Source organism: Equus quagga, chromosome 1, assembly GCF_021613505.1.
Source record: "Equus quagga isolate Etosha38 chromosome 1, UCLA_HA_Equagga_1.0, whole genome shotgun sequence".
Classification (NCBI taxonomy): Eukaryota; Metazoa; Chordata; class Mammalia; order Perissodactyla; family Equidae; genus Equus; species Equus quagga.
This window is the reverse complement of record NC_060267.1, coordinates 144,083,207-144,226,157: the sequence shown is the minus strand read 5'-3', so window position 1 is coordinate 144,226,157 and position 142,951 is coordinate 144,083,207. Positions and strand designations below refer to the sequence as shown.

General features: G+C 42.9%; 4 protein-coding genes and 1 long non-coding RNA gene across 18 annotated transcripts; 4 read left to right on the top strand and 1 right to left on the bottom strand.

Moving 5' to 3' along the window:
- Positions 1-4,788: 4,788 nt before the first annotated feature.
- On the top strand, positions 4,789-39,889 carry ENTPD3 (ectonucleoside triphosphate diphosphohydrolase 3). Of its 3 annotated transcripts, none has more exons than XM_046678565.1 (11): positions 4,789-4,853; positions 5,643-5,694; positions 9,623-9,750; positions 16,817-16,934; positions 24,441-24,591; positions 26,727-26,886; positions 27,857-28,090; positions 35,180-35,452; positions 35,597-35,707; positions 36,134-36,271; positions 38,538-39,889. In XM_046678565.1, the coding sequence occupies exons 2-11, from the start codon at positions 5,655-5,657 to the stop codon at positions 38,772-38,774; spliced, it is 1,590 nt and encodes a 529-aa protein (XP_046534521.1). In that variant the 5' UTR covers positions 4,789-4,853; positions 5,643-5,654; the 3' UTR covers positions 38,775-39,889. The 3 variants fall into 3 exon arrangements, with proteins under 3 accessions (XP_046534521.1, XP_046534501.1, XP_046534511.1); XM_046678545.1 differs by having other exon boundaries at positions 4,811-4,906; positions 5,602-5,694; XM_046678555.1 differs by having other exon boundaries at positions 4,819-4,906.
- Positions 39,890-68,901: 29,012 nt separating this feature from the next.
- On the bottom strand, positions 68,902-72,572 carry LOC124234837 (uncharacterized). The gene is made up of 2 exons (XR_006887425.1): positions 72,429-72,572; positions 68,902-70,018 (listed from the first exon to the last, which is right to left on the bottom strand). It is a non-coding gene; the product is annotated as an uncharacterized LOC124234837 (long non-coding RNA).
- Positions 72,573-72,623: 51 nt separating this feature from the next.
- On the top strand, positions 72,624-75,619 carry RPL14 (ribosomal protein L14). Its single transcript, XM_046647668.1, has 6 exons — positions 72,624-72,738; positions 73,290-73,391; positions 73,581-73,675; positions 74,758-74,857; positions 74,967-75,020; positions 75,279-75,619. The coding sequence occupies exons 1-6, from the start codon at positions 72,736-72,738 to the stop codon at positions 75,570-75,572; spliced, it is 648 nt and encodes a 215-aa protein (XP_046503624.1). The 5' UTR covers positions 72,624-72,735; the 3' UTR covers positions 75,573-75,619.
- A 3,753-nt stretch (positions 75,620-79,372) lies between these two features.
- ZNF620 (zinc finger protein 620) lies at positions 79,373-108,523 on the top strand. 4 transcript variants are annotated; one of them, XM_046684587.1, is made up of 9 exons: positions 79,373-79,538; positions 80,083-80,167; positions 83,753-83,879; positions 84,720-84,836; positions 87,932-88,051; positions 100,822-100,895; positions 102,751-102,877; positions 103,373-103,486; positions 105,770-108,523. In XM_046684587.1, the coding sequence occupies exons 2-9, from the start codon at positions 80,123-80,125 to the stop codon at positions 106,774-106,776; spliced, it is 1,731 nt and encodes a 576-aa protein (XP_046540543.1). In that variant the 5' UTR covers positions 79,373-79,538; positions 80,083-80,122; the 3' UTR covers positions 106,777-108,523. The 4 variants fall into 4 exon arrangements, with proteins under 4 accessions (XP_046540543.1, XP_046540538.1, XP_046540532.1 ...); XM_046684582.1 differs by having other exon boundaries at positions 83,726-83,879; positions 84,723-84,836; XM_046684576.1 differs by having other exon boundaries at positions 83,726-83,879.
- A 5,430-nt stretch (positions 108,524-113,953) lies between these two features.
- ZNF621 (zinc finger protein 621) lies at positions 113,954-131,250 on the top strand. 9 transcript variants are annotated; one of them, XM_046677161.1, is made up of 6 exons: positions 114,027-114,085; positions 114,774-114,855; positions 116,617-116,685; positions 120,594-120,747; positions 121,330-121,434; positions 122,700-131,250. In XM_046677161.1, exons 3-6 carry the CDS (start codon positions 116,668-116,670, stop codon positions 123,755-123,757), a joined length of 1,335 nt encoding a protein of 444 aa, XP_046533117.1. In that variant the 5' UTR covers positions 114,027-114,085; positions 114,774-114,855; positions 116,617-116,667; the 3' UTR covers positions 123,758-131,250. The 9 variants fall into 9 exon arrangements, with proteins under 9 accessions (XP_046533127.1, XP_046533109.1, XP_046533117.1 ...); XM_046677178.1 differs by lacking the exon at positions 114,027-114,085 and adding an exon at positions 114,094-114,317 and having other exon boundaries at positions 120,621-120,747; XM_046677171.1 differs by lacking the exon at positions 116,617-116,685 and having other exon boundaries at positions 113,954-114,085; positions 120,621-120,747.
- Positions 131,251-142,951: the final 11,701 nt, after the last annotated feature.

Here is a 142,951-nt window from a genome sequence, read left to right as displayed (position 1 = left end):
GGGATGTCTGATCGTCCTCCCGGGTCTGGTTCTCCTAGTGACCCTGGTAAGGTGCTGCCTCAAAATGACGAGGAGTCTCTGCAAGAAAATGGCATCCATACAGGTTGTTCAGAGGCCTGTCAGACCCAGCTCTGCCTCCATAGTCAGGGTGGATGATGGTCCTATCAGATTTCATATGCTTTATCTGCTGTTTCAGCAGCCAAGCAAGGGTCTGGGGGTGGACGGTTAGGAAAGACAATCATGTGCAGCTTCTTGCCCCCTGCGTGGTTGCATAAGAGTGGCCCTGGGCCTAAAACATTTCCTTACAAAGAGATAAAGAGCTCTTATGATCTGTGTTAGGCATATCTCTTGGCTCTGGAATATCTTTCCCTGTTTGGGTTTGACATGTACTTTCTTATTTTGCTTTAGTTCATGGGCCAATGGCCCTCAGCTTTCTATATTCCAGACCCCATAAGAGAGGGGATGGGGTTCTTCTCCTGCAGCTCAGAAGGGGTACATGAAGCCCATCTCCCTGTGTCGGCCATGGGGTAAGAGCTGCTGACCACAGGGCACGACACTGGCTATTGAAGCTCATCTTGCTCTGTTTCTTCTTTGTGTGAGTAAAGTGTTGTTCCATCGAGTGCCCGTGTGAGTCATGTCTTTCCTGGCAACCTTGACACCTGCAAACCATGCAGTGGGTTGACCTCCTGGGACTGCTGCTCCTGGTAGTAGGCAACAGGTGTCACTTGCTCAACAATTACCATAATCAAACACTAGGTGAAGGAAAAGAATGCATGTTGAAGAAGGATGTAACTGAGGGACTCGACCGTGTTGGATGTGTGACCCAGATGGGGGAGTGTAGGGAGGTATCAATGAAGTGACTGAGCTGAGAATGAAAGTATAAACAAGAGCTAACTAGGGAAGGATAGAAGATGGGGGAAACACTACAGGCAAAGGAAATTATGTGCAAAGGCCCTGTGGCAGGAGGAAATACAGCATATTTGAAAAACAGAAAGAAGACTGGTGTGTCCTCAGAGCATAAAATGGATGGAGCTAAAAGAGACTGGAAAGGGAAGCAGGGACCAGACAGTGCAGGGCCTTCTAGCTCATGTTGAGATCGAGTCTGTATCCATTGAGAAATGAGTAGTACAGAAGAGTTTGCTAAGGAGGGTATTGACACACTGAGATTTGCTTTGAAGAGATGAGGTCAGTGGCAGTGGGAAAAATGGATCAGAAAGGGAGAAAGTAGACACTGAGAGATAAATGAGGCCATTGCCAACATCCAGGAGAGAGAGAATGGAAGCTTAGACCAGTCGTTCTCAACCACGGAAATTTTACCCATCAGAAGACACTCGGCCACGTCTGGAGACATTTTTGGTTGTCACACCATGTGGGTGGATGTTACAGACATTTAGTGGGTGAAGGTCAGGGATGCTACTAAATAAACATCCTACAATACACAGGACTGCTCCCATAACAAAGAATTACCTGGCCCAAAATATAAATAGCACCTAGATTGAGAAAACCTATGAGACTATGGTGACGGTGGAGAGAGAGTACATATTGGAGAGATAAATAAGAGGTTAAAATCAGCAGTAATTAGGGGCTAGCCTGGTGGGGCAGTGGTTAAGTTCATGTGTTCCCCTTCAGATGCCTGGGGTTTGCCAGTTCGGATCCTGAGTGTGGACCTGCACACTGCTTGTCAGGCCATGCTGTGGCAGGCATCCCACATATAAAGGGGAGGAAGATGGGCAGAGATGTTAGCTCAGGGCCAGTCTTCCTCAGCAAAAAGAGGAAGATTGGCAGCAGATGTTAGCTCATGACTAATCTTCCTCACCAAAAAAAAAAAAAAATCAACAGTTATTAATGACTGATTGATTATGATGAATGAGGGAAAGATTGCCAAAGATAACTCTCCAGTTTCTGGCTTGCTCACCTGGATGAGTGAGTGGGCCATCCACTGAGACAAGACTTGCTGGAGGAGTTGATGGTTTGGTGGGAGAGGGTGAGGAGCTCATCTTGAAATCTAGCAAACTGAGATGACTTTAAGACATCCAAAAGAAGTCAAACAGGCAATTCTCTAGCTCTACAGCTCAAGAGGGGAAGCCTGAGCAGGACACGTGCATTTGAGAGGCTTCTGAGAATGGAACAGAAGCCATAGGCGTGGATGAAATTACCTAGGAAGAGAGCACAGAGTGAAGAGAAAAGAGGGCCCTGGACTAAGTCTTGAGAATCTCTTGGGAGAGGCGCTCAGGTCAGCAAAAAGCATTCAGAGAGGATCTAGAGAGATGGGAAGAAAACTAGAGCATGGCACATCCCAGAGGCTTCAAGAGGGCCTGTTTCCCCGACACCTGCTCCAACACAGAGCACCACGGATCTTTTTAAGCTTTGCTAAACTGATGGGATAAAAAAAAAAAAATCTTGTTTAAAGACATCAAAGTTTTAATTGGCAACTTTGAAGTAAGTAATGAGATTAAGTATCTTTGTCATGTTTATTGGCCATTTAAATTTCTTTTGTAAATTGCCCAGTGCATGTCATTTGTCCATTTTTCTATATTAGATATTCACATTTTTTATGATTTGTATGACCTCAGTAAATATTATGATTTTTCACTCTTTGCTATCACATTCTTAAGCATTTCCGCGCAATTTATCCTATTTCTTTTTGGATGTCTTCTTCCGTGCTATTGTTTTACGTTTTTATGGAAGCAAGATTGACTTTACTGTCCTGCTTTAATCTCATGCTAGAAGAAGCTGTTCCTTCTCAAGGATCATAAAAATGTTCTCCTCTGTTTTCTTAGGATATTAAATCCTTTTTTACATTTAAACCTTTAATCTACCTAAAATCTCTGTTTGCATATGGTGAGTGACTGGGATTTTTTCCAAATGGTGAGCAAGTAGTTGCAACACCAGTTAGCGAATTCTTTCAGTCTCCTTTTTATGTTATCCTAAATCCCATATCGATTAGTCTGATATTGGATTGTCTCTTTGTTCTTTAGATCTCTTGGTATATTCCTGTGCCCAAACCAGGTTGTTTTATGGTGGTTTTTTGTCTGGTAAGGCAAATCTGTATTATTTTATAATCAGGAAAAACCATAAAGGTTGTGTACATATATATGTATATGTATGTGTGTTTATTCCTCCATGTGGAGGGTTGATGGGGAAGTGTGGGTGTGTGTTCTTACACATGCAAGGTTGAAGGAGACATGCTTTTGAATGACTGGGACTAGTCTGGGAGCTGCAAAGAACTTTGAGACAGTGCCTGGAGCAGAGAGTTTCCAGGGAAGTCTGGAAAAATATAAGGAGAATTGGAGACTACAGGACTCTCAAAGGAGGGTGCTGCTCACACTTACGAGGCCTGTAGATTGAGGAAAGCAGAGAGGGAAGCTGGTGATACGAACTGATCTCTGTTATTTTTAGACACTAGCACCAACTCCATTTCAAGGCCCTGGAGGCCCAAAAACATTTCTCAGCTCCTGGGAAATCACTGGGGATGTTAAGGTCAGCCGTTCATTCCTTAGAGCCAATGTTACTGACTTCAGCTCTAGGTGCCGCACCAGCAGCTCTTTGAGGGTTTAGGCCCCCCTGGGTGCAGAGGGTCCCTCAGCTCTCAGTCGTATGCCTTACCTTTCATTGGCCCACAGCTTTCAAAACAAATAAATCCTGTAATTCAGCAAGCATTCACGGAATATCTGACACCCCCCAATGCAGACTGTGTACAAATCTCCCAGCAAGAGCTCATTTCCATCCAACTCAGGGCGAGTGACTGGTGTTCTTGTGCTTACACACACACACACACACACACACACACACACACACAGCTTGGAGCCCTCCTCTCTGGGCTCAGAGGTCTCAAAGCAGGGGCATTCTCTGCAGGTCCTCTTATCTCAAATCTCTGGTTTGGCCCCACCTGCAAAGGACAGGAAACTAGTGGTACACCGGGCCTAGCTCTCTCTCCAGGAGAGGGCAGGCAGGCCCAGGACACAGGCTTGGACTCAGCTCTTCCTTCCAAATATTCCGAAGCCACAAGGATGGATGGTCCAACAGAGGCCTGCTTAGGTCTCTTGCTGGGATCATTCCAAGAGTCCTTGGGGTCACTCAGAGGGGCCAGGAGGCTGCCTGCTGCTGCATTAAAAACAGACTCTGGGGGCATTTGAAACGCTATATTTTTGTTCTCTTTCCTGTTCGGCGTCTTCCAGACAGTGCTTGTCCTGAGTTTTGGCCTAAAGACACCCATATAAAATGGGGTATGGGAGAACACTGCTTAGTGAGCAGTGAGAATGTCCCTGGGCATGTCCACAGCAGTCTGCTACAATATCTGAGAGGGAATGTCTCTCCTGGCCCAGGTGGCCCAGGGATCAGTTTGCCTACTCACGTCACCCCCAACATTACAGGCATTTACTGGCCTCTTCTCTACAGAAAGATGGGGCACCTGGCCGATCTGTGTCCACCCACGGAGTGCTCCGTTTCCGTCCCGCCCTTCCCCCAACTTCCTCTCCATTTAGGCTTGGGGTGTTGCTGGAGGGAACTAAAAGAGAGAGCAAAATGTTCTTGGCCTTGACATGGGAGGAAGAGGCAGGCAGGCAGTGAACGCCTACCCCTCTTCTCCAGGTAGGCCCGGCCGGATTGTGGGGGAGGGCCGAGGCCTCGCCCCTGCCCCTCGCACTTTGGGTTCAGGCCATGGTGGAGCGAACTAGAAGAGGGAAGGTGAAGAGGTGCTCGGCCTCGAGCCAGCCCAGGGGGCGGTCCCCGGTCGCGCTGCACCGCCCCCGCCCCGCCCCGCTCCGCCTCCTCTGCCCGAAGCCTCCTGCGCGCTGGCCGCCGGCTGCCACTGCGGCCCCGCCGGTCGCCTTCCACGGGTCGTCCGTGCGCAGGTGAGGACAGGGGACCCCGCGCCCGAGCCGCCGAGGAAGGAGCGGGAAGCTTCGTGAGTCTGAGGGCGGGGAGGGAAGGAAACGGAATCGGATTCCGCAGAGAGCGGGAGGGAGGGACTGAAGGACGCGAGCCCCAAATTCTCGGGCTGCGGGGAGGTGGTCCCTGCCAAGCCCTGAGAGGAGGACACTTTTTTACCGGGCGCCTCTGTGGGTCCGGAGATGCGCTAGGCGCATAGATGCCTTGACTGTGTCGGGGCGCAGTCCAGAGTGGGGCTGCCCAGGTCCTGGGGCGCTGGATTCCGGGGGACTCGCCATCCCCTTGGAGTTGGTCAGCCAGCAGGTCAAGGTACCCCTCCTGGGTCTTGAAAGGGCGACTCCAGGCTCGCGGATGGGGAACACGCGCAGAAACCTCCCTTGCTGGTGCGCTTTGAAGAACAGCCCTGCCTCAGCCCTGCGAATGTTAATAATAGTGGAAGATTTGTTCTGCAGGGGGTGGTGTGTTCAGCGGAAAAATCTGCAGGAAAAGATTGACTTATTTTCTGAGGTTTTTTTTTCAGTTTAAAATTTCAACTAACCCGTTCATCTTCCTTTCCTTGCATCTGGGGAGGTGACACTAGAATTTAATCCCAACTTTGGGTCTATCTCCGAAGTTCTAGGTTCATCTGTCCCCTATGAGGTTTTGGGGTGGAAAAAGTAAAGTGGGTTTGTGCTTTAACATTGTGCAAGTTTTTTGAGCTTCTTTTGTCAGGGGCCGTGGACACACTGTGTTCTGTCTTCTCTCACCTGCAGCCAGGAGGAAGGATGTTCACTGTGCTGACTCGCCAACCTTGTGAGCAAGCAGGTTAGTATCTCTCAGCAGTCAGCAAGTGTGATTTTGTCAAACGCCCTGAGAATCCCAGCCTCGGTCCACAGTTGTTCATCCGTGTCCCCTGCAAATGACTGTCTCACCTCTTTGGTTTGAGACTCAGTTGCTCATCAGGCCCTCACCGCCAGCATTCCTCAGATAAAAGTAATGCTTTTCATCAAAGCCACAGAGAACAAGGACTAACATGCAGGTTCATTTGAAAGGTTTTTCCGGTTTGCATAATCCATTAATTTGGCCCTTGTGGTTTCCCTTACCCAACTGTGTGTAAGGTTTGCTTTAGAATATTGTTGATTTTGTGATGAATTGTAAAGTACTCGGATCTTTCCTCTGTTTCCATCCAAGTGTTGGTGCTGGCACAGCACCCCCAGCATTGCCCACCCCCACCATAGGTCAGCGTTTTACCACTGATACTGCAGGCACATGTGTAGAATTCTCACACACACACACACACACACACACACACACACTTTCAGGCTTGCCCCGCCTGCCCGCCTCTGGAGCACTTTGTGCATTTGCCCGTGTGTAGGCCCAGAAGCGTCTGGCCTCTCCACTCTCAGGTAGACACCTCGTAATTACAGTGTTTGTCCAGCCCTAATGACAGTGCAGCTCTAGGCTGCATTCCCTAAATGAAAGAAACCTCGTCTGGTCCATTTTGCTTTGTGATAGGCTTTTCGACTGGGGCAAGTGTTTGCTTAAGGTAATCATAGCTTTGTACCTGAAAACTGCTGCAGCACAGAGGATGCAGGAGGCCAGCCACGGGGCTGTGGTCAGGAGACCGCTTGTATGTCACCCCCTCCCACCCCGTGGACACATGTTTTTTGGTCATGCCCCTAAATTGGGTATTCTTGTCTTCCAAAAGGATATTATTTTAGGATAGTAGGGGCAATTTAAAGAATCTTCTTTTTCGTAAAAGGAAATTGTACCTAAGGGGTTGGTTTACTTTGATTGCCAGGTTTTCCCCAAACACTTTGAAATTTTAACACATATACTGTAACACACACATACAGGCTAACTTGTTACCTTCCTTCCAGAGGACAAGTTTAACTTGGCAGATTAAACTTTTACCGTGTCTCGTTCGGGGGGAACAAATTTCTTGAATCTCTATAACTGAAATCAATATGTGCATTCTTTAAAAGTTGATGCAAAAATTTGCCTCTGTGGATAAACTGATTCCTGGCTGGTTCATGTAATGTTATCCGGAATCACAGGAAAATGATCTAGGATCCCTTCAGAGGCTCTCAAGGTCAACTCCACAGTGTTGGCCTCCCTGCAGTTGCTATCACAAACAATTCTGCAATGAGTAACCTTCTGTATAAGTCATTTTACACATGAGGGGCTAGTTCTGTGGGATAAATTCCCAGAAGTGGGATTGCAAGTCAGATGGTGTGCACATTTGCAATTTTGATAAATATTGACAAATTGCCCTCCCTTGGTGCTGCGCTAATTTACACTCCCAGTCACAAGATGGGAGACTCAAGGTGTTAAGTGACCGACCTTTGATGTCAGGAAGTGTCTGTAGCAGCATCTGTCCTGCAGGGGAATCAGATGGGGCAGAAAGATGTAGCTGTTCTGAGCCATTGAGACCCACTGCATGACTGGACTCCCCAGGTAATAAGTGTTATGATATGACTGGATATTGAGGCTGAATCTAATTCTGTATGTTGGTATACACATCTTTTTTTTCTTCTGGGAAAATGTCTCCTAGAAATAATGAAGGAGTAAAGCATAGGTTATGTTGATCTAAAAATAAATGTCCTGGAATAGGACAGGGTCTAGCCCATTGCTGTTCAATAGAACTTTCTGTGATGATGGAATTGTTCTGTAACTACACTGTCCAAATGGTAGCCGTTAGCCACATGTGGTTATTGAACATTTGAAATGTGGCTAGTGAAATTGAGAAACTGAATTTTTATATTTAATTTTAATTAATTTACATTTAAATGCCCAATTGGTGAGAGAAATATTGGGATTCTCCAAATCCACTGATCTTTCTGTTATGCCAATATTTATCCTATTCAGCCGTTTAGGTGTCACCATTTATATTTATGCCATAATATTTCTACCAAGACTATTATTTAGTCAACATTGTAATTGAATGTCTTTTTATCTTTTAAAAAAATTAGGTATAACTTATATACACTGAAATAGGTAGATCTTCAGTTATGCCCCTAAGTTGGGTATTCTTGCTTTCCAAAAGGATGTATTTAGGATAGGGACAATTTATCAGGATCGTTTTTGTTTTTTTAAGGGAAATTGTGCTTAAGGAGCTAGTTTACCTTGATTTTCAGATTTTTCCCAAAAAGCTTTGAAAGGTTTGGTGAATTTTGACAAAAACTCACACCCATATGCCCCACAATCCTATTAAGATAAAGAGCATTTCCGTTCCCCCAGAAAGCACCCATGTGTTCCTTCCCAGTGAATGACTGTCCCAAACCCCCGGGGCAATCACTGTTCTGATTTCTGTCACCTGCCTGTTTTAGAACTTCACATAAATGGAATCATTTCAGTGTATCGCAGTAGTAGTTTCTTTGTTTAATGTATTCGCTACTTTATTTACGAAATTTTTTTTAAAGATTTTACTTTTTTCCTTTTTCTCCCCAAAGCCCCCCAGTACATTGTTGTACATTCTTCGTTGTGGGTCCTTCTAGTTGTGGCATGTGGGACGCTGCCTCAGCATGGCTTGATGAGCAGTGCCATGTCCGTGCCCAGGATTCGAACCAACGAAACACTGGGCCGCCTGCAGCGGAGCGCGCGAACTTAACCACTCGGCCACCGGGCCAGCCCCTATTTACGAAATTTTTATTAGCCCACACTGGTTTGTTAAGATCCAAGTAGGGACCGGCCCAGTGGTGCAGCAGTTAAGTTCAAACACTCTGCTTTGGAGGCCTGGGGTTCACCAGTTCGGATCCTGGGCGCGGACCTACGCACAGCTTACCAAGCCATGCTGTGGCAGGCGTCCCACATATAAAGTGAAGGAAGATGGGCACGGATGTTAGCTCAGGGCCAAAATTCCACAGCAAAAGAGGAGGATTGGCAGTGGATATTAGCTCATGGCTAATCTTCCTCAAAAAAAAAGAAAAAGACCCAAGTAAATATCTGCTCATAATCATCCAGTTAAGCAATATTAGTTTAAATTTAATGAATAGACTGGTCTATTATAACACTATATATAATTATGCAATACATATATAATAATATAATTATTCAGAGCCTATATAGTTGAAGATTATTTGTATGCTTCATTTTTTTTTTTTTTGCTTTTAAGTGATTGGATATAATTTATGTCTTTTGATTAAAATACAAATACCAGATATTACGTGGCTCCTTTGGGAGAGAACACATGGATAAGGTCTAGTTGCTCTTCATTTGTGAAGATGTAGCTGAGACCCAATGCCTTCACTATAGACAAAGGAAAAATGACTGAGGTTGAGTTCTTATTGGGAACTCAAATATTTTAGAAATTCAGACGTTACCATTTGCTTAACAAAAGTCACCTTTATAATCATTGATTATATCTGAAATACAGTATTAATTTCTTTTTATTTATCTGAGATTATTTTTAAATGAAATAAATTATATCACCTGCTTTAATAGAAAACTTCTATTTTTTTAATCTATGTTAAAACAAATGTTATTGTAAATTATCTCAGGGATGACCAGTAATATGCATAACACACTGGGAAATACCAGAAAACTAAACCAACCATACCCTCCCTGCAAGCACTGTTTTAGTCTACTCCTTGGTGGGAAGGTAAGTGGGTATTGGAGTCCAGTTGCTGCTCCTCCTTAAAAGTGTGGGTCTCACTAAAGTTAGAGGAAGTGACTTATACACACGGTTCTTGGATTCTACGAAGAAGGCCAGTACCTTGTTCTTTATGTGTCTTCTGAGTCTTCCCATTTTTAGGCCTCAAGGCTCTCTCTCGAACCCCAGCCATCGTTGCCTTGGTGTTCTTGCTTTTGAGCGTTGTGGTGCTTGTGACTATCACGGTCATCCAGATTCACCAGAAAGAGGTCCTCCCTCCAGGTCTGAAGGTGAGTGTAAAGAGTTTGGCATTGAAGGGAAGCAATGTTCTGTGACATCAATAATTCTAAAGCCATGCATTAGAAGAGAAGAAAATCCTTTCCCTCACCTCCAGCTGGAGCCAAGGGAAGGTAGTGTAAGACCCAGGGGAAAACATCTGGAAACACGTGGTTTGTGATGTTTGAGGCTACAGATTGATAATGGTGACACCTTCTCCAAGGACTGCGTGGTCTTGCTTTGACTCCTGACTCTTAGAACCAAAGCTGGGCTTTGTAGCCAAGAATTACAGGTGGCTACGAAAGATTCACCAGCTTGTTCATTCCCCCAGACCATATAACCCTGATTGTGAGTGGAGACTAGGAAACCCAGGCCCCTCTTTTGGCCTAGTCTGGTGAACAAAAAATAAAGGACTTGAAAAGTCTCCTTGAGCCATTTTTGTGCCACATCTCTTAGATCTAGAAGTGTGCCACGATCCCTCTGACTCTACCCCCTGAAAAATTACTCGGGACCTCCTGCTCAGTTCCAGAGGCCTCTCTCAGCCCTTGATAAGTCCATCCCCAAATGGCCTGTCAGATGGTCTCTGGTAGGCTGAGACTCATATATCACCCCAGTCTTGGCTGTAAGGATGATAGGAGGTGATCCCATGAGGGACTGTCAGATGAAAGGTGAAGAAAGTCGGTGAGACCGTCAATCATTTTGGTTAGAGGTCAGCAAACTTCTTCTGTAAAGGGCCAAATAGTACATATTTTAGGCTTTGAGGCTATTTATAGTCTCTGTTGCACATCTTTTGTTTTTATCTTCTTATGACTCTTTAAAAATAAACACCTTTCTTAGCTGGGGGGCCACTGAGGCCAAGTAATCCATCTGTTTTATTTGAATCTAATTTGGCGTTTACCCTTGGCCTCACGAGTCCTTTCTCCATCTTCTGGCTGTTAGCAACTGTTAAAAGCTATATCTGAAATAGAAGTTTTTAGAAGACAAAAAAGAAACTAATATTGCGTTGGCTCTGAGGGTGGGTTTGATCTACCATTCTGAGGCCACTTTTCTAAAGCATTAAAGTAAAATCTCCTTTAGATAATGGCATTTGGTTCTTTTATAGGACATTTTACTTAAGAATCTCAGCCTCCCATGAATAAAAAAGAAAAAGAAAAAAAAAACCCTTATGCATCTATCCAGTGGTGAGAGGAAAACAAATTATCTGGTTGTCCAAAGATACTAGCTAAGGCCTAGGGAAGCTGTTTTCCCAAGTTCCAGGCACTGCCTTCTTCTATGAACTATATAAAGTCAGGATTGAAACTAGGAGTAATACCATCTCCTTACACTTTGTAAATTACTACTCAGTTTAGTGAGCTTTTTCCCCTGAATTATCTCATTTAAACCTTGTGTCAGCCATGGAAAGTGGACAGAGCAAGCACTGTCACCACCATTTTGCAAGTGAGGAAGCATATGTTTAGCCAGTGGTTGGCAGGACCAGAACTGAAACTTGGTCCCTCCTGTTCCCAAGGCCAGGGCTCTCTTCACTTAGCGCCCAGCTCTCCTTGATCCTAAGTTCTGAATGGGGAACCCAGGAGGAGGTATTGACCTCTGATAGGAGAGCACTTCCTCCTTTGTAGAGAGGGAAGGTGGGGAGGATGGATGTAAATGCAGGAAGGTTGCTGAATTGGGGGAGAGAAGTACCTCCCAATTGAGGGGAAGGCTAATACCACTCTTAGACCTCAGAAACCACTCTTAGACCCCATATTTCAGAGAAACCAACTCTAGCTGCACTGTAGGTTTATCTCTCTCCATGGGACAAGGAAATGTACCCACTCAGAGCCATGCTTTCCCTTCTAGAACATGCTGTGGTGCCTGGGACCCCAGAATCCAGAGTCTGTTTGAGCCTCCTCCTGAGGGCCAACCTCACCACTGGTCTGAGGGGTGGCAAGGGGGCAGCTGCTTGCAGGGAGTATAGACGGAGCACGGATGTGGGGTCTGAGCTTCCACTTTCTACAGTCAACATGCAAGTGCACAAGGCACTTCATGGATTTGCCAGGATGGGAAGAAGACGGGGCGGCGGGGAGAGCAAAGCAAAAGCCTTTATTTGTATAATTTTTCCTCAGGCCCTATGAAAGTTAGGGATGGACTGATTAAGGGAGTGCCAGCTACTGGCTTCCACTTATTCTGGGAGGTGAGAGGTAAGTCCTCTGTTCACACTGAGGGACATGGAGGACTTAGAAGACAGGAAGAGCAAACTGAGTGGAGAAACGTAGATTCCGGAGCAGTATGAAGGGCACTGTTGGAGGAGGAACCACACATATTTAATGCTGCTGTGTCAGATGGGTTCCCCTAGTGAAAGATGTGAGTGTAAGTAGGCCCCCAGGAATGTCCGCAAGAAGCACGGGTACGGGATAGGGAAGTGAGACAGGAGGGAAGGCAGCCAGTGGAGGGCCTGTTACCCGGCAGCTTATCACTGTGGACAACTGGTTCTCCGTCCTGCTGGGCATCTCTGGGAGCCAGTGTAGAGCTCACCTCAGACTTGTCCTCTACCAAGGGATATATAGGACATCTGCCTCACAGTTATCTCACTCAAGGGCATAAATACACACCAACTTCTGTTACTCACTGAGGGCTATGCTAACTCTCGTATTTTTGGCATACTGTGTGCTCAGGTAGGCTCAGGCCACTAGAGAAAGACTTCAGGCAGGTGGCAAGTGCATGGTTGCACATCACAGTGGCAAGGTCACAGGGATTGTGAGCAGGGAACCCTCAGTGACTGTTCCATGCTGATACGGTTATTATTACCCCATTTTGCATATGAGAAAACAGGAACAGAAAGGGCAAATAGCTTCCCATAGTTAACCAGATCGGAAGTAGCAGAACTGGTATAGAAGGAAGAAAAGAGAACCACAAACCTTGGCTTTGAGCAAGGGTTTGGAAGGAGTAGAAGACTCACCCTCACCAATTAGCAGACAGTTCAAAGAGAGGATTTTTAATCTCTTCAGATTCTTGTTATCAGGCCCCAGTCACAGTTGTAGGGCACGGGAAGTTGTATAACATTGGAATATTGGCTCAGAAAGCCCACTCTGCTTAATTGAGTGGATTCAATGTGAGAACAGACAGATGTTCTGGGCCAGTTGGACCAGGAGCAGAATGACAGCTTGGAAGAGAGCATTCCACGAGCGGCTTTGCTCAGGTGCTGAGGTCGCTCTTTCCCTTTGTTCTGCAGTACGTGCTAGGGACAGAAAGGGCCATTGTGGAGGTGAAGCTGAATGGATCTAAGGGCTTCTTTACTGTTAGGTTTATGTTTTCATACTCTGAACCTTGTTTTGCTTTTATGTGCAGCTGACAGTTGGTTATGAGGGGCCAGCTCCACAGTGGCCTATCTGGAGGGCCCTGGAATGTTCCTCAAGACCCTCATGCAAGGTCATGATATCTGGCTATTAAATCCAACCGTGGCTTCCCTAACCTGGTTTATCTGAGTTTAAGAGCAGAACTATTAAAACTTAGTTAAGGCTCGAAATGTCCCCATTCTCTTTTTCATTGTTACTGGTCTGACCTGCTCTACCAGCTTGAAGATGAAACATGGTAACGTCGCTTTTATTTTTCACTCAGGCCCCCACCCGCTTTATTATTATTAAGTCCAATATCTTCCTCTTGAGGCTTCCCCCTCCTCACCCCTAATCACAGTTGTCCAGAAGCCTGGAGCTTCTCAGACCAATATTGTCAAGACCCCATTACTATTACCTCTTGCAGCTACACAGTGTCACTGTTGAAAAGAGGCCTGCATGGTCTCATGGTTTGAGGGATGCAGCTTTTCTGCCATGACCTGCTCAAGTCACATTAGATCCCCGTCTTGGGTCACACTCCCATGCTCAGCCATTAGTCTGCAAAGCACAGCCACTGTGCCAGCCTCTATTAAAACCGTTCCCTTCTAACCCTCATCCATTCTCAGTTGTCGGCCTGGATCCATGCCTGGTGGCTCACCCTGGTTTACCACTTGGAGAGCAAGAGGTGGACAATTGGTTTCTTCCTTTTCAGAAAGCCCTGGCTCCCTATTCCAATTGGTCCACCTCTTTTCCAGCCAGATTTGCACTCCACTTAACAAAGAGTTTGCCTTCGAGGGACTTTTTGTCTGAACAAAGAAAGTGTGACATACCAGTCACCTTGTTACTAAGCGGTCAGCCCATTAGACTTGGTTTCCTTGGAGCTCAGTGAAAGCATGGGGGCTATGCGTACACGTGTGAAAGTCAGTTAGACCAAGGCTTGATCCCAAGTCTGTGACCTTGGGCAATTATTTACCTTGGTGAGCCTCAGTTTCTTCATCTGTCACGTGGGGTAATGATAATAACTGCCTTAGAAATGCAACACTGAAGCATTCTGTGCAGGGCCTGGCATATTATAAGTACTCAACAAATGTTTATTACTCCTGCTATTGTTATTATAGTAATGGTAATAGTGATAATAATAATAAACAAATCTAAGAACGCTGATCTTCTGACCTTTGCTTTTGCTTTTGTTAAAAGTTCACACAGTCCTTAAGTTTTGGACCACAGGGTTCATATGGAAGGCTGTTTCCTTTTGGTTAACCCAGAGAGTGTCTTCACTTCCACATTCTAGCTGTGTTTTTTCTGACACTGCATTAGGCAGAGGGTTACTTATCCCTTTTCATCCAAGCATCACCCACCTAGCTGAACTGAATGAAGTTCATTCCTTCCTCTCCCCTCCTTCCCAGGAACCACATTGAGTTCCACGGATCTAGGCAAATGAACTCTGAAAACAGGTTAAAGACCAATTTTTTCACTGTTGAAAATGTCGGTGAACGATGACGGGAGTGGGTCAGTGTTAGCCAGAAGTAGTGTTGGGCCTCAAGGTTGGCCCCTGTCAGCACCTCGGCAGTGCCTAAGGTGCAGCCATTTCTCCAGGCTCCCAGAGCGAAGTCTGTAGCTGCCCCCTACCCGGGTGCAAACTGGATCCCAGCTGAGTTACAGAGGAGGAGAGACGTTCTTCCTTTTTTCTGATCTTGGCTCAGCAGCCCCGAGCTTCATACACAGGGAAAACACGTTCTCTGTGAAAGGCTGGAATAAAGATTTGGGGAAAGGCAGGTACCCTCTGGAGTAGTTGTCCTCTTATTCTCTCTCTCGTCAGCACCAGGCATGGAGGGGCACTGAAGGGGTGGTGATCAGGTCAGCAGTAGGAGGGAGGAAAGAAAGCCGACTGATATGCAGGCTCAGACCTCTTGAGGGCCTGGTTTCCTTCAGTTTTGACCTGTGCTTTAATCTCACCGGGAGCCTCTGCCTGGAACAGATAATGAACAATGCCTCCCTTGTTCGCCATGGGGGGTGTCATGTCAGGATCCCAGTAAACACTCATCAGACTGAATGGCTGAGATTAAGAGGCTGTCCAAGTTCAAATACCAATGTATACAGGATGTTCTACTGCAATATAATGAAGAAGCTGTGATTGAGAAGCTGGAGCAACATTTTTTTATTTGGTCCCATTTCAAATGAAACAAGTATTTGTGATAGTAGAAAGTCGGAACCCTCCTAAATGTCTGGAATTGGGGAACTGGTTCAATAAATTATGCATCTCACAATGGATGTGATGAATGTGTTAAAAATGATGACATCAGTATTTTTACTGGCAGAGAGGGTTGTTCATCCTATACTTTTTAAGTAAGAAAAGAGCATTGGAAAAGACTGTGTACAGTACAGTCCTGTGTTGATTTAAAAATGTGTCTAAACACATTTATATATGTAGCTATTTGCACAGATGACCATTGGAAAAGATAGATAACAAGGTGTGAAAAGAATAGTTGGATTGAGGAGTGTTATTTACTTTTATTCTCTTTTTCTTGGTTTGTAATTTTATTTGTTTATTTTACTTTACTGATTTTTCTATATAGCCTGTATTTATTGAGCACCCACTAAACATCAGGCATATGGTCTCCTATGGACATCTGCAAGTAAGTTGTCTCAAGATCAGGAAACCCAGAGATCTTAGACCTCTCACCCAGGGTCATAAAAGGGAGAATCCATCTGAGTGGACTTGCCACCACAACCCAACTCCATCTTCCTCCCTGGGATAAGCTAGGGTAACCCAACAGCGGTGGAATTGGGGAAGAGCTGTCACCCAGAGCTTCTGATGCCCTGGGCTGGCTCCAGGCTCAACCAGATACTGACCTAGGTCAGCATTACTCATTCCAATCCCCATAGGCCACTGTCACATGCTCTTTTCTGATCAGGCTTGGTTCAGGCCTGGGCTGGCCCACACCTTCAGGTGAAGCTCCTTGGTGCCTGCCTCAAGCTGGGTGAGATGGCCCAGGAATCCCAGCCTACTCTCTGGTGCACGGCTAGCCCTGGCACTGCTCTGGCAATACCCTCCTATCCTTTTGTTCGTACACACGTTAGCAAAATGGGACAATGTTTCGACATTAGTTTGTCTTTTGTTTTTTCCTCCTTAATTGTGAATACTTTCATTCTGAAGGCTGATGCAGATACTGATGTGTCTCTCCCTTGTGAGAACTTCTTACCTCTAGTGTCCTTTTGGTTGTTTATTTCCAGACTGCTAGGCCTGGAAGTTTGGAGAATAGAGGGCACCAGGGGACCGACCGTTCATTTCCCTCCTGAGACCCAGGTGGCTTCTGTCCCCCACCTCAGTGGTCTGGATGAGGAGGGATCAGGGGACCTGTCTTTGCACACAAGATCCTCGGAGTACTGATTTTCAACCTTGGCTGCATATCGGAATCACCAAGGGAGCTTTAAAAACTGTTGCTGCCTGGGCCCGCTCCCAGAGGTTCTGATTTAATGGAGTTTAATTAGGAGTTTTAAAAGCTCCCCAAGTGATTCCAAAGTGTGGCCAAGCCTGAGAACCATGCCCTAAAACACCTGGCCCACCTCATCCTGTCATCTTCCCCCACAATCCAAAGAGGTAAAGTTGGTTTGGAGAAAACAGTTTTTTCTTCTTGGTCAGCCCCTACCTAAATGAGGCAGTGTGGATTAAGCTCTTGAGAGTATTTGGGGTTCTTAGTGGCCCACTGGGAAAAGAAGTCTTCAGAAGGGCTCGGCCCATTTCTAACTCTCCCTTTCTCTTTTTGTTCAGTATGGAATCGTGTTCGATGCTGGGTCTTCCAGAACCACACTCTATGTGTATCAGTGGCCAGCAGAGAAGGAGAATAATACTGGAGTGGTCAATCAAACCTTCGAATGTAAGGTGAAAGGTAAGGCCCAGAGCGAGTCTGGGAGGCCCAAAGGGAAGCAAGGGAGAGTCCTAATGTCCTCCAGAGGCTGGAGGGGTCCTGAGAAGCTACCTGGGGGCAGGGAATGAGCACTAACTGGGTGCCAGGAAAATAGGAGATCTTGTGCTTGGGCTGTTACTCATCGGTGCAGTGACCTTGGTCTGGTCACTTCCCTTCTCTGGGCCTCAGTTTTCTCATCTGTAAAACATGGAGGAGAAGGCGTGTCAAGAACTGTGAATGGTATGAGATTTTTACCATGCCACACTTGCATGGATGCTGATGGAAGACAAAAGATTCCTGGGTTGGAAATGAAGGACTGTTTATTACTCATAGTAATAGCGGTAGCCAGACTATCAGCATTTTCTTGCACTAGTTCACTGAGCCCCACTTTGCACAGGATGATGTAAAGAGGGCTAGATAGTACCTGCGCATACAGCGGATTGTGTAACAGAAGAGGAACCCTGAGATTAGGGAATGTGAAACTTGTATTATGGGCACTGAGCATACTTGCCTTTTGCTCGGGGGGGAAACACTATCACTGTCTTCTGAGCCTGTTCATTATGCAGACATCCTTGTTAAAATAATCTAGAACAAAGGCAGTCAGTGCCTCTGCTCATAAGATATGTAGAAACATGAGAGACTTGTGGAAAATTGTATTCCCATAGGGAATTGCATTCCAATTGACTGTGTATGTCATTGGGGGAGGGGATGTGGTGGAGAGAGGGATGAACATGGACAATATGTAAACAAACAGGCATGGTTCTATTCCAGTAAAGCTTTGTTTACAGACCCGGAAATTTTGAATTTCATTTGAGTCTCAAATGTCACAAAATATTATTCATATATGGGTTGGCCTGGTGGCGCAGTGGTTAAGTTCAAACATTCTGCTTCAGCAGCCGGGGGTTCACCGGTTCAGATCCTGGGTACAGACCTACGCACCACTTGTCAAGCCATGCTGTGGCAGGTGTCCCAGATATAAAGTGCAGGAAGATGGGCATGGATGTTAGCTCAGGGCCAGTCTTCCTCAGAAAAAAGAGGAGGATTGGCGGTGGATGTGAGCTCAAGGCTAATCTTCTTCAAAATAAAAATTATTCATATAATTTTTCCCCACCTTTTAAAAAGGTAAAAACTACCTTAGCTCTCAGGCTGTATATAAAATGTGGTGAACTGGATTTGGCCTGTGAGCTGCCAACCCTGAAATAGAACCTTATCAGCTTCTTTAATGATCCTCCAGCAAACTCCCTTTCTCCTCCACAACATAGCCTGAATTTTATGTTGACTGTTTCCTTGTTCTTCTTTATAGTTTTGTCCTTATGCATTTAGTTTTTCCTGTTTTTGAAAATGGAATTAAACATTTATTCTTCTGTGATTTGTTTTGTTCGTTAACACTGGGTTTTTAAGATTCGTCTATGTTGATATGAGCAGCAGTAGCTTGTTCATTTCTCCCTGTTGATGGGCATTTGTATTTCCATGGTTACTAATAAGGTTACTAATATCTTTTCATATGTTTATGACCGTTTCTGTTTTCTGTGAAATGTCAGCTCGTGTCTTTTGCTCATTTTCCTACTGAATTGCTTGACTTTTTCTTATTGATTCATTGGAATTCTTCATATGTATATTCTGAATATGAACAATATTATTGTATTGTTGCTAATATCCTCTCACAGTTTTTGGTTGTCTTTTTAGTCTCTTCATGGTGTCTTTTGATGACTAGAAGTTCTTAATTTTTATGTAGGTACAACTATCAATCTTCTCCTTTGTGGTCGGCTCTTTTTTATGTTTTATTTAAGAAATCCTTCCCTATCTCAAGGTCATAAAGATATTCTTCTATCAAAAGTTTTGTAATTTTTCCCTTTACAGTGAAGTCTTTAGTCCATATAATGAAGCCCAGTTAGTGTGTGTGTGTGTGTGTGTGTGTGTGTGTGTGTGAGCACCCATGTGCATGTGCCTTTTTAAAAGCCACCCTCTTTAGAGTATTATGATCTTTGAGTTGGCCTGAGCTTCCCAACCAGTGTGTCCTGTATGGGTTACAGAATACACCCTCAGCCCACAAGACCAGAGATTAGAGACTCTGGACCAGTCCTTCCAGCCCCAGGCAACCTCCTAAATGTCCCTCCATGTGCCATCCAAATATAATAATTTCCTGGGGGTCATGGCATTGAAAAAGTTGGGAAGCAGAATTAGCCTTTCCCAAAGGAAGACCAAGAGCCTTCTTTGAATAACCAGGGTTGAGTTTTGACCATCTGCCCTTCCATGGAGGGCAGCCAGCAGCTTACCTACCCTGGTGCCTAGATTTCACAGTTAGGTTATCTAGAAGCAGATGCTGAGAATTTGGGATATAAGGTAGAGATCCATGCCTGTGGAAGGAAGGGAGAAGAAGCAGGACTGGACAGAAGGAGAAGTCACACTGCAACATAGGCCTGACAACGCTTCAGCCAATCAGAGTTACCCTACATCGGGTTGCAATGGCCTGAAATTCTTGGGCTGTGATACCCTGCCACCATCAGTCGTCGGATGTTGCCATCCTGGGAAGAGCAAGACATTGAGCAAAGCAGCTCTCTGCAGCTGAGGTAAACCCTGAAGGAGCTGACAGCTGGGACAGTAAGTCTTTATTTGAAGTAGTATCTGCATGGCACTGCTCTGGACTCACCACAACGGGGGACTTGGATGTTGTCTGAGTGCTGCTTGCATTGTTGTCAACAAGACACAGGCAGCATAGCCTTGTTCTGGCCTCGGCCAGAGATCCCATCTCTGTTCTCCTAACTTCTGAGCCATTTCCCCACCTCCAAGCATGAAAGAGGGCAGAAGGATGCTCCTGTAGAAAAAAGAGACCATCCTCTTCAAGAAAAGAGAGTATAGTGTAGAGTAGTGAGTAAGACCACCTCATCCCTCCTGTGTGAGCTCTGGAAAGTTATCAAACCTTTCTGAATCTTGACCCCCTCATCTTTTTTAAGATAAGAATCATCATAATAATACCTACCCCATAGGAATGATTTGAAAATTAAGTGATGTAATATATGTAAAGCAGGTAGCAAATACCTGGCATACAGTAAGTGCTCAATAAGTATTAGCCATTGTTATTCATGGGGCACCACATTCTAGAGTTTCTGGTGGGTATTCTTTTTTTTTCTTGAGGATGATTAGCCCCAATCCTCCTCTTTTTGCTGAGGAAGACTGACTCTGAGCTAACATCCATGCCCATCTTCCTTTACTTTATATGTGGGATGTGTACCACAGCATGGCGTTTGCCAAGTGGTGCCATGTCTGCACCTGGGATCCAACCCTGCGAACCCCGGGCCACCAAAGTGGCGCTTAACTGCTGCGCCACTGGGCCGGGCCCCTGGTGGTTATTCTTGCCAAATGGCTACTCTGTTCCATAGTTACAAGATCTGTCTTTAGACCCAAGAAAGCAATTCAGCCAACTCAGTCCTGATGGCCCTCTGACTATAGGGAGAGGTGGGACTTTGATGGGGAAGATAGGCATTCTCTCAGGGGAAGGGCCCCTTGGCCCACCCCAGCTGTTGTGTAGGGGAGGGGCAGGGTCATGGAACCCACACCACATCCATAAATGGATGTTCCCCTCTTTGATCACAGTAGCCTTGAGGATCCATATAAACTCTGAATGACCAAATGACCACAAACTAAAGCTCAAATTACAGAGTTGAAGTTTGGCAAGTGTCATCCCCTTGGGGCCATGTGGCTTCTCCAAGGATAATTTGGGTTTCTGGTTTCTCAGTTGCAAATTTCCCCAGGACTCTTTTGCCTAGGTCATTCTGAGGAGGTAGTGAATGCTTTCTCACCAAGCAGTGTTTCCTGGATGCCCAGGCTCTCAGAAATTTCTTTGTCGGGGGGTCCCTGGGGAGTATTAGTCCTCCGTTGCTGCTCTTTTCCATGAGTTCACTGGGTGCTGCTGTTGCTGCTGGTCCTGTGCTGGTGTCTGTAGCTCTGGCTGCTGGTTGTAAAGCCATCTCCAGGAGGGACTGGTTCCCTGCATGCCGCTCATCTCTTTTGCACTGTGCAGGGCTCATGCCTGCTGCTGCCTTCCCCTACGAGGTACATTCATGTTTTCTCTTTAAGCCAGTGGGTAAAAAGTTTTCAAACTCCACTGAAGCCTAAACTTAACCATCTCCTCCACTGAAATACCTTAAAGAGTTGCTTCAGGGATCAGACCACTACAATGTTGAAAAGCATCCTTTGCCAATTCTTGGCCCGAGCCCAAGCTGAGGCACATGTCTTTTGCTTCTGTCCCACCTTGAGTGAGTTTTGTGCTATCTGTCCAACCCATTCTCCCCAGATTGGCACTTTTAACTCTTTTTGGGGGGGAGAGGGGAGAGGGTGAATCTCAGTGTCCATGAACCTGTAAGTCCAATCTCCTCTTCCATCTGTGAGGCTTAAGGGACCTTATGCAAACAGACCCTCAGGTGACATGCTCAGATACCCCAAGTTTCAACCTTCTATCTTGCTCCTAACCAGCCCCTACCCAGAGACCAGCTCTAGCAGAATGTATTTTGTTTGCTCCAGATTGGACTGCATGATCCCCTTACTGTAGAATTGCATTCTGGTTTGAAAATCTCATTGATTGATTGATTCATTCATGTATTTAATAAATTCAGATTGGGTGCCTGCTGTTTGCCAGGAACTGTTCTTGACACTGGAAATTCTAAAATAAACAAAATATACGAAGTCTCTGCTATTATAGAACTTAGAGTCTAATGAAGGAGATAGTAAATAAGTGGATATATAATCTGTCAGGGAGACATGTTGTGAAGAGAAATCAAGTGAGGGAGGTGGACAGAGACAGGATCATGCTATTTGGGACAGGATCATCAGGGAAGGGCGAAGAAGGTGAGAGTTGAGCAGAGACAAAATGAGACGAGAGGGTAACCAGGCAAATGTCCTGGGGACAATGTGCTAAGCAGTGGGAATGGCAGGGGAAGAGGCCAAAGGTGGAAGCTGCTCTGCATTTTTGAGGAAAAGCAAAGTGGCCAGTGTGCCTGGAGCTGAATGAGGAAGGGGAGGAAAGGTGAGAAATGAGACAAAGCTGTAGCCCAGCCGGCTGACCGAGGCCTTGGGATGCAGGAAGGGATCTGACTTTCACTTGAATGAATTTTCTTCAGAGTCTTTTGAAAGCCATGAGGAGATTCAGATCAGGGAACTAACATGATGTGACTTATAATTTTAACGGATAACGCGGTTGATGTAGAACGCGTGGTCAGAGGCTAAGATTAGAAGCCCGGGGACCAGGGCTCTGAGAGCAGTCCAGGTAGGAGATGAAGTGGCAGTGGTCTGGCCTACACCACTGCTTCTCAGCATGGGGCGATTTTGCCCCCTCTGGGAACATTTGGCAGTGTGGGGGGACATTTTTGATTGGTGATGCTGCTGGCATCTAGTGGTAGAGGCCAGGCATGCTGCTAAACCTTGTACACTGCACAGGACAAGTCCCCACAGCAAAGAATTCTCCAGCCCAAAATGTCAGTAGTGCTGAGGTTGAAAAACTCTGATCTAGAATGGTTCTGGGAAAGGGGGTGAGAAGTGCTCAGATTTGAGAGCTATTTTGAAAGTAGAGCCAACAAGATTTTATGATAGATTCATTGTGAGCTGATGGTGCCTGAGCGTCAGTGCTGACCTGAGTAACTGTGTGCATGATGGGACCATTTCCTGAGAGTGGGGAACACTGGGAGTGGAGTTGATTGGGGGCATGACAGGGATTAAGTTGGAGATGCCTATAAATCATCTAAGTTAGGGGACAGCAAACTTTTTCTGTAAAGAGCTAGGTGATAAATATTCTTTACTTGTTGGCCATATGGCCCCTGTTGTAACTATTCAACTCTGCCACTGTGGTGTGAAAGTACCCATAGACAATATTCAGGCAGATTAGGATGTGTCTATTTCAGAAAAACTTTATTTATGGACACTGCACATGCCTAATGGGATATAGCCTAAGGACAAAAAGAACTTTGAAAAGATCTTAAACTGTTTTCAATAATCATACAGTTGGTGGGTAGTGCTGGTATTATTATACTGAGACTGTTATGTGTGGATTGTGAAATAAAGCGCAAGTTATTAAGTTGAAGTTGCTTGAAAACAGGATTTTTAGCATAGCAAAAAAGATAAAGATGTAAGATCCAACAAGTTAAGTAAAACCTGTAATTTTGAATTAGAAGTACCAGTAAGAATTAGCGATATGTTTTCTCTTGAAATAAAGTTTTCCCTAGGTCTGTCCTCTGAAAAGACTTGCAGTAGGCACCCTAGCTTTGAAATTTTGGACATGAAATACCATTACTCATGGTTAAATTGGAAGGATATTGCAATTGAAATCTGTATTTTTTAAGCTGATAAATAAAGGGAAAGAGTCACACACTTTTCCTGCCTTCCCTGTACAAATTGTACTGTAGGGGAACCAAATGGTTAATGGTGGGGAAGTTTTCCTCTTACAAAAGCATTTTAGGTAATAAGTGAAGCAAGAATGATGGAAATAAAATATCACCATTTCATAAACCCTAATGGGCTAATGGATCTGAGCAATCATCATTGATGCCTGCTAAGGGTACAAAGAGAAACAGCCGGACACATGTGCCTCCTATTGGACATGCACATTAATCCCAACACATTGTTCTCTCTGAAAAAGTTCCAACCTGAATCTGATTAATTCTCTGCATTCAGTTATGTGTGCGTTCAATATATAGGAAAAATCGGGAACAAATAACATGTTAATGAGCCACAGGGATACAATCACCAAATTCTAGGCTGTGGGAAACTCTGCAGGACAAATAAAATGGCAAGGAAAACAATTTTTTAATTACAAGGAAAAAAAAATAGAAAGGGAGGGCAGAACCTATAGATTGAAAGAGACTTAAGAGACATACCAACCAATTGCAATGGATGGAATTTCTTTCAAGCTAGATAGAAAGAGAGAGGTGGGGGAGAGAAAGGGAGAGAAAAAATATGAATCTGGAGGAAATGTGAACCTTAACTAGATTTTTTTTATTATATTAAGGAATTATTTTTAATTTTTATAGATATAATAATAGGACTGGGTTATGCTCCTTTAAAGAATTCTTGTATTTTAATGACATACTAATGTCCTGATTATGGAATGGAATGGTAACATGTCTGCAGCTAGCTTTGTGGGGAGAGAATGAGAGAGAGTGCGGATGAAGCAGGAGTTGATTGATGTTGAAGCTGTGAGGTGGGTGCACGGGGTTCATTATACTGTTCTTCCTCTTTTATTTATGTTTGTAATTTCCGTAATGAGAAATGTTTTTTAAGCACATGCTGGCTCTTTTTTTTCATCTTTGTAATTTCTTTCTTCCAGATTTTGTGAGTTGACTCATCATTGTGACCACATGGAACATAGCACATCCACCTGTTTCCAACCCTCTACTAAAACCCACTAATTTCCAAAGCTGATTTGTTTTCTATTTAAAAATTGTATTGCTCTTGTCGGTTCCTGGGAATGCTAACAATTGCTGACTGCTTGCTTTGCAGGCCCTGGAATCTCCAGCTATGGGGGAAACCCCCAAGATGCCCCCAAAGGCTTTAATGATTGCATGCAAAAAGTCAAGGGGCAGATTCCAGCCCACCTCCATGGGTCTACCCGCATTTACTTGGGGGCCACAGCTGGGATGCGCTTGCTGAGGTAAGGCCCGAAATGGCACAAAGGAGCCCATTTGACCAAAATAGCCAAGAATGTGTTGAATCTTGCCAAGAATGGAATTCTGTTTCTTGGGACATATCTGAAGGAAAGAAACCCATATTCTGCCATAAATTTAGGCTATTAAAGTTGGGAAACTCTTAGCTTTATTTTAATACCCAGAAAGAAACAGTTCTAAAATTGATTCCCTTTCCCTTGGTGATTTTACTGAGGACTCGGAAAGAAGGAAGGTAACATGAAATCTGCTCGTGGGGTATGCCTCTAATTTTTTGGAAAAGTAGAAACTGTTTTTGACACCTGGTATTTTTACACCTGTACACAACCAGCTTCACTAAGTGCGACCCATAGCTATGGAGCTTCTTCCCATGTACGAAATGTCGCTGAGATCTGCTTTAAAATAATGAAATTTTTGCACCTCATGCCAGTCAAAGCCTTTGGAGTTATTATGAAACAAACATCTCATTTCATTCAATTACCTTCTAAATTTGCAACCATGACTTTTAGCCCAGGCGCGCTGTTTGTGAATGTCCTTTCTCTTCATTTTTTTCTCCACTATAGTATTTCCTTGACTTTGAAATAAAAGAAAAATAGTTCGGAAAAAAAAGAAACACCACAAAAAAACAGCAAACCTAAATCTCTACAGGGTAGAGGCTGCTCCAGACTTTGAAAACAAGGTTTCATCCCCAAAAGATGACACTCATTCTGCTTCTAAGATGCTTTGTGTCTGATTCCAGTGATGTAAAATCATATGTGTGGGCATGCGGAAAATATAAAGGAACGAGCAAACACGATCATCAAAAGAAATCTGGGAGCACTTGCAGTTGGATTGGGCCTTTCCCTTATAGTTTTCCTATCTTTATTTCTATTCCTGTGTCCTGGTTGACCATAGAATGGGGAAGGAAGTCCACTTTCTTTGCTCAGTTTTGGAGTCTGCATTGTGTTTGAAATTTATTCTTTACCTGAAACAGAAATGATGTAGAAATTCCTCCCTCTGAGTTTTCTATCTTATGGAAACAGTTCTTAAGAACCTGACTTTTTCTTGGTTGCTTTTTTCTCCCAGTCCTCTCAGTAAGAAATAATTAAAAGGCTCTGTCGTTTATAGTTTGTGACACAAACCGTGGAATAGAAAGTTCACCACTTGGGGAAAAAAAGTGAATGTCCCATTTGAATAAGTTAAATATTAACTCCTCTTTGTTAAAATGTCTCTGATGGTGATCCATTTCTTCTGAGGAACTAGCGGACATTTTAATTGCTACAAAAGTCAAATATAAAAAAACAGTTAATGAGAATCAGCTGGGATGGGAACTGATCAAACTGGGAAAACTTGGATTTCATTTCCAAGCAGTGGTATTTTGCCACTGAACTGGAATGTACTTCCGCTTGTAGCATTGCTCTTAAGCCATATGCCCCTGGCTTTCTTAACTCACTGATAAAAAGGAAACTAATCTCCCTAATGAGCTTTCTGCTGTAGGCTGAAATGGAAGGAGATGAATGAAATAGTAACGCTATGTCATGGGTGATATAGTAATGCTATGTTGCCACTGTTCCATGGGTCAGCACACTGATGGATTTTAATCCAGTGACAGCCATTATGGCCATGGTATCCTCTCATGATGGAGCTTTCCCAAAGATTGAAGCAGTGATAGCTGAAAACTCAATCTTCTTCCTTCCCTTCTTCCTCCTAAGTGCCCCTTTCTTCTGGGCTGATGAGGGCTTCTTTATTTGGTGCCCCCAAGAGATTGTTTACACCACTCCCATGACTTCAGCAATTTCCTTTCCTCTGCTGATCTGAGACAGAGCAATGGTGATTAAGCAGGAGGCTCTTTTGATTAGCTGGTTGCTAGAGAGTGGAACAGGAACTGATAAGGGGAGAGAACAAGTGGTATTTTTACTGTAGGCTGTTTTCCTGCTTGGCAGTTTGACTGCTAACAAGTGCATCCTGCCTTCACATGGTTGCCTGGGAGGCTTCAACTTGCAAGAGGGGTTGCCATGTCTCGCACACATCTGGAAAATCATCCCTGCCCGCAGGGGTGGGCAAGCCTACGTTTTCACCTGAGCGAGATTATTTGAAGACTGTGTTGTCTGGACACTCAGCCTTTTGTGTTCTGTGCCTTGCACAGGTTGCAAAACGAAACAGCAGCTAATGAAGTCCTTGCAAGCATCCAAAACTACTTCAAGTCCCAGCCCTTTGACTTTAGGGATGCTCAAATCATTTCTGGGCAAGAGGAAGGGATATATGGATGGATTACAGCCAACTATTTAATGGGAAATTTCCTGGAGGTGTGTGAAAACAAATGCATGGGTTTTAATCTTGCTGTTTGTCCCGTCCCCTGTGGGGGGTAGCGTAAGCAGAGGTGCATGCCAACAGGGGCATCTGTCCTGTGTCATTTCCATTGTGTAATGCATTAGGGAAATACGTGTGAGATAACAGCTAAGAAAAGACATGTATAGCTTGGATCATGAGCAGGACCAAATTGGGGAGAGGGAATATCATCACTTTACTAATAAGTGATGATATTTTTCTGGTAAGAAATTGGAGGGATCTAAATCAAACACTGGGCAATGGGTCTTTTGAAGGGCAGCTGGAGAGTGACTCTTCCAAGAAGTTCCATAGCCTTCTGGAATTTACAGAGCCCTCAGACAGTCTGCTTCCCAACTCATTCTGTGTCCCCAGGTCTTCTTACAGTCCATTCCCCACACTTCCTGCTCCTTTGGTGAGGAAAGCTGACTCCAAGAGACAGTCACCATGTTACAGAGGGCATAAACTGAAGGCACTCACACCATATCCAGCCCAAGATCTAATTTGTTCCCCTTCAAATATATTTTAAAAGTTTTAATTAATTGCCAACAGTTAATGTTTTATAAATTTCACATAAAAGTCTAGCTTTCTAGTTTCTCCTGACCCCCTCACTCCCCAAAAGTTGGAAGAGCTGCTCACAGTGGACTCACATTCCTGCATGGCAAAACTGACTGAAACAGAGTGTAGCTCATGCACTCCCCAGTTTGCCACACTCCCCACCATTCCCTGTTGTATACCCCAGTCTAATTCACTCATTTATGTTACCTGTCCAGCCTCTGTAAGCATTTGAGTTCACTATGCCCAAAGTGATGAAGAGATTTGGTCCTGAATGTTCCCCATGTCATACTTCTTGGCAATAAGAAATGGGTCTTGGGTCCAGAGTGGAGAATCCTAGGAAAACAGAGACAGTGCTTTTGGCCTTTTTTCTTGCTTCCTTTTCCCACTGTGCAGAAGAACCTGTGGCATATGTGGGTGCATCCGAATGGAGTGGAAACCACAGGTGCCCTGGATTTAGGTGGTGCCTCCACCCAAATATCCTTTTCCACTGGAGAGAAGGTGGGGCTGAACACCAGCGACATCATGAAGGTGTCCCTGTACGGCTATGTGTACACGGTCTACACACATAGCTTCCAGTGCTACGGCCGGAACGAGGCTGAGAAGAGATTTCTGGCAATACTCCTTCAGGTACCTGAGCTGGGGCAGCAGGTGATCCCTTGGGGGTCTTAGCTGAGGGGAGGGTGCCTTGCCTTCCAGGGTTCCTCCTTTCCTCTACAGTTAGAAGATAGATAGAAACAACAGCATTTTCCAAGGGCCAAGTGCTGTCTCTCTCGCTGTCTGTCTGTTGTATTGACCACTTCCAGTATATTTGAGTCAGAAGTCCAGGGAAATTCCACAGCTCCAGATGTCTTGTAAGTGATTCAAGACCTGGGCTCCATTTATGGACACAAACTGTTTTAAATCAGTAGCTAAATAAGCCTGAGAATTTTGAAATTCCCCTGAGTGCAGACAAAATAATAAAAGTGGTCACAAGAGAAATGCTTGCTAATGGGGAGAGGGCAGATTCCTCCCCAGGCTCTGTCTCTTTTAAGATGGGCCTATATTAGGCAGTTTTGGGGTTTTTTTTTAAAGATTTTATTTTTCCTTTTTCTCCCCCAAAGCCCCCCAGCACATAGTTATGTATTTTTAGCTGTGGGTCCTTCTAGTTGTGACATGTGGGACACCACCTCAGCATGGCTTGATGAGCAGTGCCGTGTCTATGCCCAGGATCCAAACTGGTGAAACCCCGGGCCGCCAAAGCGGAGCGTGCGAACTAAACCACTCAGCCATTGGGCTGGCCACTATTAAGCAGCTTTGATGCCCTTTATATATTGGAATTTTAGAGCAACAGAATTCTCACATCAGTCAGTAATTCATATGGTGACTGTTCCATGGCACAAATGGCTGCTTCAGGCATCAGCTGGAAGGCTGTCACTAATATAAACTTGACATTAGCAAAGTGTGTTTCAGTGAGCACTAGCTCCATGCATGACACCCCGGACCCCAAACTCTAGGGCTCAGGAAGCATCACTCTCAGCTATGGCTGAGAAGGGAAGATGAAGATGAAGGGAAGGGGCCTTGACCACCTAAAGGGGCAGAAAGCCAACCAGAGGCCACAGATCGTGGCTTCTGATGGGGCCCAGGGGCAGGGGACAAGGGCTGGGTCAGCTAGTGAACACAGTGAGCACAGCATCAGTAGGTTAAGCACCACCCCTTCAGCCTACTTTGGTACCTGGAAAAGGAAGTAGTATTCCCCATCCACTAGCCTGCAGAAAAACTGGGCTGGCTCATGAAAGTGTCACCTGCAAAACTCACACCTTCAGACCCCTGTATATACCAAGTAGTCATTGCCGAGCCCGTAGTTCTAGAAAGTGAAATGAAAGCTGCACTGAAAGTACTGGGAAGAAGTAAGTCACCAGAGGTAGATGGGATATTGATAGAATTATTTCAAGCCACGGAGACTGAATCTGTCCAAATCCTAGCAAGATTATGCCAACAAATATGGAAAACAAAACAATGGTTGATAGACTGGAAATGCTCAATATATATCCCAATCCCCAAGAAAGGAGATGCCAAGGAATACAGTAACCATAGGACTGTGGCTCTAATTTTCCATGCAAGTAAAGATGCTCAAGGTGCTGCAACAGAGGCTTTTACCTTATATGGAGCAAGAAATGCCCGGTGTCTACACTGGATTTCGAAAAGGGAGAGGCACACAAATTCTAATTGTGATTATTTATTTGTTGGTTACTGGAGTGCTCCAAAGAATTCCAAAAGAAGGTTAGTCTATGTTTTATAGACTACAATAAAGCCTTTGTCTGCTGGATCATGAAAAGCTCTGGGCATCTCTGAAAGAAATGGGCGTACCTCAGCTCTTGATTGTTCTGATGCATAACCTGTATTGTGGACAAGAAGCCACTGGCAGGACAGAACATGGAGAGACAGAATGGTTTCCTCTAGGCAAAGGGCTTAGACAAGGGTGCAATTTATCTCCCTGTCTGTTTAATCTGTACACAGAACATATCATATGAAAAACTGGGCTAGACTTAGATGAAGGAGGATTGAAATTGGTGGGAAAAATATCAACAATCTAAGATATGAAGATGATGCCATCTTACCGGCAGAAACAGCAATGATCTGAAACAACTTCTGGCGAAAGTAAAAGAAGAAAGTGTCAAAGCAGGATGGCTTGTGAACATCAAGAAGACAAAAATCGTGACTACAGGAGAGCTACACAACTTTAACATAGACAATGAAGGCATTGAAATTGTTAAAGGTTTTGTTTACCTTGGTCCAGTCATCAATTTAAATAGAGACTGCAGCCAAGAAATCAAAGGAGACTGAGACTCGGAAGGGCAGCAGTGAAAGAATTAGGAAGGATCATCAAGTGTAAGGAAGACACTTAGAGAGTAAGGCCAAGATTATCCGCATCCTCATATTCACAATTACTACGTGTGGGTGTGAAAGCTGGACAGTGAAGAAAGCTGGCAGGAACAAAACTGATTGATTTGAAATGCAGTGTTGGAGGAGAGCTCTGGGGATAGCCTGGACAGCCAGAAAGATGAACAAGTGGGTCCTAGAGCAAATTAAGCCCAAACTATTGCTGGAGGCAAAAATGATAAAGCCGAGGCTGTCCTACTTTGGACACATCATGAGAAGGCAGGATTCTTTGGAAAAGACAATAATGCTGCGAAAAGTAGAAGGCAGCAGGAAGACCAAATATAAGATGAATTAACTCCATAAAGGCAGCCATAGGCATGAGTCTACAGGAGCTGAGACGGGTTGTTGAGGACAGCACATTGTGGACATCACTCATTCATAGGTCGCCAGGAGTTGGAGCCAACTTGATGGCACATAACACACGTGCAGGGTGGATTGTGAGAATTCGCCCTCCAGTTCTAGGCTGCTCCTCAAAACTTCTCTTTCAGCCTTACAGAAAAGACTGGAGCTCCAGTGCACATGATGTGACATGTATTGTCAGGAGAGGCTGAGCACTGTCTGGGAAAGACAGAGAGGGGGACCCCTGCGGGCAGCCCTCAGCTACTCTTCCAGGCCTCAAGAGACTCAGTGCCCACCCCAGACTCTCACACACCCCCGACTCAGCCAAATCAAACCCCACTAGGGACTCAATCAACCCTCCCAAGCAAGGTCTCCATAACCACCATTCATCTCCACTCGCTCATTAAAGGATTTCATCCAACATGCCTCTTTCCAGGAGGAAAGCTCTGGAAAATTCTCTTTTCTGCATCTCCTTTTGTTTCTAGCAGTGCTTAATGCCCCTTCCTCCAGCTCTGGCCCTGGCAGAGATGGAGTTGTGGGGGGCTCCTCTGAGCTTCCCACAGGAGAAGGGCACAGGTAAATCATCCTTTTCCCAGGGTGAGTGGAGTTCAGAGAAGCTAACCTCTTAAATTTGGCTGGCCCTGAGGAATAGGTGTGTGTGTGTGTACATGTGTTTATTAAATGTTTATTAAAGAACGATTATCTATGTAGCCAACAGTCTACAGTGGAGAAGTGAATACTCCTCCTGTCTGAGGTCTCCTTTGGGTTTGAGAACACAGGTCTAACGTGTGAGCCGAGGACTGTGGGCAGAGGTGGGAAACCCCAGCCCCTTGCTGTGGACAGTTAGCTCACAGAGACAGGGGTGTCTCTCCACCTTGCCTGGCAACCTCTGGATGCCTGAGAGGGTGGCTCTGCCTTCTAAGCCTTCTGACTCAGGTGAGAGGAAGGATCCGGGTGTGATGAGGATCACCCACAAACGCATGTCTGGACCTGCCTGACCAATACTTTCATGCACCAAAATACATGTTGCCAACCCCGACTTAGAAGGTTCATGCAGATTTTTGCATCCTGGACACTGGCTGAGTAAATTCCAGCAGTCTGGGTCTCATTTCCTTGTCTGTAATATTAAGGGGCTAGTAGTGTGGTGAGAATGATACCTAGATATGTAGTTTGCAAATTAGTTTCTTGTTACCAAGTCTCTAGGCCCCCCAGGGCTCAAGTCTCACTCTGACATGTTAGACATTCGAGACATGCATTCCTTTTCTTTCTTTTCCTCTTTAAGCTAGACTTTCTCTTTTGTTTTTAAAGTAATACATGTTTAGGGAAAAAAATTTAGAAAATTCAGACACACAAAAATATAAGTAATAAACAAGCAAAAAACCCCAGAATTAACCACTATCAACATATTGTTGTATTTTCTTCTAGTTTTTTTTTAATGCATGAATATGTGTATTTACAAATTTGGTGTCATATGGTATATATAGTTTTATAGACAGCTTTTTGTTTCACCTAACAATATATCATGAGGAATTTCCTGAGTTATTAAATGTCCTTTGAAATTGTTAGTTTTATGGGTGCATAATATTCCAAGTACCATTATTTAAAAAGAAAAATTATATTCGTCATTTGATTATAAAAGAAAGTACATTTTTGTTATAAAAATGTCAAACTGTACAAAAAGGTGTTAAAGTAAAAATTTTAAAAACCTCCCTCCAATCCTATTCACTGGACGTCCTCACTGATCACAGCTTGAATGTTGTTGTTCTATGCTTTCCAGGTCAATATATAACTTATTTTCTTTACTATTTAATATTCCAAAATTTATCAACCATTCCTCTCCTGTTAGACACTAGGCTATGTCTTGTTTGACTGCTACAACAATAATATTATAAACCTTCTTGTACGTAGAACGTTTGAACTAGTGATATTACTTCTGTAGGATAGGGTCAAAGGATAGCTATATTTTTTGCTTAAATGGATAAATAGGCAATCTTCCAACAAAATTAAAACCATTCAGATTCCTACCAACAATGTTGTGATGACTTTTTGCAATCTTATAATTTCAGGGATTCCAAGACATTCCAATGATAAGTTTTTGGATGATGAGGATCTATTTCTGGATTTTCTGTTCTATTCTATTCATCCATTTGTCCATTCTTGAGTCAGTATCATGTTGTTCTGGTTGCAGTAGTTTGCTTTTCTACTCTCAGACATTTATTTTGAACTTCAAAATCATTTTAGGTAGTAACAAAAAGAAAAATTTGTATTGAGATTATGATTGGAATTGCATTGATTCATATATTAATTTGGTAAAAATTGCCTTAATGATAAGAATTCCTATCCAGAATTATAAAATGTCCTTCCATTTATTTACTTCTTAGTTTGTATCCTTCAGTAAAACTTAAGAGTTTTTGTCATTGGTCCTATATGTTTCTTTTAAAGGTAGTTTCCTTGTAAGTTTTTTTAAATAGTTTTGATCACTATTGTTTCTATTTATAAGAGGTTTTACTGTAAGATCAGATTGTGTTCTGGTTTTCTAGTGGCCTTTTTTCTCTCACACCCACTGGTTGACACTTTCATGCCAGTGCCTGCAAACACTAAGTTCAGGGAAGCCTTATTGAATGTCGAGGGCCTGAGCAATGTGGCACATTGGCAAATTATATTTACAGAGTGCCATAACAAATAATTCAAACTCCAGAAAGAGAATAGAAATAATCTTTACTGAGCTTCTTCTATGTTCCAAACCAGAAATAATTTATATTGTCTTGCTTCTTCCCCAGGCTAAGACAGAAATTATTTTAATTATTAAAAAAGTATAATTAGAGGCTGGCCCCATGGTGTAGTGGTTAAATCCAGCACACTCCACTTCAGCAGCTTGGGTTCCCAGGTTTGGATCTTGGGTGCAGACCTACACCACTTGTCAAGCCATGCTGTGGCAGTGACCCACATACAAGATAGAGGAAGACTGACACAGATGTTAGCTCAGGGCTGATCTTCCTCAAGTGAAAAAAAAGAGGAAGATTGGCAACAGATGTTAGCTTAGAGTAAATCTTCTTCGCCAAAATATCTATATATATATATATATAGATATATATATATATCTATATATATATATATGAGTAAAATTTGAGGGGGAAACTAAAAACCAGTTGGTTGACTTAATTTTTTTTCTTTCAACCAATATTTCAGCCACAGGGTGACATAGGAGTGATATGTTACAAATTAGACACGACAATTTTTGAAAATAATAGATTTATTTCACACTATTGAGGCAGAAAGGGGCCAATTTGCTGCCTCCACAGAGTTATATTAAGGTCTTTCTGGAGGATGATCATGTGAGTTATATTGCATGAGTGTTGGACTTCTGTGCAGAATCCTATCACTGACCTTTGTTAAATGATTACATTATTTTGAAGTGTACCTCAGTTCCTCATCAGTAAAATGCATGAGTTGGCCTGAATGTTGTCTGGGTCAAGATTTTACTGTAGGGGATACAATTGTGGGTCCCTACCACAATCTTTATACAAATAAATTATGAAAGGATCAAAGGTTTACATGTAACAAGAATATTGCAGAATTGTTTTGTCATGGTAAAATGATTGAAACCACCTAAATTTCCATCTAGAGGGAAGTCCTTAATAAATTATAGTTTATTTGTACAGTGGAGTGCTATGCAGCTTCTAAAGGGAGAGGCCCCTCTACATGTACAATGAATGAAAAGATCTCAAAGATATATAGATAGATAGATATTTTTTTTTAAAGATTGGCACCTGAGCTGACATCTGTTGCCAATCTTTTTTATTTTTTTCTTCTTCTTCTCCCCAAAGCCCCCCAGTACATAGTTGTATATTCTAATTGTGAGTGTGATGTATTTTTAAGTAGGAAAACAGTATGTATAGAGTACTACCATTTATGATTTAAAGAAGAAAGAAAGAGGGGGGAAAAGAAAATGTATTTGCCTATGCATACAAGAAGTATGCACAAAATGTCTGGTAGAATATAGGAAAACTGGCAATAGTGGTTACTTCCGGGGAGGGGAGCTGGTGGTTGGAAGTGGGTGGGAAGGAGACAATTTTCATAATTATTTGAACTTTTTGGATTAATTTTATTAGGTAGAGAGATAATATTCGATTCAAAATTGTCAGTTAATCAAAACAGATCTTGTTTTCTCATCAAAATGGAGTTCCTAAAACCTGCCTCACAGGGCTATCATGAGGGCTGGAGCAGATAATGTGAGCAACAGCCTAGCATTGTGCCTGCTTCAGAGTCACTGTCCCTGCACTTCCACCTCAGTTATCTAGACAACGTGGGCATCGCCTGCAAGTACACACTGACACAGAATGGCATTTTTTCCATCTCTATTGGCGTTGGAGCGTAGCAATAGTGAGAATTTGCAAAAGGGAAGGACTTGGTCTCCATAAAAGAGTGATTTCTAACACCTCACTCTTGTACCTGCAGAATTCTCCCATGAAAACCCATCTCATCAACCCCTGTTACCCTCGGAATTATACCACCACTTTCACTGGGGACCACATATTTGGCAGCTTCTGCACAGCGGACCTGAGGCCTGGAAGTTACAAGCCCAGTGCCATCATCACTTTTGAAGGAACCGGGGACCCATCCCTGTGTAGGGAAAAGGTGGCTTCTCTGTTTGACTTCGATGCTTGCCATGACCAGGAAGTCTGTTCCTTTGATGGAGTTTATCAGCCAAAAGTTAAGGGGCCGTTTGTGGTAAGAACAAAATCCATGGAAAGATTCCTTTTTCCCCCATTGAATACTTGTTTCTCATCTTTCTCTTTCTCTTCTGCTGACTTGTTTCCCACTTTCTTATTCCCATTCTGAGAACTAATTTCCTGCTGTACTACTTCCTTGCAGGCTTTTGCGGGATTCTACTACACAGCCAGAGCTATGAATCTTTCAGGTAGTTTTTCCCTGAACACCTTCAACTCAAGCACCTGGGATTTCTGCTCACAGAGTTGGAGTCAGGTCAGTATTTAAAGAGAAAGAATCAATATCGGTACAAAGCAGTAGAGCAGAGTGTATTCCATCCGTGTGCACGTGTGTGAACGTTCTGAATGTGACCTTTATGCTGTCCTGTTTTCACCACATCTATAAAATGGGGATCATAAGGAAACCCACATCATACCTGCATTGTGGATTAAAGTGCTAACCGCAGGCATGATGGTTGGAACAGTGTTTGGCAAATAATAAGCACTTATAAACTTAGAGATTATTCTTACGTGATATTTTCATTATATTATATAATTGTATTATTTTATAGTAATTTTTATTATGAGACTCTGGGTGATAAGATTCTTTAAAATAGGACTGTTGACCTAAGGTGTTCTGAAAGGTGCCTTTTAAAACATGCCTGCCTGGCCTTCCACTTACCTGCTTTGAACTTCCTTTCAGCTCCCGCAGCTGCTCCCCATGTTTGATGAGGTGTACGCCCGCTCCTACTGCTTCTCAGCCCACTATATCTATCACTTGCTGGTAAATGGATACAAATTCACCAAAGAGACTTGGCCCCAAATACATTTTAAAAAAGAAGTAAGTCAAAGCACAAGTTGTTTTCTCCTCTTCCTCTCAAGATAGCAGTTTGTGTGTACGTGTGTGAAAGAAATGCCTAAGGTAGAAGGGTATTGGTGATTTAAACTTGCTGAACAGAGCCGATGGGGTTATGATCAGTTGGAGCTTCTCAGAAGAGATGATAGCGAATTCACAGGAGGCGTTCACTGGAGACCCTCCCACTTGAGTAAAGGATTGGAGGCCAGGAGCCCATGGACTCAGTTCCGTGAGGCCAGGACTTATTTTATCATCCTCGTATTCCTGGCATTCAGCACAGGGCGAGAACCTAGAAGATGCTTAGTAAATGCTTGTTGAGTGAATAAACACATATGTTAAGGACTTGAGACTTCTCATCCTGAAAAGAAGCTTCAAATATAACAGCTTTTTTTTACAAGGATAGTAACTAATTGCTCACAGATTTTACGCAGATGCCAGAATAAGATAGAGCGTGAAGGATTACAGCATTAAATGAGAATTTTCCCTTGGAATGAGATTGAGGTCACTGTATTTCCTCTCAAGTGTCCAGAATGGTCTGAAGCTGGAATCACACCTGTCACAGGTGACTGGTCTCAGGAACCCTCTGGACCTTGTTTCTGTGCAAGACTCAGCTTTGCTAATAAGTTCATCCAGCAATATGTTCCCCAGGTTCTGGGAGGGTTTTCTCATGTCAGGAATAGCTGACAGAAAGCCTGACGTATGTCTGGAGTAAGTCTGTTCAGTATTAGCTTCGGCAATAATTAGATCAAACCAATCAATATCTGGTATTAGGCCTGTGCTTGTCTACTTTTACATAAATAAAATTGAGTCATCCAGAAAGAGTCAGGATGTCTGAGACATATAAGGCCTGTCGGTAGCATGTGCTCTCTAAGCTTTGCTTCTGGTGAATCTAATTACCAGCAGAGTACATTAGGAAAACAGAGAATGACTTTCCATTGAATACCAATTTGGATGGATACAGAATTCTAGGCTTCGAGTTCCTTTCCTTTATTCATAAAGGGTTTTGTATCTAGTCAAATTAGTATTCAAAATGTGAGGGCATAAAAAGATGTCAGAAGATTTGCCACACAAAGACTTATGCTGAAAATATTTTTGGAGGAAGTAATTAAATAAGAAAAATAAATCCAGGAGATGTTATAAAAATATAGGAAGTAAGAATAAATGATGTGGCTTAAAATTTATATTAAGAAAGGAAACTAACACCAAAGAAAAGTAAAGGTGAAGAATCCACTCATAACAACCCAGAATTCAAGTATGGCTAATATCTACTGTGATTGGGGGTGGGGTGGGGGCGTCATAGGATACAAGAACATAAAAGTGGCCAAAGATGCTCATCTGGTATAGAGGAACATATATATATCATTTTTAAGGCAAGCAAGGAAAAAATAAATATAGGAAAATAGCACTAATTAAAAATTTGAAACTAAGATATTAGAAGGAAGTCCAAATATATCACAATCACAATAATTATAAATGGAGTAAACCTACTGATTAAAAGACAGACATTGTCAGATTGAATTTTTAAAAATCAAGTATATGTTGTTTCTAAGAGAAACACTTAGGCTTTAAGCCTCAGGATATGGAAAGATTGAAAGTTAAAAAAAAATGTTTAGTTATCAAACAAACACTACCCAAAAGAAAACTGGCGTAACTGTTTAATATCTGACAAAATAAGTCTTTCAGATAAAGAGCATCAATTGAGATAGAGAGGATTACAACATAACAATAAAAAGTTCAATTCATTACGAAGATTGCAAGTTCAAAACATTTATATATCTAATAAAACAGCCGAAAAGCATGTAAACAAAAATTGATAGAACTACCAGAAGAAATTGACAAGATCTATTTCCCATTTACACTGACCTTGTGTTCTTAGAAACTGGAACTGGGTTCAGTGAATCACTCGTTACCCTCTTTCTTGAGCCACAGACACTTGTGTACCCAAGAACAGGAAAACTTTCACTGTTGTTAACTGAACCCTCTTCACACTTGGCTGTGGCGAGTTTGTGAGGATTTGTTCTTCTGACTGTTTTCTCTGCAGTGTTGGAGGTAGGGCCTCAAGACTTTGTGGTCACGGGGACCTGGGTTCTCGCCTAGTCTCTGCAGTGTCTGAACGTGGGCAAGTCCTCTGGCCTCCTTAGGCCATAGTTTCCTGTGGGTGTTTCATGAGGGTGACAGTGGGGTGCCCCAGGTATGTAATTCCCACCTTGAGCCCTGCCCTGAGAACTGAGCCATCTCCTCTACTCCACAGGTGGGAAATAGCAGCATAGCCTGGTCTCTCGGCTACATGCTCAGCCTGACCAACCAGATCCCAGCAGAAAGCCCCCTGATCCGCCTGCCCTTGAAGCCATCTGCCTTTAGGTGCACCGTCGCCTTCTTCTCCGTAGTGACCTTGCTGTGTCTGGCGTTCCTTGTGTACCTGTGTGTGTCATCCAGGAATCAGAGGCGTGCCCAGCAGGCCTTCACTCATGCAGTGGATTCTGCGTGAGCCTCAAAAAGCAGCTCCTGGAGCCTAAGAACCAGCGTGGGTAGCACCAGACAATGCAAACAAAGTGTCCCTCTTCAGGAAACACCACTAAAGTGAAATACCTAGGTCATGTGCCTCTCTGATACTGATTTATGCCAAAGCACCTCTTGGGGAGTCCCTCAACTGTTCTGTGCACATTGGTCCCCCAGTGACCCACCTAGGGGAGTAATGTTGACCTACTTGCTGACCTACTTAGGGAACAGAGGACAGACAGACCATCAAGGTTAGGCTCTTTATTTCAAGTGCCCCAGAGGAAGAGTAAGTTGAGAATATGACAGTTTAATGTTGAAGAATTGACCTCAAGACTCAGTTTCTATTTTTCCTCCCTCAGAAATGCCATATTCCTCCAGGCAAGTTTGGAAACTGGCAGGCCCCCATTAAGCATTTGGCCCAGTAAGATATCTCATTTTATGGCTTCCTCCCATTGATCCTTAACTAAGACTTTCCTTTAGCGATCCCATAAACATTGAGCTCCCTCAGACTGGCAGAATATAGTATCTGGAGGGGAAGACTCCTTTCTCCCCGATGACAGTGGCCGTAGCCAGACTTCTGTCATGCAGGCAGGACCTGAAGGACAGACACACAGACAGTCTCCCAGAAAACTGCAGGCCATTCCCAAAGTGAGATTCCCACTCAGTGCTCTGGTCATTAGCTTGCAGCCTGTAAATCATCGGCCTTTCCTCCCGTTCACATTGCTGTGTTCTCCTGTAAAACATGCACTCCTAGAGGGGCTATTGTGTTCCAAATCTTTTTGCATTTGCTAGGCTTTTCCTTAGAGCTGTCTTTTCATCGTTAGCTGGGTTTGTACATTTTGCCCACCATTCCCACAGGTGTACCTGATGCCGAGACATCCTATTCTATGATTTTGTTACCAATTACTTTCCTAGATCATAGCCCTCTCTGTATAGTAGCCATACTTCTTGACTTTGTGGAAAGAAAGGAAGCTGCAGGGACAGTTAATTCCAAAGTGGGATGGGAAAGAACTCGAGCAACTCCAATGGCTGCAAACTAAAAATCAACATTATTTCAGATTGTTGTTTGTTGGCTGAATACAGAATAAAGGACTCTGATTTTGACTTGCAATGGTAGTATTTACCAGAGGAAGTTTTGAAAATTTTTTAAGAAAACTTTCCTAGTGAGTTAAGAAAATCATGCATTAATATCCCCTTTATTCCAGAGAGTTCAAAGTGCTTCACTTTAATAAACCTTTGGCTCCTTGAGATAAGTGAGGCGAACATTTCTTTACCTTATTTGACATTCAAAGCTTCTGTAAGGCCACAACCTGCCATTCAGATCTTGATTCCCACCAAGAATGGCTGCACCCATTCCAAGATGCACCTTTGCTCACACAGTTCTCCCTATCAGACTGTGGGTCGTCCTCCCACCAGTCCAAATAATGCTTGTTTCTCAAGGCCCCATGCTAGCTCTACTTCTTCCACAAAGTTTTCCTTGCACGCACACACACGCGTGCGCGCACACACACACACACACTATGATCTATCTCTTTGACTACATTTAAAAAACTGTGTAATTTCTTATATTATTATTTATTTGTATATGTGCATATGGCTTATTTCTAAAGTAGACAGTAGGCTACTTAAGCGCAATGCCTATCATTCATTACTCACTCATTCATTCATCAGACATCCAAAAAACAACTACTATCGGCCTAACACCTCGCCAGGTGTGATCTTGGATTTGGATAAGTGCTATGAATATAGTGTATACTTGGCATATTTGTTGACTGATGTTATTTCCATAAATGACATAAATGAGGGATGGACAATAAACTGTAGAGATATCAGACAAAAATAGCATCTGAATACCAAGAGTTTGCAAGAAAAAAAGGATATGTCTGTGCAGGAAACAGGGCCAAGGTTCCAGGAAGGCAAGTTGTAGTCAACGTTTCTAGCCCATTTGGGAACTTGGAATAAGCTGATGAAGTATTTTGGGTTTTCTGACATATATCAAAGAATTCTTATGAGATGGCCCATCATGAAATCTGCAGTCCAAGTAACATATGTAGTATTACTATGGTAGGCAGAAGTCTAAAATTGTCCCCAGCACCATCGCCCTCTGGTGTTACTCTCGAGATGATGATGTTGCATGGTAAAAGAGATTTGCAGATGAAATTACTAATCAGGTGACCTTAAAATGGAGAGATTACCCATGTAGGCCTAATCTCTTCACATGAGCTCTTTAAAGGTAGAGTATTTTTTCCAGAGGAAGTCAGTTTCAAAGCATGAGAAGGATTTGACATCTGTTGTTAACCTGAAGATGGAGGAGGCCGGGTGGAAAGGGCCTGAGAGCAGCCTCTAGGAGCTAAGAGCAACCCCTGGCTGACAGCCAGCAAGAAAACAGGGGCTTCAGTCCTGAAACTGCAAGGAACTGGGTTCAGCCAACAACTGAATGAACTTGGAAGTGTATTTCCCCAGAGCCTCCAGATAAGAGCTCAACCCCACTGACACATTGATTTCAGCCTTTTGAGGCTCAGGAGGGAACCCAGTTGAGCCCACCCAGACTTCTGACCTACAGAACCTGAAGTTGGTTTTAGGCCACTAAGTTTGTGTCAATTTGTTACACAGCAATAGAAAATTAATACAACTACAGAACCCAAGCCCCAAGGCTCCAACCAGAGCAAGTGCTTACATTTGAAATATGTGGTGAAGATAAAAGCGATGCGGTGTCGCCAATTGTGCCCATTCCTTCCAAGAGCCATGTGAGAGAGGAATGGGCTCAGTGGTAAAATCATGTGCCAACATCACTCAGCCAGCAGCATTTCAGGAGGTGGAGACTGTGAGTTGAGATTCCAGCCTGGTTGAGTCTAAAGCCCATTATGTCCATCACATTTCCTTTTACAAAGAAAGACAGTATCATGTAGCAGTTAAGAGTTTGGCTTTAGAATTTTATCATCCAACATACCCATTCACAGACAGACTCTTTATTTATGACAAAGATGTCATGTTAGAGCAGCGGGAAAAGATGTGGGACTATTGGGTTTCCATATGGAGAAAAAAGAGAATCTGACCCCTTCCTTATACCATTTTCAAAAATCATTTCCAGGTAGGTAAAGACCTAAGTGTAAAAGATACACCTATAAAGATTTTAGAATAGAATGTAGGAGAAAATTTTTGAGATCTTGAATAAAGGAAAGGTTTCTTAAACTGTACACAAAAAAGCATTAACATAAAAAATACTTGATATATTTGATTACATTAAAATTAAGAACTTCTGTTGATCAAAAAACACCATTAAAAGAGTGAAAAGACAAGCCACAGAGGGGAAGAAGGTATTTGCAACATATATAACTGATAAAGGACTAGTTTCCAAAGTATATGAAGAACTCCTGTAAATCAGTGAGAAAAAGGCAGATGATGGGCTGGCCTGGTGGTGCAGCCGTTAAGTTCACACGCTCTGCGTCTCAGCGGCCCGGGGTTCGCCGGTTCGGATCCTGGGCATGGACATGGCACCGCTTGGCACTCCAGGCTGTGGTAGGGGTCCCACATATAAAGTAGAGGAAGATGGGCACGATGTTAGCTCAGGGCCAGTCTTCCTCAGCAAAAAAGAGGAGGACTGGCATTAGTTAGCTCAGGATAATCTTCCTCAAAAAAAAAAAAAGAAAGAAAAAGGCAGATGATCCAATTTTTCTAAATGAGCAAAAGGCTCAAAAAGACACTTCACAAAAAGAGAAATCTAAATGTCCAATAAATATGAAAAGGTGCTCAATCTCATTCATAGATTGGGTCAATGCAAATTAAAACTACAATGTGATAACAGAATATATCCATTAGTTAGGCAAAAATTTAAATATCTGACAATACCAAGTGTCAATGAGAGTGTAGAACAACGGGAACTCTCATACACTGCTGGTGGGAATGTCAATCAATGCAACCTCCCTGGGAAACTGTGGTATTGTCTAATAAAGTTGAAGATTTACATACAAATGACCCAGAAATTCCAGTCCAAAGTATATACTACCTTAGACATATGTGTTCTAATGTACACCAGGATACATGCCTAAGAATGTCCTTACCAGCAACCAAGATGCGCATCTCATAAAATGGAAGAAGGAATAATGAAATATCTGTACTAGAAAATACCATACAGCATGAAAACAAAAGAACTACAAATATACGTTCAATATGGATGGATCTTAAGAAGGTAAATTTAAGGGTAAAAAGCAAGTCACAAAAAATATATATGTAGTATAATTCCATTTATATACAGTTCAAAAACAGGCAAAACTAAACACAGAAAGTAAACTCTAAACAAAAGCAAGGAAATTATTACTCTTCAATTTGGGGGAGGATGGAGGTTGTATTTGGAAAGGGATAAATGAGTGTCTTAGTCTGCTAGGGCCACCATAACAAAATACCACAGATGGTGGCTTAAACAGTAGAAATTTATTTCTCACAGTTCTAGAGGCTGAGAAGTCCAAGACCCAGGTGCCAGCCAATCCAGTTTCTGGTGAGAGCCCTCCTTCTGGTTTGCAGACAGCCGCCTTCTCGCTGAGGCCTCACACGGCCTTCCCTCTGTGCTTGCTGGTGGGGAGAGGGGGGTGTGAGCTCTCCGGTGTATCTGTTTATAAGGAACTAATCTCATCATGAAGACCCCAACCTTATGACCTCACCTAACTTTCAGTACCTCCCAAAGGCCCCATCTCCAATTACCATTACACTGGGGGTTAGGGCTCCAACATATGAATATTGGGGGGACACAAACATGTGGTCCGTAACAACAGGACTTGTGGGGTGATAGTGATGTTCTATAATAGGATAGTAGTCACAGGTGTTACCATATTTCAACCGTTTATACACTTTCTATATGTCTTATATGACCTTTAAAAAATAAAATTATATATCTGGGTTAACTCAAAGATTTGCTACCTCTGTGATCTTCATAAAGTCTTTTGATCTCTTTCAGCCTTGATTTCCTCATATATAAAGTGGGGATAATACCCACCTCCTGGGATAGTTAAGAGAAAATTTAGCACTTTGCCAGTGCCTGGCACAGAGTATGGCCAATGAATAAAGGTTTTAAATGTATTTCTTTTGCCTATTTACTTATTCCTTCATTTACTCATCATATATATTTACCAAAAGTTCCATGTGCTGAGCATCGGGCTGAGTGATCCAGGCTGTAGGAGAAATGAGACAAAGTTCTTTCCTCTTGAACACGTGAGACCTGAAGGCCCTCTGCTGGAGCCAGGAGAAAATCCTGCCCTGGTTGCACTTTTGGATTTTTTCCTCCCTAATTAAAGACACTGAAAAAAGTCATCAGTTCGAAAATATTTCTTTCATATTGACACTTTTATTTTTATTTATTTATTTTTAATTGAAGTAACATTGGGTTATAACATTATATAGCTTTTGGATGTACATCATAATATATTTCGAATTCTGTGTAGATTACATCATGTTCACCACCCAAAAACTAATTATAGTCCATCCCCTCACATGTGAGCCGAATCACTCCTTTTGCCCTCCCCCTCCATCCCCCATGGTAACCACCAATCCATTCTCGGTTGGTATGTGTTTGTTTGTCGTTTTTATCTTCTACTTATGAGTGAGATCATACGGTATTTGACTTTCTCCCTCTGACTTATTTCACTCAGCATAATGCCCTCAAGTTTCATCCACGTTGTCACAAATGGCCGGATTTCATCATTTCTTATGGCTGAGTAGTATTCCATTGTGTATAAATACCACATCTTCCTTATCCATTCATCTCTTGATGGGCACCTAGGTTGCTTCCAAGTCTTGGCTATTGTGAATAAAGCTGCAATGAACATAGGGATGCAGGTATCTTTATGCCTTTGTCTTTTCAAGTTCTTTGGATAAATACCCAGCAGTGGGATAGCTGGATCATATGGTAGATCTATCCTTAATTTTCTGAGGATACTCCATACTGCTTTCCCTAGTGGCTGCGCCAGTTTGCACTCCCACCAGCAGTGTACAAGCGTTCCCATCTCTCCGCATCCTCTCCAACATTTGTTGTTTCCTGTCTTGTTAATTATAGCCATTCTGACCGGAGTGAGGTGATACCTCATTGTAGTTTTGATTTGCATCTCCCTGATAGCTAATGATGTTGAGCATCTTTTCATATGCCTGTTGGCCATCCGTATATCTTCTTTGGAGTAATCTCTGTTCAGATCTTTTGCCCACTTTTTAATTGGGTTGTTGGTTTTTTTGTTGTTGAGCTGTGTGAGTTCTTTGTATATTTTGGATATTAACCCCTTATCTGATATATGGTTTGCAAATATCTTCTCCCAATTGTTAGGTTGTCTTTTTGCTTTGTTGATGATTTCCTTTGCTGTGCAGAAGCTTTTTAGTTTGATGTAGTCCCATTTGTTCATTTTTTCTTTTGTTTCCCTTGCCCGGTCAGACATGGTACTTGAAAATGTGCTGCTAAGACTGATGTCAAAGAGCGTACTGCCTATGTTTTCTTCTAGGAGTTTCATGGTCTTGGGTCTTACATTCGAGTCTTTAATCCATTTTGAGTTGATTTTTGTGCATGGTGTAAGGGAATGGTCTACTTTCATTCTTTTGCATGTGGCTGTCCAGTTTTCCCAACACCATTTATTGAAGAGACTCTCCTTTCTCCATCGTATGCTCTTGGCTCCCTTGTCAAATATTAGCTGTCCATAAATGTGTGGGTTTATTTCTGGGCTCTCGATTCTGTTCCATTGATCTGGGTGTCTGTTTTTGTGCCAGTACCATGCTATTTTGGTTACTATGGCTTTGTAGTATATTTTGAAATCAGGGAGTGTGATACCTCCAGCTTTGTTCTTTTTTCTCAGGAATCCTCTGGCTATTTGGGGTCTTTTGTTGTTCCATATAAATTTTAGGATTCTTTGCTCTATTTCTGTGAAAAATGTTGTTGGAACTTTGATAGGGATTGCATTGAATCTATAGATTGCTTTAGGAAGTATGGACATTTTAACAATGTTAATTCTTCCAATCCAAGAGCATGGAATAGCTTTCCATTTCTTTGTGTCTTCTTCGATTTCTTTCAACAATGTTTTATAGTTTTCGGTGTACAGATCTTTCACCTCTTTGGTTAAGTTTATTCCTAGATATTTTATTCTTTTTGTTGCAATTGTAAATGGGGTTGTATTCTTAATTTCTCTTTCTGTGACTTCGTTGTTAATGTATGGAAACGCAACCAATTTTTGTACATTGATTTCATATCCCGCGATTTGACTGTATTCCTTTCTTGTTTCTAAAAGTTTTTTTGTGGATTCCTTATGGTTTTCTAGATATAAAATCATGTCATCTGCAAAGAGTGACAGTTTCACTTGTTTTCCAGTGTGGATCCCTTTTGTTTCTTTTTTTTTTTTTTTTTTTTGCCTGATTGCTCTGGCTAGGACTTCCAATACTATGTTAAATAAGAGTGGTGACAGTGGGCATCCTTGTCTGGTTCCTGTTCTTAAAGGGATAGCTTTCAGTTTTTCTCCATTGAGAATGATATTTGCAGTGGGTTTGTTATATATGGCCTTTATTATGTTGAGATATTTTCCTTCTATACCCATTTTATTTAGAGTTTTTTCATAAATGGATGCTGTATCTTGTCAAATGTTTTCTCTGCATCTATTGAGATGATCATGTGATTCTTATTCTTCATTTTGTTAATATGGTGTATCACGTTGATAGATTTGCAGATGTGTTGAACCATCCCTGCATCCCTGGAGTGAAACCCACTTGATCATGATGTATGATCTTTTTAATGTATTGTTGTATTCAATTTGCTAGTATTTTGTTGAGGATTTTTGCATCAATGTTGATGAGTGATATTGGCCTGTAATTTTCTTTTTTTGTGTTGTCCTTGTCTGCTTTTGGTATCAGGATAATGTTGGCTTCGTAGAATGAGTTAGGAAGCCTCCCCTCATCTTCAATTTTTTGGAAGAGTTTGAGAAGGATAGGTATTAAGTCTTCTTTGAATGTTTGGTAGAATTCACCAGGGAAGCCATCTGGTCCTGGACTTTTATTTTTGGGGAGGTTTTTGATTGCTGTTTCGATCTCCTTACTGGTGATCGGTCTATTCAAATTTTCTACTTCTTTTTGGTCCAGTTTTGGATGGTTGTATGTTTCTAAGAATTTATCCATTTCTTCTAGATTATCCAATTTGTTGGCGTATAGCTTTTCATAGTATTCTCTTATTATCTTTTGTATTTCTGAGGTGTCTGTTGTAATCTCTCCTCTTTCATTTCTGATTTTATTTTTTTGAGCCTTCTCTCTCTTTTTCTTGGTGAGTCTAGCTAAGGGTTTGTCAGTTTTGTTTATCTTCCAGAGAACCAGCTCTTCGTTTCACTAATTTTTTCTATTGTCTCTATTTCACTTATTTCTGCTCTGATCTTTATTATTTCCTTCCTTGTGCTGATTTGGGCTTTGTTTGTTGTTCTTTTTCTAGTACCTTTAGATGCGCTTTTAGATTATCTATTTGGGATTTTTCTTCTTTGTTGAGGTACGCCTGAATTGCTATAAACTTCCCTCTTACAACCGCTTTTGCTGTATCCCACAGATTTTGGCATGTCATGTTTTCATTTCCATTTGTCTCCAGTAATTTTTTGATTTCTTCATTGACCCAATTGTTGTTCAGTAGCATTTTCTGTAATCTCCACATTTTTGTGGCTTTTCTGGTTTTCTTCCCATAGTTGATTTCTAGTTTCATACCTTTGTGGTCAGAAAAGAAGTATGGTATTATTTCGATCTTCTTAAATTTATTGAGACTTGTTTTGTGGCCCAATATGTGATCAATCCTGGAGAATGTTCCATGTGCATTTGAAAAGAATGTGTATAGATATTTACAAGTGTTATATTTTCTTGTTGGATTGTTCCCTTTATCATTATGTAGTGCCTGTCTTTGTCTCTTGTTACAGTTTTTGTTTTAAAGTCTATTTTATCTTATATAAGTTTTGCTACCCCCGCTTTCTTTTCTTTGCCATTTGCATGGAATCTTTTTCCATCCTTTCACTTTCAGTTTGTGAATGTCTTTAGGTCTGAAGTGTGTCTCTTGTATGCAGCATATACATGTGTCTTGGTTTTTTATCCAATTGGCCACCCTATGGCATTTGATTGGAGCATTTAGTCCATTGATGTTTAAAGTAGCTATTGATAAATATGTATTTATTGCCATTTTGTTACTGTTTTTTCTGGGTGTTTTAGTAGTTCTTCTCTGTTCCTATCTTTTTCTCTTGCTCTCTTTCCTTGTGGTTTGATGGCTATCTTTAGTAATATGTTGAATTTCTTTTGTCTTACTTTCTTGCTTGCTTATTATAGGTTTCTGATTTGTGATTACCATGAGGATCCTATTTAATATTCCATGTATATAATAGTCTATATCGAGTTGACAGACTCTTTGCCTTGACCTCTTTCTAAAAGCTCTACTTTTTCACTCCCCTCCTCCCACATTTTATGTTTTTCAAATCATATATAGTCTCTTGTTTAGTGTGTGTCTATCCATTACCCTCTTATCATTGAAATAGGTGATTTTAGTACATTTGTCTTTTAACCTTCATATTATCTTCACAGGTAGTTGATCTGCTACCTTTACTATATTTTTACCTTTACAAGTGATTTTGTTGCCTGTTTTGTTGTTGTTTTGTTTTTTTGATAATAATTTTTTTTATCTCTATTTGTGGTCATTGCTTTCCCACTTAAATAAGTCCCTTCAGCATTTCTTGCAGAACTGGTTTCTTGGTGATAAACTCCTTTAATTTTTGCTTGTCTGGGAACCTCTTTATCTCTCCTTCCAATCTGAATGACAACCTTGATGGATAGAGTATTCTTGGCTGTAGGTTTCTTCCTTTTAGCACTTTAAATACATCGTGCCATTCTCTTCTCGCCTGTAGGGTCTTGGCTGAGAAGTCCGCTGATAGCTTGATGGGCTTCCCTTTATATGTCACTTGTGGCACTTCTCTTGCTGCTTTTAGGATTCTCTGTTTATCTTTAATTTTGGACATTTTAATTATAGTATGTCTTCGTGTGGGTCTCTTTGGGTTTATCTTGTTTGGAGCTCTCTGTGCTTCCTGAACTTGGATGTCTGTTTCCTTCCTCAGATAGGAAAATTTTCATCTATTATTTCTTCAAATAAATTTTCTACCCCTTTGTCTCTCTCTTCTCCTTCTGGGGCACCTATAATCTGAATGTTAGCATGCTTGATATTGTCCCAGAGTTCCCTTAGACTGTTCTCATTCTGTCTAATTCTTTTTTCTTTTTTCTGTTCTGCTTGGGTGATTTCCTCTAGTCTTTCATCTAGCTTGCTGATCAGTTCTTCTGCAGCCTCTACTCTGCTATTGAGTCCCTCTGGTGAATTTCTCATTTCCAGTATTGTATTCTTCATTTCTGATTTTTTTAAATATCTTCCAGTTCTTTGCTGATGTGTTCACTGTGTTCATCCAGTCTTCTCTCCATATCTGCGAGCATCCTCATGATATGTTGTTTGAACTCTTTGTCAAGTAGGTCACTTGTTTCTGTTTCATTTAGTCTTTTTTCTGGGGTTTTGTCCTGTTTCCTTGCTTGGAAAGTATTCCTTTGTCTCCTCATTATGCCTCTTTCTGTGTGCTTATTTCTATGTATTAGGTGAGTCGGCTATGTCTCCTGATCTTGGAGAAGTGGCCTTATGTATGAGATGCCTTATGAGGCCCAACAGTGTGCTTCCCTCTCATCACCAGTCCAGAAGATCCAGGAGTGACCCCTTTGTGGGCTACTTGTGTCCTTCTGCTGTGGCAGGGTTGCTCCCACTGCAGGAACCCAGGGAGTCTAGTCTTTCCTTCCCTGGCCACCTGTTTGTAAATCCCATTTGGGGAGCCTCAGCACTGTTGGCTACAAAGTCTATCAGCACACTCCTACTGCAGTTTTCCTCTTAATTGCATTGGTGCCCAGTGTAGCTGGTTGCTAGGCTCAGGGGCTTACATTTGTGATAGGCCTCAGGCCTACAAGGCTGTTGTCAGTTCTCTTAGGAGTGCAGTTGAGTGCAGCTGGCCCTAGGCACGGGAGCACTTAATTGTTTCAGGCTTTGGAAGGTGGGACTGATCCTTTTTATGGCTATTTGTGAAGCACAGGTCTTCTGCCTTGATAAGCCTCATACCCCCCCACCCCCAGGACCACACACACTGTCAACACAGTCCTGGTTGGTGCACACTTCTCAACCCCCTGGAGCGTACCCCAATGCCGCACTGCAGAGGCCCCCACCTCTCCACCAATGCCCCCCACAGTTCACCTGATCCTCACACAGGCCCTGCCCCACAGAGGCAGACACCCTTGCCTGCCTGTAGAGGATCAAGACACCCAGTCAATGCAGGCTGAAAAGTAGCCTGAGGGTTTGCCATTAGGTGGGGCCAGTCCCTAGGGGGGGCCAGTCCCTAGGGGGGGTTGTCTGCCCTGGCTGAACTGGATTAAATCTGTGCTCTAGTGGGCGTGGCAGACCCCTGGGCTAACAGGCCAAGGGATGAACCTCAATGGTGCCCACCAGGGTCTGTGTCAGCACTCCTGGACCAGTTCAGAACAATGGCCCCCACCAATGTCTCAGTCTCCAGAGAGGTCACTCCTCTCACCAAGATTCCCCAGAACCCACCAAGTGAGTCCCATTTCACCAAAGGACTGTCAGCCTTCTCTCTGGTGATTTTAGGTTGCTGCAATGAGTGAGTTTGTGCATGTGCCCTTTAAGACCCAGGTCTTTTCAGCTTTTGGTGGATAGCTTTTCTGGGGATATCCTCACTGCAGTTAATAGCCAGCAAAGCCAGATGGTAAGACCCCCATCTCAGTTGGGCTGAGTCTGAAGGATGCTTATAGCAGTATTGCCCCGACTCCGGACCTCACTCCTCCATGGAGGCCTGCGTACCTTAGCGTGGCTCCCGCCTGGCCAGCTGAGAAGCTCTGCTGCTCCCAAAGGTGGTTTTTTTCCTCTCCAGCAGGAATTCCTGCCTCTTCTGCCTTAGTCAGGACTGTCCCTTGTGGGGGTTCTTTTTATCCAGTTTACAGTTTTCTCTCCAGGGTAATTTTTCCAAAAAATAGTTGCAACCTGGTTGTGTTCATGGGAGGAGAGGAGTTCAGAGTCTGCTTATGCCGCCATCTTGACGAGATCTCCGAAAATATTTTTAATTTTATAAAATAATGAGACAACTGGACATCTGAACATTTGATGATATCAAGGAATTGCTGTTACTTTTTGTTCAGGTGAGATATGACATTGTGTATTTTTTTTTTCAAGAATCTTTACCATTTAGATAGTTCCTAAACTATTTCCAAATGAAATGACATGTCAGGTATAGTGGTCAGGGTTTAAAGTATAAGACATACTTAAGAGATTTGCAAGAAATTGGCTTATGTGATTGTGGGGGCCGACCAGGCAAATCCGAACCCTGAGGCCAGGCCATCAGGAAGGGCAGGCTGGAGGTCTAGGCTTTGAGCTACCGCGGCTCTCCCCAGGGGGAATTTCTGCTTTCTCAGGGAAGACTTGGCTCTGCTCTTAAGGTCTTTCACCTGATTTACTCAGGCTTACCCAGATTACCTAGGCTAATTTCCCTTACTTAAATACAACTGATTATGGGTTTTAATCACATCTACAAAATACCTTCACAGCAACACCTAATTAATGAATAACTGAGGATTGTAGCCTAACCAAGCTGACACATAAAACTGACCATCACATCTGTGAATTGATTCAAAATAACATGGAAAGGAGGATGTGGATGGGACAGGGGTGGCCCATGGTTTGATGGTCCTTGAGGCTGGGGTGACGGGTACAAGGGGGTTCATTATACTATTCTGTCTGCTTTGTGTTCTTCACAATTTTCTACAGTAAAAGGGTTTTAAAGTATAATTTAAAAAACCCTCAGAAACTCACTGCTTTATAGTTCATATTTTTCTTTCTGGACCTTTTTCTCTATACATTTTTACATAGTTAAGATCATGCTGGAGTCAACAGTTTTATATCTTACTTTTTTCATAGCATTATACCATTGGCACTTTCACACCTCGTTAAAAATTCTTCCCAAATATCAAACAAAATGATTAAGAACTCAGGCCCTGACATCACACAAACCTGGTTCAAATCCCAGTTCTGCTGTTCATTGTCAGGTGACCTGGGCCTGAACTTCTTGGGCTCTCTATGCCTCAGTTTCTATAGTCGTTCAATTCATTCATTTATTTATTCAAGTAATACCGATTGAGTGTGTCCTCTGAGCCAGATCCTGTTCTAGGTGCTGTGGCTACACCAGTGAACAAAATAGATAAAGTCTCTGCCATGACCGAGTTGACATTCTAGTGGGAGAAATAGATACTAAGAAACCAAATACCTACTCTACAAGGGGTTGTAACTAATCCAGAGGAAATAAAAGCAGAGTAAGGGGGATGGGGAGTGCCAGGAGCAGGGGATGGGGATTGCTACTTCAGACAAACAGGTCAGGAAAGTCTTTTCTGATAAGGGGACATTTGAACAAAAATTTGAAGAAAATGGAGTCAGCCATCTGAATATCTGGTGGAAAGGCATTTTCAGTAAAGGAAGCAGCATATGCAACGGCCCTGAGGTAGGAGCACATTCAAGATGTAGAGAGGAGGGCAGTGTGATTGGAGCAGAAACAACAACTAGAAGATGTAGGAAATGAGGTTAGAGAGTTAACAGGAAGTAGACTGTGCAAAAGGGAGCCATTGGAGGGTTTTGAACAGAGGAAGGACATTTGGCTTCTGGTTTTAAGGGTTGACTCTCTAGCCGCAGTGAGAAGAATGAAGTGAAGAGGGCAAGGGCAGAATCAGGGAAACCAATTGGTAGGCAATTAGAATCATCCAGATGCGGGGCTGGCCCGGTGGCACAGCGGTTAAGTTCGCACATTCTGCTTCTCGGTGGCCCGGGGTTTGCTGGTTCAGATTCCGGGTGCAGACATGGCACTGCTTGGCAAAAGCTATGCTGTGGTAGGCGTCCCACATATAAAGTAGAGGAAGATGGGCACGATGTTAGCTCAGGGCCAGTCTTCCTCAGCAAAAAGAGGAGGATTGGTGGCAGTTAGCTCAGGGCTAATCTTCCTCAAAAAAAAAAAAATCATCATCTGGATGAGAGATGCTGGTAGCTTGGATCAGGGTGGTAGCAGTGGAGCCTGTGAGCAATGGTCAGATCCTGCATATATTTGAAAATAGAGCCCACAATGCTGATGTATGTATGTGGAGTGAGAGAGAGAAGGAGGAGTCAAGAATTATTCCAAAAATTTTATCTGAGCAACTGAAAATATGGGGTTGCCATTAACTGAGATGTGAATACAGCAGAGGGAGAGGGTTTAGTAGGAAGAAGGTTAGAATCCAGACTGCTTTCAAAAAAGACTATTAGCATGAGCACAGATCCAAAGCATGGGAGAATAGGAGAAAAGAAAACAGCAACAACATTTTGGCGCCTGAAAAGCTGATGGACTAAGGCTAATTGACTTAGCAGACCCAAGAAAGCTTAATCCTAAATCAACGAGGAAATTAAGAATCAACCAATTTAAACAGTAGCATCATCAAAAAGCTCAGGAATTCCTGGCATCAGGTACAGCTGAAAGTTGGGTTGGTGGGCATAAAATAAACATGATTCGTTTAAAGCTGTTTAAGTAGTAGTAGCTCCCTAATCTTTTCTCCCACTCTTCGCTGATGAGCGATTACCTCTCCCCAGCTCAGCCAGAGGAACCAGAAGGCACAAGTCACAGTTGCAGGTAGAGGTATCAGACCCAAAACAGTAGGATTAGGGAACGAGCTCATATTCAGTGTTTTGACTCCAAGCCCTCTAACCCCATTAACACCCAGGTTCTGGGCTAACTTTGTCTTCCAGGCAGGACGTCAGAAGAGTCTTCTTTTATGGGGAATCCAAGCAGTCCAGGAGGAAGGACAAAATGTGCTGGCACTTGGAGTTCCCCAGTCAGATCATCCTATACTGAAGCTTAAGTCAACAGCTCAGAACTTCCATCAGCTTTTTATCCCTCCCCCGCTTAAATATGAGAAGATCAACAAGATTGCCAAGTATCTAAGGAAAGCCTCATTACAGTTTTAGTGGAGTGTCAGGTAGGAATGCAATTGGACATTTGTGTTCTATCAGCCATCTTTACCCAGGTCTTTCTATATGTTGTTATTCTTATCTCTCCTCTGCCTTTTCTAAAAAAAAAAAAAAAAAAAGTAGTGCTCTAAGAGGCCCCTCATTTTGTTCCTTTGCTCTTGTCTGCCTAAAACTCACCTCTGAATCATCTTAGAACTTGACCTCTTAGCAAGGGGAAAGTCTCGTTGCTTTTCTCTGGATTTCAGAACCATGGCCAGGGATAAAAATACACTCTATGGATGCCGTGGGCTCCATCACACACTCCTGATTGGAGTGTAAATTGGTGTCAACTTTCTGGAAAACTATTTGGTAATATCCTGCAAGGTTTTAAATGAGCATATCCCTCAACTCTACAATCTTATTTCTAGGAATTTATTCTAAGGATTTTTTTTTAATGTGGACATTCTTATTAGAGATACATACTGAGATATTTATGGATACATTGATACAATGTCTGAGGCAAAATAAAATTATTTTGCTTCAAAATAATTGTGTTTGGTGGAGTATATTTACATTTTCTCATATGAGAGTCACTAGGCACATGTGGCTATTGAGCTAGTCCATTTGAAATGTCCTGTAACTATATAATACACACTGGATTTCAATGACTTAGTACCAAAAAGAAAAAGTAAAATGTCATTAATAACTTGCATATTGGTTATATATTGAAATAACATTTTGGATATATGAGGTAAAATAAAATATATTAAAATTGTTTCACCTATTTCTTTCATCTTTTTCAAATGTAGCTACTAGAAAATTTTAAGTCACATTTAACTTACATTTTTAGTTATAAATATGGCTTGCATTTGTGGTTTACATTATGTTTCTATTGGACAGGACTGGTATAGAATCTATATATACTCACATAAAACAAAATTTCTCATTACACATGAACATGTTTGGATGATTGGCAATAAATGGGTAACTACTGAAACTAAGTGACGGGCACACGGGAGTTCATTATACTATTTTCCCTACTTTTGTATAGGATTGAAATTTTCCACAATATCAGTTTAAAAATATGTGAATAAAGCTGTTTTCACAAAGACATACATTCCTGTTTATATAACAGTAAAAAGGGGGCGGGGGAAGCCCAGTGCTCAATAACAGTAGAGGAATTGTTAAGTTAATTATGTTCATCTATGGGCTGTATGCAGTCATTAAATAATAAAATAAAAGTAATATCTAACATTTGAATGATATTCCAAGCTCTGTGATAAGTAAATTATATGCATTATATCATTTAATATTTACAACAGCTATATGAGGTAGATAAAATTTTTATCCTCTGACCCTCTCCCCTTAACTCCAGATTTATATACTTAATAACCTATCAATCAACATCTATTAGCTGGAATATATGGATAAAGAACAAAACAAACTAACAAGAAAAAGTGAATTGGAAGAAATAGAAACCATGCATGGAAAAGAAAACTTTAAACAAAAGAGGAAACTATGATTAATACCTCAGAGAGATAAAAGAAGATATTGCATTTATTAAATAGAAACAAATTTTTTTAAAGGGCAGGTGGGATTCAGAAGGAAGAAACAGCTCTTGAAAATTAAAAACATGACAGCAGACATTGAAAACTTACTAGAAGGGGGGCCAGCCTGGTGGCGCAGCAGTTAAGTTCACATGTTCTGCTTCTTGGCGGCCTGGGGTTCACCGGTTCGGATCCCAGGTGCAGACATGGCACTGCTTGGCAAAAGCCATGCTGTGGTAGGTGTCCCATGTATAAAGTAGAGGAAGATGAGCACGGATGTTAGCTCAGGGCCAATCATCCTCAGCAAAAAGAGGAGGATTGGCAGTAGTTAGCTCAGGGCTAATCTTCCTCCAAAAAAGAAAGAAAACTCGCTAGAATGTTTGGAAGTTAACATTGAGGCAAACCCTCAGAAAGTAGAGAAAAAAGACAGAGGAATAGGAAAAAGGAGTGAAAAGACTAGAGAATTTCAAAACCAGTCCTCAAAGGTCCCCATCTGGATAACACAAGTTCCAAAAAGAAAAAATAGAAAAGAGGAAGTTACTCATGAAATAAAAAGAAAATTTTACCCTGAACAGAAGGACATGATTGAAAAGACCCAGGCCAATGGATGAAAACTATAGGCACAAAACTATAAAATTTCAGAATGCTAAGATAAAAAAAATAGATCTAACAAGCTTTCAGAGAGAAAAAAAGCAAAAAACAGCTCATATACAAAGGCTCAAGATGAGAATAGCTTAGATTTCTCTACACTGACTCTGGAAGCAAGAAGACAAAGGAACAATGCCTTCAAAATTCCGAAGGAAAATTATTTTCAAACTGAGTTCTATATTTAGCCAAACCATCAATTAAGTGTGAGAACAGAATAGATATTTTCAGACAGTGTCCTTTCACAGGAAACTAACTGGAGAATGTGTTCCACTGAAACAAGGACGTAAACCAAGAAAAAGGAAGGCATGGGCTCTAGGAAAGAGAAGACATAATATGAGAGAAGAGAGGAAAGAAATCTCCAGGACAATGATGAAGGTATAGAGGGAACCTGCCCAGAATGAAGCAAGTCAGATGACTCTGACAGAAATATCTTCAAGAAGATGAAACAGGGGTCAGCCCTGTGGCCTAGTGGTTAAGTTTGGCACACTCTGCTTTGGTGGCCTGGGTTCAGCTCCCAGGTGCAGACCTACACCACTCATTGGCAGCCATGCTGTGGTGGTAACCCACATACAAAATAGAGGAAGATTGGCAGAGATGTTAGCTCAAGAAGAATCTTCCTCAGCAACAAAAAGATGAAATAGAATTTTACATCTGATGTAAACTAATATCCTGAGAAGAGATTTAGATAATTGAAGAAGAGTTTGAGATTAAATTATTAAGACCACAGATAGAAAGCAAATGAAAACCAAAAAAATTTTTAATGATGGGGAAATGGAAAGTTGTGCAGTGTAACTTTAGATGGTCACTTTAATGTAAATACTTAACATTGCACTAACATATATGAGCACATGTGATAGAAACAGAGTGAGAAAAGAGAGAGAAATATTCACCTTCCACAGTGGGGAATCAATAGATAGGGCTTAAAACTGAAAAATCAAGAAGTAGCTATACAAATCTGTTGTTTAAAAGCATGTAAGAAATATAATCAACTGAAAGAAGTGAAATGATTGCCTCTCTGGAATGGTCTGGGAAGAACGGAGTGGGGAAACTACTGTTTTCTGTAACAAACTGTTGGATTCTTTATGTGAATGTACACCTTTGATTTAAAAAAGAAAATACCATATTGGCCTAGAAATCTGTAAGTTGTGGGATGTAGAATATGCTTTTCTCTGAAAATCCTTTTTTAAAAGAAATAAATAAAAGGTGTTATTTATGATACTGAATGGATTGACTAAAATTAAAGATCTATTTAAAATTGAGACAGATCATTTGTTAATGGATTGGAAGAGCCAGTACTGTTAAGATGTCACTACTATTCTCCCAGTAGTGGGTGCTGTGGTGTTCTGCCCCAGCTCCTGAGAGTGTTGGCTGCTGCTGGCTCCCATCTGAGTCCCTCTCCTTGTCCCCAGGTTGAGGAGAGCTGCCTGGCCCAAAGTTACACCTCCTACCCAAGAGAAGCTTGCAGTTAATGATTGGTCTATGTGGGGGGAGGGGTACAAAAGGACCATTCTGAAGGGCCATCCCAGCTCCAGAGCTCCCTGAGCAGTTGGCTGAGAATGCTGTTGTAACTCCACTGCCTCCAACTTCTTCCTCTACTCAATTCTGCTTCTTCACTTCCTTATAGGTGTAGATCCTGAAAGCACTTCCCAGAGAACCTCCTGCACATAATTCTTTGTCTCAGAGTCTGTTTCACAGAGACTCTAACCTAACACACTCTCCAAATTGATCTATAGATTCCATGCAATCCCTGTCAAAATCCCTATGCAAAATCCTTTTTTCATAGAAGTTAAGTTGATTCTAAACTTTATATAGAAAAGCAAAGGACCTAGACTAGCCAAAAATTTTTGAAAAAGAACAACAAAGTTGGGGCTATATCCATTTGGACAAAGACTTGTACAAGAATGTTCATAGCAGCTATATTTGTTACAGCCCCAAACTGGAAAAGCCCAAATGTCTATCAACAGGAAAATTTGGAGGGGATTGTAAACAAATTGTGATATATTCATGCAGTGGAATACTACTCAGCAATAAAGAGTACTGAACTCCTGATACCTAGAACAACATGGATGAATCTCACAGACATAATATTGAGCTGAAGAAGCCAGACCCAAAAGAATAAATACTGTATGATTCCATTTACAAAAACTTTAAAAATTGGTCAAATAAATCTGTGGTGATGAAGGCAGAAGAGTGTTTGACCACTATTGGGAGGGCAGACCACCCTCCACATGGGATGGAGTGAAGAAGCAAGAGAGAACTTAATGGGGTGACAGAAATGTTCTGTATCTTGGTCTGGATAGTGGTTATAAGGACAGAAACACTTGTTAAAACCCATTAACCATATATTTAAGATCTCTGTATTTTACTGCAGGTAAGTCATAACTTAATTAAAAAGAGAGAAAGAGGAAAGGAATAGGTTTCCTCAATTAAAAAAAAAAAAAAAAGAAGAGTAACATGTGGACTAGACTTTCCAGGCCTAGATTTTGTACACAAAAGGCTGTTTTTTCTGTAAGCAAAGCAGTTTCTTTCAACCTTATATGGTTCCTCTTCTTAATAACCTCTAAGAACGTGTCACTGGTAAAATTATGAAAAAGTTCTGGACCCAAATTTATATTTTCCTCTCATACCGTCTCTTAGGCTAACTCATTCCTCAGTTTTTGTTTTGTTTTTTAAATGCTACATCTAAAAGAACATTTCTTATTTGCCCTAAATGACCTTTCTTCGGTTTTAAACATAAGCCCCAGCTATAGTTCTGTGACGTTTAGGGAGCAAGCCCGCGTTCGCGCTGCACACGTTTCAGTGAGTAAGGCTGTCACTTCCACCCCCTCTCAACTCCGCCATTCCAGATGAAAGTCTTAAGATACCCAATTTCACCTTCCGAGGCTTGCTGCTGCCCACATCACAGGTGTAGGGTATTAGGTATCTGCTTCCTGAAATTTGTTTTTGCCTTTCTCCACAGTACTAATACTAGACTGTCTGGGTTTAGCAGGGCTCACGGCCACCCAGACACAGACTCCATTTCCAGCATCGTTTGCAGGGAGGCGTGAATGCAATGATGAGGCTGAGTTCTGATCAATGGGAAGGAAGCAGAAGTGTCCTGATGTGGCAGGCCAGACTCTTCCCGAGAAGACAGTGGGCAGACCCCTTTGCCTTCTTCCTCTATCCTGCTGCATGGGTGTAAGGCAGAATCTGTAGGCCGGGGGTAGTGAGAAGAAGGCCACCTCAGGACATTAGGGGTGGCGGAGGAGTAAGCTGTGTCCCTGAGCCAAGGCACTAGGCCAGCCCAGGGCTTCCCACAAGAGAAGGAAATAAATGTCTAATGACTTTAAGCCACAGTTATTGACAGTCCCTGTAACTCACAGCTGAACTTGGTGCAAACTAAGTCCCCGCTGCAGTCATTGTTCTCCCCCTGATGCCTTTCCTGGGTCTGACGCCACCTCTCAGGGGCCAGGTGACCAGAATTAAATGTGGTCATCTTCTCGTTCAGATGTGGCCCTATGTCTTTGTTCAGGTTTCCTGGGCTCTCAATGTCCTGACCCTTCTCAAGCTCGTTTGTGGATTTATCTTCAACCCATTATTTCAAAGTGGTCAGTACAGACTTTTCCTTTCAAATGTCTAAGAAGGGTTATGTGCACAGGATGGACTGACAGTTTCTTGCCATTAATATAATGTTACTTTTTTTAAAGTCTAAACTCCTAAATTTTCTTAAACCTTTGATTTCAACTTATAAATCTTGTTTATATTTGACTTTACATCTAGTAATTTTTCTATAAATTAGAAACAATAACTTTAGCTTGCTCTGTGATAAATCTTCAACTAAGTCTCGTCTAAGAGATTAAATTTCCAGCAACATTGGCACCACTTAAAACTGTTACTAATTAAACTTTCTGAAATTCTTAAATTTATTTCATAAATATCATATATTTGAATTTTTCAAGCACTTCATATGCCTGACAGGGCAGACCTACAAACCTAAAAAACCTTCATAAGCACTAAAGAAAGTCATATAAATCCAAAAAAGATCAAGTGTATAATGTAGTAAATCAAGTTCTCTTAAACATCTCAAAGTTGTCTACATAATCAAATTCTCACAAGCCTTTCAACATAAAATGCAAAGTTGAAAATCAATCACACGTTTTCATTTGAATTTACATGAAGAATCTGTTAGTGTCTCTTAATATTAGAGATACTTTAATAACAAATACTCAGAGACTGGCTACATTTAACACAAAGTGTTATAATTATGTGTTTGATTTGCTTAATCATGGCTATATATCTTCCTTGGATTGTAGAATCTTTTGCCCAATTCTAGGATTATAGCTAGAACACAGGTGGGCTGAGATGAATGGGTTAAAGGTCTAGGATAGCAACAATTACCCACAGAGCAGCTATTTGAGACCAGATCACAGGATCCAGCTCCAAATATATCATGGATGATGGTACCTCAGCCACAACTTAAAACACAGAACTTTCTGTTTGCTGTTTAAACAAGGTGCCCCAAACCTTTCAGAGAGGATTCAGTTTCACAATTAATAAGTTATTTATTTATTCAACAAATATTTATTGAGGGCATTCAATTGAAGGAGGTGATGTTTGAGGCACCTAGGTCACATCAAAGAACAAAACAAATTTATTTTGCTTTCTCAGAGATTAAATTTTAGTAGGGACAGAGAGGGGACAGACAATAAAACAATAATGTGATAATGGAGTAAATTATTTTGTGTTAGACTTTAAACAGGATGGCCAGGATAGGCCACACTGAGAAAATGAATCTGAGCAAAGACTTGAAGGAGACGAGGGAGTGAGCCAGGCAAATGTCTGGGGGAAGAATGTTTTGGAGAGGGGACAGCCAGTGCCCAGGTTCCAAAGCAGGAACTTGCTTGCCATACCTGGAAACAGAAGGAGGCCAATGTGGCTGGAGAAAGAATGAGCTAGAGGGAGAGCAATAGGACATGAGGAAAACAAGATGATAGGGGATCAGACCGCCATATTCTCTATATTGCATTATTTAGCATCCTTCTTGTTGTAATGTGATTCATTTTGTGGGGAGGTTTCCATAGTGATGCAAGAGTTTTCACCTACTTAGCAAGCCTCTCGGAAAGCTCTTTGCAGCAAAGTTCTATTTCTGGTGCTGTTAAGACTCCAACACGTGTGGAACTTCCATTCCTACCCTGGAGAGTAGTCTCCCTCAGCATAGGTAGCTAAGCAGTCCAAGTGATTTGTGTGTGATTTTCAGCAGCTGTGTAGGCTAGTTTATCAAAGCAGACCCCTTTTATGGACATGTAGTATACTCCAAGGCTTTGGTTATTCATTAATTCACTTAAAAATATTTGTGGCAGGCCTATTCTCTTCTAGGCACTCTTTTAGGCCCCTGGAATACACCAGTGACTCCCCTCTGGTTTCCTGGTTCTATCATAAATTATTCAGCCTATTGTCGATGTTGTGAAGAGTGTCAAAGATCTCGATTTTGCTTGCTTATCTTGGCTCCTGGACTCACAGCCCATCAAGAAAAATATGTACAGCAAAAACCACAACATTTCCTCTGCTTATTGGGGGGAAAAAAGCGCTCAGGATCATGGTTACATAACAAACCAATAGTTCTAGAGGCTATAATCCTTAGAAAGAATGAACTTTGGATAACTGTCCTTGCACTCAGGAGAGGAAAAGACATGGCAACTCTCACTCAGTTGGGTTCACTTCAGAACACTACACACACCACAGAGAGACACACTGATGTCTCCCACCACAGACACGTCTGTCCCCCTCATGCACGCACTCACTTACAAAGCCACGCCCATTCCCCACACACCCACCACAGTGTCCTGGCTATTACCCACTCATACCACACACACCTGTGCCCCTCTTACACATCATACACAGATACCCTGCCCCTCCACCATACCCTGATACTTCCATACCACCCAGACGCCCTTACTACACACAAACACACAGAGCAGACGTTCCTACTCTCCAACACCACTGCTGCTCATGCATAGACACATTCACTATTTTTCACACATTCACACCAAATCTCAAAAGGTCAGAGCTGTGTACATTTAAAAAAAATTTTAACCGATTTATCAAGCTACAATTCACATATGATATAATTCACTCATTTAATTCAGTGGTTTTTAATATACTCACAGAGTTGTGCCAGCATACTCATTTTAGAGTATTTCACCAACTCAGAAAGAAACTCCATACCCATTAGCTGTCACACCCCATCCCCCCATCCACCTCTCCCCAGCCCCTGGCAATCACTAATCTACTTCCTGTCTCTATAGATTTGCCTATTCTGCACATTTCATATAAATGCAATTACACAATATGTGGTCTTTTGTGACCGACTTCTTTCACTTAGTGTAATGTTTTCAAGGTTCATCCATTCTGTAGCATTTATCAGTACTTTGTTGGTTTTTATTGCCATATAATAGTCCATTTCATGAATGTACCACATTTTATTTACCCATTCATCAGTCAATGGACAGTTGGGTTGTTTCCATTATTTAGCTATATGAATAATGCTGCTATGAACATTTGTGTGCAAGTTTTTGTGTTTTAATTCTAAATATGTGTCATTTTCCATCAGACTGTTTTCCATTGATCCATCATAGCCTGGGGAACATCCCTAGAGCCAGGGCCCTAAAACACAACTCTTCTAACAAATAAAGGGCACAATTAATAAGAGCCAATAATAGAAAACACTTTATAAGGGAATAGAAAACCTTTATAAGGGAACAAAATTGTACCTGTAAGAGAAAGAGCAAGAAGTCAGGCATGATGTACTTGCCAAAATGGAGTGCTAATACATTTCTGAATATAACAATGGGAAAAAGTTATCCAGCATTCTTTGCCCCTGACATAGTGCACAATGAGGAATAAATGGAGTTATTCCTCCTAGGGTGAAAAGTGTAGTTGCTAAAGCTTATCTTTCCAAAGGAATCAATTAGGACCAAGGGAAGATATAATCATTTATGTGTACCTGCCAAACATTCACCCAGAAGCTAAGTGAAAACCTTGCAAAAGGAGTGCACAGTAACTTTTCTCAATCCAAACCAGCAAGCATTCAGTCCCCTCTTTACAATATCCTCCTTCACTCCTTGCCCCCTAATTTCTGCTTAAGACTCACCCCACACCACTGAGTGCTCGGGGGCACCCAATAACATGCAACAACAATTGAGAGCCTGTGTATGTGCTGAACACAGTGTTAGTCCCTGGGGACAGAGAAGTGCTAAAAACAGATAAGCCTCATACCCCCAGGGAACTTACCCCCTTTTGGAAAAGAGGGAGGTTAATCAATCAATATACAAATACACAATAAAAAATATCTCATATATAGAAATATACACACATTCTTTTGGTTTTAAGTAATAAAAATTCACTTCAAACTAGCTTAATTCTCCAAATAACAATCATTGGAAAGATACTGTGGTGTCTCAATCTCACAGAACTAGAAGGAGAGCATGTACCTCTGGCCTTGGGAGAGCTGTGCACCTCTCTACTCTGTTTGAACCCAGCCTGTGGTCACCCAGTCTTAGCAGTAGCAGGGACCCAGCTGGGCAGTCTGGAATGGCCATCATAACAGCAACTCACTTGCAATTAATCTCCCAGCCTCCCACCAACCTCAGCAGTCACCTCCAGCCTGGAAGCCTGGAGGACAAAACCCCAGTGAAGAATGGGGGAAATCTTCACGGCTCTGTGGCCCAAGAGCAATTTGTTCAAGTTCCAAGGGCTTTAGCGTGGCCCATGGATACTTTTTCTCTTCACCCAGATTCTAGACCTTGTTTATCCTTCTTCTCTTTAGCTTAGATAGTCCATGAAACTCTCCCAAACATAAGGTATTATTTTCCATCTTTTCCTTCCAATATATTTGTCCCAGACAAGTAGATATGCATGCCTTAAAGATTTGTCTCAGGAACACGGGAAATTAGGTTACCTGAATAATGGTACCCACAAAAGTCAAGGAAGAATTCAGTTCAAGAAATCAAGGAAGAGTTCCTACCAGTAAGCCAATCTTGCCAGCAAGCTCCCAGCCAGAATCTGGCTTCTCTTTTACCTGAAGACAATGAAGCCCAAAGCACTTAGAACATCCACCCGGCACACACTTAAATATTCAATATCTTAGCACTCATTTTACAGAGACTAATTGAGGACAAATTCTGACAGGTTAAGGACTTTTTCTAGACCGGGGGTTGGCAAACCATGGCCCATGGGTCAATTTTAGCCCAACTGCTTGTTTATAAGTAAAGTTTATTGGAACACAACCACGCCCATTCATTTTTATATTATCTATGGCTGCTTTTGCAATAAAACGGCAGAATTGAACAGTTGTGGTCGAGACTGTGTGGCTATCAAAGTCTAAAATATTTACTACCAGGTCCTTTACAAGAAAAGTTTGTGGATCTCTGAAATAGATCCTTCCATTTAGCCTTGAGGTTGACATTTGTCATCCTTATTTTGCCACAGAGGAAGCTGAGGTTTAGAGACAGCAAGTAAATTGCCCAGGTTCACAGAAAGGATTGAGAACATCATCAAACTGTCTTTTGACAATATCATATGGTCTCCTATCACAGTCATTTCCCCACCTCATGGGACTCTTGTAAAGAATCAATGAAAAGATACAGTAGGTCAAAGAATTCCAAGGAAGTATCAAGCCAGCCAAGATTATCACGTGTACCTTCCTTGGAGTTAAAGGCCATCCTATGTGTTTCTGTCACTTTACTTTTTCGGAAGTTGACCCTGTCCACTGGTGCAGGAGCACCAACCTTGCCCTGGGATCCCAACCAACCTTGCACACCTCCCCACAAACCTCTCAACATCTCTGCCACCCTTTCCCCCAGCAGACAGGCTCAACCTTTCTGAGGTAAACTCATTCTACAAGTGAATAAGGAATATCAGTGGGTTCAACACAGCCATCAAAGAGGGCGACCTTGTCTCACTCTTCCCAAGTCCTGCCAGCTCACCTCCACTAAAAGCCCTCATTCCCAGTTGCAAATCAGCACAGAGGTAAGAACAATCCAGATCCGCTCCCTTGAGGGAAAGGCTGCCCCAGGCTGTGAAGCCCAGTCTTGTCAGGTGAATTCATCTAGGGCTGCAGCACTGAGCTGCCAGAGGGCATGTCTGATGAGAGAAGAGCTGTCCCAGGCTAGAGTTCTTTGAGGGCAGGGGCTGTATTATGGACCATAGGGCCCACTTAGCACAGGGCTTGGCACAAAAAATGTGACCAACAAATGAAAGCTATGATCATTATGTGTACTTAAGAGTTTGCTAAACAGCTGAATCAATGAGTTACGGTCTTACTACAAATCTCTCAGCACCAAGGTAGTTAACCACATACACAATCTTATAATTTACACAGTATTTTCCACATACCCTATCTCAATTTACCCTTCCAACAATGTTTAGGGAAATACAGAGAGCTTTTAAACAGACAAAAGGAGATGAAAAGGTTAAGTAACTCAACCAATATCACACAGCAAGAGAGGGACAGAGGGAAGATGTGAACTCAGGGCTGCCTCAACAGCTTGTATTTCTCCCAGCAAACCATACTGCTTCTCTGCCAGAGAACCAGAGGCAATGGCTGAATTTATGTGCCCACTCCTCACCATGGGCATGTCTTTCTTTTCTCTCTCTCTTCCCTTCTCTCTAAAGCTCCCCTTTTTCCTTCCTTTCCCTACCCCAGTCCCATAAAAGGATTCCTTGACTACTCTAATGATTCTATACTACATATTGTTACTTTTTTAAAAAGCATGCTTGGGTTCTACCCAAGGTTTCTCTGCAAAGTTTTAAGTTCTAATAATAGCAGGTAAAGAGAACTTAAAATACCACTTGCATTTAAGAGCTTCATACACAACTCTTCTTTACTGAACCACAGTGATTAGATTTTAAATGTACTGAGCACCTCTGGCTGCCTCTTATCCTATTGTCCCCTAATATCACTGCATCAAAGGGTCACAAGATCCACTTCCCTCATTAGAAGTACAAGCTCCATTTATACTGGAAAGCCTTTTTTAAACAACCATATAAAATAGATAGCAAAACCTAAAAATATGTTCAGCAGACTCACTTGTCCTGGGGCAAATTCCAAGTACCAGTATATAAGCTCAGCAATTCAGGAAGCATTCCAGCCACTCTGTCAGTGTGTGTATGGGTCAAAGTCATCCGAGACCTGATGTACATCAGATGTCCTGAGGAATACATGTCAGGGCCAGCCCAGACAAGCCCTTGCTCCCTTCGAGAGTGCCTCTGTCAGAGTGACTCTCTCACTTTCCAGGTGGGACATGGACAGGAATAGTGGCCAGGGTAGTGGCCAGAACAGAGAGGGCTGTATTAATGCTGGGGTAGCAGATGAGGTTCAAGTGTTGCAGAGAAGCAAGGATATGATTTGGCTGCTCTTGCCTGGGAACATCCATCCACTCAGCTGGCTACCTCTGCAGCTCTGCTCTATACCTATCCAGGTAGAGAATATCTCCCTTGAATGCCTCATATAGTGCCATCTCAGACTCCTGATTCTTCAGAAAATGCAGATTGCTTGGGAAGAGGTAGTGAGCAACAAATCACAGCAAGCACTTTAACAGCTGCTCCTGCACTTCAAAAATGACATGATTCAGAAGGGGAATAAACAAGGCCTTTCTGTGGCTCTCTTGGAGGTCTGTGGCCATGAAGACATTTTGGAGAACTTGTTGACCACACAACATGGGGAAAGCGGGAGATTCTTCTATTCCCATGCTTTACTTCATTGTACAAGGACACAAAGCCTGGGTCCCATCGACCTTCATTTTCAGGAACCCTCAGATGACAAGCGGATGAGGTCAGTTAGACTGCTACACGTCCTGAGGCAAGGACTTAGTATATGAAAGGATGCACTCAGCCCATACCTTCATTACCAAGAAGTCAAACTTGGTGATGGAATAAAAAAGATCTTTAAGCCTCCCTGTGGGTACCTATTTCCTGAAAAACCTTGAGGAGGATTGTACAGCGGGCCATTAAAAGGCTCAGACACTGAAAGTCTGCTCCACCTGGCATTTTCTCTGATGCTTCTTTCTTCCTCCTCATCTTCCTCCTGCTTTGCACCCTACTCATCAGGAATGCCTGCAGCAACCCCAGCTGAGCTGGGAAGTGCTCTGAGAATGCCTTTGGCAGTACCATGACTTTGCCCACCAGAAGTCTGGTGATGGGCTCCAATGCACAGGACCAAATAATAGTTGGGTTCAGCCCCTCCATCTTAGAGGCCAAGAGCAAGTTCTTGGGAAAGATGTTGCAAATCCTTGCCAGCTGACCATTCATGGAATTATGCTCCGGTAACTGAAACCCCACAGAATTTCCTTGGCTAAACCCCAGACTGATATTCTCTGCAGGAAGAGTTCCATCAGGAGATTCTCAATCATGCCAATGGCCTCGACAAAAGTGATCGGATCTTACAAAGCTCCACCTTACCTTCTTCACTGCAGTGAACACAGCATACAGAGAAGGAGAGATTTTCTTTGGAGGAGATACCAGTGCTCCCCTCAAGGATCACACTAAAGAATCTGGTTGCTTTTAGCTGCTCCTAGAGCTCATTCTCCATTTGGAGGCCTATTAGCTTGATCAGTTCATTCTACATTTGTTCAGCTGTTTCCAGAGTACCATGTGGTACCTAGCTAACATTCTTCTTTACCACTGAGTCCACTTCTGTGATATAATGAGAGAATGCATATACATTCTTGGTGTTAGTGAGCCATTCATGTAATGGAATAATGTGTTTTCTACAGAGAATAAGGAGTATAATGATCTATTTTAAGGCATCACAACTTCTGTTAAAAGTTTCTTACACTCAAAGGCAACAAAAGCCTCCATATTTGCTGTGGCCTTTCCATGTCCCTTAGATCTGCTATGTTTCTCAAGTATTTTCTTGACACTGGACCAATCTTTCAAAGGCATAGAAACCAACGCTACCTCCTTGGTTATTAAACACGAAAGACAGATCACAAAACCCCATTCTAGCATTTAGAGTACTGTCCAATGCTTCTATTACTGAAGGAGCGGGGCATGGCATTGCAGGAGTCCTGACCCATTCCTGAGTCCTTCAGCCTCTTTGGGAACAAGAAGTTGGAGGTGAGCAACCACTGGATTGCTAAAATGACCTTCATTTGCCTCTCACTCAGGCTCCTGTGATTTAATAGGCCAATGTTCTCCTCATTACGGACATCTTTCTCATCCCAGGACATGTTGTCACCTGTAGTTTGTGAGTTTACCTCCTGCTTTGCAACAGAAAAGATCTAAAACTTGCCCATTGACTTAACCCTCAGAATACCTTCCTGCTATACCATCAGCATTCTTGTTAAGTAAAAACTAGCTCTGACTGAGAAAGTAAAATCTACATGGCTACTTATCAGGTAGGAAAAACATAAAAAAAGCTGTAAAGTTAACAGGAAACAATATTTCTGCCAATGTCATGCAACATCTGTAAAGTGTCTTAATAACCCTACTCTTGAGTCACCACTGCTTTACTCATTGAGAAACTTTGTTCTCTAAAATCAAACTCTCAGAAACTTTGGTCTTTGAAATTTTCTCAGTAAAAATGAAACATCTCACTCTTGCCTGGAAGATCTAAGTCACTTTAACATAGAAAAGCAGTTTCAATTTACAACCCAGGTGCAAAGCTTCAGAAAAGGGTTTTTGGACAACATTTTCATGGGTCCATTTTGCTGTCTAGGCCTGATGTTGACCCCTTTACACAGTCCTGCTTTGCTTTGAGCCTTTCTAAACAGTGTTTCATTTAAGCTCCATCTAAACAATGGAATTGTTTAAATTCCATTCCACAATCCTGTAACTGTATCTTTTCCTTCATTTGGTTAAATGCCCCACGGTGTTTCTGGTGTGCAGCGCCCCTTACTGCAATGAATCAATACACCTACTTTTGCTGGGCTACAGGTTTATTTCGGGTGATTTCAGGTTGACCGGGCTTGGACACTGTATTGCTCAGCTTCAGGTCTCCTAAAATGCAAATTTTTAAAACAGATGTAACAACGCATTTTTTTCACTCCTAAATGTACATGCACCTGTCCACCATGCCAGGTAGGCATGCATAGAACTACTATGCCAATTTGTCATAACTGGGATTGGTTCACACATCTGAAAGTTTACAGGAACAAGAAAGGAAGTCAGATTTGGGGGTAGCTTTTGGTTCACTTCTTGAACAGGCTCAATTTTCTTTCTCTTTGGGGCCCCAGACATTTTGTCTGATAAACTAATGCCACCATCCCTCATGAGTGAGAAAAAAACGAGACACATCTACTCAGCTGCAGCTGACAGGAATACTGGGGTCCAGCTGGTACAAGTGGACGGCTCTGGCCACAGTGACACGCGCAGGTACTCTACAAACACTGCAGGGAAGTGGGCGTGCTGCTGCTCTTCCCCACGTCCTCCAGCTGGGACCCGGGACCTGTGCAACCCCTCTGCTCGGCGCCTCGGGGCAGGAACCCGAAGCGGAGAGTACACCTTGCCCCTCACATCTGTCTCTTGCCACAGCAAGAGCAGTGAGGCGCGGTTCAGGGGGACACAACCTCCAAGGCAGCTCGCACGAAGGACCAGCTGAATCCCTTAAACGTGAGCGCCTCTGGCCGCCAGCTTTGTTGCAAGGGCGCACCTAGGCTCGACCTCTGTCTTGGCGATTGGACGAGCAGCTACGGCGTAGGTCCGCTGGGGGAGGCCCGAATACACCCCCGAGCGGCACCAAGACGCCATGTTGAATCCTGGCATCACCCACGAGTTGCCGTTCCTGCCGGTGATTGGACGAGCCAGTTGGTTCTCCCAGAAGGGGCGCAGCCCGCCAACCGGAGCTCTGCATGTGCTGGTCTGGTTATCTGGTTTCTGAGGTCTGTAGTTGCTAATGATTGTCTTGTTCATTCCTGGACTACTGCGACCTCACGAGGTAGACAAGGCTTTCTTAGAGCTTCGAAGAAACCTGAAAACTGCCTGGGGCTGCTCGGGAGGGGATCTTGAGATGCTTCTTCAAGGACACGCTGTCGTTCTCTAGGAAGAAAAAGTTGGGAGCACATTCTAGGAAGAGGGGGCCCAGCTGGAGGAAAAGTCGCCAGAATTGTAGCTATAGCGGGATTAGGGATGAGGGACACAGAATGCACAGAGAGAAAAACCTAGCAAGGTGTTGGGGTAAGCTTGTGGAGGGCCTTGAATGCCAGGCTAGGGAGTTTGGGCTTTATCCTATAGACTAGGGAATAAAAATGAACATTAGGAGGATTTTAGACAGAGATGACATAATCAGATAATTAACTTTAGAAAAATAATTCTGTTCCTGTGTGGAGTATCCAAAAATGTTTCCCAAAGTGTGTTCAGTGAACCAGTAGGGGAGCTTGTTTTTAAATGCAGGTTCTGGACTCTCTCCACGCCTGCATATCATATTCTCTGCTTGTAGACCTAGGAAACTCCATTAAAAAACATTTAAGTTAACATATAATTGGGGAAAAGAAATGCACAAATCATAAGGGTAGAGCTCTGAATTTTCACAAGCTGAACACACTCATGTAACAAATATCCAGATGAAGAAACACCACCAGCAGTTCAGAAGCCCCTCTTCCCCTCCAGCCACTGCTGCCTGCGACAAGGGTAAACACAATCATTACTTCTAACAACCATAGATTAGTTTGCCTGATTTGAACTTTATATAAATGAAGTCACAGCATAAACTCTTTGTGTCTGATTTATTTCAGCTGTGTATAAATTCATCCAAATTGTTCTGTGTAGTTGCTGTTGACTCCACTGCTACAGACTTCCACAGTTTATCCATTCTCTTGTTTATGGGCCTTGGATAGTTTCCAGTTTGGGGCTACTACCACAAAAGTGTTGTTATGAATGTTTTTATTCATGTCTTTTGCTTTGTAAATTATAAAGCAAGATACCAAGGCCTAAAGACTAATTCATTCACACCCACTTATTGAGCCCCTTATCAGGCATTATGCTAAGAAAAGAAGATGGCCAAGGTCCTGCCCTCATGGAACTTATTCCATTTGGCACAAAACTAGAACTTAAGTGAAAAGAAAAGTAAGTCAAACAATTGCAATTGTGGTAATAGCTCTGAGGGACAAAAGGCTGAGCTAGCAGGAAGGGAAATGACCTATTTCTTTTATGTGGTAGTCCGGCTAAGTCTCTCAGAAGAGCTACTAGAAAAAAATACAAGAGATGAGTTGGCACTGCCATGAGATAAGTACAAACAGAGGGAAGAGCATTCCTCAGGGGAGACACCAGGTGCAAAAGTCATAGAGCAGGAGACAGCTTAGCCTGTTCAAGACCAGTGTGGCTGAAGCACAATGAAGGGGAACGGGGCTAGCATAAGGTGTGTTCGGATACAGGAGCATATGATGCAGGGCCTTGTAGCCCTGAGTAAGGAGTTTAGATTTTATTCTAAATACTGTAGAAAGCCACTGAAGTGTTTTAAACAGGAAGTGATGTGATCTGATTTATTTTTTAAAAAGATCCCTCTGACTGATGAGCAGAGAACAGGATTAAAGGGAGCAACAGAGAAAGCAGGTCACTTAGAAGGCTGTTTGAACAGCCCTGGGAAGATATGCTGGGCACAGAGCTTAAAGAAAAGGACTGAATACATCTGGGAATTGTCAGCACAATGATCACTACCATAATCAAGTGATGAAAGGCAACAAAGAGATATCCTGCATGTGTTCTGATGTGGTGGATCAAGGGCACCACACTTCTACCAAAAATGCATAATCTCAATCTAATCATGAGGAAAACTACAATAAATCCATATTGACAGACATTCTACAAAATAACTAGCCTGTATTTAAAAAACGTCAGCACTATGAAAGACAAGGAAAAGCGAAAGAACCACTACGAAGTTTTTAAAAACTAGACATGATAACTAAATGCAACTTGTAATCCTCCATTAGATCATGGGCCAGGAAAAAAAATTTTTTCATTTGCTTTGAAGGACATAAGTGGGACAACTGATAATATTTGAATAAGGACTGCAAATTAAATAATAGTCTATATACCGTTATTAATTTCCTGATTTTGATCTTTGTTCTGAATACGTAAGATAATGTCCTTGTTTTTAGGAAATAACACATTTAAATATGTAGAGATAAAGGAACGTGTCTGCAATTTCCTCTCAAATGGTTCCTAAAATAACCGATAGAACGATAAAGTAAACATAAAATGTTAATGTTTGGGGAATCTAAGGAAGAGTTTATGGGAATTATTTGTAGTAGTTTTGTAACTTTTCTCTAAATCTGAATTACTTTAAAATGAAAGGTTAAAAAAATTACTAGGGTCACTTTGGGAGAGGGAAAAAACAATACTAAGCCACGAGCAACAACATTTAGACAAAAACAAACAGAGAACTGACTAATAGAAGGAAAGATGCAAGAATGTTAAAAAACGAAGTCAAATGGAATGCGGACAGAATTACATTGGACGTCATAGCTTCGGTGCTCTTCTTCACCCTAAAATTCTAAGAGATGACCTTCCTGCACGTCACCCGCAAGATCACCGAAACCAATCCCTCGACTCACGTCCGGGAAAGAACACGCCAACTGTGGCCGGCTCCGCCATGTTTTCCCAGTGCGCATGCGTGTGCGTTCGCACGCACGCACGCACGCTCCAATCCAAACCAATCGGTGCACACGTCGGCGTCTCCCCCGCCACAGGGCGGGGCGGCCTTCTACACATGCGTACGGCTGGGCGGGCCCTGTCTCTTCTCGCCGAACGCCGCCAACATGGTGAGTATTACTGTTCTGGGCTCCAATTCTCGCCGCCGTGCAGCTCTGCCGCTGCCTCTGCAGGGAAGCGGAGGCGCGGAACGGTGCCCAGCGGCTCTTAGGTAGCCCGTGGTGAGGGTCCCGGGGCTGGCGGAGCACGGAGTTTGGGGATTTCCCGGACGTGTGGCAGGCGAGCTCGTGGAGGGCCTGGCCGGCCCGGCGCGCCTTGGGCCACGCGTGCGCAATGCCCCCGGCGGATCCCGGCTGCTGGGGCGGCGGGTGACCTGGTGGGGCAGCTGAGGCCGAGCCGGGCTGGGGCTGGTGGGCTGGTGGGCTGGTGGGCTGGGGAGTGCAGGCCCCATAGACCTGGAGGCCCGAGGGAACTCGGCTTTTGCCGCCGCCGGCTCTGCGGATTTTGTCCGTCCAGGTCGAGCCATGACACTTGGCCGTGTTCCCCCCCGACGTTCTTTTCCGCGGTACTTAGCCACGTTGTCTTTAAGCTGCAGAGCCTTATAAACTAGCGAGTATTTTTAGTCAGCGTCGCTCTTCTCCCCCCCAACCCCCCATTTTAGGTGTTCAGGCGCTTCGTGGAGGTTGGCCGGGTGGCCTACGTCTCCTTTGGACCTCATGCCGGGAAGCTGGTCGCGATTGTAGATGTTATTGATCAGAACAGGGTAAGTGTAAGGAAAAGTGTCACAAGTATAGTTCACGTGGCAGTGAATGGTATGTAGTATACGTGGTAACGGTGCTTATTCCAATGGTCCTCTAAGGTAGGAGTGCTCTAGGTGGTAGCTTTAAGAGTATTTATCCATTTTGCTTACTGTTACGTATTGCACTGAGATCCTTGATCTTATGTATTCTAGGCTTTGGTTGATGGACCTTGCACTCAGGTAAGGAGACAGGCTATGCCTTTCAAATGCATGCAGCTCACTGACTTCATCCTCAAGTTCCCACACAGGTAATTATCCACCAGCCTTCATCCCTCCCCAGATTTGTTTATACCAGTAAAAGTTTGCTTAGTTGAATTAAAAAAATGTTTTTGCTATTTTGTTTTTCCCCTGAAAATATAGTAGACAGTGTTGAGGAGAGAAAGCAATTTAGAAGGGGGATTTACAGTGTAGATGTAGACAGGTATTATTTACTTTTTAAATGTCTCGTGATCTGATAGTTCTCTGGCTTTCCCTTTATCCAGATTTGCCATCCTCTTTCTTGTTCCCCTTTCAGGATTTACACAGCAAAGACCTCCCTACAGAATTCTTTTTTCTTGGAAAATATTAGTTACTTTTGCTTCCAAACAAAGATACTGATTTCTTTTCTAAAACTAGCTATCATTAGTTCAGCTTTTACTGTGTGTCAGTTAGTATTTAACATACATCATCTCAATATGGCAGCTGCTAAGCATGTTCTACCAGCTGCTTGAAAGGAATTGAGACAGTCAGTAGTGAGTTTTTCTTCGCACGTTGTAGATTATGGAAGTTAAAACACCGTGGTGTGTCGTTAGAGAGCTGCAGCGACGGTGCAATGGAACGTGTACTGTTACTTTATTTTTTAAGTATACTGAGTTTTGATACTTGAAATATTTGAAAGAAATTCAGAATGATTATAGTTGGATTTTATGATGATTGACCACAAATCTTTAAACATTTTATACAGAATAAAACAGTAGGCCTAAGGATTAACTTCACCTCATTCTCTATGAAAAGGAAATCATTTTGTACACATCCACTATCCTGGAGTGATAGTATACATAAGAGGTGATTTTTAAATCCAGAAAATGGTCTGGTTTGCCTTTTTTATTAAAGTTGTGTGTTTGACATTATAAGGCATCCTGGCTTAGTGAACTCCATTCAAATAAGTAAATGACAGTGGAGACAACTAGATCTGGAAGAATAAAAAAAGAGAAGGATAATTTTGGCATCGTTTTGCGTACACTTTTTAATTTGAGGTATAAATTGTGCTTTTCAGAGGACACAAACCTGTCCTTGGATTGGCGTGGCTTCAAAGCTAATTCCTTAATCTATGGTGTTGCTTCTTTTATAGTGCCCGTCAGAAGTATGTTCGACAAGCCTGGCAGAAGGCAGATATCAATACAAAATGGGCAGCCACAAGATGGGCCAAGAAGATTGAAGCCAGGGAAAGGGTAATGACTTAAGATCATTTGAATTCTGACCTTTTCTTTTCTGGAGGGTTGGTATGAGAGGGGTAATATCTTTGTGTGTTTTGTGTTTTTTTTTTTTTTTTTTTTACAGAAAGCCAAGATGACAGATTTTGATCGTTATAAAGTCATGAAGGCAAAGAAAATGGTAAGTTTTGAAAAATTATCAGGATTGTTGTATTCTAACCCTAAACTTGATTGGTAATTCTGCTTACCCAAGCTTGGTACACCAAAATTGACTTCATAAAAGTCTTAGATTTAAGGGTTGTCTTTTATACGCATACATGCTATATATGCTGACAACCTATGTAGATGTAGAGATAAGATTGACAAAATATGTGCATTCATATGTCATAATTATACATTTTTTGCATGCATGTATGATAAATATATTGAAATTTTTCAGAGGAACAGAATAATCAAGCTTGAAGTTAGGAAGCTTCAGAAGGCAGCTCTCCTGAAAGCTTCTCCCAAAAAGGCACCTGCTGCTAAGGGTGCAGCTGCAACAGCTGCCGCAAAGGTTCCATCAAAAAAGACGACCACTGCGGGCAAGAAGGCTCCAGCCCAGAAGGCTCCAGCCCAGAAAGCTGCAGGCCAGAAGGCAGCGCCTCCGAAAGCTCAGAAGGGTCAGAAAGCTCCGGGTCAGAAAACTCCAGCCCAGAAAGCACCTGCTCCAAAGGCGTCTGGCAAGAAAGCATAAGGGGCTGTTATAGAAATAATAAAGATTCTTTTTGACGTGCTAGCAAATCTGTTTGATCTATGGATTAAAGTCTTGCTAGGGCTGGGATTGTGACACAGATTGATGGTAGAATTGTTGATGTCATCCTTAGAGAATCAGTTACTTTGTCCCACTCTGCCCAGACTTGGCCAGTATAAAGTCGTCACACACGGTCATATGTAACTGGTTAATGTTCTCATGGGAAATTGTGATAATTAGGACACCAGGTGATTTTTTTTTCCTCGTACAGATATGTTCTTCATAAATATGTAAAATCCCAGCAGCTTTTGATGCTTGAAAATTTAGAAAATTTTATAAAAATACACTGTAGAAAAGCAAGATTAACTAAAATGCGTTATGGTCTGTTAGTTTCTAGTTAACCTATCATTTCTAACCAACAGCTGGCTTCTCAGCTTCACTGGGATAATGGGGCAAAACTCATTTTTGCTTGGTTGTATTAATAGGCTAGAGAAAGTTTAATAGCTTCTGTGATAGAGGGAATAGTGGCAATTTTGGATTCTATGTCCTAGCCTGAAGGGTAGGGAGTTCTCTAGAGAAACTGGAATCTTCAGCTATGACTTGGAAGAAAGAGGGTGTAAGAGGAAAGGTGGGAATGTAGAGCACTGGATAGAGAGCACAGAACAAGGAGGGTGGGGGGCACTGTAGGAAGCCATTGAGTGGATTTTTGTTTGTTTTGAGGAAGGTTAGCCCTGAGCTAACTACTGCCAGTCCTCCTCTTTTTGCTGAGGAAGCCTGGCCCTGAGCTAACATTGTGCCCATCTTCCTCTACTTTATATGTGGGACGCCTACCACAGCGTGGCTTTTGCCAAGCGGTGCCATGTCTGCACCTGGGATCCAAACCAGCAAACCCCGGGCCGCCAAAGCGGAACGTGCGAACTTAACTGCTGCACCACCGGGCTGGCCCAAGTGGTTTTAAATGGAGTGATAACCTCAGATGTAGATCATTATGCTATTAGACTGAATTTTAAGGGGTCAGGACTGGGAAGGTCAGAAATGGTACGAAGCTTGATAGTATTCCTCACCTTGACAGTGGTCCAAACCAAGTAAGTGGTAGTGATGCCACAATTTAGGGCTTGATCATGGATTGGGCTGGAAGGGAAAGTCAGGAAACCAAATGTGGTAAGGGTTTCTGGCTTTTACTACTGGCTCTGGCTGTGGAAGAAAACGAGATGAGTTTTAAGACATGATACAGACTGTCGGGGCAGATAGGCAAGGATGCTGACAACCTATATTCAGATCCTGGCTCTGCCACTTAGAAGCTGTTGTGATTTAGGCATGTCCCTTAATCCTCAAAGTCTGCTTTTCCTCTATGGATTAGGGAAATCATGATTGTACAGCCCAGTGTTTGGCTCGTGGTGATAGCTGTCATGTTTATGACACGGAGAAGTCTCAAGGACAGATTGGGGATTTGTGGTATGTAAATGGTCATTCTAAGATTGCCCAGGATTAGAGTGGACAAGAATCAGCAAGAGATTTTGAAGGAGTGGTCAGAGGTAGGAAAGTAGGAGAGAGAGAAGGAAGCCACAGAAAGAATGTTGGTTGAGATTGTCAAGGTGAGGGGGAGAGGGCAGTAAGTGAAGGAGAAGTGTTAGGTGGAGTTTGGAGGTTGTAATTTTGTAAAGTTGGAGTGACTAGCATGTTTGAATGCTTCTTGGAAAAGCAGCTAATTGGAGGATAGGAGTTTGGTTCTTGAGGAAACAGGACAGAATGGAGCCTAGAGAAGAGGAACTGAATAGCTTTACAGGACAGATGGGCTTTGCATAAAGAGGAAAAGGAAGAAAAAGTTGGTTTAGATGCTAAATATGTAGGTTTACTGTCAGGAAATTGATATTGTCTCACTGTGATCTCTGAATTTCTTGAGTTAGAAAGCAAAGTCACACCGAGAAAGGGGGGAATGAGGAGATGCAGATTTGCAGAGAATGTAGGTTCGAAACTGCTTGTTGAGGAAAGGGGAGAGTGCTTCTGTCAGATTGCTGTTGACTTTGAAGGCCCTTTAGCTCCAGTCCATGACATGGGGCTCTGAAGAAGAGAATTTAAGGCTGAGAGGATGGGAAAGCTTCAGGGTGGAAGCAGCATTCAAGCTGCACCTAGAAAATAGTGCAATATGAACAGTGGAAATTGGGAATTCCAATCTAAGGGACCTGCAAGAAAGTGACTGAGGTGAGGCATAAGGCACCTGAAAGGGAGTAGGAAGGAGAAGAAGTAAGATGGGACCAGACAATAAAGATCTTGAGCTAGGGAGTAATCTTCAAGAAAATCTGTCTGGCAGCATAATCTGGATTGGGTTAGGGATGGAAGAAGAGATCAGGAAGTTATTAAAATATGCAGGCACATAATAGTCCACTCTGGTTATAGAAAACTGCGCACTTGTCCAGTTCTCATTAGAGAGGGGGATCGTGTAGGGGAAGAACACTGACTGCAGAGTCAGCCCCAGGTTTAAAGCCTGTCATTAAGCCTGAGCTCATTCTTGTACCCTAGATAAACCTCATCTTAAAAAACAGGGACCCGGATACCTGTCTTAGGCAAAATTGTGGCAAGGATCAAATGATGTAAACTTAGAACAAGGTCCATATTCCCGACGACTAACAGGTCTTCTCATACATTAGGTACTCAGTAATTTGAGTTGAATTGTGTTGAGCTAAATTGGCCTTAAAGGCAAAATTAGGAAATTGGGCAATTTGGTTTTCAGGAGCCTCTCGAACAGTGTCATGACTAGATTTGTATCTTGGATCATCCCGGCTGCAGTGTAGAAAGAAAGGATTGGAGGGGGCCAGGCTGGAGACCGGGAGAACAGTTAGGAGGCTGCTGCAGTAATCCAGGTGAGCGGAAATTCGGAGGAAGGAGTCAGCGATGACTCCCAGGTGAATGACTGACTCCGTTGGCTGGATGGAGAGTGGCGTGTTTTAACTGATATGGGGGAACTCTGGAAGAGGAACAGGAAGGTGGGGGAAGGATGATGAGACTAGTGTGGAACATTTTGAGTTTTAGGCGCTTGTGGGTTAGCCAAGTAGAAATAAAACAGTGGACAGGTTGATACGCGGGTCTCTAGCTTAAAGCTATCTGCACAATGCCTGGCCAATTGGAAGCGCTATTGCCACGATGGTATCTGGACTGGAGAAAGATGTGGGAGTGTGTTATAGGAGAGTGGTAACGATACACAGGAATAGTAATGTTAGGAACAACAGAGCTAGCACTTATTTTGAATTATTTATGGTACAAAACCAGAAATTGTTTAAAGTGCTTTGCATGAATTGACTCAGTTAATCCACTGACTTTATGTTTGAAACTATTACCATTCTCACTTGGGAAATTGAGGCACAGAGTTTACATAGCTTGCGCAAGACCATAGTACTGTGAATAAATGGTGGAACCAGGATTTGAACCCAGATAATCAGACCCTAGACTTTAAGATCTTAGATCACAGTCCAGAAAATCATCCATTAAGTGCAAGACAGGGGCTATAAATTTGTTAGCCGGTTAAGTTACCGCTAGTAAGCGTTAGGGCCAGAATTCAAAGCATCACAAGAAGTATAATGTGAATCTCCGTCCTTGAGGAACTGATCTTGAAGGGTGTTCAGCGATAGAGGAAATGACTGAGAAGAGCCGGTCCGGGAGCAATCGTTGAGGGTCTAGCTTGTGCGGGAACCATGGAGAAGGGCCAGCCTCCCGGCTTCCTAGAGAGGCGCTAGGAGCGTGGGCTGCTCGCGCTTCCGCCTGGGCTACCTTTGGCAGTGTTGCCCGCGACCCCTGTGAGCAGCCGGGAATTCGGCGATCCAGCTCCCCGAGGGTGTCCTGGCCCGCCCCGTCCCGCAGCTCTGGCGTGTGGGCCTCGCGGGCGCCGCCCCAAGCCAGGGTCCAGGGCCCTGCCGGCAGAGGCACGATCGACCTTCCTGCCTGGAGAGCTGGCCTGACGTCCTCTGGCTCGCGGTACTCAGGGTGGGGGCCTGTGACGTTTGGGGTCTCCTGCTTCCCAGGGTGCAGCGTCCGGATCCCAGTGGGGTCTCCGGTCAGCATCGCCCACTGGGATGTTGAACGCCTTAACCTTTCCCCTCGGGGCCAGATCATTTTGTCCTACAACCTGTGGTTGGTCCAGGGGCCCCTGTTACCCTACTTTCTCTCCTGAAGCTCGTTTTGGGTCTTTGACGTGGTCACTGGAAGCATTCAGTGCAAACTACTTAGTAATGCATTTATAGTGGGCCAGGAATTTTCTTAAAAACCGCGAATCCACAGCGGTTCTTGACTCCCACTTCACAGGTATTCTTTCTAGGAATTTCCAGCTTCACTAGGCAGATTTGTAGAATGTACAAAGGGAGCCGTTGCAGCACCACTTGAGAAGGTGCATTGAGAACATCCAGAGTGTCCTAAGGATATCTCTTTCCAATGAGAGTGGCCAAGAGACTGAGGGAGGAAGAGGTGGCAAGTATGGAAAACAAGACAGGGTCAGTCTCATTGTGGTTCTCTCTCCTCTTAGCTCTGCAGGTTCTTGCTTTTCCAAACAGAGAGGGCAGTGCATGAAGCCAGGGTCATCAGCCATGCACCAGACAGTGTGGTCCCAGGTGAGCTGAGCTTTCTTCCAGCTTTCCATATTCAGAACAGATATGAAAGATCATTACAGGACCAGTAGCCTGACTTGGCCAGTCCCGTGCTTGCTTAGCCTCCATCAATAGAGTATGGCAGAGGAATATGTTAGGGGAGTTGATGAGGGAGAGTAGGTAAACTTGGGAGCATCAGGTTCGTTGGGAAAGAGGGAAGCACTAGGTAAGAAATTCTCCTAGAAAGTGAGAATGAATAGCCGTGCAAACTGAAAGTGTGGTCCACAGATGAGCAGCTTCAGTCTCACCGGGGCGTTTGTTGGAAGGGCATAATCTCAGGCCCCACCCTGGATCTCTTGAATCAGAATTTACATTTATACAATATCTGGGGAATTAATGGTCAAGTTAAAAATTGAGGAGGCCTCAAATATTGTGAATCTGCATCACAATACACAGAAGAAAGCCACCTCCTGAGATTAAACAGGCACACCCACAGGAGGAGTTTGCCCTGCAGACCTGAGGTTAGGGTACAGTGGAGCCAAAACTGGGAACATTCAGAGGGTGTGGATTGATAAGGGAGGTGGATTCGTGGGGGAATGCTGAGTTTGGAGCTGAAGCTAGTGCCTCTAGCCCAGTGCAAAGACTGCAGCTTAACGTCTGTAAGAGTCTGCATCCTTTCTTGGCACAAATTCATGCAGCCTTGCAAGCAGATGTTCCTCCAGAGTTTTCTTGGCAGTAGAGGATGATCTCACTGATTTTTTCTCCAGTGTCCTAGATCATGTAATGAGAAAGCTGGGTGTTATCATGCAATGGATATATTGTGTAATGAGAAAGCTCTATCCCAGAGACTTAAGAGCAATGTGTATGTGACTCCTTTTTGTGGACATTGGACCATCCACTTCTGTTTTAGCACTTAAGCCAGAATTAGTTCTAAGTTAGGAAATGTTTCAACATCTGTGAATGGGCATTCATTCAGTCTCTTTTCTTCAGTGCTTTGCCTGGAGTATAATAGTAACTCAGGATTATGTTCCACTAAGAAAACCCCAAGTGACAGTGGCGGAAACAAGACAGTGGCTTCTCTCCTGCAAAAGAAGTCTGGGAGAGGCAGTCCAGGGCTAGCGTGGCAGCTCTGCTGTTATCACGCACCCCAGGCTCTTTCTGTCTTTCTGTTTCTCCATCCTAGCACTGGCTGTCATGCTCAAGGCCACTTCATGGTCCAAGGTGGCTGCTCGATCTCCAGCTATGATGGGCATTCCAGCTAAAAGAGGAGATGCCAAAAAAGGCAAACCTCTCAGCTGAGTTTGCTCTCTTTTAGAAGCCTTCCCGGAAGTCCTGACAGAAATTAGAATTCCATTACTAAGAAAGAAAGGGAGGGGGTAAAATATATATACCTACACATATATATTTAGGCAACTGTCGGTCTTTGCTGCAATTTCTATGAGAAACATTTGTTATCTGGAACCTTCTAGGAAGTTCTCTTGGTCTTATCTATGGTTGTAATAAGTGCTGAGATTTATACAATACCATGTGCCAGGTGATGTTTTAGTGCTTACTCATTCCATCCTCATAAGAGCCCTGTGAGATAGGTACTATTATCATCCCAGTTTTCCAGATGAAGAAACTGAGGCACAAAACAGTTAAGTGTCTCATCCAAGGTCAGACAGCTAATGGTTCTCAGGGATGGGATTTGAACCAGGGAGTCTGGCTCTAGAGCAGGGTTTGTCAGCCTTGGCACCGTTGATATTTGGGCCAGGTAATTCTTTGTTGTTGGGGATTGTTCTGTGCATTGCAGGGTGTTAAGCAACATCCGTGGCCTCTACCCACTAGGCACCAGTAGCACTACCACCACCCCGTGGTTGTGACAACCAAAAACATCTCCAGACATTGCCACATATCCCCTGGTGGGCAAAATTGCACCCCATTAAGACACACAGCTCTGAAGTCTGTGCTGTTTGCCACTATGCTGTGCTGCCTCTGTAACTTACTTCCCATATAGTGGAATCAACAGCCCTGCTTGATAGTGGAGAAGCAGGAAGTGCCAGCAAAAGACAGAAGCAGAGGGATCAGAGTTGGCACAGGATGTTGAGGAACTGAACGTTGCAGAAAACAAGGAACAAAGAATGCACTGATGATTCGAGAGGTGTCTCAGAGGTGTGGAGGGGTAGAAGCCGTAATGTGAGGAAAGAAGGTCTGGTCCGTATTCCCAGCTGTTGACTCTAAGGAAGTCGAGACAGAATGTTAACATTTGGGGTCAGTGAAGTGTCTATTCTCCACTGCGCAATGAGGTAGCCACTAACTACATGTGCCTATTTAAATTAAAATTAACTGAAATTAGAAATGCAATTCCTCAGTCACACTAGCAACACTTAAACTTCACGGTCAAGATGTTACCTGATTTCTTCACTGTATGGTTACCGCTTTCCCCTTACAACTCATAATAAATCTGTGGGGAATCAAGCAAGTATCCTGCTCCTCATCAAAATTTCCTCCTAGATTTACCATCCATTGATGATTCTTGTTAGGATGAATCTTTAAATGATGGCTGCAGTCCTCTAGTACTTTTATCATTGTTTCTTCCACCTCTAAGAGACTAAGCACAAAGAGAGGGTTGTTGACATATCAGGCTGGGATAGGGTACAGTGTGGGTCAGGGACAGATGTTATAGTGGGAATAATTTATATAAGTGGTCAGTTCATTTTGAAATGTTTGCTTCCTTATACAGCCTTGTCATAGACATTCAGAGAAAGAGGACTCCTGTTTTGTCTTTTTGGAAGTGCTTAATATCACCGATTCCCATCATCTGAAAATGGGAGTAATAATTCTTACATCACAGATGTGTTCTAATGATTGAGCGAGTTGATCTGAAAGTAACTGACACAGGACAAAGCACAAAGGCCTAAAGAACCTGTGATGGTTTTCTTCTCCCTCGAAAAGGCGGAAGTGGCCCCAGCGGGAGGCAGAAAGAGACACACCTGGTGAAGAGGGCAGCATATGCAGGTCGGACAGAGCTTAGGTGATCAGGGGGCAGGTCCATGCTCAAGGACAGTGACTGCCATTCTGTCCCTGGAGTGAGGTGTGTTAGGAAAGGAGGGGGTGACACTGCACATTACCTTCAAGGGACAGCCAGCTTTCTGATAAGGCAAGATGTCAGAAAGAGGGAGGCCTGTCAAGAGTGAAAGGAACTCTGTGCCCATGGATTCCCCCCGCTGTCTGTAGAAAAGATGTGGAGGGGGAAGACCAGAGAGGAGCTGAGTGGAGGGCGCTGATGGGGGCTTCAGGAAGGATGGAGGCAGGTGAAAGATACGTGCTGTGGTCATTTTAGAAAACTTGCCAGAAAGATAGACTCAGCTCGGGGAAGCAGATGTGTTGTGATGTAATCACAGACAGACAACAGGAGGTACTACACTGTGTGCTGCGGATGACGCTGTTGGGGCCCCAGAGGTGTGCCCATTGAAAATGGGAATGCTGTCTTGCTGCTGGCTCTTCTTGCCAGTACAAACCTTGCATGGGGCTCAGAGCCATGGACTCCATTAGATTTATCCCTTTCCTGGAGTTCAGACCCCTCCCTCTGCCCTCTTGCAGGGTTTGAGCAGGAACCTGTTGTTTCAGGAGTCAGTGACCTTTGAGGATGTGGCTGTGTACTTCACCGAGAATCAGTGGGCCAGCCTGGACCCTGTGCAGAGGGCCTTGTACAGGGAGGTGATGCTGGAGAATTATGCAAATGTAACTTCCTTGGGTAAGTCCTCCTTCCTCTCTGAAGCTCAGTTTCAGCCCTTGGGGCCTTCTAGCTTCCTCCTTAGTAGGTCTGGAATCTCTAAGACCACCAGGATTGATGCTCCATGAGCTGAGTTCCCTAATCCTCAGTTGGAGGAGTAGCTCATGGAGAAAGATCTGGGTTCACTTGGGTTTTAAACAAGACTTCTCTCTTCCTTGTTCCCTGGTGGGGACTCTCCTGAGAGGGGCTTTGCTCTGAGCACAGAGAGCTGAGAAGGTTCCTGTTGGTCTGCCTTCATTCCTCCGCTCTTCCAGTTCCCTGGAGAAGACCTTGGCCCCATCTCCTCTGTGTGAGAGTCTCTCAGGACCCCCATGTCCACACCTACAACGATGCTGGGAGTTTTCTGTCCTCCAGATAGACTGGAATAAGTTTCCTCCTCAGCAAAACAATTTGAGCCTTACTCAGATCCCCACATTCTCTCTGCACTGACCTCCCTTAGTCTCCTGGGATATCCAATTCCTTTTTTTTTTTATGAGGAAGGTTAGCCCTGAGCTAACATCTGCCGCCAATCCCCCTCTTTTTACTGAGGAAGACTTGCCCTGAGCTAACATCCGTGCCCATCTTCCTCTATTTTATATGTGGGACGCCTGCCACAGCATGACTTGACAGTTGTTATATACGTCCACACCCGGGATCCCAAGCAGCAAACCCTGGGCCGCCGAAGCAGAACGTGTGAACTTAACCACTGCACCACCGGGCCAGCCCCTCTACTTCTTTTTTTACCTGGCAAAGCAGTGAGTAGATTGAGAGGGGCCAGGAGGGACTCTCCCCAGCTTCTTTTTCCTTTTCTTTCTCCTTCAGTAGCATTTCCATTCCCCAAACCACATCTGATACTCCAGCTGGAGCAAGGGGAAGCACCATGGGGCCTGGATCCCTGGACCCCTGTGGTGGGAGAGGCCCTGAGATGTGTCTGCACAGGTAAGCATGAGAACCTACCATCTTCCTCTCCAACTTTGCCTCTGCCTCTCTTTTAATGATTTAACATGAAAAAGGGTTTCTTCTGTCATGGCTGTTGTGTGGATGAAAATGATCATTCTTGTTCAGAAAAGTATCCCTTGCTAGAGCTTCAGCCCCAAACTGAAAAAGATCAGCCCAAACATTTCCTTTTCTGTCATTTTTCTTTGTAAAGCTAAAGGATTGCAAACACTTTATAGGGGAGATAGGCTTCTGTTGGTCAGTTTACAAATATAAACACAAGGTAGTAAGAACTTGTTTCTATAAGAACATTTTGTGTATATGTGTGTATGTTTATGAAACTGTATATGAGAATGGGATTTTTATGAATTCCTAAACACTAAATTATAAATTAGTTTTTGAAAGAAAGCCTGTTTATTTATTGAGAATGAATGGTTTCCTTTTTCAAAGTTACTGAATTGAGGTAACTGTAAAGAACCATCCAGAAATTGGGCATACAGTCTGTCTCTCTTGTTGGCCCTCTTCTCATACTGTTTTCCCCGATGCTGTTCAGAGCCTCTGTCAACCAGATGCACCTTCCTGATTCTCTCCTACTCTGTCTTAATCGGTGCCTTTAGGTTGATTCCAGCACTCCAGGTCATTTTGATGAGGAACCTTCCCCGGCAGTCTGCCTGCAGTTGTCAGTGTTTCTCTTTGCCACAGCTGCGCTTGTCTATTTAGCCTGCCAAAGGCTTTAAACTAGCATCGTCCAATAGAACTGTCTACAGTGATGGAAATGTTATATATCTGCACTATCCAATATGGCAGCCGTTAGCCACATGAGCACTTGAAATGTGGCTAACGTAAGTGAGGAACTGAATTTTTAATTTTGTTCCATTTTAATTAATTTAAATTTAAATACAGTTATACATCATTTAATGATGAAGACACATTCTGGGACATGGATCATTAGGCAATTACATTGTTGTGCAAACATCATCGAGTGCACTTACACAAAACTAGATGGTATAGCTTACTACACACCTAGGCTATATGGTACTAATCTTATGGGACCACTGTCATTATGTGGTCTGTCATTGACTGACATGTCGTTATACAGCACATAACTGTAGCCACATGTGGCTGGTAGCCACCTTATCAGACAGTGAAGCGCTAAACAAAAGAATAGCTTCCAACTGCTTTTTTCAGTTTCAGTGGGTTTCAAAGTCTAGTGTTCATCAGAATGACTTGCAGGGCTTGTTAAAACACAGATTGCTGGACGCCACCTCCAGAGATTCTCATTCCATATGACTGGGATGAGGCCTGAGAATTTGCATTTCTAACAGGTTCCCAGGTGATGATGGTCTGGGGACCACACTTTGAGGACTGCTGTTCTTGAGAGTTTTGAATTGTGTTTTTTAAACTCTGGATTGCAACTCCTCAATGAGTTGTGCTCAGCATTTAAAAATTAAACTAGACTGTACTAGACTTAAATAAAACTGACCAAAAACAGTCACAAAAATATGCACCACATAACAATAGTGGTCCCATAAGATTGGTACCGTATAGCCTAGGTGTGTAGGAGGCTGTACCATCTAGGTTTGTGTAAGTGCACTCTGCGATGTTCACATAATAATGGAATCACCTAGTGATGCATTTGTCAGAATGCATCCCTGTTGTTAAGCCATGCATGACTGTAGTATAAAATCTATCGTAGGAGCTGGCCTGGTGGCATAGTGGTTAAGTTCGTACATTCTGCTTTGGCAGCCCAGGGTTTGTGGGTTCAGATCCCAGGTGTGAACCTACACACCTTTCATTAAGCCATGCTGTGGCAGCATCACACATACAAAATAGAGGAAGATTGGCACAGATGTCAGCTCAGCAATAATCTTCCTCAAGCAAAAAGAGGAAAATTGGTGACAGATGCTAGCTCAGGGCCAATCTTCCTCACCAAAAAAAAAAAAAAAAAAAACCCTATCATAAATGTATCACACTTATTAAGGATATTGTTTTGTGAAACTTCTTTCAGTTTTGTGTGTATGAGTGTATATGTGTGTGTGTGTAACCATGTGTATACTGCGTCAGGATCTAAAGTGTGAGTCATGGTCCAAAAAGCTCAAGAAACACTAAGCCAGAAGTTTCATTTGTCAGATATTTGGTGCTTGGAAAGGCAAACAAAGGTTTATATGTTGTAGCGCCACCAGTGAGAGTGCAAGCCCCCTTCCCCTCAATTGCCATCTCCAGTCCTGGAAGGGTCTTAACCAGGCATGTCTTTTCTCCTTTCCGAGGTAAGTCTCCCTCCCAGAGTACAGTACATGGGTTTGAAATAGTGGACCCTTCATACCCAGCAGAGTTACAAATTGTTTTCTCCCCAGTCAGGCTTGTGATAGAGAACATCTTTTTTTTTTTATTTTGAGGAAGATTAGCCCTGAGCTAACTGCTGCCAATCCTCCTCTTTTTGCTAAGGAAGACTGGCCCTGAGCTAACATCCATGCCCATCTTCCTCTACTTTATATGTGGGATGCCTACGACAGCATGGTATGCCAAGTGTTGCCATGTCCGCACCCAGGATCCGAACTGGCGAACCCCGGGCCGCTGAAGGGGAACGTGCAGACTTAACCACTGTGCCACCGGGCTGGCCCCAGGGAACATCTTTTTAAAGATGATAGAATATTGTAAAGTATTTGGGCAGGTTTCATGCCTTGACTGGGCCTCGGGATCTACTGTTGCAGACAGCATCTCCCAGCCGTCTGGACACTGGGTGGCACTAGAGCTGCTTACCCAGCTGTCTCTTCTCTAGTTTAGAGCTCTCTTCCTCACCATTGGCTCCCTCTGCTTTTCTTCATCACTTCCCCTTCTGGCGACTTGTCTACCCCATTTGCATTTTTCATTATCAATTTGTCTCAACAGCTTCTGCTGTCAGCACAGTTTTGTTGACCTAATGGCATTGCTTGCCTTCCCCACTTCCAGTATTTTTACTTTCCCTTTAGGGCACCATCCAGTGGCTCTGTTTCTCTCCAAAAAATACATATGTCTGGGGCAAGCTAATACTACTTAATCCTTTTCCCCTTCTAGCATTATAAATAAGTGACTCTTACGTTTTCTTTTGATCACGCTAGATGGTAAAACTAAGACTAAGAATGTGGAGCAAACTCCAGAGCTGAACACTTCTACAGAAGCAGATTCCCACAGGCTGATGGTGGGGGCGCTGCTGATGGATGCTCCCCAGCACCCTCGTGGTAAGGACGGCTTGAAGAAGCTGCAGCCGTGTGGCACAGGGAAGAAAGCAAACTCAAAGAGAGGAGGTTTCACAGACTTAACAGTCCAGGCTCATAAATCCTCCACCATTGAAAGAGCCAGGAAATTGGAGGGCAGCAGTGGTGTCAGCACACATCTCATTACAAAGCACGGCCTCCCTAGAGAACAGGTGTTTTATAAATGTGGCGAGTGTGGCAGATATTTCAACCAACATACAGACCTTTGCCAGCATCAGAGAATTCACACTGATGAGAAGCCCTACAAATGCAAAGAATGTGGGAAAGGCTTCAGGTATAAGTCAAAACTCTCACGGCACCAGAAAATCCACACTGGGGAGAAACCTTACTCGTGTCAGGAATGTGGACAAGCCTTCAGTCAAAATTCCCACCTCCTTCAGCATCAGAAACTCCATGGTGGAGAGAAGCCCTATGAATGTAAAGACTGTGGGAAAACCTTCAGCTACAACTCAAAACTTATTCGGCATCAGCGAATCCACACTGGGGAGAAACCCTTTAAGTGTAAGGAATGTGGGAAGGCCTTCAGGTGTAGCTATGACTGCATCATCCACGAGCGAATTCACACTGGGGAGAAGCCCTACGAATGTAAGGAATGTGGGAAAAGTTTCAGTTCGAATTCAGTCCTGATTCAGCATCAGAGAATCCACACTGGGGAGAAACCTTATGAATGTAGGGAGTGCGGCAAGGCCTTTCGCCGGAGTTCGGTATTTCTTCAGCACCAGAGGTTCCACACTGGGGAAAAACTCTATAAATGTAACGAATGTTGGAAAACTTTCAGTTGTAGCTCACGCTTTATTGTACATCAGAGAATCCACACTGGGGAGAAACCTTACGAATGCCAGGAGTGTCAGAAAGCGTTCAATCAGAAAATCACCCTGGTTCAGCATCAGCGAGTTCATACTGGGGAGAAACCTTATGAATGTAAGGTGTGTGGGAAAGCCTTCAAATGGAGTGCCAGTTTCATTCAGCATCAGAAGTTGCATGCTAGAAAGAAACCTGCCCACATAACAGGGCCATCCACAGTTAAGCCCCAGTGTCCCCCATCAGTCCTCTCCCCTCTGCCTCCCCAACATGCGTGCTGTGCTCCAGCCATGCCAGGATCTCCCCCGTCTTCTCCACATGCAGTGCTGCTTCCACCCGCTGTGCCTCTCTTTGTGCTGCTCCCCTCATGTGAAATGGCCAGTTCTTCACCTGTCCAAATAGTGCATTTCTTTCAGGATCTTGCTTCTCCTGGGAGGACATCCCGTTGTAGCCTGAACCCTTTGTCTCCCTCCCCGTGAACTCCCTCAAGTTCTCAACTCCCAGTGTACCTGGAGTTGTCAGTTTCCACTGGCTCCTGATCATGTCTTTGTCGATACACTTCTGGTCTTGTGTCAGTCAGTTCTCACACTTAAGGACCATGTTTGATTACTCTCCTCTCTCCCCTAGGTAGGAAATGGTTCTGTCTGTCCTTTGTGGTGTCCAGTTTTGGCCTCTACCACCAGTCTGCACCTGCCTTCTCTACTGGAGTTGGACAAGTTTGCAGAACATTTTGGGTATTGGGGTATGGCATTAAAATGAGATGGGCCATCATAATTCAAGAAATAGGGGAATTGCAAAGCCGGTGGGAGGAGATAATCAAAGAAAGTACCCAGTGATTGCTTTCAGGATTTAAGGAGGGCCGTTTGGTGGGCCAGGAGCAGGGCTCACTGTGGGGATATGAACCTTGGATTTTTTATTACCTTGATAATGACCATTATAGGATCCTGTGTAACTAAGCAGTATACCAAGGAGATAATCACTGAAAAGAATCACTGAAAAGTGATGAGTTGGCATTGATAGCAATAATGTAAAATTATGTCTTTAAATTTGATTGGAAGGGGATGTGGTTTTTCTGTTTCGATCCCTTTTCTAGTCCTATGCATATCTTTGTTTAATTTCAGTGCCCACTCAAATATGTAGGTACAATAAGTGACCTAGGCTTGTGCAATTTAGGACAGGTGCCTGGGTGTAGTAATCTCTAGATTATACATGGAGTGGACTTGTTAGTGTCACACCCGTGTGCACTGGAGGGAAGGAGAAGAGAAATTTGACCATGACTTAATGTAGAAGAGAGTCCATTTGTGATCAGTAACCATGTGCACACTCACACATTCTCACACCTGCTCCAGCTCCCCTATGATTAAATCTGAATTTGTGAGTGGTGGTACTTTTAATATTATAATGAACTACTTTGCTAACACCAAGAAGTATTTTAAGGATGCTGGTCTTACCGGATGTTGTGATCTCACTGGTTTGGCCATACTTTCCGTCCAGTGGTTAGAGGCTCTGACCCTTCTCAGAATCACTGCTTCAGGACAGTGTAGCAACATGGAAAGGGACTTTAAATAATCAAGCAGGAATACAGTACTAAGAAAACGCTATGTACACTGTTATTATAACACCATAAAATTATGTCTGCAAGGGAGGGCAGAGAGAGACATTTGGTTTTGGTTTTGGTTTGGGTCGGTTTTACTAAGATACACTTTACAGACAGTAAAATCCATCCTTTAAAAGTATACAGTGTGGTGAATTTTGACAAATGAATACAGTTGTATAACCAAGATATAGAAAATTTCAGTCACCCCAAAAATTTCCCTCAGCACCAGGGAGAAATTTAAATGGTTTGTGGGATGTTGGCGATTGTTTTTTCTTTTTATTCCTTGTTAAGGTTTGTACAATACATAGGATTCAGGAGAAGAAAAGGCAAAAACCAAACTTATTTCCCCAGGTGTAGTCAGAGCTTCCAGAATATGCAAAGATCCCTCACCCAGAATCACTGCTAAGAAAAACTGTCAAAATATAGGAAAAATGACAATGAGTATGGTTTCTTTGTCATATTTCTGAAACGGACACACATATAAAAATTTTGTCCTATTTATTTCCCCCAAACACCCTTAAACAGAAAGCGCCTCTGGGCTTCTGGGAGGATTATAAAGGAAGGATGGGAGTGAGAGACTCCTAAACTAGCAGGACTCCAAAAAAGAGGAACTTCTAAATAGAGTTTGGAGGGTGGCAGATTATATAACAAGAAAAAAGCAAGGACTGTAGGGAAAAATAAGTGGACCTGCTCTGGGCTAAAAAATGGCTTTTGAGTCCTCATGGCCAGGAGATGTATGAGTTTCTGACTTTGGTAACTTTTATGTTCTCATTTATTTCTTCCTTTATTCATTAATTCAACAGGCCTTTAGGGTTTTTCCCCATTGTTACACAAATGGTATTACACAGCCTCCCCAGCACTTACTACATGTGGGAGATGAAGGATGTGCCACTCTTTAATGCAGGGACCAGCGCTGCCAGGTGTCTGGCACTTAGTAGACACTCAGGTGTTTTTTGACGAGGGCCATGTGTAGCTCACAGAAAGGACAGATGTGTAAAAATAAACTCACACATCACATACATTCCAACCTAGTGTTCCCTCAGGAGTTTATTTTCACTGAAAGTGAAATGACTATATCTAAACTTACTGAGTCTCCCTGCCCCCAACACACACTTACTAATTTAGCATGAGGACTGCCCATTTCCTTCAGGAAGGTATATGGGTGTCATATTACCTGAATTGTTCAGGTTTGAGACTCCTTCCTTTACTAGTGACTTGGCTAAGTATGTTGTTAGGTCTCTGTTTAAAAATAGCAGAAACGTACTTGAATTAACTCAAATACACTTAATTTATCAATTAAGTAATTTATTGTATCCTGACACCCAAGGGCAAAAATGCAGCCAGGAGGTCTGGAGCCTGGAAACCCAAGCAGTCAGGAAGCACAGGCAGCGCACTCAGGCTCAGCTGTCTCCTCACTTCTGATCCCTTCTCCCCTCTTTGTTTTCCTGCTTTCTCTATCCCTAAGCACATGGCAGAAGTTGCCATAGGTCCCCCGTTTACCACTCCATTCGAGGGACCAGCCCAAACTGAGAATCTCCCAGACATAATCCCAAATTCCAGGAGAGAGAATCTGATTTGCTCAGTTCAGATGTTCACTTCTGGTCTACTCAGTAGGGGGACAGGGGGACGATGACTCTAGGTTGTAAAGGGTAAATGGGGCTGCTGGGGCCCCATCCCGTGGCTGGGCTCAGCAGACACCCAAAAGGTTATCTGTTGCTGTCTTGTTAGAGCACAACGTTTTCCCTCATTTCTATTGCTCCACATCTCCTGGTGACTAAGACAACTGAGGAGAACCTTCAGGATGTTTTTGTCCCTACTGCCTGGAAGCTTTTAAAAATTTATCTTTGACAGTCATTTACCTTGGTGTTGATCATCCTCCATTAATGCATCTTGGTTCAGAGTGAGCTCTCTCAGTCTGTGCGTTCAGATCTTCTTTTGTTGATGGCTTGTGACTGGCCAGTGTTGGGGTGGAAGAGTTCACGGGGTTATGGGAAGTGGGGATATGGTCCCCTTTGATTTCCTCTGTGTTCTGTTTGGGGTACACAGGCACCTATGGCCACAGGTTGAGTGAGGGTGAATATGGCTCTTGGGCCTTTCTCTTTGAGCCGACTCAGCAGCAGCACGGCTGTCTCTCTGGTTACAGCTTTTCATCTGGTTGGTTTCTGGTTGTCGTTCTCCCTGGTTTTCCCTGTCTTTTCACAGGCACTCCAACATGGAAGCTGGGTTGGTGCTAAGAAAAACAATGTAGCTGCATGATTTCTCCTTTAATCTTGCTACCACTGCTGTGCCTCCAGAATGCCTAGGCCTCCCGCAGGGTACTACTGACTGCATCTGCCTTTACCGTCCCTGCCCACAGCCCTCATCCCCCAAACTGAAATTTCTAAGTAGCACCTGCAGAGAGCGCTCATTCTGTATACTCCATGTACCCTTCTCCATAACAGAGATTAGGCAAACTGTGGGGCCCACCTTGGCCTCCTCCTACAGTTCAGTCTAAATTGCAATGTGCTCGGCTGATAGTCTTCAGTGTTTACAGTGTGAAATCGGGCGAATTCTGTGGTTTCTAGCCTTCTCCTGGGGAAAAGTTAGCACTCAGTATGTGAGATCTTGCCCTGTTAACAGGACCTCAGAGGTTAGAGGAAAGAGTGATTGACCACAGACTCCAGACTGTTAATCTTACCAGTCCAGCCCCTGGACTGAGTTCCAGGAATAGTGAGGGCTTAAAACGAGATGCAAACAGCTGTTTCCCTATATGATGCTGCGCCCTGGAGGCCAAGAAGTTCGGCTTTTCGATCACAGCTGCGCGTGGGGCAGCCAGGAGTACAGGCAGAACCCCCAAACATTTGCGTCGTTGCTGGCCTTCCTGTGGCTCCATCTGTAGCCTGCCACTGAAGGTCTGGGCAGGCGGGATTACAAGAGAATCGCTACCGCCAGCGGGGATCTCCAACTCGAACTGCAGCCAGTAGGCGGGGCTATGTAGGCAGGGCACGTGAGTTTACCGGTCCAACGCACCACGGAGAGGGAAACCTCCCGGCTTCCTAGAGGGTACGGTGGGCTCCCGCTGCGCTTCCGGCTCGGTGTTGGTTGGTGGAGCCCCGGCGCTCCCTCGGGAGAGGAAGTCTGTGTCCTGATGTTCCGGACCCGGGCGAGCAGCAGCCCGCGAGGCGAGGCGCTCGGCTCATCCGTGGTCTGGGCTGGCTCGAGGGCCTTGACCTGGAAGTGGCTGGTTAAGGAGACCCGGTGACCTGGGGCCTTGCAGCTCTCGTCCCTGCCGCCGGGGCGGGTTCGGTCGTCCTCCGCCGAAGGGCTCTCGGCCCCGGCCTCTGCTCGCCTTCCTGGATGCGACTAAAGATGGTGGCGTCGCCGGCTTCCCGTTGTCCCGCTCGGGTCTGCGCCCAGCGTCACCCACCCGGGCACTTGAGCATCTCTTTTCCTGCTTGACCGGTGGCCAAGCCTCCACCTGCGTTTTGTCCTGTAGCCGTTCTCGGCCCCGCCGCCCTCTGCCCTCTGTCTCTCCAGAGGAGGCCTCTCTCGGTCACGGTGTCAAAGATCAACCAAGCCAGACAGGTTTTAATCAGTAGTAACCACGTATTGCAGAAGGGAAAAGAGTCCGGGGAAGCTGAACTCAGCTTCGACTTATATAGAGGTGACGTGACCGGGCGTTTTAAAGGAAGAATGAGGCGGTAGGGAGGGGGGGTGAACAGAGGCTCAGGGGAGTCACAGGAAACCCACCTGGGTTTGCTAACTGGTGCTTCTGGAAGCTAGGCTCCTCCTTCCCACAGAGACTGCGAGACAGGGGCCCTATTTTCAGGTGGTTGGCTGGAACAAACAGTAAATTCTTTTGGCAGTCTTGGATTGTCTCAGGCAGACCCTCTAAGAGGGGCTAGGGTCATCATAGGAATGTGGCCTTGAGTTGTTAGAGACTGTTAATGTTTTGTTTTTATAGGTCAAGGTTGAGGCCTAGTTGAGAAAGGGCTCAGAGGAGCCTGGCTAGTGTTTGGTCAAAGAATCTTTGTTAGTGGTCAGGGTCACTGGACACATTCAGTAAAATTATTTTCTACTCCAACCCAAGCAGTCATTGAGGCCAGGATTCTCCTCTGGCTGAGACTCTGTTCAGGGCGATGTAGTGCAGCGGTATATTTTGAGAAGCCTTGTGCTTTGTTGGCAAGTGGATGGAGAAATAAGTTGGAGGAGCAGTTCTAACTCTCGGTGAGGGTAGGGGCCAGGCTGCCCTGGAATGGTAGGACAGTCATTGTTCTGAAAGTTAACAGAGTCCCGGGATGGTGTTGAGAGATGGGAGGGGGAGTGATAGACGTATGGGCTACAAGAGAGGGGCAGTCTCATTCGGAGCTCTTTTCTCCTTGCTTAGATCTGAGGCTCTTTTCCAAAATCAGAGAGCGGTGCAGGAGCCAGAGGACGGCAGCCATGCTCCAGACAATGTGGTCCCAGGTGATCTGGCTTCCTGACAGCCTGTCTTAGATCAGCTCTCAGAAAACTCAGTACAGGACTCAGGCATGATCTGGCTTCCCCTTGGCCAGGCAGTTATGGCAGGTGTGTTTGTGTGTCTGTGCACATGAGGGTGCGTCTGGGGAAAGTGGGTTGAGGTTATCCAGACCAGGAGATGTCTTTGGTTAGAGAGGGGACATGATTTTCAGATGACCCGTTTAATTGTGTGAGGTGGAAGCACCTGCCAGTAAAATCTTCCGGAAACTAGAAATCCACATCACTCTTTACAGAAGGAGTCTACCAACAGGCAGGCCTGTGCCAGTAGTTCCACGTGTGCTTTGAGGCCATGGAACTTAGAAGACTTTGGATGATAACTTGGGGATACTAGGTTAGTAGAGAGGGAATCCAGGAGGGACAGGAGGACTGCAGCACCCATGGCACTAGGCGGTTCAGACAATTGTTGGAGTAATAAAGGTGGACTGAGTGGTGCAGCAGAGGCTGTGGTGTATGGAGCCGTGCAATTCTCTGTAATGTTTCCATGGTGTTTAAGCTTTCCAACTCACAGGAGAAACTGTACAAGGTATTGGTTAATGGTTTTTTCTTGCTGCATGTCCTCAGATGACTTCTAAACCTCTTTGGCATCAGTTTCCTCAGTTGCAATGAGGACGGTAATAGTACCTACCTCAGCAGTGAAGAGGAAAAGAGATGATGCCTATACAGCCTTAGCACCGTTTCTAGCACACATTAAACACGCATAAATCTTAGCTATTATATGAAGACCATTTAAGTGACTAGCAAAGGGAATCTTAATTAATGAATACCAATTGATAGCAACGAAGTAATATATCTTTAAACATGTTAGCTTTTGCTTTTGGACTGCTGTTGCTATCTAGATGTTTCTGTTTAGTTTCAATAAATATTTATATGTGTAGGTACAAAAGGGAGCTGGGCTGGAGCAATGTGCAGCAGATGTCTGAGTGCAGGAGACTGATTAGAGTGTGTGTGAAAGGCCCCCTATTGTTGGGCATTTGAGACAGCAGAGGGAAAAGTCCCTGATTACCACAGCACCTGTGCCTCAGAATAGAGGCTGTTCATGGTTCATTTAAACCCGAGGCCCTCTCTCATGTAGTTGGGCTACCTGAGGATTCCTTGTAATTAAAACCTTTCTTGGTAGAAGCACTAAATTTCCCACAAATATATTAAAAGTAATTCTACATTGATCGCTTTTCTTTTTCTTTTTTTTTTGAGCAGGATTAGCCCTGAGCTAACATCCACTGCCAATCCTCCTCTTTTTGCTAAGGAAGACTGGCCCTGAGCTAACATCCGTGCCCATCTTCCTCTACTCTATATGTGGGATGCCTACCACAGCATGGCTTGCCAAGCAGTGCCGTGTCTGCACCCGGGATCCAAACTGGCAAACCCCGGGCCACTGAAGCGGAACATGCGCACTTAACCACTGCACCACTGGGCTGGCCCTGATCACTTTTTTAATGATGAAAATGACAAGCCTGCTACTGTCTGATTTTGTACAGTTGTCACTAATTTAGACATGTTTCACATCCTCTTGAATATTTATAGACCCTATCCTTAGTTTGAGTACATTCTGTTAATCACTATTTTGTGAATGTAACAAGAAAAATGTGTACTTTCTGATTAGTGAGAAAAAAAACTATAAAATGACATATTCACTCTCTCAATTCCTTAAAATTCCTGTCTGCGTGTGAAGGAGTCTTGGAACAGAATAAGCAAAATGAAAATGTTTAGTGTTTAGATTGTGGGATTCAGGGAGCTTTTCCTTCTATTTATTCTTTCATAACTGGTATGCAACAGGTAGGGCTCAGGAGAAAAACCAAAATGCAAGCTTAGTGCATCCAGATGCAGTTTGAGCATCTGGATCAGTCTACAAAGGGCATTTATCCCAGAGTCACTCCCAGAACATCTCTAAAAAGAACAGTTAAATTGTAGGGAAAAAACAATGATTTTGATTTCTGGAAATTATATATTTATTGACTATGTTTTCCACTAGTGATCAAGAAGAAAACTTTTGTGCAGCAAGTAGGGGTCTAGGCAAGCTGGAGACACACCAGCTTTGTTCACAGATAGCCTACAGGAGAGAGGAACCTCTGGAAAACCACTGTACACTAGCAGTTTAGAGCAGGAGAGGAGAACGTGGCATCTCTGTGGTCCTGTTTCATGGCCAGGAGTTTGTCCTGCTCATGGCCCATCCTATGGGGACAGAACACTGGGAAGGCTGAGACCTTTATGCCTTGAATTGTTTGTCCTAGTCCTTGGTAGGTAGATAGTTTATTTAGAAAGACCTTGATCATAGCGATAGATTTCAGAGGTCCATTCCACAGTGATTCGTGGCTTTTTATCAAAGACAAAAGAGAATAAGAGCCCATACAGAATAATGCCTTATATGCAATATAGGAAATATAACATCTTTGAGTGAGAGAAACTTACAAACCATACAGCCAAGAAACAAAATATAAAAGACTGCTTCTTCAAAACTTAATAAGGTTTTCCCGACACTCAAGGACTAAGGGAATTAGTTTTAAAAATAGGTTTTAGGTTTATAGTCAGAACAGGAACATTGGGTAAATGGTAGCAAGATGAAAGAAGACAGGCTAATTGAGCAGGAGGAAAGGAATTTCCATAGAAGAAAGCTTGAGTCCGTAAAAGCCAGGCCAGGAAGTTATAAAATGGAGTAGGATATTCCTATATGTAATTGGCCCTGAAGATATGACTAAACATCTTCACTGTTTGAGGGTGTGCTCCAGTGAAGGAAGGAAGAATGTGGAAGACATTGTGTCCAGAAAAGCATGAGTTTATTGTGGGAAAATAGTGAAGACTCAGGATGATGGTTGTGAAGCAGGGTTGGAATCTGCTGTCCTCATACCAAGGAGAGTTTGTGAAAGTTTTAGGATATCATAAAGTCAAGTAGTGGAAAATAGAAAGGCAACTAGGAATTTTTTAAGTTGTACAATACAGGAAATGTATCTTAGTATACCATTTGGGTCTGTAGTGAGCAGTGTTCACATGGTATAGGGAAAGGGTCTTTTTGGGTTGTCTGAAAAACTGGAGGTAGAGATATTGTTGAGAGACATCTGGGTGGTGGACTCTCCTTCCTCTGGCACCCACCACAATGATGATTATTGTTACCTAACTGATTCTGGGTTTATTTCAGGGGCGAAAAGGGCCCAGAATTTATAAACATTCCTTGATACAGAAGTGCATACATTTCTGTGTATGTGTAAATTCTTCTTATTAACTTACCATAAGTATAAAAGCATGGCTCACAAAAGATGAGCTTCTCCAATATGGAAGGACCCACTCCAGCATCCTCCATGGCCAACATGAGCAGCAGCCGTCAGGGGTGTACTGGCACCAAGTGAAGTTCTGCTGAGATGCACTGCATCTGCTCATGCTTTCTGTGGTTGCCTCAATGTCAATAAGATTTTGTAAAACTTCTCTAATTAAATCTTACCTAACCATATGTAAGGGTTGAATTAAGTTTTCTCTGGTTGTTTGTCATTTATAGCAGTGATAATTTTACATTCTTTGCATATTTCTTTTGTCTTTACTCTTTTTGCATAAAGGTTCAGGTAAATGGATGTTAAATATTATATGTATTCTCTGTAGGGTCTTAAGTGTATTGTATATAACATCTTCCTAAGAAAGCACTAAATGAAGATGATTACACAACCATATTGTAGAGTAGTTAATGAAAGAAATGAACTTGTGTTATAATTATTGTCAAATGTTGAAACAACTGTGTTTGTCTTAATGAAATTTGTGTTCTGGCATAATTTGTAATTTTGGAGCTTAGCAAAGCATAAAATCTTTCCCAGGGAAATTAAGGGTATAATAGTTTGAGTTACAATAATTGGTCATAAGGTTTTTTGTTTTTAAATATGCTACTCTCATAAGATGGGGAAGATGTTATTGTTTAAAAGCCCCTAAAAGGAGCAGCCTTGGGGCAGGCCCAGTGGCATAGTGGTTAAGTTCAAGTGCTCCACTTCGGCAGCCTGGGGTTTGTGGTTTGGGCTCCCAGGGACAGACCTGTGTACACCGCTCATCAAGCCATGCTGTGGCTGCGTCCCACATACAAAATAGAGGAAGTTAGCACAGATGTTAGTTCAGTGACAATCTTCCTCAAACAAAAAGAGGAAGACTGGCAACAGATGTTAGCTCAGGGCCAATCTTCCTCACCCGCCTCCCCGCAAAAAAATAAAAGCAGCCTTATCCCTAAATCCTTGTCCTGATTCCATGTAGCCAAGGGACTTGCCTTCCACCCAGGCAGAAGTCTGGAAGTGCAGTTTCTTGAGCTGGTGAACAATAGATGTTCTTCTCTTAGGGACACCATGCAAAGCTGAAGGACAGGCGTGAGGCACCCAGTCCTTGAAAACTGGGATTGTCAAAAAGGCATACTGAATCCCTAGGCTCCTTTCACTGCCAAGCTCTGGAATCCTCAAACCACTCTTCCTAGTCTTGGAGAAGAGAGAGGACAGTTCTTCCACACAGCACAGCAGTGCTTGGCAAGTAGAAGCCGTGTCTCTGAAGCTGCTCTCAGGAGTATTAGAGCCCTTGAGGTGAAACGAAGTCTTCCCATGTTGGCAACCTCCAAGAAAGGCTAGGGTGCAGACATTTGCTTGGATTGTGAATATGTAATGAAGGCAAATCATGGTGGCTGTCCCATTGGCAGGTCTAGCTATGCAGTGGGGTGCCCTGTCAAGTCTTTGAGAATGGAGTGGTTCTGAAGAATGGCAGCAGAGGAGTCTAGAGAATGCTCACTCCAAGGTATGAAACATTGAACTTAATATCAAGGACCCTGTATTCATAGGACAGGCTGCTGTGCCATTAACTAAAATCTGTCTCCAGGCAGACACATCCCGGTATAGGGTATAGGGTTGGAAAGTGTTCTAAGGGTAAATGTTAATTGCTCTGTCCCTAAACTGTGCCACATAGTGGAGCCCCAGCAGCACTTGTATCTTCAAACCAAATAACACAATTAGAAAACAAAACAAACTCGCAAGCACTTACGCGCTAGCACTACTGTAAATACTTTGCCAATCCATTAACTCATTTAATTATTAACCCTCTACAGCCCTTTGAGGTTGGTACCAGCATCATACCCATTTAACAGACAAGGAAACAGGCAAAGAAACTTGCTGGTCATACAGCTAATAAGTAGTCGAGCCAGGTTTCTGGACCTAGGTAGTCGATGCTCTCCACCGATACACATTCGGACGTTGAAGCGATGGGCTCCACTCTTCCCACTCCAATCCTCCCATTGCGGCGGGACGGGAACCCAGGCAGCTTTTGCACATATGGAGCAACGGTCCCGTCCCCTCGGTACCTGGAAGGGCAGCCGGAATTGGCAAATGCCAGGGAACCCTGGGTGATTCCCAGGATTGTATGCATTCTGTGGCCTGAGCTGGCCGGCCGACCGACATCCTCAGGAGGAGCTACGGGGAGGGGCGGCCGGCAACTCTGGCCGGTAGGGTCTCCGAAAGTACGGACAGGGGCGCTTGCTTCTGGGATGGGAAACCACAGAGCCAGACAACTTCCCAGGCTCCTAGAGAAGAGGTGAACGACGTACGTACTTCCGGCTGAGCCGGTCCAGAGCTTCCCCAGGAGCCGGCGCCTGGCCGCGTTCCCACGCTTTCTCTGCGCTTGTGCCTTGCTGGGTTAGCGGTCGCCCGGAATCCGGGTTCCCAGGGGTCGGAGTGATAATAGATTCACTTATCCCGGGCGTAGTACCAGGTTCTCCAGCTCTTCTGCCTTTGTGGTGAGGGCGTGGCGGGACGGAGAGGAGCCCGGAGCGGACAGAGGGCTTTTGCTGGGTGCGAGGCAGCATCAGTCTTACCGAAGCCTCTTATTTTCTCTTCAGTCTCATTTCTCAGGACACCAAGGGCCGTGTGTGAAGCGGGAACGCCAGCTATGCTCCAGGCCACTTGGCGCCAGGTGAGCCAGCATCCTTTCAGCCTCTGTTGCCCCGTCCCCGACCTTCCCACCCTTTTGATGTCAAGAGAAAACAGGTGTCAGCTCTGCATCCAGATCCTGAGTTGTACAGGCCTGTGGCTTCCATTGTGCATCTGTCACTGTTGGGTGTGTTTGGGGAAGGGGAGGAAGTGAGGAGGGTAGAGAGATGAGAATGCCCAAACTAAGATAATCAAGATGGAAAAAAACAAGCGTGGTGGAATTGATTGGGATCGATTTGGCAAGTGGGGCTGAAAAGTGGAAATTAACTGAAAAGTGGAATCTGCATCACTGCATACAATGAAGACTCCTTTCATTCCTGTGCACAAGATTGGAGAAGTCTTTCCTTGGATAAAGCAATTCTAGTAATTTTTTTGTATATCCCCTTGGCTTTTCTACACAGACGTGCCGTCTACGAATAAAGACAGTTTTACTTCTTTCTAGTCTGGACGCCTTTCAGTTCTTCTTCTTGCCTAATTGCGCTGGCTAGAATACCATTTCAGTGTCAAGTAGAAGTGAGAGCAGATATCCTTGTCTTCTTTCTGATTTTAGGGCAAAAGCATTCACTGTCTCACTGTATTTCCTTTCTCTGGCTTTGGGTAGTTTCCGTACACCCACATCCTGATTAGTACTCTGTTAAATTTTCTAGGGGGACCCTCTGCAGATAACCCGACTTTTTTCTCTGTGCAGCACTCTCTTGCATGCTGTCCTATAAACTACAGTTGTCTTAGTCTCAGACTCTACCAGGGAATCTGCCTCACTTCACCCTGCCTGTATTACAGCCTGGAAACTTCCACGTTAGTAAGTTTCGGGAATCCTGGGGCTCACCTCTTTCTTTCCCGTCTCTCAGGGATTGTTGTCCTTTATTGCCTCACAGCCAATGTCTTGCAAACCCTTGTTTTATGTAATTTGTCTTATTTTGGTTCAGGCAGGAGGATGAATCTTATCCCTGTGACTGCCTGTATATGAGAAGTGGAAGTTTTCCTTCAGCATTTTAGCAAACATTTTCCCCCTTTTACTTTTTCTTTGTAGTCTGTTGCCCTCTTGACTCCTCAGTCTTCATGTGTGTCCTGTTTTTCCTTTTCTGACAGCCGTTAGGGTCTTTTTTATGTTCTCGTTTTTCTGAGACTTCTCAGTGATGGGCCTTTTGTGGGTATTTTTCGTGCATCGCCCTAAGTACTTTGTCAGTCCTCCCTCCTCCCTGGTGCTCTTAAACAGACAGAATATTTTACCAAGTTATAAAAAGCAGTCACCCTTAAACAATCCAAGCTCATCCTTGGTTCTGTGGTGTGAACTGGCCTCCTTTTGGTTTGCTTCCTCTTCCACCAGCAGTTATGATGCAGCTTTCTCTGCTCTCCTAGTTTAGTTACCTTTCATCCTTTTTCTGCCTTCTAAAATTCTGTTAACACTTCTAGTCCGCTCTGATTCTTCTCCTCTTGGGCCATTGTGTTACTGTCACTTTAGTGGGATCAGAAAGGGAGTGAAGATCAGTACAAAAGTCATGTGGGCTGTTTATATAGATGTCCCCCGTGCATTTACACACAAAACCCAGGGAGGAGAAAAAAGCCAGAGGGACTGACAGTTCCACAGAGCAGGGTGTGGTGGAGTTGAGGCCCAGATCAGCAGGTGAAGGAAGGGCTGTTTGCTGGGGATGACCATAAAGGCGTGCAGTGGATCTTGGGCACCCTGGTTGACGGGAGCAATGGTGGCTGAGGGCTGGCCCCTGCAGGGGGCACTGGGTAGCTGTCCTTGGAATACCATCAGACCCAGTAGGTATCTGCCCCAATACTTAGGCTCCTCTGCCCTCACACAGGGCTTGAGCAGAAACCTGTTGTTTCAGGAGCCAGTGACCTTTGAGGACGTGGCTGTGTACTTCACCCAGAATGAATGGGTCATCCTGGACCCAGCACAGAGGGCCCTGTACAGGGAGGTGATGCTGGAGAATTATGCAAATGTGGCTTCCCTAGGTAAGACATCTCTTTTCCTTGCTGTTGTCTGCCTCTGCCCTTTGAGCATCCTGGCTTCCTTCTTCCTTAGACTTTGTGGGCTCTCTAATAACCCTCATGGGCAGTTCTTCTGAAGGCTGAGCTCCCTAGCGGCTACTGGGTGGGAAGAACCCTGGGTTCCCAGGTTTTGAAATCAGCTGTCCCTGCAACCCTGGGGTGGGACTCTGCCCCAAGCGTGGAGGGAAGTGAAGAGCTCTTCGGACCTCAGCAGAGCCCTTTGTGCCTCTGTCTTCCAAGTTCTCTGAAGAAGATTTGGGACTCCCTCATGTCAGTGGGGACGTATTCCAGGACTCAGCCCCCTTTTGTGGGAATGTCCTGTCCTCTAAGATGGCACAGGCTGACTTCTCTTCATTTCTCCCTACCTGGCTCAGTGGGGAAAGATAAAGAGGGCTGCAAGGGGACCCTGCTTCATGATTCCCTTGACCTTTGTGTTCCTGTTTCTTTCTCTCTGGGCAGCTTTTTCATTCACCAGACCTGTTCTGGTCTCCCAGCTGGAGCGAGGGGAACTGCCACCAGGCCTTGACCCCTGGGAACGTGCAAGCCCGGAGGCCCTAAGAGGCATCTGTCCAGGTGAGCACAAGGACTGCCAGCTGCCTTTTTTGCTTAGCCTGCTTTCTTGTTTTCACTTTTCAATGTGTAAGAAGTGTGTCTTCTCTTGTGAAACTGTTCTCATTAGACCATTACATGGATTGGAATCGTTACAGTGGAATCATTACATGTGACTTTGAGTTCATGGTGACAGCCTCCCTCAAATGAGGAAGGGCCAGTCTCTTCCTGGAAAGGCGTGGCTACAAGATTTCTTTGCATGTTCGTCTTTGCCTCTCCACCTCACCACCTGCCAAGGGAGACTAACTGAGCAGCTCTTAAACCAGCTCTTTCATCTCTGTCATGTGGAAACATTTTATTTTTCCACCAGTTTGTTTTTGCAAAAATGAGGACATCAACCACCTTATGAGGAAAATAGGCTTCTGGGGGCCTGTCTGGCCATCTATGTATTTGTAGAGTACATCATTTCTATGGAAAATTGAATTATAGGTTCCCTAACTCTGACTTAACAAATAAAACAACTTCATTTTTATAATTAAAATTTTTTTTTAAAAGATTTTACTTTTCCTTTTTCTCCCCAAAGCCCCCCGGTACATAGTTGTATATTTTTAGTTGTGGGTCCTTCTAGTTGTGGCATGTGGGATGCCGTCTCAGCATGGCCTGATGAGCAGTGCCGTGTCCATGCCCAGGATCCGAACTGGCGAAACTCTGGGCCACCGCAGCGAGCGCGAGAACTTAACCACTCAGCCACGGGGCCAGCCCCTATAATTTAAATTTTGAAACATATGCAGATACCAGCCAAACACACCCCAGGTATCTCTCACCTCAACAGTCACCAATGTTCGGCCATTCTTGTTTTGTTTTTCCCCCACAGACACTTGAAAAAATTTTTTAAGATGAACTTTTGAAGCAAAACTTGCTGTAAATAAAAGGTGAATGGCTTTCCTCATTTTGAAAGGTGTTGATATGGGAATTAAAAATAACAACATAGTGAATCTTTTTGCCTTTCTTATTTTGCTTCACCCCTTCTATGCCTGTTAAAATTTCCTCTTTGCAGAGAAGGCCCATTAATGATCCCTCCCGCCTTGCCCCAGGCTCGTGTCATGGTGCCTTTCTGGATATGACCCCAGGACTTCAGGCTCTTTGGGTAAAAAATATTTGCTAAGCAATTTGCTTGAAAACACATGAGGTTTTGCCCTAGCCAGCGCTGAAGATTATATCAGCCTGCAGAAGGTCTCAAAAGCAGAGGGAAAATAGCCTTGGCTTTTTCGTTTTTAGTGTGTTAGTTTAGGATTTCATATTCCACCCTGTTGTCTTAAACTGTATACACATCCTGTGTGGTGTTTTAGGAAAAGGGCAAAAATCGTAAGTCCTCTCTGGGACTTATGTCCATTCCTGGAAGGGCTCTTCACGCGTTCAGTCCCCTTTTATATCAGAGGCAAGCCTCCACATCTTCCCTTTCCCTTCTGGATGCTGTGGAGTTTGCCCTGCATGGGCCCCTCAGCCACACCGTAGGAGCCTGCTGCTTTGCTAGAGCCAAGTTGATGACAGAGATCACTGCTCTTTTCAAAGATTTTAACAGGGGTAATTTTTTTTTTGTTTTAAAGATTGGCACCTGAGCTAACCTCTGTTGCCAGTCTTTTTCTTTTTCTTCTTCTCCCCAAAGCCCCCCGGTACATAGTTGTAAACTCTAGTTGCATGTCCTTCTAGTTGTGCTGTGTGGGATGCCACCTCAGCATGGCTTCTTGAGCAGTGCTGACTTCTCTTCTGCACCCAGGATCTGAACCGGCGAAACCCTGGGCCGCCAAAGCGGAGTGCGGGAATTTAACCACTCAGCCACGGGGCTGGCCCCAGGGATAATGTTTTAAAATAAGCAGCTCTTAAGGAATTTCTGCCTGTGGGACACTTTGTAGTTCCTGAGCTGTTTGACCTGCCCCTTCTACAGTCCCAGTGGTCTTTCTCTCACCTCGGGGTCTCTGTTCCTCACTTCTCTATGTCTGCCCTTTTATCCATCCAATTCACTTTCTCTTGCTCTTTCTGTGCTAGCTAACAGTGTGCTGTTTTCCAGTCACTCTTTATGGGAGTGTCTCCTGGCCTTGCTTAGCTTTCTCTCATAGGGTCTTCATTTCATTTGTGGGGCTCTGTTGTGTGGTGATCCTTGGTAGCCATTTTTTGGACATATTGGGAAAATAACCATGTACTCGGGCAGATTAGAACCAATTCATCCCATTCCACCTTCAGTGCAGGTATTTTCTTTTTGTCATATCAGGGGCTAACACTTGTATTTTCTTTCTTTTGTGACATCAGGGCGTGAGACCAGAACCGAGAAGGGAGAATCAGCTCCAAAGGAACATATTTCCAAAGAAATGGAGGCCCACAGACTGACATTAGGAGGGCTGCCAGGGGATGTTCTCCAGCACCTTGACCTTGGGAGCAACCTCGAGCAGCCGCATGGTCACTGGATAGTCAAGAAAACAGACTCAAAGAGGAGAGATTTCACAGATGGGTCAACCAGGCATCATGAGGCCTGTGCTGTCGAGAGTGGGGAGAAGTGTGAGAAATTAGGAAAAAATGTTAGTGTCAGCACAAAACTCAGTACAAATCAGACAGGTCCTAGTGGTCAGATATCTTATGAATGTAGAAAATGTGACAGATATTTCAGTCGAATGGCAGACTTCCACCGACATCAGAGACATCACACTGGTGAAAAGTCTTTTGAATGCAAAGAATGTGGAAAAGACTTCAGATATAACTCATTACTTATTCGGCATCAGATAATTCACACTGGAAAGAAACCATTTAAATGTAAAGAATGTGGGAAAGGTTTAAGTTCAGATACAGCCTTGATTCAGCATCAGAGAATCCACACTGGAGAAAAACCCTATGAGTGTAAGGAGTGTGGTAAGGCCTTCAGTAGCAGCTCCGTCTTCCTCCAGCACCAGAGGTTCCACACTGGGGAGAAACTCTATGAATGTAACGAATGTTGGAAAACTTTCAGTTGTAGCTCCAGTTTTATTGTCCATCAGCGAATGCACACTGGGGAGAAACCCTATGAATGTAAAGAGTGCGGGAAACGATTAAGCTCCAACACAGCCTTGACTCAGCATCAGCGAATTCACACCGGGGAGAAACCTTTTGAATGTAAGGAGTGTGGGAAGGCATTCAATCAGAAAATAACCCTGGTTCAGCACGAACGAGTTCACACTGGCGAGAAACCTTATGAGTGTAAGGTGTGCGGGAAAACCTTTAGCTGGTGTGGAAGATTCATTCTGCATCAGAAACTACACATGCAGAAGACATCTGTCCAAGAGTAGCCCTGGATTATCCACAGCTAGGCTCACTGTGCCTCTTGTTTCTCTCCTTTTTCATGCTTTTTATGAGTGTCATCACTGTCCTTCCTGGACTGTGCTAATTCTTAACCGTGTATGTCTGTTCCTGCAGCTCTGCATAACTGGAATGTCCCAGTAAGATGTTTAATTCAGACTCTCAGCTTCCATCATGAAACCTTCCTCAAATTCTGTGAGCCCTTGTTTCTTCAACAAAAACTCTCTTTACAGTTAGAAAAGACAAGAAACAAACCCCAAACTTACAAACATAAAAGGAAATATAAGTTTCCAGATTGAAAGGATATGCGGAGTGCCCAGCAAGATGGACTGGGGGAAACCTACATCAAAGAACATCACTGTGAATAATCAAAACAGGAGGAGATCCTAAAAGTTTCTACAGAGAGAAAACAAAAGATCAGGAATAAGATGGCCTCAGATTTCTCAACAGCAACCTTGAAAGTGAGAGGACAATGGTGTAAGCCTTCAAAATGGGAAAAGGAAAACAATTTTCACCCAGAATTTTATACCCTCAAGTGTGAGTATAGAATAAAGGCATTTCAGACCCTTTAGATCTTAAAACTTTATCTCCCATGTATTCTTTCTCAGATATGCAACACTAAAGAAAGGGTAAACCAGGAAAGAAAAAGACAGATATGTGGTTACCCTATTACCATCTGTATATTAGGAGTCTCTAAATTAAAAAACAGAGGGGTCTTGTCCATGTGGAGCCATCTGCATCTTGGAGGACATTCCTAATAGAGTGCAAACTTTCAGAGACCTACCTTGGGTGCAGTGCCCACCCACACTACTTCTTACTCTGCAGTTGTAGTCTGTGCCTTTGCAAAAGTTGGGGTATATGTACCCTTTGAGTCAGATGTAAGGCGCTATTTGTCTTAAATGATCCATCTCATTGCTGTTCCAAGTGACCTCATAGCAGGAAACATTTCCTTGTAACTTCATCTAGTTATTTTTTATAATCATGGAAGAAGCTACCATTGTTTTCTGTTACCTATGGAACCGAAGGAAGATGTAAATGTGTTCTGTTTTAGCATCCACTTCTGCAGACAGCTTGACTTTGCCCACTGCAGGGAGCAGAGGGTAGTGGTTAGTAATACAGAGCCAGGCAGACTTTGGTATGGACCCAGGCATTCCTTGGTGTGACCTTGGTTAAGTTGCAGAAACTCTGTACTAATTTCCTTATCTGTAAAATAGGGATGACAATCTACCTCACAGGTTTGTGTTGAGGATTAACTGCAGTAATATATGTAGAAGTGCTTAGACCAGTGACTGGAGCATAATAAACAAAAGTGTTATTTATTATTATAATGCCATTGATAAGTTTTGATTTATGTATGCACCAGTGAAACAGTCACCACAACCAAGATAATAAACACAGCCATAACCCCCAAAACTCTGCTTACGCCCCTTTGTAATCTCTTCTTCCTGGCTCTCCACAGGCAACCACTGATCTACTTTCTGTCACTTTGGATTAGTTTTCCTTTTCTAGGATTTTGGATAAATCTTATTACACCGTATGTACTCTTCTTTTTGGTCTGGTGTCTTTCACTCAGCATAATTATTTTGAGATTCACCCATGTCGCATGTATCAATGGTTCATTCTTTTTTATTGTTGAGGAGTATTCCACTATGGATATACCAGAGTTTGTCCATTCACCTCTTGATGGTCATTTGGGTTGTTTCCAGTTTTTGGCTGTTACAAATAAAGCTGCTATGAACGTTTGTGTCCAAGTCTTTGTAAGGATGTATGCTTTTATTTCTCTTGGGTAAATACCAGGAGTGGAATAACTAGATCATAAGGTAGGTATATATTTAACTTTTTAAGAATCTTCAAGGGGCTGGCCCTGTGGCTGAGTGGTTAAGTTCGCGCGCTCCGCTGCAGGCGGCCCAGTGTTTTCGTTGGTTCGAATCCTGGGCGCGGACATGGCACTGCTCATCAAACCACACTGAGGCAGCGTCCCACGTGCCACAACTAGAAGGACCCACAGCGAAGAATATACAACTATGTACCGGGGGGCTTTGGGGAGAAAAAGGAAAAACATAAAAAAAATCTTTAAAAAAAAAAAAAGAATCTTCAAAACTGTTCTGCAAAGACCTTGTGCCATTTTACATTCCCATCAGAATTGTATGAGAGTTCCACTTCTAATACATCTTTGCCTACACTCAATATTGTCAGTCTTAAATTTTAGCTGTTCTAATAGGTGCATAATGCTATCTGGTTGAGGTTTTAATTTACATTTCCCTAATGATTAATGATGTTGAACACATTTTCAGGTACTTATGTGCCTTCCATTATGTCTTCTTTGGTAAAGTGTCTGTTCATGTCTTTTGCCTATGTTTTTATTGGGTTTTCTTCTTACTGATCTTTGAGAGGTCTTTATATATTATGGATACAAGTCCTTTTTTATATATGTGATTTCCAAATATTTTCTCCCAGCCCGTGGTTTGTCTTTTTATTCTCTTGACAGTATCTTTTGAAGAGCAGGAGATGTTAATATTTATGAGGTCCAATTTATCAGCTTGTTCTTTTAGGGATTGTGCTTTTAGTGTCATATTTAAGAAATCTTTGCCTTACTCAAGTTTACAAAGAATTTTTCCTATTTTTCCTTCTAGAAGATTTATAGTTTTAGATTTTACACTTAGCTCTGTCATCTATTTTGAGTTAAATTTTGTATAGGGTGTGAGGTATGGATCTAAGTTCCTTCCTTCCTCTCTCCCTCCCTCCCTTCTTTTTTTTTAATGGGTAACCTAGTATAGCACCATTTTTTGAAAATATAAATTCCTTTTCCACTGAATTGCCTTTGCACCATTGTTTCAAATCAGCTGTCCATATATGTGTGGGTCTAGTTCTAGATTCTGTTTTGTTCCATTGATCTCTCTTAATTCCATTAACACACTGCCTTTATTACCATAGGTTTTCTAAGTGTTGAAGTTGTATAGTGTTAGTCCTCCTACTTTGTTTTTTGCCAGTTGTTTTGGCCATTCTAGGTCCTTTGCATTTCCATATGAATGTTAGAATCAATCTGTCAATTTCTACCAAAAACATCCTGGGCTTTTGATTGAGATTATATTGAATCTATAGATAAATTTTGGGATAATTGATATCTTAACTCTGTAGAGTCTTTTGACTCATGAACATGGTAAATCTCTCCATTTATTTAGATCTTTATTAATTTCAGGAATGTTTTATAATTTTTACTGTACTGATCTTTTACACCTTTTCTCAGATTTATGTGTAAATATTTCATATTTTTGATGTTATTGTAAATAGAAAATTTCCAATTTTCATTGATGGTATATAGAAATATAATTGATTTTTGTATTTTGACCTTGTACTGCAACCTTGCACAACTCACTTATTAGTTCTAGTAACATTTTGTGGATTCCATAGGATTTTCTAACATTGAAAATCATGTACACAAATAACAATCATTTTGCTTCTTCCTTTCCACTTCTGGATTCATTTTTTTTCTTTTCCTTGTGTTATTGCACTGGCTAGTGGCTAGGGATAGTGTGTTTTTAGGGAGAGCCAGTCTCTCTGGCATTGGCCAGGTGAGGAACATCCAGCTCCAGGCATTAATTTTGCTAATACATGAACGGACTCTGACAGCTACAAAGGCCAAAGTTTCCCATCTCTCCTGGTTCACCTTGCCATCTAGCTGCCTCTAGGTCAGCACTGCCTGTACTCTGTCCCTCTCGTGAGGCTCTTCTGGGAAAGAATAAGCCTCTTGTAGCATGCTCCCAATTTTTTTTTTCTCACTGCCCATAATTCCAGTTATCCTCCCAATTTGGGGGTTTTTATTTGGGCCTACCAAAGCTTTCTAATTTCTTCGCCTTGCACCATAATACCCAACAGATGAATTGCATGTCCAATTTTGTTCCCCTTCAAGTTGGTCCTAATTGTAATAACTGGTTGATACTCTTTAGAGTTTGTGGTGTACATGTGTGTATGTGCACCCATATATGTGTGCCCATCTCTCTAGATTCATGGTAGATGTTCATTTGGATAGGTTTAGAGAGGGGAGAGCATGCAAATATAAGTCCTCATCATGCATATTGTTCCTGGAAATCTAATTCTTCTATTTAAAAATTGCTTTGCATAAACTTTACAATAAAAATACCATAGATTTTATAAAATGGACTTTTTCTGTGGTAGGTAAAATCTGTATGTTAGGCAACCTCCACCATGGTCTCCAGGGATTCTCATTCTGGCATTCATGCCCTAATGCATCTCATCTGACACTTAATCATGAGTGGCCTGTGATGACAGTATATTTAGGTAATGATGGTGTAACTGCCAAAGCTATGTCATAAATGACATTGCAGCTAGCCTTGGTCTTTTGGATTGCTTGCCTTGGGTAGAAGTCTGTTGCCACGTTGTGAAGACACTTAGCCATATGCAGCTACTCATGTGGGAAGGGACTGAGGTTTCACATCAATAACCAGTACCAACTTGCCAGGCATATGAATGAACTACCTTGGAGGCAGATCCTCCAGTCTCAGTCAAGCTTTCAGATGAGTGCAGCCCCAGGTGACACCTGACTGGAACCTCATGAGAGATCCCAAGCCAGTCCAGCTAGCCAAGCCACTCCTCAATTCCTGATCCACAGAAACTTTGAGAGGTAATAAATGTATATTGTTTTCAGCCACAAAGTTTTGGGGTGATTTGTTATGCAGCAGTAGATACCTAATGTACTCTCCACGATAGGGCTTTTTTATATGCTATAGTTGGTCAGAAACCAAATCTAATTCCTATGAAAGGAATAACAAACTCCTGTGTTAGAGCTATACATCCAGATAGCCAGGATCATTCTATATTCTAGCAGTGAGAGATCAATTTCCCTTTATAGCTCTGAAGTGTTTGGTGAATAGGAGCCATATATCTGGAACTATATTCAAAGAAACATCCGAGTGGTCAAGGTAAAATTCATTTCATGTTGGCAACCACATTGGCAAGAAGTGGTCACTAGAGTAGGGCTACTGTTGACCCAGTGATTTCCAGAAGCGTAGTCACTGTAGTGAGGCACTTGCTAATTGGCTGTTGTCCAGTAAGTAGGGCTGTCACTGATTGGCTGACTTTCAAGGGTGTTTGTCACCAATTGGCTCATGTTCAGAAGCTTGGTCCTGTAAATGATCTGCTAACTTTCAGAAGCATAGTTACTGGGGGTGACTAAAGTGAGGCTGTCACTTATTGGCTGATTTTCAGAGCATGTGTATTGACCTGAAGTTATGTAAATTTAAGGCAGTTACTTGTTCCTGACTTGGGATTTTGGTAAAAGAACAGTCTTCTCTTTTCTTGAATATGAAAAACAAGTACTTTTAATGTTTTAATTCTCAGTCTTTTTTCTTTTCTTTTCTTCCCTCAGCCAAACTTACTGAAAGTTCTGCCTCTGATCCCAATGCCAATCCAAATAATGAGAACAGAGTCTTGAGTGAAAAAGGGAAGGCTTTACTTTGCCAGGCAGAGGGAGCAAAGCAAGGGCCTCAAGAATTGCTAGCTCCCTGATAAGAAACGGGTAGTGGGTCTGGCCCGGTGGTGCAGTGATTAAGTTTGCACATTCCACTTCAGCGGCCCAGGGCTCACCATTTTGGATCCAGGGTGTGGACCTATGTACTACTTGTCAAGCCATGCTGTGGTAGGCGTCCCATATATAAAGTAGAGGAAGCTGGGCAAGGATGTTAGCTTAGGGCCAGTCTTCCTCAGCAAAAAAAGAGGATTGGTGGCAGATGTTAGCTTAGGGATAATCTTCCTCAAAAAAATAAAAATAAAAAAATAAAAATGAAACCGATAGGGTTTTTTATTTAGGGCTTTAGGTAGGGGAGAGGGCTATGGCATTCTTGGTCAGCATTTTCCCATCGGCCTTTGTTCAGGGCTGCTTCCAGCAGAGGAGACAAAGGATTTCTCAGATGAGTGCCCTTGGCTGTTTATCTCCAAAGTGGAAGGTAGACTCTGACATCAGGAAGCTGAGGAGTTGGGCCTGGGAAGCTTCACTTTCTTGATATTCTCTGGACATTAGTTTCTCTGCAAAAGAACTTCAAGGTCCTGTGCTTAGCCACAGCTTTAGTGGCCATTTCTACAAATGTACAAATTTAGTGGCAATTTGTAACTTCTAATTGGTTGTAAGACTCAGGGAGTCAGAGGTTAAAGGAACATTTACATTAGTCTAACAAAAGAAGCAGGGAACTGGGAATGTGTGCTTTCGGTTTTAACCCCACATGTGCTTGCTTCCCTGTAGGGGAACCAATATTGGGGCTGATATTAACTAAGAGCCAGTAACAGTCTCTCCCGCAAGAAGGGATTATCCAGATCTTTATTTGTGGAAGTATGATTGTTTTTGGTCAGGGTTGACATTTAAGTTATTTAACTGCTAGTTACTGGACAGAAAAATAGCTCTAAGCTACAGAATTTTCATAATTTTATTGTAAAAAGCTAAACATAGGACATTTACGACATTCTGCCAAAGTCACTAAGGACAAAATCATTTAATGTAGGACAAGTTCTGTATATACTGGAGACCTGGCAACCTTAGTCACCATTATTTTGGTTGTTAAATGAATCTGCTCTAAAAGCTCTCACGCAGTCCGGGTCCTAGGAAGGGAGAGGGCTTTTAAAAGGCAGGTGGAAACTAGAAGGACCCACAACTATAACATAAACAACTATGTACTGGGGGGATTTGGGGAGAAAAAGCAGGAAAAAAAAAAAAAGATTGGCAACAGTTGTTAGCTCAGGTGCCAAATAAATAAATACATAAAAGGCAGGTGGAAACCATGATTTTCCTAAGGGCTGCCCAGTCTAGGACCCAAGCAGGATCCCTGGCGTGGTCTCTAAGAGGTGACACAACAGGAGCCATTCTCCCCACACCTGCACAGCCCACGTGACCCAGAGTAAAGGCGGCCGACAGCTAACGTGGCAGTCTGTTAACCGGGTCCCCACCTGGGCCTAGAGGCCGAAGTCTGTGTAGGGCGAGGCCGCACAAGTCCCACTACACTACACTCCCGAGTCGGTTCCACGGCTGCAGCACGCGGAAGCATCGGCTGCAAAAGTACTAGCTCGGCGCACGCCAATGACGGCACAGGCGGGCGCCGGCCCGCAACCCCACCTCTTCCGCAGGGGGCCAAGTCACGTGGGGGCCTGGCGCGGGGACCACAGAGCTCGGCCGCCTCCGGAGGCCTAGAGGGGAGCTTGGCGCGCGTGCTGGCTTCCGCGTCGGTTTTGAGCTGCCAGCTTTTTGGTGTACGGAGAGGAAGAGCGTTGGTTCCAGCGAGTTCTCCCTGCCAGGTCCGCCCGGTGCCGGCTTCCTCGTTTCCCCTGGCTGCTCGTCAGCACTCCCTCCCGTGAACTCGGTCCCAGTGGAGGCTCTTCCCTCAGCCGGAGCTCCGGCGTCTGGGCTTCAGAAGCCGCCCGAGGTGGCTGCGCGGCCTTCTAGAGCCCTGGTCCAGCCCCTTGCCCACCGAGGCGTGATCCTCTTTTTCTGTCCTGAAGAACTTGGCCCAATGGCTTCCTGTGCCCGGTACTGACGTTTCTAGTGTTTGGGGTCTCCTGCTTCCCTGGATGGAGATCCCGGTTGGGTCTCCAGTCAACATCATCTACTGGACGCTATCTTACTCGTAATCCCAGTCCCTTCGTCCCTCCATAGGCAGCTTTTTTGGGTCGATGACATGGTCCCTATAAGCGCTTTTTTAGGTTTTTAGATCTGTTCAGACCCAACACAGGAGGGACAGGGTTCGTCTTGGATCCCTCAGTCGCTCCGTGTGAATGGGCTCAGCAATGCTCTCGGATTGAGCAGGCAGATGGAGGCTTGTCCTGAGGACCAGGCACAGCATTTCATGAGGAGGTTGGGGTGATCAGCCGGCAGGGGGCCTGATGGAGTCTCCTGCCAGCGCTGGATATGAGGCTGGGAAGGCTGTAGGCGGCTGCGGGTGATGTAGGACAGAGTCCATTGTGCTCATGGCTCTTCTTCTCTTAGCTTCTAAGGTTCTTTTCCAAACCCGGAAGACAGTGCACGGAGCCAGGGGACATCAGCCATGCTCCAAACATCTTGGCCTCAGGTGAGCTGAGCTTCCTTTCAGTCTTTTAAAAATCGCATTAGTTGTCAGGTAACCAGGAAAGGACTAAGGCGGCCTAGCTTGGTCAGGCCGTGGTTCCCCCCTTAAGTCTATCCCCAGGGCTATGGCCATAAATACATGGTGAAGGAAATAAGAGTGTTGTGTATAGAGAGTGATGAGTTTGGATGTGTAAGTTTAAGTGGAAAAAGGGGGACCCAAGGCAAGAAATTCTCCCTGAATGTGGTAATTCAGGTCATGTTCTACAAATAAAAATTGCCTGCTGGGATCAGAGAAATTTTTCATTCAAGAGATTGCCCCATAAATTGTAGATGTATTCTAGAGAGACCAGCGTTGTTCTTTCCAATGCTAGGTGCATAGTACTGAATAATGCAGACAAGTTCCCTTTTCTCACAGAAGGTACTTTTAGCAAAATAGTCTGTAAACAAATAAGTAAGTTAATCATGATTACATGTTGCTAAGGTACAGCGCTTCTCAGAAGCGTCTTGCACAGGTAGGCAGCATCAGCATCACCTGGGAGTCATTAGAATTGCAAATTCTTGGACCCCACCCTAGACCCAGAATCAGACTGGGGAGGAGGCTTGTTTTAACAAGCTCTCCAGGTGATTCTTATGCAGCTTCTCAAATTGGAGAAGCCCTAGCGAAGCTACCTTTGAAGGTAATGGTCAGGGAAGCCTTCATGGAGGTGATAACATGAGGTTGAGACCTCAAGGATGAGATAGAAACAGTTTTGGGAACTACTGAAGAGAGAGCTAAAGAAGAGCTTTCCAGACAGGACAGCAAATGCAAAGCCCTTGAGGTAGGGGAGAAAGCTGTGTGTTCTCCAGAAACAGGGAGAGGTTGGAGAAAGTAGTTAAATGTGAGGTGAGAGAAATAGGCACATTTTTTAGGTCACTGTAAAGACGTTGCTTTCTGTTCTGGGTTAAGTGGAAAGGCATTAAAGGATTTTAAGCAGGGGAGGTGACATGGTTGGATTTATATATTAAAAAGGTTTTCCAGCCTTTAGGGGTGAGTTGGTTGTAGAAGGATGTGAGTCAGTTAGGAACATATTGCAGTCCAGGTAAGAGATTAAGTATTGTCTTTTTTTTTTTTTTTAATTGACTCTATTTTTTAGGGAAATTTTAGATTCATAGCAAAATTGAGCAGAAAGCACAGAGAGTTCCCATATGCTTCCTGCTGCCACACATGCATAGCCTCCCCCATTATCAGCTTCCCCCACCAGAGGGGTACAGTAGTTACAATTGATGAACCTACACTGACACATTACTGTAACCCAGAGTTAATAGTTTGCATTAGAGTTCACCCTTGGTGTTGTACGTTGTGTGGGTTACAAATGTATAATGACATGTATCCGTTATTATAGTATCACAGAGTATTCTTGTAGTATAGTACAGAGTATTTTCACAGCCCTAAAAATCCTCTGTGCTTCATCTGTTCATCCCTCTTGCCCTGACAACCATTAATCTTTTTTACTGTCTCCATAGTTTTGCCTTTTCCAGAATGTCATATATTTGGAATCATATAGTGTGTAGCCTTTTCAGATTGGCTCCTTTCACTTAGTAATGAGCATTTAAGATTCCTCTCTGATTTTTCGTGGCTTGGTAGCTTATTTCCTTTTAGCACTGAATAATATTCTGTTGTCTGGAGGTACCAAAGTTTATGTATCCATTCACCTACTGAGGGGCATCTTGGTTGCTTCTAAGTTTTGGCATTATGAATAAAGTTGCTATAAACATCTGTGTGCAGGTTTTTGTGTGGAAGTGAGTTTTCAACTCATTTGGGAAGATACCAAGGAGCATGATTGCTGGATTGATGGTAAGAGTATGTTTAGTGTTGTAAGAAACCGCCAAACTGTCTTCCACAGTGGCTGTACCATTTTGCATTCCTACCAGCGATGAATGAGAGTTCCTGTTGCTCCACATCCTCACCAGTGTTTGGTGTTGTCAGTGTTCTGGATTTTGGCCATTCTGATAGGGGTGTAGTGGTATCTCATCATTTTAATTTGCATTTCCCTGATGACATGTAATGTGGAGCATCTTTTTATATACCAATTTGCCGTGTATATATCTTCTTTGGTGAGGTCTTTTGCCAATTTTTAATTGGGTTGTTCATTTTCTTATTGTTGAATTTTAAGAGTTCTGTGTATACTTTGGATAACGGTCCTTTATAAGATCCCTTTATCTGTGGCTTCTCTTCTCATTTTCTCTCACTGTTGTCCTTTTAAGGTAGGGTTTAATTCCCCCTCATCTTTTCTTTCAAAGAATTTTTTCCTTTAAAACATTTTCGGGCCCAGCCACGTGGCTGAGTGGTTAAGTTCGCTCGCTCTGCTGCAGACGGCCCAGGATTTCATCGGTTCGGATCCTGGGCGCGGACATGGCACCGCTCATCGAGCCACACTGAGGTGGCGTCCCACATACCACAACTGGAAGGACCCACAGCTAAGAATATACAACTATGTACCTGGGGGCTTTGGGGAGAAAAAAGAAAAGGAAAAAAAAATAAAATCTTTTAAACAAAACAAAACAAAACAAAACATTTTCGTCTGGTCTTTCACACTTACTTTGTCAGATGACTTTAAATGTCCCCCTACCCCTGCACACATCTCATTGATTTTTTTGGTGGACGAGTGGATTTTATTGGATTCATAGGCAAAACTGAAGATAATTGACTTGTTTACAAATTTAATTATTCCCACTCAGAAACACTGCATGTTCCAGTTTATTCAGTTCTTTTATTTATTTTAATAAACATTTAGTTTTCTTCATCTTGGTTTTACACATTTTTGTTAGATACATTCTTAGCTATTTTTATATGAATGATATGTTATTTTCTCCCATTTTATCTTCTAATTGTTTATGATGGTATTTAGGAAAGCTAATGATTTTGGTTTACTTATCCTATATATAACCAACTTAATGAATTATTTTGTCAGTTGTAAATGTTTTCCGTTTATTCTTTTGACTCTTGGATACTTTTAGGCAGATAGCTATTCTATCTGCAAGCAAAGATATTTATGTTTATTCCTTCTATATTTATACTCCTTTTCCTTTTCCAGTCTTTCACAGAGAGTAGAACTTCAGCTCATAGTAATATATCAGCCATCCACTTCAGTGGATATGCCCTGGCATTTCACTCTTAATGGGGGGTTTGCTGTTGTTTTCTGATCCTCTTAATAAGTTTAAAAAATTTCATTTGTGTTTGAACCATTTTTGAAATTACTTCTTTCAGCAGATTTATATTAAGCATCTGGTATCTTCCAGGTACTGCACTGTGGGCTAGTAAACGAGTTACAAACAAAAAAGAATCTTTGCCTCATAGATTTACATACTGGTGGGGGGAGATAGACAATAAACAATATAAATTGTCAGATGATGAAAAATACTGTGGAGATAAATAAAATGAGGTACATAGGGACCATCCACAGGAGGCAAAAAAGTATATCCACAACCCAACTACTTTAAAACAGTAAGTTTCTCTTTAATAGTAGGCATTTTTTTTTATTCTGAAACCCAGGGATATTTGACAGCAGGTGGGAAGAACAGTTTAGGGAGGAAGAGATTGATGGTGGCAGGCTGGGAGGAGAAGGTTGTGAAAGCGGCTTGGGAGAAGTTCAGGAGTGGGGTTTGACTTGCTCTAAGTGGCAGTGAACCTTGGTTGTCCTGTGCGCCTGTCCTCAGAAGGCCTTAGAGCCTTGTTGTTGGAGCTGTGAGTTACAGGACATCATGGTTCTGTCTGGTGTTTGGATTTGTGGCTCAGACTATTTTGGGGGGCCCTTTGGACCTCGTCATTGTCCAGTTTAAAGGCCAGCTCTCCCTTTGAGAGAGCTCCCTTGTCCAAATTTGTTCTTTTTCTTTCAGTGTTTCCTTTTGAACTGAGTTCCCTGATAGTTCTTGTTTTGAAAGGACCCCCTCATAAGGACCTGAGTGTCGAGTCACTAGAGCTGCTGGGAGCAGTTTGGGGTGTGTTTCTTCCCTGCTTCCTCCAGGAGCAGCTGCTGTTTCATTCCCTTCTCCCTGTCCCCTGTGCTGACTCCAGGGCACAGGCTGCTTTAGGGGCTGCTGGAAGAGAATGTGACACTCGAGAGTTCGGGCTTTGCTGAAACCCTGTTGGTAGGTGTTTTCATTTTCAGTGGCTGAAAAGAACAAGGCTTACTGCATAGGATAGTGAGATCTCCTAGGAGATGGAATTATCTGTGGGTTCATCGAGGCGAGAAGGCCCAGAAGTCATGAAACCTCCTCCAAGGTGAGAGCCTAGTGTCTGTGGTCTGCGCCATGCTGACTATAGAAGCAGAGAAGGCAGCCACTAGACACCATTCGGGTCTGTTCTTGGGCCTCATGCAAGATTCAGAGGCTCTGGCTCCCAGGGTAGTTTTGAAATAGCTGATCCCTCAGTCTGGATTGGGGGAGGAGCCCCATGTGCCTGGAAGGAGCACGGTAAAGAGGGATTGACAGGTGGTGTTGGGGATTGGGAGTTTGAGAAGCTATTCTCCAAAGATGGGGCAACACCAGGTTATGATGAGGTTCAGGGGTTAGCCACGTTTTGGAGAAGTTTGTGAACCCAGTGCGGGAGCAGCTTTGTGTGTGGGAAGAGCCCAGGTTTGCTGTTTGACAGGTCTGGGTTGAAGTCCCAGCTCTGCCACTGCTTGGTTGTGTGATCTTGGGCAAAGCAATTAATCTTTCTGATCCTTAGTTTCCTTATTTGAAAAATGAGAGTAATAGTTTCTGCAAATATTATGTGAAATACAGGATTTAAAAGTACCCACCTAAAAGCCTGATGCCCAGGGGCTAATCAACAAGTATTAGTTCCCTTCACTTTTGGGAAGATGGAGGTGGCCCCAGGGGGAGGCAGAGAGGGGCACACCTTGGCAGGTAGAATGGAGCTCAAGACTGGGGGTTGGAGCTGTACTCAGAGACAGGGCACTGCCAGCCTTCTTTGAAGACACATGGTTCCGAGAAGAGGCCAGAACAGGCAGGCTGCAGGTTTTCTTCAAGAGAGCCAGCTTTCTGATAAAGTAAGAAGGTATGAAAAGAAATTTGTAAAATGCTGAGGCTTCAGGGCCGGCCCCATGGCATACTGGTTAAGTTCTGTGCGCTCTGCTCTGGTGGCCCAGGTTCACAGGTTTGGATCCCGGATGTGGACCTACACCATTTGTCAGCCATGCTGTGGCAGGGACCCATGTATAAAGTGGAGGAAGATTGGCACAGATGTTAGCTCAGGGCTGATCTTCCTCAGGAAAACAAAATATGCTGAGACTTCTTCTGCATGTAGTGGAAGATGTTGGGGAAGACTAAGGGGGAGCTAAGTGCAGGGAACAAATGGGGCTGTTTGGGTGTACTTCAGGTGGGTGGAGACAGGGTGAGTGGCAGTGCCTGCAGTCGCTGGTGAAAGAAACTAAAGCAACAGGATCATGGAGTACATGAAGGTAGGAGATGCCAGAGACAGACCTGAAGAGCCAGGACCATAGAGGTTGATGCACTTACCAAGCAGAGAGCCCCAGATGCTGGGCTGTGAGGTTGGGATGATAGTTTGGGACCTCAGAGCTAAGCAGATGGGAGAATGTTGGGGTTCTGAGAAGTGGGAACACTGGCTGAGGGCTGCCGCTGGCTGGGGTGCTGGGTGCTCTTCTCGCTAGAGCAGACCTTCCACAGGGCTCAGAATTGCAGAACGTGGCAGGTCTACCTCCTACCTGCAGCTCAGGCTGCCCCTTTCCGCCTCTCACTCAGGGCTTGAACAGGACCCTGTTGTTTCAGGAGTCAGTGACGTTTGAGGACGTGGCTGTGTATTTCACCCAGAATCAGTGGGCCAGCCTGGACCCTGCGCAGAGGGCCCTGTATGGGGAGGTGATGCTGGAGAATTATGCAAACATGGCTTCTCTGGGTAAGGCCTCTCTCAGTGGTCTTTTGTGATAGTCTGATGTCTTCCTCAGATGTCCGGGGGATTCTAGTAGCCCTTAGGTTTCATGACTCCAGAAGGCACTTCTGTAGTCACCAGCCTCTAGAGATGCTTGTGGGGAAATCCTTGGTTCCCTTTGGTTTTGAAATTGGACTCCCTTGTATCCCAGGGATGCGTGGTTCTGGGCCCTGAGGGCAAGGACTCTTCCTGGTGCCCTGAGTGAGCCCTTTGTTCCTCCATCTTTCTAGTTTTCTGGGGATGTGGGCCCTCCCTTTGTGGAGGAGTCTCCCAGGATGTCAGTACATACATTCTTCCCGAGGGGATTTCCCTTCTTCTGAGTCAGGGCAAGGTTGCAGTTTCTTCCTGAGGAGAATCGCTGTCTCCCTGGCCTTACCCTGGAGCACGGTTTGGAGCCCTTCTTCAGAACTCCTGGGTAGCTCATTTGGTCTCCTGGGTGTTCCATTTCTCTTCCCAACTAGCCTGTTATGGGATGGGCCGAGAGGGATCTCAGGAACAGCTCTGGATGTCTCCCTTCAACTTGTCTGTCTTTTTTTCTTGGTGGAGTAGCATTTCCATTCCCCAAACCTGTTCTGATCTCCCAGCTGGAGAGAGGGGAAGCACCGTGGGGCCCAGATCCCTGGGAAGCAGAGGTTTTGAGAGGTGTCCGTCCAGGTGAGTAGGAGAACTTAGCAGTTTCTGATTTTGCCTTTCCATTTTACTAGAAGTGTTTCTTCTGCAGCAGAGAACAAAGCTCCCTGTTGTTTATAGCGTACTCAGTGCACTCTCGACCTCTGCCGAGTTCCAGCCCCGAGCCTGGAAAAACCAGTCCCCAGGAATACGTGGCTGCATGCTGTCTGCATGTTCGTGTGGCTGTCCTCCCACAGAAAAGCTGTGACCCACTAGCTCCTACACCACTTCTTTTCTCACTTACCAGTGGAAATATTTAGTTTTATGTCCGACTGATTGTTTTGTGCCACAGCTATGAATTTTATTTTTAGGCCTTTAGCAATGAAAAAGATGCTTTTAATTTGCCTTTTTAGTATTTAAATCACCTAAAAATTCCATATGCCATAACCTTTAGGTCTGCATTGTGTTTGTCTTATGTGGGGCTGTAGAGGAAAGGGCAAGGACTGTCCCACCACACCACCTGCACCCAACACCCACACACTCACCCTAAAATTTCCCTGAGACTGCTTGCCAGTCCTGGGAGCTTTTGATTACTTGAGTTTTCTTTCCTTTGGAAGAAAGTTTCCAGGCCTCACTTCTCACACATACTGTGATTTTGTAAATAGTGGTTCCTTTAGCATTAATACCACAGTGGCCTACAGGTCTTCAATCAACTTGTTTTCTACCTGGCTTTCTATAGGAGATCGTCTTTATCCCAGAACATTATTTGGAATATTTAAAAATAGAATTACTAGGCCATTGTTTAGAATTCAGAATTCTGAGTGGGTTCCTGGGGACACTGGGGTTCGTTGTTTCTCAGTCTTTCTCTGCTGGACCCCTCATCGTGCTGGAGCTGTCATCTGCACTCCCTAGTCTCGTGGATGTCTTTTTCCTCTTCTGGGTCTCTCTCCCTTTAAAACATTTTACCATTTCTTGCTGATCTCTCTTATCTCTTCCATTCTTTTTTTTTCCCCTCATGCCTTCTTTCCTCCCCATTCATGGAGTTCTCACTCTGACCATATCACCTGCCTTATTAGTTCATTTCCCAGCCTTTCTTATAGGAGGCACTTCCTGGTCTTTTTCCAGGTCATCACTTCTCCACTTGCATGTTGTTATTTTTCCTTTTCTCTCTCATCCTCCTTTATGGGTGCTTGTAGCCATTTCACGGGTATATTTTTAAAAATCACAGCCTACAAGAGAAAATTAGGACCATTGGATCCTGTTTTCCTTCCATTTCAGTAACTAGGAACACATGTGGTTTCTTTGGTCAGGTGTTGCATCCTGGATCAAGAATGAAGAGCCAGCTGTAAAGCAGGAGGCCTCTGAAGAAGCAGAGCTACACAGATCGCCGGTAGGAGGACTCCTCAGAAACGTTTCTCAGCACTTTGATTTTAAAAGCAAGGCAGCATGGCAGACTTTCAGTCTGAATCCGAATCTGATACTTCGAGGTGGAATGAAGTTCTATGAATGTAAAGAATGCGGGAAAATCTTCAGATATAACTCAAAGCTTATTCGGCATCAGATGAGTCATACCGGAGAAAAGCCCTTCAAGTGTAAGGAATGCGGCAAAGCTTTCAAGTCCAGCTATGACTGTATTGTCCACGAGAAAAATCACATTGGAGAAGGGCCTTATGAATGTAAGGAGTGTGGCAAAGGTTTGAGTTCCAATACAGCCTTGACTCAACATCAAAGGATCCACACTGGAGAGAAACCCTACGAATGTAAGGAGTGTGGAAAGGCTTTCCGTAGGAGTGCAGCATATCTTCAGCATCAGAGACTACACACTGGGGAGAAACTCTATAAATGTAAGGAATGTTGGAAAGCTTTTGGTTGTAGGTCACTTTTTATTGTCCATCAGAGAATTCATACTGGGGAGAAACCCTACCAATGTAAGGAGTGTGGCAAGGCCTTCACTCAGAAGATAGCCTCCATTCAGCATCAACGAGTTCACACTGGAGAGAAGCCTTATGAATGTAAGGTGTGTGGGAAGGCCTTCAAATGGTACGGCAGTTTCGTTCAGCATCAGAAACTGCACCCGGTGGAGAAGAAGCCCATCAAGGCTCTTGGGCCATCCCTGATGAGTCCCCACTGCCCCTCTTCAACCTTATCTCCAGTTCCTCTCCAGAGTCCATGCTCTGCTCCAGCTGTGGCCGTGCCTTCACTGACCTTTCCACATGCTGTGCTCATTCCTACCTCTGGGCCTTTGTTCATGCTGCTGCCCACATCTGTAATACCTTCTTCACCTGTCCAAATAATACGAGTCTTCCAGGGCCTTACTCCCACTGTGAAGCCTTCCCCAGTTATTGTGACTCCTTCTCACCCCTCATGAGCTTTATCTGCCATGCCTATGGCTAGCAAATCTAGCCTAGCAAATCTCCAACATAATTTGAGTTTCATTTATGTTTTTTCTTCCCTTACATATGTTACAACTGTTTCAGCATAAACTCCATTATAACCTATATATATATTTAAAGACTATGTTTGTATAATATATTCTCTTATTTTCTGGGTAGAAAATGGAAATACTTGACCTTTGCATTGGTCCCTTTCAGGCTTGAACAACAATGGCTGTGTCTGCATTGTGGGGTGCTGGTGTTAGGAGTGCTGGCAGGACGCTTTTGTGTGTTAGAGAAGTTCAGGAGAGAGGCCATCCCTGTATTAGGCCATTGTGATTAGCAAGAAGCAGCCTGAGAGAAACGGAGGAGGCGTGCAAGAACTGTGGAAGTTGAGAATTGGAATAAGCTTCCAATAATGGACTTTAGAAATTAATGCAGATTATTTAGCAGGCTAAGGTGTATTGATGCCATTGAAGTTGCATTGCCCTTGGCCATGGATCATTGAGGATCTCATATGTCTGTGCAAAAGATCATGTGAAATATCCAGTAAAAAATGGTATGTATACAGTGATAGCAATTATTTACACAATTGATAGAATCGTCTTTAAAAAGGAAGTTTTTTTTTCCTTTAGTTTTGCTTTTGATATCTAGATGTTTCTTTTTAACTTTGGTTTCCTAAGTAAATATACACCAAGGCGTTCATCGCTGTCCCATCTATTGTGTAAATTTTTCTTTGTGGGCATTCTGGTTTTCTGTTTGCAAGCACTGGCTTCTACATTTTATTTTCTCCAGATAGCTTGAGTTGTAAATATGAATTTGGTGAATTAATAGAGAAATGCGAACAATAGTGTAAAGCCAACTTGGGGGAAATCTGAATAAGCCTTAAAATTGTTTTTTAGGCGTAAAGGGGGCTGTGTAATGGGTCAGTGGCTAAACGTATGTGGTAGGTGAACGAAGTGGAATTTTGGGTCATTCCTGCTTTTGACCTTGATGAGGATCTTTTACAACTATGCAAAGTGCTATGTCAGGTAATTCCTGGAAAAAGAACTCAAGTTATGCGTTATCAGCATTAATGTAAAGTAAATCCTTAAACACTGATGGAAGGGGCTATACGTATTTTTCTTTTAAGTTGTCTTTGCTATCTAGATGATTCTCTAAAGCAATTAACAGAAAACCTTTAAACTAGTGGCTCTTAAATTTTACCATGTGTCTGAATAACCTGGTGTAAAAAGACTAGTTTTCTGTCCTAACTCCCAGAAATTCTGATTTTGGAGATCTGTGGTGGTGCGCAGACCTTTAGTGTGGACCATACTTTGAGAGAGATGCTTTTAACAGAAAATGCCCGTGGACTGTTTGGAGGCATACATTGATAAAGGGTTTGGGTGAGACTGCTTTATTTCACAGTGGATCTTCAGGAGAGAGACCTCTAAGAGTGGTTCAGGTGGTGTCAGTTTAGAAGAGAGCAAAGCAAGTGAAATATGGCCTGTAGGGAAAAAAAGAAAGAGGCAAAGAGATCTGATGTTGCCTATGAAGAGTTCTTGAAGTCTCCACTCCCAGAAGGTTTGGGGGGTTGACATTGCCTACCTTTTGCTATTTATTTGCTTGTTGGCTGAAGTAACGAGGAAATTTTTTTTTCTTATTTTAAAGTTAATACACTTCAAAATAGCTCTTGAGTTAAAGAGAACACAAAATGATGCTACAGATAATTTAGAGCTGAACAACAGAACAAGACACAACAGGGTCTGTGGGATGTGGCAAAAGGTGGTACTCAGAGCAATATTTACAGTCTTGGATGCATTCTTTAGAAAATAAGTTTGAAGGCTTGCAATTCAGAAAGCTGGGGATGGTGTTTGGTCGAGGGAAACAAAAAAAATTAAAGCCAAAACAAGTGAACAGACCAAAAAACCCTCAAATGAATTTAGCAGAAATAAAATGTTCAACAGAGTTTTTGGTAAAGGTGGTGTTTGAAATGTTAATTCATGCCCTCCTGAAACCCCACTGAAACAGTGAAAGAGATTAAAAATTAAAAGGCATAAATTCATGAGGACAATGAAAATAAGATGATGATAACATTTTGAGAGTTTGAAAGCAGGTGAAAGAGCTGTAACTTTTAGCAGACCCGAGAAAGGTGAATCCTAAACCATATTGGGGGAAGCTGAGCAACCAGCCATCCTATATGGCAGAGTTCCCAAAAGGGCTTAGGAAGTGAAACTCCAGGTATCAGGGATGCTGGTGGGGCTAAGAACAAGAGAATAGGCTAAAAGTCTGTAAGAAGCACTTAGATTCTCAGGTCACCTCCCCTTTCCCCTCTGTCCTGGAGCAGTAAAACGGGGATTTTGGAGGTCAGTGTACCACCCTGAATGTGAGGTCCTTCTCCCTCTCCCTCTAGCCTTCTACCCCTACTTTGATCCACAATGCTGCTAACTAGACTTGGGTACCTTCTAGGCTGGAAATCAGAAGAACTTTCTTTGGAAACTCTGATCAATTCAAGAGAGAAGACCAATGATACTGGCATCTCAGATTCCTCAATGAAATGGCTCCACAGAGAACTTCCAACTCTGTACACAGAGCTCCGAGCCAGCTTTTTAATGCTCCACTCTTAAATATAACCAAATAGCCGAGGATATGAAAAAGGCTGAAGCAAGGAAACAGGGAAGCCTAGTTGAATCAGACTATGCAGGGAAAAGAAAACTTATCCTAAGGTTAGGGAAGATGTTTGCATCTGTGAAACAATAGATTGATATAAGAAAGGAAAATTCAGAGAAAAAGAAAAAACTCTTGAAAACTAAAAGTTGGAAATGAGATGCTCAGTGTAAGCACTGGAAGATAAAGTCAAGGGAATCACCCAGAAAGTTTGACAAAAAAGAGGTGAGAGTAGCAAAAAGAGGTCTCGTATAGGTGACCTAACAGTTAAATAGGCATTAGAGAGAGAGGAACAGAGAAATTGGGGAGAAAGAAATCCTAAATAGTTCAGGGAGATTTCCCAGACTTGAAGCCTAGGGCTCCACGCCTTCATCAGTGCGTGTTGAGGAAGCCCCAAGCATGCCCCGCCCTCAGCCCTCCACACCTCTACTGGCAGGAAAGAAGAGAGGGACTCCAGACCCAAACCCCTTCCTGCCATCCTCCAGTCTCAGCCTTCCTACCGTTAGCAGTCCTGAGACTATCAGAGCATTCTCAGTGTGCGCTTTATGCTTATTTCAGTCACCATGAGGAGCCCTGAACTCCCAGGATAACCCTCACCTCCTGCAAGTTTAGTCCTTTACATCTCTGCACATTGCATTGTCTTCATCCGTTACCTCTCTCCAACTCCGAAAACTTCCTTCTGCCCTCTGAAGCTAACAATCCGTTGGTAGCGAAGTTCCCTGTGTGCTGAACATCTTTGACCATTACCTTACCTTCTTGCTCTAATCAAAACCTGCTAATCCTTTGAGGATACTGCTTCCTCAGCACCCTCCAAAGTGGTGGCTATTTTTCTTTCACGTTCCCAGTATCAGATGTCCTGAATCCTCTTTGTTTCCCTGCCAGTTCCAGATCATTCTTCACCCCACCCCTTTCCTAAAAACCTCCGCCTTTGAATTTCATGTCACCAGGCAGTATACTACTGGACCTCTGGGTCACACTCCCTCATTCCTTGAAGATTTCAGCTCCTACCCTACTGTCATTCTCATCAACATTTTTCTTAATTCTTGGTAATTTCAATAGATAATCCTTCCAATATCTCACCCTCTTATTTCCTTTCTTGTCCTCTATTTTATGTCAATCACTCCTTTAATCATATCCTAGACCTTGTTATTACCCAAAACTTCTCCCCCTCTGTAATCTCAGCACTTTAAATATCTTGCTATATTTCTTATCTTTCCAATTTATTCCCTTTAGAATCCTGATGCTAACAATCCTTCAATTTTCTTTCTTCCTCCTTTTTCACTGTCCTTCGCTTCCCTGTCCTTTACCTCCATGCCTGTCCTTTCTTATTTACCCAACTTAAACTCCATGGTCAGTTATAACAATTCCGTTACAGTCTCCCTCAGCTTCCTTGCCCTTCTCTTGGCTTTGTCATACTCACGTGGCAAACCCCCAGCTCTGACTAAATGCAATTCTTTGCCTTCTCTGTGCCTGCACCTGTGCTACTGAAAGTGATCAGGGTAAAACACTGCCATGCTGAATCGTCTGACTAAATTCATGGCCAGTGACTTCAAGTAGGCCCTTAATGGTTCCTGACAGTGGTACTACATCTCTGGGGTCCACTTCACTCTCCCCCCTTTCCTAGACTACTACTCTATACCTTCTTGAAACTCTTCTTGAGCCTCTAATAGCACCACCTCAGTACTTATGCTTTGCTGATGGTTGTTTCTGCCCCCTGCTGGCAGAACAGTAAGCTCTTAAGAGCAGCTGTGCTTTCAGCTCCCGTGCCGGAATGAGAAGACATAAGGAGCTGTGTTGGGCCCAGAATTGCTGTGCCGCCTCGTCTTGCCCATCTACTTTTCAGCTTGCAATATCAGATCTTCCACCACCATATTCTCAATCACTTCAACTAAGTCAGTTCTACCTTCTTAAGATTCTGTCACACTTAGTAACAGACTTCTGCTTCCTAATTGTGTGTCAGCCAGTGTTCAGTTGCAGACAGCAGAACGCACTTTAACTAGTTTAAGCAGAAAGGGATTTGCTACATACTGTTAGCTTACAAAATTTCCATAAGTTGGGGTGCCACGTAGGCAGAAGCCAAGAAAAATGACCAATGACAGTACCAAGTCTTTCCAGTGGAAATCCAGCAGCTGCTGGTGCCTGCTAATGGACTGCTGCCCCCACTGAGGAGAGGGACTGGACCAGTAGGAGGTTTGCTACATATTCTGGAGAAAAAGCAAATACCCCCACAACCATTCTGGTAGGAGACTGTAGGGTCTCATGATCTTTACTTCCGTCTTCTGCAAGGTGGAAGTAGGTTTTATGTGTACCTCTAAGTAGCAAGAACTTTCGGGAAATTGGATTCTACCTGAGAAAGTGAGATTTATAATGTGGAGAAGTCCTGAAATGGGGAAAGGATTTTCAAAATATTTTGGGCAGCTGTAAAATATCAGTTATCCATTATAGGCATGAAAAATGACCTAAATGACTGAAGGGTGCACTATATTCATGGGGAGGAAAGATCAATATCCTCAAGATTTCAATTTTTGCCAAATGAATTTATAAATTAAAAGCAATTCCAGTCAAAATTCCAAAGGGGTTTGTGTGTGTTTGACCTGAACAACTGATTCTAAAATTTGTATAGAAAAACAAAGAGTAGCTCAGACAATTTTGAAGAACAAGGTGGGAGATTTTGTGCTACCAGATTAGTAAATATAATGATGATCAAAAACAGAACAAAACGAAGTAAAAACCAAAAAACCTAAGTTATAAAAAAATAGATCCACTGTAAAATGATTTGTATAAGTTAAAAAAATCTAAATATACTATTTAGAAATATATACATTTTATACAAAATTATATGCATATAAAATACAAAATTATAGAGAAATGAACTATGGAGCGTTCATGCATCAGTGGCATGGGCTGAGAAAATATAAATGATATTTTTCTCTCTCTCCTACCTCCTTTCTTCTCTTATTACTTCTCGCTTTCTTTTCCAAATGCCAGGAACCCAATCCCAAATGCTGCCCACCAATTATCCAACACCCTCCACCTTTGCCACCTATTTCTGCTCTGAAAACAAACAATAGTAGTCAGATGCTTTGTTTCTCAAATATCTTGAATTAATGATTCTCAAAGTACTTGACAAAATATGGTCTCTTAACACCCCTATAAGTAATATCTTATTTCATGGCTGTCCAGAAAGAAGTTATGTAACTGGCTTTAATCTAAAAACCATATGTTTTAAAAGCCAGATGATTAAATATCTTGCTTAAAGAAAATGTTAACTTTTATTACATGAAGCCAAATTGTAAGGCTAGCTCAAACCTTTCTCTTAAGTGAATCAGTAATCAGTGTTATCATTTCATTTCTACCCATCCAGTTACTAGTTACAATGGATTTGTGGTGTTACAGGAAATTTCAATTGGTCAAACAGTTTCGATGTACTCCTCTTTGCTACCTCCACAAGGACACCTTGGATTTTAATAATAATAAAAATATATACTTTCCTGGTACTATTTACCATTTAATATTTAAGCACAATGCATTGCAAGTTAGATTTTCTATCTCAGGTTTGTATAAAAAGAAATAAAACTCCAGAGATGGTAAATGACCTTGCTCAAGGTCACAGTGATTGGAGACAGAACTGAAGTATTTTGACGTCCACTTTCAGCTCTGCTGGTAACTTTCTAAGAAAAACGGTGTCAACTATAGCAGGCATTTTCAATGTATCAAGTGACTACTTACATGGGTAGTTCTTTTTCTTGTGGTTGTTTTGCAGGCAATCTTAGCAGTTTAGTTGTACTTTGTTCTTTATTGACGGCTAGCAAGTTCATTAATTATGGAAGGAGTGATGTCCATTTGATTGTAAAAGTATGAATAATGTCTCAAATGTATAGGCGGCAGAAATCTGAAGGTAAATTGTACCTGTTCCTGAGAAGGGAGGTTCTCTTTACAGCCACTGTGTGCTGGTAACAGGGCAATTTTCTTGTAATCTCAGGTCTCTCATTTACCATAAGCAAGATGCCTAATTGTTTTATGAATAATTGCGGTGTCTACATAATTTGCATAGATTGTCCACTTTTAACCTTTTGGCTATAGAAAGTGGCTTTTAAATTAAATTTAAAATTTGTTTTTCTAATTATAAAAGAAATACATGTGTAGAGCAAAAACTTTACCTAGAAAAGTGTCTAGGGCTGAATTTCACCACTTTGAATACTTTGGTGTACTCACAAACATACACACAATCACACACATCCTTACACACATGCATGCACACACAAAGCATAATATGCATATTCTATCACAGACTCCTTTTTTCAGTTAGCAGAATATCATGCACATGTCCTAGTCAACAAGTAATGTATAATATCATGTTTAATAGCTGCATAATATTACATTGCATGGATTTATATTCTTTACATTACTAGTCTGTTATCAAACATGTAGGGTATTTCCATTTTGAATCTCTCTGAAATACTTTGATGAACACCTAGTATATATATGATAGAGATGGTCATGATTTGTTATTTTTTTAAGTTTATTTCTATAGATTTTTTTGAAAATAAAAGACTATTTCTGATAAAGTAGGGGTCCCTTTTGTTCTTCTTATTTCCCTCTTTCAAAATTTTTCCAGAGTTAATCCATAAATAATAAATGATATCGTTTTACACATTTAGAAAAGTCGACATAGGTGCTATTGTCCCAGGGATGCTGGAGATGGTTATGCCGAGTGCAACCAAGTATGGTGATTCTCTGTTAGTCTCTGTGAGTTATTGGTCAGTCTCTTGTTATTTAGCAACTTTCTTTTTTTTTAAAAGAAAAGTTTTATGTAATTAATTTTTTATTGTGGTATAATTGACATACAACATTATATTACTTTCAAGTGTACAATATAATGTTTTTATATTTGTATATATTGAGAAATGATCACCACAATAAATCTAGTTAACAATCTGTTACCATACATAGTTACAGAATCTTTTTTCTAGCAATGAGAACTCTTTTTATTCTCTTAGCAACTTTCAAATATGCAATACAGTATTATTAACTATAGTTGTCATTCTGTACATTATATTCCTCAGGACTTATTTATTTTATAACTGGAATTTTGTACCTTTTGACTCCCTTCATCCATTTTGCCCACTTCCCATCTCCCACCTCTGGCAACTGCCAATCTGTTCTCTGTATCTATGAGCTTGGTTTTGTTGTTGTTGTTGTTGTTGTTTAGATTCCATATATAAGTGAGATCATGTGGTATTTGGCTTTCTCTATTTGACTTATTTCGATTAGCGTAATGCCCTCAACATCCATCCACTTCGCCACAAATGGCAAGATCTCATTCTTTTTGGCTCATTCTTTATGGCTGAAAAATATTCCATTGTATATGTGTACCACATTTTCTTTATCCATTCACCCGTTGATCGACACTTAGGTTGTTTCCCTATCTTGGCTATTGTAAACAATGCTGCAGTAAACATAGGGGTGCATATATCTTTCCAAGTTAGTGTTTTTGTTTTCTTCAGGTAATACCCAGAAGTGGAATTGCTGGATCATATAGCAGTTCTATTTTTAATTTTTTGAGGAACTTCCATACTGTTCTCCATAGTCATTGTACTAATTTACATTCTCACCAACAGTGCATAAGGTTCCCTTTTCTCCACATCCTTGCCAATGCTTGTTATCTTTGTCTTGATAATTGCTTTTTTTCTTTAATGCTATAATTGAGAGCTATTACCAGAGGATTTGATTCAGCAAAATGAGGGAGTAAACCAAAAAAGAGAAAGATTGGGAGTCCAGGAAATGGGGGATCTAATTCTTCACAGAATAGTGAAGGGATGAGAAGACAGTTGTACACCTGTCCTAGGCAACAACCAGTTTGAATTGGAGTAGGATGATGGAAAACAGTGGGAGTTAAGTCTCCAAGAAAAAAAAAGATAATATATCCTAATTTTAGGTACATCATTATAAAATGTCACAGTACTAGGAACAAAGAAAAGATCCTAAGAGCTTCCTGAGTGAGTGGGAGTGTGAAACAGGTCATACATCAAGGAACTGGAATCAGAATGATGCCAGACTTCTCAATAGCAACATGGGATGCTCCAAGATAGTGGAGCAATGCCTTCAAAATTCTGAAGAAAATTATTTTCAATCTAGAATTCCATTCCTAGCCAAACTGTTCATCAAAAGTAAATTAATGCCAGGGGCCAGCCCAGTGGCCTAGTGGTTAAGTTCGCCTGCTCTGCTTGGGCAGCCTGGGGTTCACTGGTTCGGGTCCCAGGAGCGGACCTATGCACTGCTTATCAAGCCATGCTGTGGCAGGCGTCCCACATATAAAGTAGAGAAAGATTGGCATGGATGTTAGCTCAGGGCCAGTCTTCCTCAGCAAAAAGAGGAGGATTGGTGGTGGATGTTAGCTCAGGGCTAATCCTCCTGAAAAAAAAAAGTAAATTAATGCCAGTAGAATGGCAAGTGCTAACTGGTAAATGTACTGGGAGTGCTGAGTTGGATAATCATTTTGCAATCATTATAATAAAGATCAGCTCAGGTAAGAATCACCAGTGGATACTCAATATATGAGGAAATTTAACAAGGATCAGAATATTTGTATAATCTTAAAATGTCTATCCATAGAAAGCTTATTTGTTGCAAGAGAAAGCACAGTAACTATCTGCAAATTGTACAAGACCTTGACTGGATGATCAAAATTAGCACCACCAATGATGGGCAGATGGAAATTGTGTCCTCCATATGTGATGACCTCAGAAAGGCACATCACTAATAGGTATTCTTGTGAGGGATGAATATTCTGAATCTAACCACAAGGAAGCACCAGACAAACCGCAAATGGAGTACATTCTACTCAAAAAGGAGTTTCTATATTCTAAAAAGTATAAATGTCAGAGTGATGTCAGTGACATGGTGGAGTGAGCTTGCCTGGTACTCTCTCCCCTCCAAATTACAACCAAAAGGAGCAACTGAATTCCAACCAAAAGAATCCTAATAACAGAGAGATCGTCAGAGACCCACAGCAGCCAAATGACGGAGGGTGGAGAGGCTGGAGCCGCCCCTGGAGGAACTGGAATGGGGTAAGAGAGAACTTTGCTCCTTCCCCTAGAGACTGGGATCGCTGCCGCAGGTGAGGGAAGGAGCGGGGGAAGGGCCGCACGTCCGTGTGATCGTCCAGGACTCCCATTGCCCGTGCAGTGGAAACCCTCTAATGGGGGAAAGCTTTCACGTGGGTGGGACCCCATCAAGCCAAGGCCCCAGGAAACCAGAGAGTGAGAGCTGTTTGGAATCCAGGTCTGCGTGCCAGAGAAAGTGCCCCTCCTCCCCCAACCTGCACTGTGTGCTACCGTTGCAGCTGAAGGCAGAGGGCTCAGAACAGGTGGCTCTCGACCCCCATCTAGTGGTGATAGGCTGTAACTGCAACTGAATAACAGCATTATGTGCAAAAGCCGCTCCTCTACCATTCAGCAATTTATAAAATCGCCAGTCCAAAAGGAAAACAATAAAAACCCAGAATTATGTCCTGAGGACTTGGAAATAGGTAAACTAAGTGAAAATGAGTTCAGAATAGCTATCATCAAAATAATGAGGTAAAGGGAAATATAGAGAAACATGTCAATGAGTTCTGGAGTTACTTCACAAAAGAGATTGAAACTATAAAGGAGAATCAATCAGAAATACTAGAGATGAAAAATACAATGGATCAGATAAAACAGAATACAGACTCCCTGAATGCCTGTGTAGACACCATAGAGGAGCAAATTAACATAATCGAAGATAGACAGGTTGAATGGCTCCAGACAGAGGAACAAAGAGAGCTAAGAATTAAAAAAACTGAAGAAAATCTCAGAGAAATAGCTGACTCAATGAGAAAATGCAACTTAAGAATCATCGGAATTCCTGAGGGCATGGAAAAGGAAAATGGAGCAGAAAGTGTGCTCAATGACATAATAGCAGAGAACTTCCCTAATCTAGGGCTTGAGCGAGAAGTGTGTGTGGAGGAAGCTTTCAGATCTCCTAGATTTGTCAATGTAAAAAGACCTACTCCAAGGCATATAGTAGTAAAAATGGCAAAAATGGATGACAAAGAAATAATACTCAGGGCAGCAAGGCAGAAGAAAATAACCTACAAAGGAACCCCTATCAGACTTTCAACAGATTTCTCTACAGAAACCTTACAAGCTAGGAGAGATTGGAATGACATATTCAAAACTTTAAAGGATAAAAATCTTCAGCCAAGAATACTCTATCCAGCAAAAATATCCTTCAGATATGAGGGAGAAATTAAATCCTTTCCAGACAAGCAAAAGCTAAGGGATTTTGTAGCCACAAGACCTCCACTACAAGAAATCCTCAAGAAGTCCCTCAGACCTGAAAAAAGAAAAAAAGGGAGAAAGGGGTCACAAAACACAGAGTAAGGAGACAAATAGAACCAGAATAGGATAGCAAATATTCAACCATAGCATTAGGATAAATGGAAGGAAATCACCAAAGTGAAGAAAATCTTATTGCTCTTACCACAAACTCACAACACAAGTTGGAATAAGAGATGAAAATAATAATTTAGGAGGGGAGGAGGAAAGGGATTGAATCAGTTTAGGTTAAGGAAGTCAGAGGCCACCAGAAAATGGCATATGTTATGCATGAGGTTCTCAATACAAACTGCAGGATAGCCACTAAACTATAAAACAGAACAGGGACACAAAACATAAATAAGGAAAAAGCTAAAAAACCCAGCATAAGAAATTGCAGAAGTCGATGGGTAGGCTAAAACACATAGGACAAGAAACAAAGGAAACACAGGAAAACTGGAAAATGAACAACAGAATGATAGCATTAAACCCTCATGCATCAATAATTACCCTCCATGTGAACGGATTGAACTCTCCAACAAAAAGACACAGAGTGGCAAGATGGATTAAAGAACAAGATGCAACAATTTGTTGCCTCCAGAAAACACACCTCAGCTCCAAGGACAAACACAGGCTCAGAGTGAAGGGGTGGAAGACAATACTCCAAGCTAATAGCAAACAAAAGAAAGCAGGTGTCACAATACTTATATCAGACAAAACAGATTTCAAGATAAGGCAGGTAAAGAGAGACATAGAGGGGCCGGCCCCGTGGCCGAGTGGTTAAGTTCATGTGCTCCGCCATGGCGGCCCAGGGTTCAGATCCTGGGTGCGGACATGGCACCGCTCGTCAGGCCACGTTGAGGTGGCATCCCATATGCCACAACTAGAAAGACCTGCAACTAAGATATACAACTATGTACCAGGGGGGATTTGGGGAGATAAAGCAGGAAAAAAAAAAAAGATTGGCCACAGTTGTTAGCTCAGGTGCCAATCTTTAAGAGAAAAAAAAAAGACGTAGAAGGCCAGTACATAATGATCAAAGGGACACTTCATCAAGAAGAAATAACACTTATAAATATCTATGCACCCAACACAGGAGCACCAAAGTTCATAAAGCAACTATTAACAAGCCTAAAAGAACATATCAAAAATAACACAGTAATAGTCAGGGCCTCAACACCCCGCTCATATCAATGGACAGATCATCCAGACAGAAAATCAACAAGGAAACAGTGGAGCTAAATGAAAAGCTAAAACAGTTGGATTTAATAGACGTATATAGAACACTTCACCCCAAAACAGCAGAATACACATTCTTCTCGAGCACACTTGGGACATTCTCAAGGATAGATGATATGTTGGGAAGTAAGGCAAGCCTCTACAAATTAAAAGAAATTGAAATAATAACAAGCATCTTCTCCGATCATAATGCTATAAAGCTAGAAATTAACTACAAGAAAAAAGCTGAAAAAGGCACAAAGATGTGGAGACTAAACAATATGCTATTGAACAAGCAATGGATCATTGAAGAAATTAAAGAAGAAATAAAAAAATACTTGGAAACAAATGAAAATGATAACATGCCATACCAACTCATATGGGATACAGCAAAAGCTGTATTAAGAGGGAAATTCATCACAATACAGGCACATCTTAACAAACAAGAAAAATCCCAAATCAGCAATCTTAAACTACACCTAACTGAATCAGAGAAAGAAGAACAAACAAAGCCCAAAGTCAACAGAAGGAGGGAAATAATAAAAATCCGAGCAGAAATAAATGCTATTGAAACAAGAAAGGTAGTAGAAAGGATCAATGAAACAAAGAGCTGGTTCTTTGAGAAGATAAATAAAATTGATAAACCCTTATCCAGATTTACAAAGAAAAAAAGAAAGCTCAAATAAACAAAATCAGAAATGAAAGAGGAGAAATAACAACAGACTCTGCAGAAATACAATGGATTATAAGAGACTACTACAAAAAACTGGATGGATAACAAAGCAAAATGGATAACCTAGAGGAAATGGATACATTCTTGGATTCCTACAATCTCCCAAAGCTTAGTCAAGAAGAAGCAGACAATTTGAACAGACCAATCACAAGGAAAGAGATTGAAACAGCAATAAAAAACATCCCAAGGAATAAAACCCCAGGACCAGATGGCTTTCCTGGGGAATTCTACCAAACTTTCAGAGAGGATTTAATACCTATCCTTTTCAAGCTATTCCAAAAAATTAGGGAGGATGGAACACTTCCTAACACATTCTACGAGGCCAACATCACACTGATACGAAAGCCTGACAAGGACAGCATGAAAAAGGAGAACTACAGTCCAATATCACTGATGAACATAGATGCAGAAATTCTCAAAAAAATTTTGGCAACCCGAATTCAGCAATTCATCAAAAGGATCATACATCATGACCAAGTGGGATTCATACCAGGGACACAGGGATGGTTCAACATCCGCAAATCAGTCAATGTGATATACCACATCAACAAATTGAGGAATAAAAACCACATGATCATCTCAATAGATGCAGAGAAAGCATTTGACAAGATCCAACAGCATTTATGATAAAAACTCTGAAAAAAATGGGGATAGAAGGGAATTACCTCAATATAATAAAGGCCATATATGACAAACCCACAGCCAACATCATACTCAATGGGCAAAAACTGAGCGCCATGCCCCTGAAAAGAGGAATGAGACAAGGATGCCCTCTATCACCAGTCTTATTTAACATAGTACTGGAGGTGTTGGCCAGAGCAATTAGGCAAGAGAAAGGAATAAAAGGAATCCAAATAGGGAGGGAAGAAGTGAAACTCTCGCTTTTTGCAGACAACATGATCCTATATTTGAAAACCCCAAAGAATCCATTGGAAAACTTTTAGAAATAATCAACAACTACAGCAAAGTTGCAGGGTATAAGATCAATTTACATAAATCAGTAGCATTTCTATATTCTAATAACGAACTAACAGAAAAAGAACTGAAGAACACAATATCATTCACAATCGCAACAAAAAGAATACCTTGGGGTGAATTTAACTAAGGAAGTGAAAGACCTATACGGGGAAAACTACAAGGCTTTTCTAAAAGAAATGGATGACGACATAGAGAAATGGAAAGACATTCCATGTACTTGGATTGGAAGAATAAACATAGTTAAAATGTGCATTCTACCTAAAGCAATCTACAGATTCAATGCAATCCCAATCAGAATCCCAACGACATTCTTTACAGAAATAGAACAAAGAATCCTAAAATTCACATGGGGCAACAAAAGACCCTGAATTGCTAAAGCAATCCTGAGAACAAAGAACAAAGCTGGAGGCATCACAATCCTTGACTTCAAAACATACTACAAAGCTACAGTAATCAAAACAGCATGGTACTGGTACAAAAACAGGTGCACAGGTCAGTGGAACAGAATTGAAAGCCCAGAAATAAAACCACACTTCTGTGGACAGCTAATCTTCGACAAAGGAGCTGAGGGCATACAATGGAGAAAAGAAAGTCTTTTCAACAAATGGTGCTGGGAAAACTGGAAAGCCACATGTAAAAGAATGAAAATTGACCATTCTTTTTCACCATTCACCAAAATAAACTCAAAATGGATCAAAGACCTAAAGGTAAGACCTGAAACCATAAGGCTTCTAGAAGAAAATGTAGGCAGTAGACTCTTTGACATCAGTATTAAAAGGACCTTTTCAGACACTACGTCTTCTCAGACAAGGGAAACAATAGAAACAATAAACAAATGGGACTTCATCAGACTAAAGAGCTTCTTCAAGGCAAAGGAAGATAGGATTGAAACAAAAAAACCCACTAACTGGAAAAAAATATTTGCAAGTCATACATCCAACAAAGGCTTAATATACATAATATATAAAGAACTCATACAACTCAACAACAAAAAATCAAACAACCCAATCAAAAAATGGGCTGGAGACATGAACAGACATTTCTCCAAAGAAGCTATACGGATGGCCAATAGGCACATGAAAAGATGCTCATCATCGCTGATCACCAGGGAAATGCAAATCAAAACTACACTAAGATATCACCTTACTCCCATTAGAGTGACAAAAATATCTAAAACTAATAGTAACAAATGTTGGAGAGGTTGTGGAGAAAAAGGAACCCTCATACACTGTTGGTGGGAGTGCAAACTGGTGCAGCCACTGTGGAAAACAGTATGGAGATTCCTCAAAACATTAAAAATAGAACTACCATACGATCCAGCTATCCCACTATTGGGTATCTATCCAAAGAGCTTGAAATCAGCAATTCCAAAAGTCCCATGCACCCCAATGTTCATTGCAGCATTATTTACAATAGCCAAGATGTGGAAGCAACCTAAGTGTCCATCAACTGATGATTGGATAAAGAAGATGTGGTATATATACACAATGGAATACTACTCAGCCGTAAAAAAGAACAAAATCGTCCCATTTGCAACAACATGGATGGACCTTGAGGGAATTATGTTAAGTGAAATAAGCCAGATAGAGAAGGACAATCTCTGTATGACTCCACTCATATGAGGAATTTAAAAATGTAGACATAGAGAACAGATTAGTGGCTACCAGGGGAAAGCTGGGGTGAGGGGTGGGCACAAAGGGTGAAGGGGTGCACTTACAACACGACTGATAAACAGTAATGTACAACTGAAATTTCACAACATTTTAACCTATCATTAACTCAATAAAAATGAAAAAATAAGTAAAAATATAAATGTCATAATAAAAAAGACTGAGAAACTATTCCAGATTAAGGGTGACTAAAGAGACATGACAACTATGTATAATACTTTATCTGACTGGATCCTCTAATAGAGAAAAAATAAACTGCTATAAGGGATATTATTGGGCCAATTTACAATATTAAAATCCAGACAATAGATTAAATTATTGGCTCAATATTAAATTTACTAAAGTTGATAACAGTATTGTTACTAAGTAAGAGAATATTTTATTCTAAGGAAATATATATACTGAAGTATTTGTGGATAAAGGGCCATGATTTATATAATTTACTCTTAAATATTTCAGAAAAAAATGATTATCCATCATCCATCCATCCATCCACCTGAGAGAGAGAAAGGAAGAAAAACCAAGTGCTAAGAAAATGTTAATAAAGGATGAATCTGGGTAAAAGGTAATGAGGGTTTCTTGTACTATTCTTTTTTTTTTTTTTTGGTAAGTTTTTGACTTCTTTTTGTTTGAGGAAGATTAGCCCTGAGCTAACATCTGCTCCAATCCTCCTCTTTTTGCTGAGGAAAACTGACCCTGAGCTAACATCTGTGCCCATCTTCCTCGACTTTGTATGTGGGACGCCTGCCGCAGCATGGCTTGCCAAGCGGTGCCACGTCCGCACCTGGGATCTGAACCAGCAAACCCCGGGCTGCTGAAGTGGAATGTGTGAACTTAACCGATGTGCCACCGGGCCAGCCTTCCTGTACTATTCTTATTCTTACAACGCTTCTATAAATTTTAAATTATTTCCACATAAAATATACAAAAGTAATATAAAAATATTTTCAAACATTCGAGGACTAAACAATTTAACCATCATTTTATAAGAATATGTGTGTCTTGGAAAAGTGAGGAAGTAACCCAGAAAAAAAATACGGAAGATCCAGGAAATTGGGAACCCACAGAGGAGAAAAAGAAAGGAAGTGCCAAGAAGGCAACAGCATTCTGGGGTAAGAGAGCAACCAGTCCAGATTGGAGAGAAGGATAAAGGGTTGTGGGAGAGAGATCTCTTGGGGAAAAAAACCCCTGATAGATTACTTGAAATAGTTGAGTGTTTGGGAGAAGTGTTATTAATTGTTTCACAGATCTGTGGGAGAATATTTGGAAGAAATTAGTAAGGGGTCATAAAAAACAAAGGAAATTAAAAAAAAATCAGGCAACTACAAAGTACAGGAAAAGCAAAAAGTTGAATAAGAAAGGGAACATAATTACAAAACATAACTTGGCTTATCAAGTAAGAATATTTATAGTCATGATAATGTAAACACTTAATTTTTATAACCAAAACTTGTGATATTATATCAGGAGAATGATGGAGTGCAGTGAGATGTAAAAAAGCTATATCCTCAACAATTACAACCAGAACTCAACAGATTCTATCTAAAATTAATAACTCTATGAAAAGCAGTATAAGCATATGTGGCAGCTACAGTTGGTTGCCTACAAAACATCCAATGTCTTTCTTCCTTCTACCTAGGTTTTGTTCAGCATTCTCTCCCTCCATTGGCCATGTATAGCAGAGGGCATCTCCCAGGGGTAAACATACTTGGTCCAAGTCAATCATGCTAGACTCATAGCCCTTTCTTACAAGCTAGGGCATGGCAAAGTGCTGCAGTTGTGGCCAATGACACACAAAGGAGAGCTTCAAGGAATAAATTTTTCACTCTTACCAAAGGCATTGTCATGTCTGGATGTGGTATTCAGAGCTCCTGCAGCCATCTTGTGAACCTGAGGGAGCCAGATAAGATGGCAGAGGGCAGAGCCCAGAAAGATGCAGAGAAGTTGAGGTCTGATCACATTACACCTTATATTTTCTTTTGGAAATATCTTTAAAAGATAAAATCAACATAAAATAATGTAAGTAAAAAGAGAAAAAAAAAAATTGTACTCTTAGCCTTCCGAATCCTTCATCCACACTTTGCTGTGAATAGAGTGTACATTATTCTGGTTTTTTGCTTATGTTTATATGTATGTGTGTATGTATATATTATTTTTTATATATGTACGTATGTATGTGTATACACATTCACACACATACAGTTTTTTAAAACTCAAATGGGATCATATTATAGACTAGTGCTTAAGAATTATCTGGAGGACTTTGCAAACAGATTACTAGGTGCCATCCCCCCAGAGATTGTCACACTGTAGGGATTACAGCTGTGTCTTCCTAAGTACTAGTGGAAAACTTGTCTGGAATCCTGCCACCTCAGACTCTCTGAATATGCGTGACTTGTGTCCCCATCCCTCTTGCTTTTCTTCCCAATCCTGGAGGAACAAATATCTTGTTCTAGATTCCCCTCCCCAACCAGAAAAGCACAAAGCCTGCAATGCATCTTCTCTCCCGTCTAGTTAATTCCCTCAACAAACTTATACTTTTAACAGAAAATGCCGGTTTTTAGGGATTGTTTTCATGTCAGTAGGCTCCAATTTGCAGTTTCTTCTTCTTTTTTTAAGAAGCACAAACACTTATTAACTGCCCCCAAAGGGAGAGAAAATTCCAGATTTTAGTGTCTAAGATATTTGGCTACTCTCCTGGGAGAGGTTAAAAAAAATAATGTTCACTTCTTGATGATTGACAGCAGCAAAACCAGGAAAACAAATCACAGACCACTTTCTTAATCACCCTGCCACGTCTACGATACACCAGATGCTGCAGTAAGCTCTGCTAAAACCTGTCCAATGAGCCTTTGCGTGATGTTTTCTGCTTTGTCCTTTACTGATTTATCATGCCCTTTACAACATATTTCCTACCTAAATGGCTGCATACTCATTCTGTTTGGTTTTTTACCTACCCCCAAACCTAGGTCCATTATGGAGATAGAAACAGGCTGGCAGAGACCTCCAGGAAACATCAGCAGACATGAATGTAAAATGATAACTGTTTGTTAGAGACAGACCTATTCTAGGATAAAGTGGTGCTTCCCTATACTAGTCTACTTCAGATTAAATTTAGATTAATTTCAATAGTATAAATAAAATTTGCTCTGATGTTGCTCCATTCCCTCTCCCATCCTTTGTTCTGTTATCATGCAAATTACATTTTTAGACATGATAATCCTATTAATAGAGTTTTATACTTATTATTTTATGCAATTGTCTTTTAAATCATATAGGAGAAGAAAAGAGTTGCAAAAATGCTTTTATGCTGTCTTTTTTATTTACCCATGTATTTACCTTAACAGTACCCTTAATTTCCTGTTGGGGCTTTGAGTTGTTTTCTAGTGTCCATTCTTTTCAACCTGAAAGACTTCTTTGGTATTTCCTGTAGGACATATCTGCTAGCAACAAATGATCTCTGCTCTTATTTATCTAGGAGTGTCTTCATTTCTCCTTTTTTGATGGATTGTTTGCTGGATATAGAATTCTTGTTAGACAATAGTACTTTAATATGTCATCCTTCCTTCTAGCCTCCATGGTTTCTAGTGAGAAGTCAACTGT

Coding starts and splice junctions, on each gene's coding strand:
- ENTPD3 (XM_046678565.1), top strand. CDS start 5,655: ATGTTCACTGTGCTGACTCGCCAACCTTGTGAGCAAGCAG. Junction 26,887..27,856: donor TAATGGGAAATTTCCTGGAG/GTGTGTGAAAAC, acceptor CCCACTGTGCAG/AAGAACCTGTGGCATATGTG. Junction 28,091..35,179: donor TTCTGGCAATACTCCTTCAG/GTACCTGAGCTG, acceptor TTGTACCTGCAG/AATTCTCCCATGAAAACCCA.
- ZNF621 (XM_046677153.1), top strand. CDS start 114,832: ATGCTCCAAACATCTTGGCCTCAG. Junction 114,856..120,593: donor TCCAAACATCTTGGCCTCAG/GTGAGCTGAGCT, acceptor CCTCTCACTCAG/GGCTTGAACAGGACCCTGTT. Junction 121,435..122,699: donor TTTGAGAGGTGTCCGTCCAG/GTGAGTAGGAGA, acceptor TTCTTTGGTCAG/GTGTTGCATCCTGGATCAAG.
- RPL14 (XM_046647668.1), top strand. Junction 73,392..73,580: donor ATGTTATTGATCAGAACAGG/GTAAGTGTAAGG, acceptor TATGTATTCTAG/GCTTTGGTTGATGGACCTTG. Junction 75,021..75,278: donor TCATGAAGGCAAAGAAAATG/GTAAGTTTTGAA, acceptor GAAATTTTTCAG/AGGAACAGAATAATCAAGCT.
- ZNF620 (XM_046684576.1), top strand. CDS start 80,123: ATGAAGCCAGGGTCATCAGCCATGCACCAGACAGTGTGGTCCCAG. Junction 80,168..83,725: donor ACCAGACAGTGTGGTCCCAG/GTGAGCTGAGCT, acceptor GCCCTCTTGCAG/GGTTTGAGCAGGAACCTGTT. Junction 83,880..84,719: donor TGCAAATGTAACTTCCTTGG/GTAAGTCCTCCT, acceptor TTTCTCCTTCAG/TAGCATTTCCATTCCCCAAA.